The following is a 113,548-nucleotide window of genomic DNA, read 5'->3' on the forward strand; positions in this document are numbered from 1 at the left end:
TCCAAAGGCTGCAGCTGAAGAAGTAGAGCAGTAGAGCTTCTGAGAGCTTGCTCTAAGTTGCCTGCCACTGCATTTCCGCACTCTGTACCTCTCTCCTCGCCATCTGTGCCCTTCCTCCTCCACCAGCCCTGCAAGTCTTGAGTGTTGGAAGGTGCTGATGCATCACCTCCAACCTTTCTCCAGGCTGTTGCCCTGGGACATGCTCTGCATTCAAGCAGCTCCAGTTTGGCCATTCACCATGAAAGCAGGGCAGTTTGGCATTGGGATGCAGGCACAGCAAGAGTCTGGGCACAGGGAAAGTTGGAAGTGGTGCTGGCTGCTGGGAGCTGCCTGTCTGCACTGCCTTGCCCTGCAGCCAAGGCCTGGGGAGAAGGGGCTGTAGAGCAGCAGGTAGGATGAGAAGATCCAAAAAAAGCTTTTCACAGGGCTCCTGCTGTGGCTGATGGCCCAGACCGGACATTGCCCAGACGTTAAGTGCTGTGAGGGCACTGAGCAGAAGAACACCACAACCTGTGACCTTAAGAGACCTTTCCCCTTTTCAGCAGCATACCTGGCCACCCATGTTTCACTAATGTGCTGCCCCAGTGCTTGGTATGAGCCATTTCAGTGCTCATCCCGGGACAGGCATGAAGGAAGCACACAGGAGTGAAGTAGGGACACCTGACAATGCTGTGCCTCCAGGGTTACAGTTTAAGCTGAACTAAAGGACAAATTATTTTTGTTCACCGCCAGTCTTGTAAGAGCAAGGAGGAGAAACTCTAACTGATGTGCTGCTGCATATTTAAACTGTAAACAGATCCAGCCTCCCCATCAGAAATGAGATTACAGATCATTGTTCTGCAACTCCTGGGGCTCTGCTGCTCATACTGCAGTGCTTAAAATGTACTTTGCTGTATTTCTTTTACCCAAATGTGCTCCTTTAACCAGTCACCAGCTGTAGTTAATGACCAACACATGTGCAAAGGCTGTGACTGACTTGACTGAATTAACAACTTGGTTAATTAGACCTGACTCAAACAGCTCGAGCATGCCTGGTGAGAGAAGTCAGACTCCTCTGCTGCTGCTGTCACACATAATGCTGGAAATAAGAGTCTATTTTTTACTTCACACGTGTACCCCTTTCTTTTGCAATCTTTCCTTCTCCTCCTTTTCAGGATGCCACCTACTTGTTGAGAGGGTTGGATTATTAAATTACTTGGTCACTAATGTGTTAGATTTTCTGTTTCCAGCAGTAATTTCCTAACACCTTCTATGGAGCTGTAACAGCCTGGATAGTGGAAGGACCAAAGGAACTGATTTGCTCCTTTAGCAACTGGAGCCACCCCACAGGCGTCTCAACTGCTGCAGAGTAGCTGGAGATCCAATCAGTTCTTGCAGGCTGGTGTTTAAATGATAATTTTCTCCTATGGGAAAGCTGCAGATCCTGAGATCCTCCCTTCTCTCCAAGTTATGCCTAAGTGCCATGAAAATCCGTGTCCATCAGAGCCACTGAGATGGACTTGCTCTCAGAGAGCAGAAGTGTCCCCATCTCACTGCAGCTCAGTGCAGGCTCTGATGCCTGCAGGAGGGAGATGTGGCACACACGGGGAGGCTCCATTTTTTCTGTGATTTGTAAAGGCAGTTTAGACAGGGAGATCCTACAGAGCTGGTAGTGTCAGCTCAGGATTCCTGCAGTGTCAGTCTAAGGTGCACTGTGCTGCAGCAGCGCGTCCGAATGCTCTTGGCAGGATGTGTGCACTCCAGATTTTGTAGCTCAGTTGAAGAAAGAGAGGGTGCAGCCAACAAAGAGGTCCTGGGGCTCCTGAAGGTCTTTGTTTAGTTACAGAAGAAAGGGAGTTTATGCCATTCTGACTTGGTGCCACATTAACAAGACTCTGCCTTCCATTGCTTGCAGTTTGCTTGTGTGCAGCTGTTTCACTTGACTGCACAAATGACAACTGTTTTGAAAGTAAACTGGTTCTGGACAAAGCTTCTTTTCTTGCCTGTCATAAATACAAACACTGATTCTACCTTAGTGTGAAAGGACACAAGCCACTTCCATGTCTTTTGCTGTCTGTGATCATGGATCCACAGCCAGCACTTGCATGCTCCCTGCTTCCCAGACAGATCCCCCAGACCTGTCCCATGCCCCTTCTCACCCCTTCCACTATCTCATGGATCTATTTTCACCTCATTTTCCTCTAACCAGTGCTGTTGGGAAACTGTAGGAGGGCAGAGATTCAGCCCAAATTATTTGGCTGCATTTTACTGAGGAAAGGCAAATCCAAACTCCTCCTTCAGTCAGGGAAAGAAAGACACAGTGGGAATAGGAAGTCCAGGATCAAATGTTTTCAGGGGTGAGATTCCATTTGATTAAATCACACTTAGATGGGATAATCCTGTGTGAAGTAAAACATTGCCAGGGAACTCGAAACAAACCCACTGGTTCAGGGAGCAGCACAAGCAGGGAAGGATGACCCAGGAGCTGGGAAGGCTCCATCATTGGCCACGTCCTCCTCGACTGGGCACAGACCCAGAGTCTCAGCATGGCTGGCAGAGCCAGGGGTGGGACAGAGCTGATCAACAGCCCCAGACACAGCAAGAGGATGAACCAAGACCAGAGTCCCTCTACAGAGCCTGGTCTGGAGCAGGAGAAGGGCTGGAGAGAAAGCTACAAGGCAGGTGTAAGATCCATGCAGCACCCAGGGCAGGAGGCAGGAACACGTCTAACACAGCTCAGATGGATGAGAGACACAGGCCTGAGCAGAAATGAGGTCCTGGGCCACAAGCAGAAGGTGGTTGGTGGCAGGTGCACGGCAGCAACAGCCATCAGTGCCCTTGGGGCCCTGATGCCCTGAAGGGCCAGGGCTTTACATCAAAAACTCATGGAACGCTGCATGGCGAGCTCAGAGCAGGCTTTAGCACTGGCTGGAAGAGTGTTTTTGGAAAGCCTGTGCAGACAGTAAAGGTGTGGGAGTGAAAATACACACAGTCACACGCACTGAAAGTACAGACGGGGAGACGGTGAGAGTGGTTTGTAGGGAATTACTGAGTGGGTAAAGCAAGGTCCAATGCTCACCCTGACAGTGTTTCTCTGCCAATGTGCTTGTTAGGTCCCAACAGCTCCACAGATCTATCCTGCATTTCCTCCCCTTCCCAATGAGTTCCTCCCCAGAAGGAGTAAAGAAAGCTGTGGAGTGTCCAGGGAAACTGCTTTCACCATACAGCACCACACCTTCAGTGTTTGAACTTCTCTGCCTGCCTTCACTGATCACCTTCCTCCACTAATTACCTTGTTCCACTATTTTTCTCATTTAATCTAAGCATCTCCTATCTCCTATCTTGGGTGACCAAGACTATAGCTTTGATTTTTCTGCCCTGGGTTTGAATGGGGATCCTTTGCATTTTGCAGTTTCACCAATAACTGCAACTGACTCAGGTTTCCCTTGAATCAATAAGGAACTCACCCAATACTGCATCTCCAGTGTTAGCAAGAAACATGGGAAAGAGAGTAGGGCAGCTGGTGTTACTTTCCAGATGGTCTTGACTCCAACCTATTCCTTGTTTGAGGATGCAGTTTTTGTGATTACTCCTATGAGATGCACTGTCCCAAACTGGTTGCTTACTGACAGCTTTCAAACTACATTTATGCTTTGGGTTAAAATGCCAGTGTAATATTAGAGGTCTCTTCCAGCCTGAATTATCCTATGAGCCTATGGACACTACGCCACAAGGTTTTGGGCTCCTTTAGCCTATTATCTTAAATCTGAGGCTTTACCTCACTGTTTCAAACATGAATTAGTAAATTTGAACAGCTGGACTCAATTGCATTATTTTCTTTTGACATTTTTTGTACATGATGAAACCTGTGTGGATGCTGTAAGTGTCTCGTGGTCTGCAGGTGCTCTCTGCAACCTGACACATTTTGGCAGATTCCTTGAAGTTACAGGCTTGAAGGACTTCTCACTGGCATGAGAAAGCATCCTTGGGTCCAGCTGTCCTTGGGTCCAGCTGACTCCAGAGCCCCACGGTGAGAGTCCATGGCAGCCTCCCTCTGACATTAGAAGGGTAGATGAATGTAAGGTTGGGAATAATAAGCATTTCCTTGCAGTGCAGGCTTCCACTGCAGTGCTAAGGCACTCTTGTGGCTTGCCTTGTCTGCACTGGGGCTTTTCTTGTCTTGAAATACCTCAAGATGACTGCAGAAGAAACATCTCTGAGCCTAACAGTCTCTTTGGCTTTTCCAGATATAACAAAAGCTGCTCCGAGTAAAGATTCCGCCTCCTCCTGCAAAGCTGTCTTTTCCTATTTTGTGAGGCTCTTCCAACATGAGCTATCTGTTTTAGTTTCTTCCTCCACTTGCCTTCTCACTTGACAAAGGCAGAGGCTGCACCCAGCACATTGTTCCTGACAAACCTGCCTTCCAGAGAACCTCTCATTTCACCATCCAGAAGTGGTGATGAAGCCCCTCTGGCAACCCCTCCTTCTGGCAGCTGATCCATGCAGCTCTGAAATACTTCTCAACTGCCCAGTTTATGCTGCTCAGTTTTAATTTTCATCTGCCTCTTCCTGACATAGGCTTTTAGGAGCTTTTACGTCCCAGTGTTTACTTTTATGATTTTGGATTCTATACTAGAGTCAAATGTGTTTTCTTTTGGCTATAGGAGAAAGAATAAAATCTCTCATCACAAGAACATCTTTCCAAGGGAGCAGTTATCTTTTATTCTTATCTGTTCCCTCTTCCACCACCCCATCCCAAAGCTGGATAATAAACTCTTATTACACACCCCTAGATGTGGTCAGCACACCATAGGCATGAGGTAACTTGAGTGTGGTAAAAGGAATGTTGTAAAAACTGTCCTCAGCTTAAACATCACATGGTCGAAGAGTATTAAAAGTCAAACTATGCCAAGTTACTGGTTTGCTTTTGCTCCACTTCCCACATATTCATGTGCAGGTCCAGCATCTCTACAAATGTTACTTAAGTGTGGCATCTAGACTTTGCAATGCATATTTTTAAATTTTGTTGTTGTTGTTAGAAAAGCAGGCTTTTCTCTCTGAGAAATGCTGTTTTGGGAATGGACGGCTGAGCCTGCTGCCTGCAGTGAGGTTGTAAACAAGGTTCATGGTGAAGGAATATGTCTTGCAACACCAAGAAATGGGAGAAGACACCAATAAAAAGGTAGACAGGCTTTTAATGGCATGATCCAGAATCCCCTTTTAATAACAAATCTAATGACAACTGTGTCTGATATGAACAAGAAATGGCATAATAGTTTATTTTTTTTTGAGATGTGATCTGAAATTAAGACAAATGCCAGGTGGGTCTGTACACAGACAGGGCTTCTGTGATGCATGCCAGATTTTATGGCCAAGAAATTTGCCATGCAGTTGAACCAGACTGTGGTTCCTCAGTCGGAGTCCTACATTCTGTTTGCAGTGTGTAAACATTCTCCAGCTGCTTTCCTAAAGAATGCAAAGAAGATATGTAGAGAGATTTAGCCTTGGGATTCAGTCACATTTCCAGGCAGGCAGTACCACGGAGCGGAAGTCCTGTCTCCAGAGTGTGCCAGAGGCGAAGGAAAACATCGGTGTGCCAGGTACAACGTCTGAGTGTAGAGTCACATGCTATCGTGTTAAAAGGAGATATATAAAATTATCTGTGTTTCCAGCTCCGATTCCTGTCTGGAGAAGAAGCAGCAGGTCCCATAGCACAGCAGTCCTGCTGACACTGGTTTCACACAGGGGTACCCCCACATCCTGCAGAGCTCATCCCACCCTTTGCAGGGATGGTCCCAAGCCTGTGCCATGCATTCCCGAGGAAACATCAGCTCCAGCCTCCTCCAGGGAACCTGTGCCAGAGCTCCCTGCGCTCCAGGCAGGGCAGGATGGGCCAAGCCAGAGGCAGAGCAGCCACTGAGGAGCACTGTGCTAACACCAGTCCCGCAGTATCCTCGCCAAAGCAGAGCTCTCGCCCCTGAGGCTCCTCTGGTTCAGGAGCTAAGAGCAGGAGGAGTTATTTTTTTGGTCCCTACCGGGAACCCAGCTCTGCTTTGGTAGCTCCCATCCTCCTTCAGCACAGAGGGCATAGTGTTTACTTAAAATCTGCTCTCCAGCCATTTGCAGCTCCAGAAATAAAAGGGAAAATGTTCCTCCTTATGACCCAGAGCACTGGCGTGCATGGGGCACGGCCTGCTGCACAGGTTGGTGGCCAAGTCTGCCCCAGGCTCTGCAGAATCCAGGAGGGCTTCAACCCCCCAGGCAGAGAGGGACTGACCTGGAGGGAACAGACAGTGGTTCTGAAGACAAGATTTGCTAGAGGAGCTACATTAGGAATGAAGTGACAGGAGAGTGATGGTGTATAAATCACTGTCATTTCATGGGATTCTGGCTGTACTCGGGATCACAGCTCATCTCAGCCTGCAGGCAGAGCTAGTCCCTGACCTCACAAAGCTACCAATGCTCATGGAGGTCTTAATGTCAGCTGGCTCTGCTGCCACTGCCAGCAGTGTCCCAGCCCCTTGGAATGCAGCACCTGCTGCTGCTGAAGAGCACAAGCACTGGAAGCTCTGCAGAGGACATCAGGAGCCAGCACAGTGAGCCACGGGCTCGCACCCAGCAGCCCAGTTACAGGCACACACCGCACGAGGAAAGGGCCTGAACAGCAGCCCAAGCTCTCTTCCTCATGTGGAGGTACAGGAGTAGCTGGCAAACAGGTGGAACCAAAGGTGCTTGCAAACTCTCAAGTGGTCCCCGTGGGCTTTGGCAAACCAGCCTAACACTGCTGGAGCATGGGCATGTTTCAGTTCAGCCAGAAGAAACTCATTTGATATTGAACTCATTATGTCCACAATGGGGCTTTTACTGTGTTCACAGGATTAATTTAACTGCAGGTGACCGATGTGTGGGGCAAGGCCTTATGTGGGCATTGGTGTCTGTGCACATGGAATAGTGGTGGGATCATGCCACGGGTTGATAAACTATACAGAGAAGAAAGAAGTGTGCTGAGGGACCACTGAGCTGCTGCTGGAGCTACCCAGGCTATCAGTGATCATCTCCTTACATAGGATCTACAGTGAGAAAACACCTCTGTGTTGGAAAGGAGAAATGTGAAAGATTTTCTTGCCCCAACACAACCTGCTTTGGATCAAAACATTTCACTGCCAAACTCTCAATGCTCGTGTTAGCCGGGCAGCCACGCGAACAGCGATGCTCCAGATCCTGATCCGTGCCCCACAGAGCTGTGTGTCAGTCCGGCAGGCGTTGCAGGTCTGGTGGCAAGCAGGACAGCTGTCAGCCACCCAGGCTGGTGTCTTTTTGGCCCTGGCTCGTGCTCAGGCAGGTGGAGCTTCACAGCTGACATGCACTTTGGTAGAGTGGTACCCTGTTCCCCCATCCACATTCACTGCACGCAGCAGTTAGCCCTGCACACATCAGAAGTCACAGATGAGACTTCTTTGAAGGTAGCAGGATCCTTTTAAACCTTTAGTCACTATATATAATGGTCACTACTTATATTGTTATAATAATATATATATATTATAATATTCTTTACTTAGAAAGGGCAAGCAAAGTCTCCTGCCTCTCACTGATTCCAAGCACAACTGACCCAGAGATATTTGCCACCGAAACACCTTCTGCACCAAGGCAAGCAGAAGTGCCTGTGCTGCCAACCAGACAAATCAGTTAAGCAGCTCCATCCATCCGTGTGTTTGAGCCTTTCCCCAGTATCAGTCTGACTGGTGCCATCTGTCCTTTTTCTCCCTCTGCTCATATAATCCATTGCCACATTGGCTTAGTGCTGAGACCTGCCTTTCAGATTCCCCACTTGGCACATCCCTCCTGTATCCACGTTTCTTTGCAGGCAGCTCCTGGCCAGACAGCAACTATTGGCTCCTTTTCACCAGCCAGGGTGACATCTTCTTGGCTGGTGGGCAAGGCCCCTGCAGAGTGAGGACTCAGCACAACACCAGGCAGTCCCAAAGACTCTTGTAGTCCCAACACAGGTGAACAAGACCTGTCTGTCCCTACCTGTGCAGATGAATGCACAGATGAAGGAACAGTGGTGGCCTGTCCCAGGAGTTCCCTCAAAATACACATGGGCACAACCCCCTACAGCTGGCCTGGACAGACCCTGCAGCAGACACTGATGGGGAAACACATAGTATCAGGCTGTTCGTAGAAACGCCCACAAACCCAAGGAAGTGCTGGGAAACCTGCTTCTCTTCCCCTGACCCCAGACAGTTTTTTCATTCTTCCTAGGCATTTTCATCTGCTCTGGTCAGCTCCCTCTTCTTCTAGATCTTCTCTTTGCAGTGAAGCAAGGACACAGCCACACACCCCCAGCAGTGTTCGAGCAGTCCTGTGTGTCCTCAAGGCTTGACAGAGCTTGCACGTGACTCATAGCAGACAACAGCAGGGTCTTGCCTCTCCCACTTTTCTGGGATGTGACAGCCCACCATGTCCTGTGATGCCAGACTAGATCCTCTGGCGTTCCTCAACCACCTAACTTCTCCCTAACATCACAGGCCGCATTCCCTTTGGTCCTCAGACATGACCTCCCCTGTTTGCTCCAACTATGGCAGGTGCCTTTCCAACCTTCCTACAGCGCAGCAGCAGAAGAGAGGACCCAGAGGGGCTGTTGACCCTTCTGAGGGATTGTTTTCTCAGTAACACTAGCAGAGAGCACCCCTGCTGCCAGAAAATGCATCAAGAGACACACACGAGGAATGTGAAATTCTGTGTGTGCTGCTCCCCAGGATGGGAGCACCTCCATCCCAGAGGACATGACCCGGGAGCACCATGCTGTTGACACACTCTCCTGCTGCTCTCCATGCCAGGGACAGCCGGGAAGCAGGGCTGTGCAGGGGCAGGGAGTCTGGTAGCACAACCACGAGGAGAGATGACTCATGCTGGTCTCCCTCTGATCTCTGTGGACCCAGCTGCACCCTCAGTCCAGCCCTGTCAAACAACACTGTAAACAGAACAGCTGTATTTTCCACACTGGCCATCTTTCCCTGGCTTTCTGGAACCTGTGGGACCTGTCAGGTGGCTCTCCACTATCTACCAGCTTTGGCATGTGGGTGGGACCAGGAACCTATTGCACCAAAGAGATGATACCTTGGTCTCACCAGCATCCTGCCTGCTTCTTGTGGTTGGGTCATGGCAGAAAGACCTCTTAGAAGACAGCTTGGTTTCACAGAAACCTTTTAATAAGAAAAAGTCCCCACAGTCCCATGAAAGATTTCACTGGATGGTTGCTTCACAATTAAAAGCCTGCCCAATTTCTTCATCTGCTGTTCTCAGCTGCTCTGTCTTCCCAGCTTTCATGTGCCAGATGAAAACCACAGAACCACAGAATGGCTTGGGTTGGAAGGGATGTTAAAGATCATCCAGTTTTAGCCCCCCTGCCATGGGCAGGGACACCTTCCACTAGACCAGGAAGCTCAGGGCCCTGTCCAACCCGGCCTTGTCTCTTCTGCCCTGGAGCTTCCTTCCTGACATAGGGCCACAGAAAACTGTCCTTTAAACTTTTTCCTGAATAAGTACACTGATTGTGCTTTATTGGCTTCCCATGATGAGGCAGGTTTGCTAACCCTGTTAATAGTCCTGTAGTCCTTTTTCCAAGCTCTTTCAATGTAATTTTTGGCATGTGCATCCAAGACCTGGATAGAGCAGCTGGTAAAGGCTTCACAACCAAGTCTTACCATCTGAGCACTCTAAAATTAGTAGCCCTCCAATAAACTAATAGGAGTCCCATTATGATTTATATTTCTGGAAAGAATCTGTCTTTGGGTTTAATCTGTTTTCTAGTTTCTAAACCTGCAGCACATACTTAGGTTCTAGTCTGACCCACACTTCAAACTCACAGAAAGTTATATTGCCACCAGAAGAAGTCATCACACTCTCTATCCTCTCCTTTTCCTGCAAATGGTGAACCAGAGTGATGAAATAAACCAGATGAAAACCAAACTGGCGAATCAGAGTGGTTTGTGTTGTGCTGGATCAGCATTTCCAGCCACTTTCTCCAACAGCTGCTGCAGTGTGAATGTGGTGGAACTGTGCAATGAAGCAGGTGGAACTTGGAGGGATGTTGCTTTTGATGGCAACACTAGCTCAGTCCATCAGACCATAGCTGAGTTCCCTCTGAGTTCCCAGTGCTGCTCTGCAAAGATGAGGGCATGTTTTCAGGCTAGGCTGTGCTGCTTACTCGACCAGGGTGAACCACATCAATGGAAAACACTTTGAGCTAGGTGAAATAAATTCTTAGTGCTGGCAACACTGAGACTGTCATATAAAGAGGTAATTCCTTCCTCCTGTTTCTACACACTTCCCTGTTCAGGTGTGCAAGGAGTACCCTCTTCTCCCAGCCACCCTGTCACAGCTCTCATACTCCTTTCCAGGACTCCTGTAGATATGAACAACTTCAGGATTCCTTGAACTCGATGGCCATCAGTGTGACTGTTTGCATTCATGTTCAAACAAATCAAGGTTATTACTGTTCAGATTCTGCTGTCAAGCTTTGTTGCCTGCAAACAGTAAATATTTGCAGGTAGTTGCAACTGCAGGAATGAGTGTACAGAGCAGCTGAGTTTTTGTTCCGCCTCATGCAAAGCCTCTTTCAGGCATGACAATGGTTTGAAGCGCAAAGTATTTGGGTCTGGACTGTTTTCTCCTGTGAGGTGTGGGGAAAATTTTGCCTACTTCAAGATCTCATCAAGATCAGACAGGTATCAGTCCTTGCTTTCACTTTTAAGCCTTCCTAATTAGTCTGGGGGCTAAACAGCTGGTTGATTTAGCTCTAGCTGAGTGCTAAGCTTCTGCTCAGATAATATTACTTGAAGAGCACAGCCCTTGCTTTTATGTTCACATTGTCTGTCCTCAACGTGTGGCAGAGGCGAGCACCAAGGAAAAGACAAACCCCACCTCTGCCACTCAGCCCACTGTCCCCTCAGAGAGAAATGCACAAGGTACCCATGGCATGGCAGCAAACCTCTCACTGCAAAGCAGCAGGTTTTGGGTATACTACAGGATAATAATTTCCCACCCTGCCATGTAGGGGAACATTAAACCACAGTGTCAAAATTCACAAACACCAAGAGCGTGACAATAAAACACAAGGAATTCAGGTGCAAGGGGCACCCAGGCTAAAGGCATCCAGTGACTATTCACATCTTCACAATGGAGCTGTGTTTGGTGGACTGTAGGTCTGTGGCACCAATCACACTCAGGCTGAGAGGACCCACCCTTGCTGGGAGATGTGGTGTCCACAGATCAGTTTGGTATTTGTGACAGAAGTGGCTGCACTGTGCTCCCTTCTACATTAAGTAGCAAGAGCTCTTGATTTCCCAGCAAGCTGCCAACACATCCCTACTTCCATGTAAGTACCCACCACGCAGGCACCTGCTGAAACAGCAGCAGTGTCTGAACAGCAATGCTAGACAGCCCCCTCTGTGGGACATACCAGAGCAGGTAGGAGCATCCAGCAAGACCTGCCTGACTCCTAATTCCCACCCATAGAGACATCTCTGGAAAGAAGAGCCCTCTTCTCCTTGTTCCTTCTCTTATCTCAGCACACAAGGATGCATCCATCCTTCTTGAACAAGCTAGTGGCAATCCCTTGCTAACACAGGTGGTGGGAGGTGAGTCAACACTCGGAGATGGTGGCGACCAAGGCTGGTGTTTTCCCAGCAAGGAGAACGGAGGCAGCTGCCTGAAGGACAGGAGCCTCCCTCTTTAGCAAGCCTTGCTCTCATCACCTCTGCTCCTCTTTCCACAGCTGGAGTCGGTGTTGAGGACTGGTATTGCTAACAGAGAGGGGAATCCCTGGGGAGGGAGGCAGGTCAGGCACTGGGCAGGCTGCCTGGGTCACGGTTTGGTGCTGTGCGTTAGCAAGCGTGAGCTGCGGGCTGGGTGTCTCCCTTGAAAAGGCTCCGTGGCTCAGAGGCTGCCAGGCCCGTGGGAGCTGATTGCGGTGTGGGGTGAGAGTGAGTGAAGCATTCAAGTACAGCTACTGCTATACACTCGTGGGTCCAGCATGGAAGGCTGTGCTGCAGCATCTCAAGTGTATACTATATGCAGAAGTTACCCAGTCTGTTGGGCTCGCAGAAGAAGGTCATTATCTGGCAGCTGCCTTACTTTCCAGGGACACCTGCTTTCCTTTGGTTGCTGGACTTTGAGTCTGGGTTTTTCCTCTTTGTCGTTTTTTGGCCACGCCAGGAGATGGCAGGGAATCTCCTGTAGGCCCCGGGGCCTGAGCTGAGGGCTGAGGTCGGGGGGAAAGAGGAACTCTCTGAGGAGCAGTCCCTGGTTTATGCTGTCGGCAGGGAGAAGGACTTTCCCTCCGAGGCAGCAGCTGGCTTCTGGGGGAAGTACTGGGGTTCCTGGAAGGAAGGACAGGGCTCCGAGGGGATGCACCGCTGGACCTCTGCGAGCTGCTCCGCGGAGGAAGAGAAGTGGAACTTGGTGATGAAGGAAGCCGACTTTGTACCTGTGTTGTTCGGCCCTCGTATGGGACACTTCCAGCTGGTCTCTGTGTCTGAAGCCTGTAGGGGAAGAAAAGAGGGAGGATGAAGGGGAGTTTTGCAAGGGGCTTTTGGACTCCTGGCAGGATTGGCATGAGTGCTGCCAGGCAATAGCAGAACCTATGCTGTGAACCAGATGGGGCACTGGTTTTAACACCATCCTGTAATTCAATGAAGTTAACTGGTAAGTGTTTGCCCTGGTTCTCCAACACCCTCTGAGTCAATATGCAGGCATGGTATCTGGGACTCTTCTTAACATGCAGAATGGATGCAGCAACCTCTTCCAAGGCAGGAGACACAATTTGGGAATGTGGGCATGAGTTGGATTGCACCAGTTGGCCTCTGATGGTAACTGTGATGGGAGATAAACCAACTGAGGCAATCCCAGCTGGCAGTCGTGCTGCCCTTGCAGCTCTAATTGCAACAGTCAGGCCAGGTCCCCCTGCCGAGTCCTGGCTGTGCTGCAAAACTGGGAGCTCAACACTGGGGGCATCTGCTACTATCAGACCAAGTGAAAGGGCCTGTAAAAGGAAAGGTCTCAAAGCCAGGGCAAGCGAAGAGAGGCTTCAAAAAAAGAAGACAGGTGAGTATTTCACACACCTGCGAGCTGAAATGACTGTAGGAAACAAGGATGGACTATGCATTCAAGCTGAGTACAGGATGAAGTCATGGGAGGTGAGCAAAGGCCTGGCTGTGTCTCCTCAACAAATCCAGCTCTTTGCATTTCTCATCATTTTGGTCTTACCTGCAGGCAGCAGCTGCATCCTGCGGGGAGCCACACAGCCCCGCCATTGCAGCGGCCACGGAGCTCTCCGACCTCGCCACCTCCAGTGGCGTTTTCACCGGCACGATGGGACGAGGGATTCTGCTCCTTGTGCTTATGGCTCTCTCTTCTCTCCCCAGCAGTGCAACCTTTTTCTCTCCCTTCCGTGGGATGGAGTCATCAGAGTCGTGGGTGTCCTCCTCAGAACCGGTGGCTGATAGGGTTTCGGAGGCTCGCCGCCGCTCGTCGCTGGAGGAGGCTGAGGAGGAGGCACCTGAGGCCAGCCGGAGGAGGCGGCTCTGTCTCTTCTCCATCACCAGGCGAGCCAGGTCGGGTTGCTTTGCCCTCTTATAAAGCCTTTCTTTGGCTGAGAGTGAAGTTGAAAGGTCTGAGCCAGTGTCCTCCTCAGAGAACAAAATGGGTATCCGACTTCTATACCTGGAGCCCAGCGGCCTCCTGGGGCCCTGCTGCGGCGTCTCAAGGAGGGTCTCTGCTCGCTTCAGGTGTTCTGTCGCTGATGCCGCCTTCTCGAGACCGGGCTCCCTTGTAGCCACCTTCTCAGGTTCTTCCAAATCCAGTGAGAGCGCCGCCTTGCCAGAGAGCTCCGGCTTGTCCTCAGGAAGCTTTGGCACGCCGTTGGGAAGGGCCGGCTGCTCCCCCACAGTCTCTGAGGTGGTCTCGACGTGATTGGCCGAAAGCGCGCAGCTCTCCGTCTCTGCCCCTTCCAGCCCGGAATGGATGCTTCCATTCTCCACCAGCACCAGGTTGTCCTCCAGCTCCTCCTCGATGATGACCTCCTCGAACTGCCCCAGGGGGCAGTACTCCTCGTGCCGCATCAGCTGCCCGCTGGAAGACATCACGTTTAGGTGGGTCTTCTCAGCAATGTGAACAAATGTGCGCTCAACTTTGGTAAACGGGGAGGAAGCTGTAGCCACTGCCATGGGAGGCTTTGGTTCAGATTTAAGGACTGAGGACAGGGTCCCTGGCTCAGACACATCCAACTGGCTCCCCATGGGCTGTGGCCGCTCGCTCTGAGGTGTCAGTGCAGCGAGAGTGCCCAGATCAACTTCTGGAGGTAAGTCTGCGGCCACTGGAGACTTTTTCAGATCACCTGGTGAAAACAGCACTAATGTTTTTGAGCCTTCCTCCAGCTCCAGGTCCCCGTCAGCAGTGGATGCTCGACCCTTGGACCCCTTCTGGTCATCAGCCAGGAGCGTGGATGGTGCACACTCCTGGCTGCGCTCCGTGCTCTTCTGACTCAGGTCGCTGCTGGAATCACTGTGCATGTCAATCTCATTGCCTTCCTCCTCCTCCTCCCCCTCATCTTGCTCATCTTCCTCCTCCTCGTAGTCTTCCTCATCTTCTTCCTCCTCCTCCTCTTTTCCATTCATTTCCAGATAAGGTTCCAGAGGTTTGCAAGGAGCAGTCAAGACAATGTTTGAGAAATCAACTTTCTTTATCCGCTGGGATAACTTAGGCTTTTCCCAGTAGTTGCACATATCTTTTCTGAAGTCTTGGTAAGGCAAACTTAAAGGGACTGCCTTGGGCAGGCCATTCATTTCAAATGACTTCAGCATGTATGCCTGCAGGAAGACAAATGTGACATAAGAAGAGGGTGAGTTAGCATTCAGACATAGCATTGGCACAGAAGACATCAGGATCAACAGCAGCAGGAAGAATCCATGGAAAGCATCTAGTCCATCACACTTCCAAAATATATGCCTGAGCAGTCATCACTCCATCATCTGATTCATACAAACCTTAGGAAGGAGAGATTCACAGATACTTATGAATGAAGGAAAAAAAATGTGCCAAAGAAGTTCCTTTGTTAGCCGTCTTTAACCCAGACCTAAAAGAACCATTTTCAAGTAATTCCTCAGGATTTTTTCACATTTCCCAATCTTCATCATATGTATTTATTTCAGTATTTATATATTTACATAGTTACTCCTTCCTTACTGAACCACTTAGCAACTCTCTTTCATGCCCAGTGAACTCAAGGGGCACCTCTGGGCTAGATAAAATTTCTGATCACTTTCCATTACCACCCACCACTGTCCCTGGAGCAGTAACACTTGGAGCGCTTCTGTGTTCTTCTGGTGCACCATTCATCCCCCCTTCTGCCCCCACATCCCTTTAGCAACTCCTCATTCTGTCTCCTACAGGCTTCTGCTTCCACTAAAATCATCAGCAAGTCACGAAAGATGGGACATAAAGTGTCATAACCAGACCCTGGGGTATCCAACCAGGAGAAGTGAAGGGCAGACAGGACAGGTGGTGGGGGCACTGTTTCTCCAGCAGCAGCCTGTGGCAGTAGCAGGCTGTGAAATGATTGCAAATGATCCTACAGAAAACCAGCAGCTCACATGCACACACTTGACCAAACAAGGCCAAAATAAATAGGAAATGCCTGTCAAGCATGGCCTAATTAACAATCAGTTGCAAATGAAAATCACATCAGTGGCACTCTGCAGAATGGATTTAAAACCAAATCATTTATAGCACACTTCTATTAGGGCTTGCAAACTGTAACCTCTCCGTAAACTCAACCAGTCAATAATGCATCACGTTACCCTTGGAAAGTCCTAATCATGAACAGCAGGGCTCCAAACATCTGCATTTTCCAGAGGCATTTGACAGTGCCAGAGGATATTTAGGCTACACAACTAAATGTGCACGCACTTAACCACGTGAGCTCCAGAGCTGCCAACAGCTACCACATTCACCTGGCCATGGGAATGCATCTGTTTGTCTCTACTGGGGAGAAAAAGCCCTCAGTGGCTTTTCAATGGCAAAATTAAAAATTGCGGTGAAAATCTGCATGTGCTGAGCCTGAAAAATGTAATATTTTTATGCTCCTGTACAACAGAGATATTTCAAATAGGTTGGTGGGCAGCAGCAAGCTGTTCTGCGTGGTGGTGAGTTGTTATCCAGTTAATATTTCTTTTTATGTCTTATAAATTAAAACACAGGCTGGTTTTGGCAATAGCTCTGGAATCTGAAGCTGCTTCTCTTCTTTCATTAAAGAGAAGCCTGGCCCTGAATATGGCCCTGTATTAGCCTGGTTTGGGTTTCCACTGATCCACTCTACCTTTTGTATCAGGATGGCAGGCGTGGAACATGGATTGGTAAGAGGTGCTTACCACCCTTTGCAAAGGAAATTACCCACTTGGCTTCCTCCCTCAGGCATTTCTTGGAAATAAGTCCATTCAACAGCGTAGGACTGGATTAGGCATGTTGGCTGAGTTTGGTTTTCCCAAGAAATACCTCCACAGTGTCCTAAACAAACAGATGCACTTCCCCAGTGGGACTGGGACCTGACCAAGATCTTGCCTTGTGCTGAGTCTCCCACTGGAAAGAGTTCCACAACACCAACAACAGTTCCTCTGCCACTCTACCTCACCTCATTTTCTACATGCTGTGTTTGATGATGCAGATGGACAATTGCTGTTTTTCTTTGCGTAGTGAAATATGCACCTGTGTAGACCTTCATATCTCTTCCCAGCCCTTGGCTTGTGTCATCTCTTCTGCTTTGTGGTCAAGGCAAGCTGAATCCTGTCCTGCAGAGTGCATCCTATACAGGCCAGAGATAGGTTTCTGTGCCCTGCAGTCTGCCTCACCAGCAGCCCTGTCTCCAGTAAACCCTCTTTCCTCAATAGCTTTTCCCTTGCAAGACATTGAAAGGTTTTCTGAGATGAGGTTGCACTAAGCAATAATGTATGACACGGAGCTGGACCACAGGATGTTGCTGTAAGGAAAATAGTAGTTCTTTATTTCTTTATTTCTTGGGCTCTGGTACCCCTTTGCTACCAGTGAGTCACGCTGTAGATAACTTTCTAACCCCCACATACTTCCACTCCTACAAATTCCTTGCAGTATTTAGTAAATGGACTGCCTTTCTGCCTGTCATTTCAATTTCTCCACGTATTTTCTACTTCCCTGTATGGATACTGCACCCTAAGCGCAACAGTGACTGCTTTACTTCTACCTACCTTTGGGAGACTTGGACTTCTTAACCTGCTGCATGCAGTACCCCAAAACTGCCAGAACACATTCCTTAAGGCAGCCCAAGACAGTCACTGCTTTGCCACTGTAAATGCACCATGGAGAAAGTCCAAATATCCAACTACAAGAAATTCTGCTGAACAAGGTGTTCCCGGTTTGAACCCCTCACTAGAGAAACTTGGGTCCTGTCTTGACAGTCATTATGTGTCTTTTGTACTACATCACACTCAGCTGCTCTAGGACTATTCCCCAAAGGCCAGAGAAGAACTTTTCTGCTCTGCTGTACTAATAGGGAGGAACTGAGGGAAGATGTCAGAAGATCAGAAGTGGAGAGGCTTAGCCTGTATCTTAAAACTGTAGAATAGAAAAGGTATAAGGAATCTCTGGAGGTCTCTGCTCCAACCACTCCTCAAAGCAGGACCAACTTAGAGCTGGCTGTGCTGGGCCATGTCCAGCTGAGTTTTAAGTATCTCCAAGGATGGAAATCCCACAACCTCTTTGGGGCCCTCTCATAGAGTTTGAAGCATGGTGAAAAAAGTGGGGGCTTTAGGATCTAATTCCTATAGCTAACTTTCCTTTCATGCAACTTTTATCCATAACATCTCATCCTTTCACTGTGCACCTCTGAGAAGAGTATGGCCTCTCCCTCCATCAGGCAGTTCGAGGAATAAATAAGGTGCTACACCAATCCTCTTTCAAAGGCAGAACAAACCCAGCTGTCCAAACCTCTCATGTCAGGTGTTTCTAGTTCCTGGTCATCTTGGCAGCCCTCTGTCAGGTTCACTCTGCTGTGAGCAGGAACTATGCCATGAGCTAAGGCAGCCACATTTTCCTGCCTGTTAGACCTCAGATCTCCACTCCTGACTCTCTCTCTACTTGTTGGTCACTTGTCCAGGAATGCCTATGGCATTACATGTGTCTGAGCATGTGTTCCCCACAAAGTCTGCACGTTTCACCTCTTTAACACTCTGTCTCTTAATAAAACCTGTCTTAGATCATTAACTAAGGTCAAACAGCTTGTGGGTGCTGTCCAAACAAACACTTTAGGACTTTACCTACTCTATGGTCAAACCTGGAAACTCCCAGATGGAACTCTGCGGAGTTTCACGACAGAAGGCAATGGGGTTACCAGAGATAGAAATAAAATCTGAAAGAATGTGGGACAGTTCACGGTCTGCAAAACTTATCAACCCATTAGAAACATCAATACCACTGCCCTCTTCCAAGTCCATTAATGTCAAGGAGTGCCCCCTACCAACAGCAGCACTCATGAGGACTGGTGATGAAAGATTTGGAAAAAAGAGGCATCACTTGCCTTATAATTCACCAGTGTGGCCAGTAAACAAACCAACAGTGGTATTTCATCATGGATTGTCAACAGTTTTTTGCCAATGCTGCAACTTTAACTGATGCAGTTCCAAACATTGTCAAGATTGTAACATTGCCACAGAGGTTGCTCATACTTGAATGGCTACCCTAGATGTGAAGAACAAGCTTTTCATAATTCCCCTCCTCGACCATGTTTCCTTATCATTACTGCTTGACCTCTTTATGGACTACTGAGGAAAGGAAAATCATGGGAACGACGTAACTGCACATGAATGTACTGGAACTGAGATTGTTCCAACAGCTGTCACACCCAACTGACCTTACTCACATAGAATGGGGATTCAGTGGGCACGGGTCTCATTGTAATCTATGGCAAAAGGGGCCAGAACAGGTGAAGACACCACTGGAGTTTAGCTCCCACTCTTTCAGTGATACCAAAATGAGGTGCACCAATCTTGAAAAAGGTTGGTCTCCCTGTGAAACAGGCAGAACAGACAAAGAGAGGATAGAGTGGGATCAGGACGACCTTCCCACCTCCCAGATGTAGTCATAAGGGTACAGTGTCACCTGCAGGCACTGCTTAGAAACTTACAGTGGTCTGTCTGTCTGGGAGCTATCAGGGGAACTATGAAAGAATGCTTCAGCACACGCCCCCTCCCACGGGAAATTCAGAATTGCAATGGCTCACATTTCACAGCCATGACGGTTCAAGACTGGTCCAAAGAGGAAGAAATCTGACGGATATTCCACATTCCATGATATTCCCAAGCTAATGGTCCTGTCGAATGCTCCAAGGGGTTATGTTACTAGATGGAAGTTCAGGTCTTGCTTCAAATCTTATGCTGCAGTTAATCCAAACTTTTGTATGGATACACACTATTAGTCAAAGCCCTGAGTGTTCACCTCCCTCAGTCTTCCAACTCACCAGTAACTTGGGAAATATTAACCATGGATTTGATCAAAACTTGGGAGATAATGTGAAAAACCCACACAAATCTGACTTGGGGAACTGAGGAAGGAAAATACATTGTGAAGTCACCTAAGAACAATACACCCACACGTAACTGCAACACCACTAAGCCACCATTAATATTTGTGGTCCTAGAGAAGTGATTGATATGATTTATCATCATCCCCAGGACACACGTACTAATATACCATGAGGAATGCATATTCCAAGGGTACGGGGAGTGGCACAATGTGGTGTCTGGTCTTTTTTGACTAACAATGATACCAGGTCTGACATGATTTGTTCAGAGCTAAGCATACTCTTCTGAGGCATACCAAGTGGGTCAGCAGTGATGGAATATGGTCTGCTGAGGGACAGTGATGCCAACATGCACTGGGACTATTGACACTTTGTCCCCTTTGGAGGAAGCAGCCTCTTACAACAGTGGTGTGTGTGGACAAACCAAAAGGGAGTCACAAGACCAACGACAACACGTGTGTCCTGGATAACCCAAAAAATGTGTCTTGTATTCCATATCTTTCCTATGCCAATCTGCTCAAGATTATCACTGTCCCTTTAAAAGACAGGGACAGGCACACTGTGCTCACTTTCTTGTTTCTCTCCGGGCTGCCAAGAAAGTTGTCTGGGGCAGGTTCTCAAAGCCAGCACAAGGCAGAAGCCCTCTTTTGTTTTCTCTCTGGGTTTTAGAGAATTTCCTAACACCATTTTGGCTGCTCTTGCTGGAAGCAATAGCTGTTTCTGGAGCTGGGGAGGACGTTTTCCTTGGACCTTTTCACTGCTGCTGCCCAGGATGTCCTGGAAAGTCAGACCCCTTCTGTCTCCACGAGTTCCAGCTGCTGCCCCACTTCCAGCCGCCACTGCTGCTGGAACTGCCACTGCCAGGAGCCCCTGTCGGGTGGTGTGGAGCTGACAACCTGGCAGCACTGACTCTTGGTTCTGAACTATATGAAATAGTCCTTCCAGGTTTTTTTTGTTTTGTCCCTGTTCCCCGTTGGTCGATTTTTAGGGGAAGAGGGAGTTCTGTAAACACAAAGGCTCAGTTGTGTTGGGTTTTTTCTTTTCTTTGTCCTCTCCCTCGGCCATGTGGTTGGGAGAAGGAGGCTTCTCCACCAGCTTGTCTTTACCAACAAGATGTTTGTGACAACTGGACTTGTGGTGGGGTGGGCCCTGGAATCTATTTTCACACCCCAGCTGACAGCATTCCAAGATTGACTGATGTTATATAACCTTACCAGACAAATTAAAGCATTGACTAATGCAATTCGAGTGGGACTGGAGGAACTAAAGGAACAATTGGAGGCAACATCAAAAATGACTTTGCAAAACAGACTAAAATTAGACTTTTATTATGGCCTGAAAAATGGAGTGTGTGGATGTGTGAGTCTGTCAAATGATACCTGCTCCATTCACATACCAAATGTAACTAAAGACCTATATGAACAACTAGATCATATAAAGTATACAGCAAGAGCAAGCAGAGATCTTGGAAGTAGTATGGAAAATGGACATTTAACAAGCTGCTGCATGGGTTAGTATTTTCACTTACTGGCTGGTTACAGAGCTTATCACTGTCTTTGTTATTAGTTTTTGTTGTAATTATTACATTTCGTGAATTATTATCAATGATAACCGAGGTAATGATCTGTCAGGTATGCATAAGATCTGTATAGATGGAAATGAAAGACGTGGAAGAGGAGGAAAAGGAATCACGCTAGAGAGATACCCCAAAAATCAATTATATGAAGTTAAATGAACCTTATGATGTCCCCTGTGGTCAAGAAAAAGAAATACACAGTCCATGATGTCCCTTAGTGTGAGACAATGTTATGGCTGTTGTTTGTGTGCCTGTGGCCATGGGGTGAATAACGTGATGAGTGCTAAGTGTTGGTTTAAGTCGGTGACAAACTGATGACGCTCATTCAAAAAAATGTGAGCTGGGCTCCTCACTGACCTTGCACATGGGTGGAGCAAGGTCAAACCACTGGATGTTGTCTGCGGTGAAGTGGAGGCCTCACAGCCCGATATTGTTTCAGTACCAGCCGTAAGCCTCACTCCCCCTTCCCCCTCCACAAGAAGCTGTGTTAACTCTGGTCCATTAAGAAGATTAGGATCCAGATTCTCTGGAGAAGGGCAGACAGCCCTGATTGCTGCCTCAGTAGGTGGAGGAGGACCAAAGTGATTATTTTAGCTTTTGTATCAACTTTAAATTCTGACTGAAAGTAACCAAGACCCTCATTAAGCCTTATTTGCTTATTAACATTCACACCCCTCAGAACGCAAATGAAGAGAAAAGAGAACATGCCTTACATATATGACAACAGTCACCAAAATCCCACCTACGCCATGTGATTGTTCCACACCTTTGGGAAAATTATTGTATAAAAGAAGGGGTGTATTGGGGCAAAGAAAAAGCACCATGCATGAATCTGAACCGTGGAAGTCCTTACTTCACTTGGCCAGATCTATAGTATTGATACGTTGCGTTATTTGTGAATCTGTGATCTGTGAATTTGTGATCAAGTTCTTATTGAACACAATCAGACCCATAGTGTCAAGAACCACATTCTTTGTAAATCTGTGCTTGTTAAAGTTCTTCTTGAACACAGCTACACTCACACTGCTGAATTGGGAATAATCAGCAATTAAGCCCAGCCACACCCAGCCCCTCTGATCTCTGACGAGCTGCTGGACCTGGGGACAAGTGGGTTAATTTTCTGTCAAAATTGCTATACCATTCATGCCACATACAGTACAGAGTGGGCTCAGTGCCCCCCAGAAAAGCCTGCTCTCCTAAGCAGCTCTGTGCTGATATAAGGGAGAAGGGAACAGTTTCCCGTGTGAGCCTAATCAATTTTCCCTTTTACTTTAGAATTTGGGATTTTTTTCTCTCCCATCTCTTGTAAGCAAAAACCAACCAGGTACAGGAAAAACTCCCTCACAATATTTATTTCACATAAATTCAGGAAATGATGCACTTTTATCTACTGTTCTGTTTCAGACTGTGCTCTAAACCATGGCATCACTGGATCCTTCTGCAGAGCTTGACAGATGTACGTATCTGCCCCATACCAGCAGCCTGTCAGGGGCAAACCAAAACACACCTTGAAGCATGGAGAAGATGGGCTTTGGACCTTGCTAAAGGCAGATTCAGAAGAATCCCGCCTAACCTTCCACAGAATTCCCAGGAGAAAAGGGGACTCATACTGTACAACCCTCTGCGACCACAGCCTAATCCAGGCTCTTCCTCCCCGACCATCACCTGCCTGCACAAACTGCTCTCTGCCTTCATGGAGCTGAAATCTTCTGATTCTTCTGCATGAGGGAAGTTTCCACCACCCTTTCCACAGGTATCCAAGCCTTCACATGCCTTGAATTGAAATCACAGTGTGGCCTTCCCAAAGTACATAGAACACACCTCTAACAGTCACATAACTTGGTTTCTATTCCCAAATCTGTCTTAACTGCAAGTTTTTAGTGATCACATTCGCAAACAATAATGGACCTCTCACTGTTCTACCAGATCTCCTTCAACTCCCTGCCCGGTGCTCCCATGTACCCAAGGATGAGCAGGGGACACCTTCCCAGAGCAAAGGAAGTAGAAAAACAAAGGAAGAAATCAAATAAAAAACCCAGCCATCAACAAGATGCTGCCTTTGATTCTTTAATAAGGTTTTGGTAGTATACAAGCTTTTTTTTGTTTGTTTGTTTTTTTCTTTTTTTTTTTTTTTTTCCCGATTGTCTGGATTAACATACATGGATTTAAAAAAGGCACAAAATCCATTGCACAGCTTCTGTTTTGTTTGTTTTTGATGACATTGCCTGTTCATTGTGGTTTCAAGTGTAGGATTTTACAGTACTCTGCAGCATTTACAGCATGATCTACATACAGGTAATCAATGCATGCTTTTATACAGGAGACAGAATTCAAATTCTCTCTCAGTATTTCTATATACACAATAATACAGTCTTTTTCTTCTGAAAAAAAAGCTTTAAATTGGTCTTGCATGCTTGGTATACCAGAAGAATTAGTGCAAGCATATATTACAGTGTTATTGCAGTACAAAAAGGGGTTGACCTTAGGCTCTAAAGGGATTAGATAAGGAAGAATAAAAAGACTCGAGGAAAACAAGCTTTGGATCCCTTTAGCCAACTACGTCCTTCCAAACGGATCCCTACACAGTACTGCCTTTAAAGCTACAGCAGGCTGCGTCCCCCCATCTCCCTGCTGCCTTCCCCCTGAGACGAACTTCCACAGCTTCTGCAAACCTTCTGTCCCTAGCAGTCCGTGAGGACTCCTGGCAGCTTGAGGAATCCCTCCTGCTGGACCTCTTAATACTGGAGACCTGCTTGAAAGGGACTGCACTGACATCCACTGCTTCAAGCAAACTCAAGTCCCAGCAGATGGAGTTTCTCAAGCAAACCAGGAAGCACAACAGGTTCCCTACAGCTTTTGTCTCCTCTCAGTAGCAATGACCACAGAAACCCACATTCACCTCCTACTCAAGCAGCAGCTGGTTAAATGTGGTTTGGACTCTCCTGCTTAGCAGCAACAGAAGTCTAATAGGTGACAAAAGGTAATGCGAAGGAAGGATATGCTGGTCCCTGAGATTCTTCATGGGAGCTGAAAAGTCTGAGAAGCAGAAATCAAGTTCTCAACACAACGTTAATTGTTCCACTGGGAATGGGAAGAGGCCTTAGTCCTGAGAGATGCAGATGGCACACAGACAGCAAAAGCTGTAGTCCAGTCTTCCCTGTAACAGCTTTTATTTGGATACTATCAGGACCTTAGCATATCCTGGAAAGTGACATTATCCTCTGCCAACATAGACTAAGCTTGATCGGGACTGGGAAATCTGGCAGGATTGACAACAGTGAGTGGAAAAAACCCTAGAATCTGAGTTTCTGAAGCAGCTCTTCCTTCAAACCAGCATCAGATGAGGTAAAAGTAGCAGGGGCCTTAGAGCTGCCATGCTTACTTGCAGGATCTCCATGTTCCAAGAATCAGCACCATAAATGTTAGAGATGTTCTTCTATCCAGCATCTCACCATCAAATGCTCCACAGCCTTTTTCTTCATTCTTTTGACCAAGGTGAATAGGACAATCCAGTCCTGTGCTGGGTAAGTGCTCTGCTCCTCCCTGTTTGTGCTTTCATGTGTTAGGTTTGTGCCAGTTTTCCTAGCGTCTTGGATGGAAGCAAAAGCTCTGTAAAAGTGGAATGCCTGCCACTCAGCTTCCCAGCTCTGTACCCACCAGAGTCTCCAGCGAGAGCCAACGCAGAGCTCCCTGTCTAAGCGGACATGGGGACCACTTCATTTTTATCACTCATTAGAGACTCGGGAAATAGTGAGCAAGTGGAAGGAAATGATAATTCAAAAATTGTTCTAATCCCTAACTGTAAAGGCAACTTAATAGCAGCAAGAAAGAAGAAGAATATTCTGAAAGCTAAACATCTTCCTAAGTCATAAAAATAACCAGAAGTCAGCAGTGCTGAATAAGAACCTGATCTGGTGGGGGTTTTTCTAGAAAGGACCAAGCTGAAGGGGCAAGAGTCCCATGGAAATCCTCCTTAGCTGACTTGTTCAGAGGAAATTTGCCATTACTGTGTTTCATGTTGCCAGATAATTAATTGCACTCATAATTAAACTGAGAAACTTGTTGGAGTTGTTGGAGGAAACCCTGGGGATTTTTACGAGGCAAGTGCACTAGATGAGGTAACTCATTGAAACACTTTGCATATGAAAAAATAAAACCTTCGAACATAAAGCAATTTTCTTTTCAAACACTAGAAGACATGCAAGTGAATGTAAAATGGGGATTGCTTCCAATCCCCAGGTTACATGGTTAGCAGCTTGTTCAAAATGTACATTCATCGTAACATCATTTTTTTCAATGGCAGGTGTGATACAAAGAAGTTGCAATACAGCAAATAACACTTAGAAACATTTCCCAGAAATTAATCTTTGCGCTGTCCCCTGGAACTACCAATGCAGGTTTGTTGTTATAGTCATCCAAACACAAAACACATGGCATTAAAACACAACAAAAAAGCAAGGTAGTGTAGCGATGATCAGCCTTTACGTGTTTTATTTCATGTTTTAATATTACCCAAAATAGGTGTTTGCATACTATAAATTACGTCCCAAGTGCCAGCACTGTTCTCATCACCAGAATACTCTGCCACCAACTGACAGCAAAAGGAGAGATATGTATGTATGTTACAACACACTGAATTAAGAGACCTGGGCTGGGCCAGGTTGCTGAAATCTGACCTGCAGCATGCAGAGGAGGCCAGGTGTACCACCTGAACCAGACACCATAAAGATACTTTCTGTAAGTGGTTGAGATTTGTTCTTTGCAACAGCCTTTTCAGCATTTGGGGATGTGCAAAGTGGCCCACTACTGGCACAGAAACTCTTCTGTAAGGCAGGACCACGTGCGACCGTTCACATACCACGTGTGGGTCATGCACACACACAAACACACAGACAACCAGAAATGGAAACTCCAGCAAAAAGCATCACAACACCACCCTGGGGACAACAGTGAAATCAGGAAGCACATCTGGCTTGCTTTGGTCAGCCCCTCCAGAAATTATCATCTCCTCCAGTCACTCTGGGGAGAGCTGGTAACTACAGGGAAGCAGGTCAAGAAGAAGGTACCCCATCTTCTCAAGCTGAGAAATAATGGAGGTAATTTTTTCACCATAAACACTAACAGGATTTTAGGGGCTTGCAAATTATCCATGATTTTAAAGGCTTCAGACCTTGTCTGCTAGGAAATGCAATTTTATTTTTTTCAGCTAGCCTCTTGCAGCCCATCTGTTACTACCAAGCAGAGCTAGACAAATACATGATAGCTATCTCCAAATTGTTCTTTCCCATTTTTACCAAAGGGAAACAAGAAAAGGAAAAATAAAAATAAAAGCTTCTCTTTTGAGTAGATTGGGATAAAAGAGCCCTTTCTTATTCAACGTGAAAGTAGAAAAATGGTCTCAGCTTCAGGTAAAGTTCTGAGAGTGTCATGAATAAATTTCTAATGACAACCATTAATAAAATGTCTCATTCATATCACCCAGCAGTTGACAATACAAATAAATTCAGTCATTGACGCAGGACTGCGTCAGTTACTAAGTGCTGTAATACAAACACGACTGGATACCACAGAGACTCCACGTAGCCTAAGGAAGAGATGCCAGACCCACTGGACAAACATGGTTGGTACCTGTCACCAATCCCTCCAGATAAGCAGTAGAAAATCTTCTATTTTCAAGAATAATCTTGTGCTGCTGTCAAGCTCTTAAAAGTTCCACATAGACATATCATGGAAGATTGATGGCGGTGTGAGAGGGAAGGACGTTAGAAAACAGGAAAAGGACTGAACACATCTTTCCGTGCTTTCTGACCTTCAGTCTCCTATTGTTGAGCTATTTTACAAGAGAGGAATGAACTAGCAATCGTTGTATTTTCTTGCCTTAATTTATTTACAAAGGATCACAGCACCAGATTCAAATAGTGCATTTTTACATGTGAGGAAGGGAAGTTCCTGGTGATCTGCAGTCAAAGAAATGCCTCCGTGATATTTGTTGTATTTGGTATATAGGTCCCACCCACTGTCCCGATGATTTACAGATCACCAAAAAATATTCAGCCTCTTGAAATTCCTTTTGTGCAACCAAACATCTGGCTTCATCCTGACATGTTCTGAAAAGGCTTTTCTTGCTCCTGACTCCCCTATGTCAAACAGCAGGGAAGTGACTAATGGCAAAAATAAAGCACTTGGGAATCGTTTAGATTTAAGAGCCTATAGGAAGGTATGAAATACCACAAGTGTTTCTGAATAAACTCTGGAAAGGCTAAATTGAGGTGTTTGCTCTGGTTTCCCAGACTGCAGAAGGGTCTTTCTGACTGCAGAAGGCTTCTACTTACAAAACAAATCACCAAGACTGTTTCTGAATAAACTCTGGAAAGGCTAAATTGAGGTGTTTGCTCTGGTTTCCCAGACTGCAGAAGGGTCCTTCTGACTGCAGAAGGCTTCTACTACAAAACAAATCACCAAGACTCTCAGAAGAGGCTGCACACGTTGGGACAAAGTAGTCAGTGACAAAGATGGTACCAAAGCCTGGCAATGCTACTGAAACAAAAGACAAATGAGGTAGATAAACACTCCAAAGTAAAATCTTTGGAAGAAATGTTTGAAGCACAGAGCAGAGAAGTGTCCCAAATGACACTTGTTTTGTTTCTCATCTCAAGTGCTCACAGCCTAGGCAAGTTAGAAGAGCTGTGTGTCCACTGGCTTTAGAGCCACTTTTGGAAAAGAAACAGCTGAGCTACTGAAGAGCCATTCAACCTCTGTGCCCCTGAATTGGCTGAGGAAGGTGCTGAAAACACCTCCGCTTATTATGGCTGATCAAGCAACAGGCCTCTTTCCAGAGGTTCTGTATCTAAAAAATATAGCAGAAAGGAAAGAAAGATGGCTGACTGGTTCTTAAAGGCATGCTGCTTTCTTGTGTAACACCTGGGTCTGGCTGCTCCAGAAGCAGCTGGGGAGAGTTGGGTGTCAAATGGAATTGAAGAAAAAACAAAGAGCTTGTTTAAAACAACAAGATACTTTGGCGGCCTAATGGCAGTGGCACAGGCTTGATAAGGGAAGAACAGTCATTATATGTGGCAAAGTAAAGAACACCAATCCCCAGGAAAGAATCCAGCAGTCCGTGATACCTCCAGTTTAAGACAGGCAACAGGAGGAAACACTGGTGTGTTGAAGTTTGCAGTTAATGAAGAGTGTCAGCTCTGTTGCACTTACAATTTCCCTCTATTGGCTGTTTGAAATACCCTATTTGATTTGAAACCTCCCCACTCTCCCAGCTCCTAGGTAGGAGAATGGGGACAGCAAATTTTGCCAGCCTAGAAAACATCCATTTGGAAGAACTTGCAGGTTTGCAACTGGAGTTGCGATGTTTTCTCACTCACAGAGACCTGGCACTGATTTAAGCAGAATTTAGAGACATGCTCACAGCAACAGAAACGGTGTTCAGCCAGCTACTTACATGGCTTGCGAACACAGATGGTACCTGTGTCTTAAGGGAAAGAGCACTGCCAGCTGTCTAAATTTAGCTGCTGATGCAGACAACAATTGGGCAGAGCTTGCTAAGTCCTAAGAATTCCCAGATTTGAAACTGTCTTGAAAACGGAAGGTATCTTCCATTCTCATTTTTGAAATCAAGCTGCCTTTAAACAGTGCGATCCTCACACAGATTCCATGTAGAGCTGAGACTGCTCCAGTTGCCAAAATGTGCCATTTTTTTCCAATTTCCTCCAAGGAAGTTGGAGGGAGGGAAGGCTCCTTTGCTGCTCAAAGTGCTATAGGGATTTTATAGCACACCACGAGCGATGCAATGCATAGGAAACCGATGCAGGAGGCATGCTCTGCAGATTCTTGGGAATGGCAAAGGCAGAAGGTAGTGCAGGTATCCAGGGATGCAATAACGATGTGAGGGATGAGATTCCATGAATGGCAATGGAGGTAAGCCACGGGGGCAGGTGAACGTGTGGAGTGGGACACACAGAGGCAACCAAGGCAGAGCAAAAAGACTTTGTCATACAGGGAAGAGATGGGAGATGCAAATTGGAACAAAGAGGCAACTAGATCTAAGAGAACTTCTCAGTGAGGTGAAGGGGTTCTGCAGGTGAAGTCTACCAGCAGCTTGGGGCTATAGCCAACTGCTGCTGTTCCTGCATCCAGATTCAGATTTGAACAGAAGCTGGGTGGCAGCTGCTGAGCAATGTCTGTGCTTACAGAGCAATGACAAGATCCCAATGAGCAATGAGGAGAACAATGAGGAGAACATCAGCTGCCTTATCTCAATCCAGCCTGGAGGCCACTGTCCAAGTACAGCTTCTCCATCCTGGGGGGGGGGGGGAGGGGGACCTGCAGCCTTGACCACCACAATGCCCAAGTGGAGACACACAACGAGGAGGAGTGGTAGAACAGGAGCGACTTCATGAAGAAGAGCTAGTGTAAGGATGGGGTTATATCACCCAATATGGCTGTTTTACAGGGCATTTCTACCTCACTTTCTCTCATCACTGCAACAAAAGAGACTTTAAATAGTGAAAGAGGTGGTGCACCACAACTCTTTCACATGCCTGCCCCCCTACAGTAGTAAAAAAGAATGGGAATGGTAGACAAGTTCAGGCTCACACCAGGGACTTTGTCATCATGGGGGTATCAAGAGGATGCTCCTAATGCACACTGGCATCTGCAGACCTGCACCTGTGTCAGTGCAACTCATTTTCAGCCAACCCCCTCCCACCAAAATGGTCTCCCCTGAAAGTGAATGCATGCTGGCATAACCACATTTATCCAATGCTAGCTTAACCCAAGCATTTACATAACATTTGCACAGAAATCATATCTCACTAGCTCCTTCCTGAGGGAAGGAGGCTGAGGAGAGAGCAATAAATTGGAAACATCTCCCGTTCTGCATAGAAAGAAAGTGAAAGGAGCCAAGAGGCCAAGATATAAAAAGATGGCTTTTATATGTATATAAAAGTGATGAACATTTGCTCACTGAAGTAGATCATGAGATCCCAGCAACAGCTACCTGTCCTGATGCCAATGATCTCTGTGAGGGAGTGCTCATTTCCAATTTGGATTCTGAGGAGAACAAGTGCTATGTACAATGTATGTAAAAGAAGAGTACATCCCTCAGGATGCAAATCCTGTTCTTGGACCCTTCTGATGAACGCAATTTGCTTAAGAGTGTGATGCTGAACGGGAATTTTATTTCACTAGTATTGATTCCCACTGGCTCATTCCATCTGAAGAACTAAAAAAACCCTACCAAACACGGAAGGACAAATAACTAGGGCAACTAACTTTTCAGCCCACAGACCCCGGACCAATTTTCACGTCAACAGCCTTCCATCAGTTGGGTTTTTTGCCAACTGATTTTGGACATATTTACATTTATAATTGCAGTCATTATAAATTAAACACAATAAATAAATGCAATATAAATGTAATCTACATAAGTTTTTTTAGAATTGCACCGCAACTAGTTTCAATATTAATTTATTACATTTCCATATATATAAAAAAGATCTCTTTTCACATTTCTTTAATTTGCCAACTGTTCCTCAACAAGACGTAGATTCCATAGTAATTAATACAGCATTAGATGAAGATGTTAAAAAACCCCTTCAAATTGGCTATTTTTAATACTTTTTGCATAATACTTTAACATCAGGATTCTAGCCATTAGCACCAATTAATTTTTTCAGAATTAAATTGTAAAAGACATACTGATCATGAAATAAGACCTCCCACAAAACCCAGGTGACAGCAACATGTCAAATTATTCTGGTATAGAGCCCAAATTTGATGGTTTAACAGGTTTGGTTTAGAAACCAGTATCCCACCTTACAGAGACTGAACAGCAAAAAATTCAGAGTCTTTTAATAATGTATTTCAGTGGTTTACCACACACACCTATGTCTTTAAAATGAGCATCTTGCTTCTAGGTTTACCTTTGCTACTTTATCTTCCAGCCCTTACACTCATCATCTTTGCCTGGCAGGTTAAAACCCCTCTTGCTCTCTTCAGGCAGGGACACCTAACAGCAATCATGTCATTTTTTAGTTTTGTATTTAATGACAGACTGCATTTCTTCCAGCTTATTCTACAAGGCAGGTTTTACAGAATCAAACATTCTTGTACCACGTCTTCTCTTTTAGGTTTTGAAAATCTTTTACAAAAATTTCCGTACGAGACTTGGATATGATGTCTGGTAGTGATCTCACCACCACCAAATATCTCCCTCTGCTCACATCTTCCATTTTCCTGCTGACACACCAGACAATGTATTGATTCCTTTTTGCTGTAGCAGCATAGTGAGAACTTAGATGCAGCTAATTACTTCACCTAACTCCCACCTCATTTTGGGAGACAGCACCTCCCAGGGCACAGTTTCTCTCATTCTGTACATGTGACTTACATCTTCCATACTCCAAATATGACCTTGTCCCTGGGTGCATGCAATCATTACTTTGAATGCAAGCAATTTATCAAGCAATTCAGATCCTTCTGCAGAGCCAGTCTGTCAGTAGTGTTTTATCAAACCACCCACCTTCTGTCACTGCAACTTTCTCCTCAGTGATTTCTTTGTTCTTCTTGCCAGCCACTAAAGGCATGGAATAGTGCTGAGCTAAGGGCAGGAGGTCAGGAGTCCTAATGAGAAACAGCCCCTCTTGTAAGAGATAGCAACATATAAACATATTTTGTTTGTCTAGTTGGCTTTCAATTTATTAATAATTTAAACTGGAAGAAAGTCTTATTGGAGTCTATATAAATCAACCATCTTTATAAACCAGATTTTTGAACTTACAAGAGCAGTATCAAGTTTATGTGAGCAGCATTATGATGAGTAGCATTAGATAGATCACTGACCTTTGAAATTTATGTATGGAGCTATTTATTGGCTAGTCATTGTTTTTGTCTGAACAAAGGGCTTAGAGTTTATAAATACCCAGTTATCCAGTTTGTTCCCTTTTCTGATGTGCAAAACTAAAAATTGGTTGATTTTTCTTTAAAAACAGAACAAGGGTAATTTTAATTCCTAAAATTGACCTTGAAAAATGAACATCAGTGCTTTGGATGCTATGAACAAAAATTATTAAGAGTTACTGATGTAAGTCTAGTGCTTTCACAAATTCCATTTTCTCTGGAATCTCTTGTTCCATTAAAGTCTCTATTGAAGTTGGAAAAAAATAACATCAGAGTAGAGTCTACTTAAGGAAATTATCCCTTCTCATGCCACTTCGAGAAGAGCAAAGCCTTGCTCTTTTTTGTATCTTGGTGCTTGACAAGGGAACTGCCAAATAGGATTAGGCTGCTGGTTAATTCAGCCCAAGTATTTTTGGCAACACCCAGTACCTTTTTAGAAAATAAAGCTCATGAACAAATTGCAGATAAAAATTTTGTCTGAACAGTAAACTGTCCCATTCACACATATTCTTGGGACAAATCAAAAGAAATTGATGTCACTGATTCGAGAATGACTGTGGGAAGGGGCTGGTCATACCTGTGCCGAATCTCTCAAGGAGGGCATGTTGGCCCCTCCATCTCCATCCCTGCACCTCCCAGGATGCTCTGTCAGCGTGTCAGCCTGTCAGACCATGTCCTGCCGCATGCAGACATGCTGGGCCAGGTCCTAGGAACTTCAGGAAGCACCACTCACCCTGTCTGGGGCTGCACTATCTGGTCTTGCTTATGGGAGGGTGAATCTAATATTAAGGGAGCCTCAGGTAGGGCAGATGTACCTACAGAAAGCACTGCTTGGCAGGAATTGTTCATTGTAGGCCCACTGGAAACACCCTACCTATGCAGTGAGACCTCCATGTCACAACCTCCTTCCAACACCCACACGTACCCCAACCCATTCTCACATCTGTCTGAGCTTTCTACATGTTTTATTGCCTGTATCCTATGCTTGTATATTTTCTGCACAATGTTTTACTTTGGACTTGCACTTCCCTAGAGCCCCGAGCACCATCTATGACCCCTTCTTCCTTAACCTTAACATCCATACTGCCTCTTCTCCCAGAAGAACAGACCAAAGGCTCATGGCAATAGAAGACAATTACTACATTCACTTAACTACAGAAAGTCTTCATACAGTCTGGTGTTTTACCCTGCAACTCTACTGAGAAGGGCAATATATTTCTGCAAACACAGGAAATAAGTCATACTTATGGCAACTTAAATTAACTTTGATCTCCCTTTTCCTTTGAGATTCACAGTTTTAGGGAAGGTTTTCATGGGCTCTCTATACCAGGAGCTGAGGCCACTTTATTTCTCAAATGAGATCTCTTATCACAGGCATTTCCAAGCAAGGCCAAGAAGCAGGACTGCTCTGCCACTGAAAAGCTGCAGGTGCCTAAAATTTCTGGAATTTAAAAACAGCATAGTATACAGCTGGATCAGTAAGAAAATCTTTGCTATCCAACTTGACAGTCAGTGCCTCTGGGGGCAGGTAGGAAAATTTGGGGCAGCTTAGGAGTGGAGAGCAGACAAACAGTCTCACTGTCATGTAACAGAGGCACAGCCAGAGAGACAGAAATGTGTGGTCACTGTATGGAAACCAAACTGCAACAAAAGCAAGGGGATTTCCAAAGCCAAAGCAACAAAGAGATACATGATTGTAACTCCACAAGAGGGACAAACCTGAGGTCCTGCCTCAGGTGAGCTTTGAGTGGGAGTCTGCCTATATCTAGATGAAGTTAATCTGCCTACAGATTCAGCCCAGTGTAAGATACCAACAGAGATGCTTGAACCACTTTGCTGAGGAAGGTAACGCTTGCTGATACCTCCACAGTCTCTCCATTCCAGTCATAACTTGACAATGTTTGCTGCTCGATTGCACGTGTTCAGTGAGGCAGCCCTGCACTTCCTACCCCGAGGCCGCAGGACACGCGAGCGAGTTTTTCAGATGAGCCCTGGCATCCACCTCTTTCACACACCACACGTTCACCATCTGTGTTCTCATCTTCGGCCTTGCTGCCGCCCCTCGCTCAGGCTGCTGGGAGGTTTAGAAAGGCAGATGTTTTCAGTCTCTGTGCGGTCTGGTTGCAGGGGCTTTGGAAGTTACAGTACCTTAGGCCAGTGTTGTCTGGGATTCAATATTGCATTAAGTGGTGACACATTGTGGGTGGGTGGGATCTATTATTGCATTATGGAGGCTGCTGCTTCCCTGAACAGGCTATGTTTTGTGTGTGAAGCGGGCCCACACCTGCTGGAGCTGGGACCTGGAAATGCGGAGGACGGAAGGCATGAGTCTGTGGTTTCCTGCCGTGAGGGGCATGTGCCTGCGGTGGGGCATGCGCACGGGGCTGCTCTCCGCCGAACGGCTGCGCTGTATGAAAGTGCCACCAACGTGAGGGTAGTGTTCTGTCTCCAGGGTTGAGGAGGAGAAAACGGAGGACGCCAGTCTTCTCAGGGGGCTGTACCTCGGGAGGGAGTGCTGAGAAGGCCTGTCCTCCTCCAACTGAAAAAGACCAAGAAGAGTGGAGGAAAAGGTGTCAGGCAAAGACTTGACTCGCCCCTGGTTTGTGATGCGCATGCTGCGGACATCTTCGCTGGCGGATGAAAAATGCTTTTGCTCTACACAGGGCCTTACTTACTGCTCTATGGATATCAGTTCCCAGGGATGCTATGGGCACCATGGAATCCTGTCATTACAGGGGGCCTGCCATGCTCTCCCCAGCCAGAGTGACACCAGGCTCTGCTACTCTGTCCCCTCCTCTGGCTCTTCAGGCCACATGCCTCACCTCTCTGTTCCACTGGCAGTGCTCATCTTGGCATGTCACTAGGCTATTCACGTATCTTGCACATAGGTAACAGTCAAACTCTGAACACATTTGGAAACCACATGGATGATAAAAGGTGAAACACCTAGCCCTAAAATGATTATGTGTATTTAAATGTGAGGGGTTCTCAGGGGCTCTTTCAACAAGTCTTATTAAAACTCACTCCAGGGATTTGAAAAAGCAAGTTTGGGGGCTGTTAGTAGACTTTTCTCACACTTACACTGTTGGCCCCCTGATACTTTTTGATTGAGTGCCTGTAGGGGGAGTATTAACGCTTGCAGTTTTGGTAAGCAGTGGACAGATAGCAGCTGGAAAGGCAGGCAGAGTATAATTCTCCTTTCAGCGAGAAATTCAAAACACAGGGCCATGGGAGGACATAAGGAGAAGATGCACTCTTAGGTCCCTTTTCTGCTTCTGTAATCCTGGGATAGCCAGGAGAGGGAGGAAGTACACACACTGAGGACAGTTTGTGTCGGGATGAGATCACAGTCCCTACCTTCCCTTTATGCTCTGAATGGAAGAGAGAGGCATTACAGGAATGACTTCAGATGTTTCACCCTGAAAGTGCTAAGCCCTTCCTTCCCTTTCTACTTCTTTTATGAAACTAGCACTTTCACAAGGGTCAGCAGTCTCAATCTCCAGAACCGAACCTTTTTCCTGGAATCACTTTTTTCCTTTCAAATGCATTCCTTTCCTTGTGCTGCATTTCTTTTCAGGAAGTCTCTGCAGGTGAAATGTGATAAGGTGATATTGGGGTTTTTTTAAGCCAAAACTGCTCTCCTTACCTTACTGGAGATGTTGCCCTTGCACTAGAGAAAGAGCTGAATGTCATCCAGTGTCATCTCTTTCCTGTCACCTTCAATATCTTTGCAGTGCTTTGAGGCAGATATCTTATCTTCAGAAGCGCCTGAGAGCTACTCAGTTCGTGGTTGGCATTAAATGTGAAAAGCAATTATTCACGGTCCTAAATGTACTGCATGTCACTGCATAGATCAGAGTCTCAGATAATAATAATGTAATGCTGTCATACAGAGTACTTGAGAGAGACAAATAAAATCTAGACAGCAGCTCTAATTTCTCATAAAGACAACCATCTCTTCTTTGCATAGATAGTGTAGAAATTCAGCCTTGGGTGTGCTATTTCCAAGCTGCACGGCTAAGCATTACTGGAATCTTTATTCCTAATTTTTGCTCCATGTTTGGGTTCAGCATATTGTATGATTTCCAAGGTATAAATCATCCCAACATGGTAAAGACTTCTCAGATCTCAAAGGATCACTCCAGCTACCCAGAGAGAGCTCCTCTACAGCACAGGACCAAGGACCTTGCCCAGGCCATGAAGAAGCCATTACAACACCCCATCAGTAAGTGCACTTTGGTATTGCTGCCTCCAGGATGACGCTGAGCTTACAGATGTGCCACCTTTTTTCACTGATGCTCTAATGCTTAAATTATTCTGTCAATGCTAAAGGTGCTGCCCCCCTTCATCTCTTTGCAGCAATCAGGCTGGACCACCTACCATCAGGCCTATTCTGCTCTGTTTGGACAGGATCAGTAGGACACCTCGTATGTGAAGTCCCAGGAGAATGTGATGTAGACAGAACTCAATGTATTTTACAGATCTAAAATGTAATTAGGAATGTCTACTGAACTTAAGGTTTTGACTGCCATTACCTGATATCTATCTATCTATCTATCTATCTATCTATAAATATACAAAGAGCATATGTGAACATTACTTCTACTATCACCCTTTTGTGGACACTTTATTCCTAACACATAGATGGACAGGGACACTGAATCCAAAGAGTGTAAGAGGCCAACCCTACGTTCATCCTTCTCCATCAGCTGACAAGCTCCTCTTCTCATGTGGAGCGAAGACAGAGGAGCTGATGGTCAAAGATCACATCATCTACAACAGGCATCAAACGCAGCTCAATGGGAATTAAACTGAGTGAGGAGCAGTGAGTCTTCCCCTCCTCTGCCAATACCCATTTCTCACCATGAGAAATGGTCCCTCAGGTCCCCTCAGAGCAGCCCACAGACAATGCTGTAGAAAGGAAAGGAAACCAAGACACAAAGCACCTTTTCCCCTGCTGCTCTCTCAGGCTCAAGACACGGACAATTTAAAGCAAGTCCACTCACGGCATTCTCCTGGCTGTCAGAGAAAAGAGGCTGGAGATAGCATTGAGCAAGATGATTTTGAAGAGGGATTCTAACTACACAGCTGAATTGGTGAGGAAAAATATACTAGTGCCTCTTCACATTTGGACCTTTTCTAGCAGATAAACTCTTGGCTCTGGGAGATAAGACTGTAAGAGACAGCCTAAGCAAAATGCTCTCTGAAACCTGCAGAATATATTCAAGGATAGGTAAAGCAGAGTTAATATCATCTCCCACTTTCATTCTTCACTTCTCTTGTGGTTTTTAGATGTGACATCATTTGGACAGGCATGTTTCAGGCAGGCAAATCCCCAAACATTTTGCACAATGCCAACTGCACTAGCAGCAGGGGAGATTGAGAGTCAAGAAATACCTATGAGCACAGACCTATAGTCAGAAATAATTTCTAAAACTCACACATGTATGAACACTTGTAATTCTTGTCAGTGCAGAAGGCAGCAGTAAGTTGCCACCTCTTGCCAATTATCAGGGAATTTATTCAGCATTCTTAAGAACTTGACAGATTTTTAAATTATATTGCAAGGAATGGATTTAAATTATTTCCAGCAGTAACAGCAACCCTGTGTCAGGATTAATATGTAAACAGAAGTGCAGGTTCAATCTTTTATTCCAGTCATTCTTTATCTATTTCTATAGCTTTATCTGCACAGTAGTGCATAAAAAAAAGCTGAATCTTATTAGGACATCCCTGAAATGCATACATTAAAGTAAACCCTTAGAGCTCTGTTAAACAGATGTGCTGAGTGGTGCACATAGAGAATGGCTTGAACAGGACATAGTTTCTGTTCTCCCTTTATACCAGGTCTTCCCATGAGATCTGTGCTCCACTGCAGCCATTTTCTTGTCATCTGAAACTGGGAGATACCTAATATGTGAGAATATTTGGGTCAGAAACTCCCCCAGGCTATTCAGAGCCTCCTCTGTACTTGACTTTCCTCACAGCAGCATCTGATCATTCTGTGCTCTCTCTTACACCCACAGAGTTTTAGCGAGGACAGCACCATCTCTCACATTTAAGCTACAATATTTGTCTTCTAAAAGACTGACATTTGAAGAAACATCTGAGTTCTAAATGAGGATAACTCAGGGAACAAAAGGCTGGTCAGCCTGGAAAGGACATGGAACAAATCCTCCTGGAAGAAGCCATTTCCAAACATGTGATGTATGAAGGGGAAATCATGTCTGATGAACCCAAGAGCTTCCTGTGCTGAGAATCCTGGGTGGGAGGTTGTTGATCTTCACTTTACCAAGGTTTCTGACACTGTTTCCCATAACATCTTTATAGACAAAACAATGAAATATGGGCTAGATAAGTAGATAGTGAATTGGACTGAAAACTGGGTGGGCTTCTGGTCATAAAGTATCATGTTTGGAGAAAAAAAGTCCAGTCATTAATGGTGTATCAAGGGGCTGATAATGCAGCCACTACTATTTAACAACTTAATCAGTGATCTGCATGATGGGACAGAGTGTACCTTCAGCAGATTCACAGATGACACAATACTGGGAGGAGTGGCTGACACACCAGAGGGTTGTGCCAACATTCAGAGGTGCCTGGATAGGCTGGTGAAATGGGAAAAAAGGAATTTCACTAAGTTCAATAAGGGAAAGTGTAAAGTCCTGCACGTGGGGAGGAACAGAACACGCTGGGGACCACCCGTTTTGGTGGCAGTTTGACAGAGAAGTACCCGGAGGTCCTGGTGGACTCTAAGCTGAACACAAGCCAGTAAGGTGCCTTTGTGGCAAAAAGGGCCAACAGCTCCTCAGGATGCATCAGGAGTGCAGCCAGCAGGCTGAGGGAGATGGTCCTTCCCCTCTGCTCAGCACTGGTGAGCCACACCTGGAGTGCTGTGTTCCAGTTGTGAGCTGCCCAGTACAAGAGACACAGGGACACGCTGGAGATAGTCCAGCAAAGGGTCACAAAAATGATGAAGGGACTGGAAGACCTTCCATTTAAGGAAAGGCTGAGAGAGCTGGGACTGTTTAGTCTGGAGAAGGCTCAGGGGGATTCTTATCAACATTTATAAATACCTGATGGGAAGATGGATCCAGAATCTTCTTAGTGATGTCCAGTGAAAGTAAAAGAAGAAATGGACAGAAATTGAAATACAAGAAATTCCATTTAAACACAATAAGAAGTTTTTTACCATAACAGTGACTGAACACTGGAACAGGTTGCCCAGAGTGGTTGTGGAGTCTCCATCCTCAGAGATACTTTGATTGGACACTGTCCTGAGCAACCTGCTCTAGGTGATCCATCTTGGAGCAGAGGGTAGAACTAGATGATCTCTAGAGGTCCCTTCCAACCTCAGCCGTGCTGGGATTCTATGACAATCCAGAATTCACTATCTTTCTGCCAGTTACAAGTGATGGCTCATAGACCGGAGCCAGAGATTGGAGAAACAGAAGGAAGCATTAGAGCAGGGATTCCTCACTTGCTTTCAGTGAGTACTCTACTGACACCAAGGGATGATCACCAGTTTTTGGGACACCAGAATGAGGTCACAAATGGGTACAACAAAGCCTATGACTTCAGTCATGGTAGTTCAGCATTTAGTGAAATTTTTACCTATCTTATAGGCTCAGTTCATATTTAAAGATAAGGAAGATTTACTCACCTACACACACACACACACACACACACACACACACACATACACAACTTAATCACAGTTTTAATCAAACCCAGAGAAGCACAAGCATGAGCTACAGGAAACATCTGCCATTGCTAATGAGGCCTTCAGTATTTTCACTAGTTAAGTCCTTGGTCAACTTCTTATTAGTGTCCCAGCCATCTGTCCCTCCATATTTGCTGTACCTAAGGAAAACAGGTTTCTACTTTCCTTTAGGCACCAAGTCCCTTTGAGAGTTAATAGCTGGTTTTGTGACAGAAAATGGAAAAATATGAGTATCACTGCGCAGCTGCAGTGGCAACTGAAGGATCCAGACATCAAAGAAAGAACAACTAAATCCCAGTCAGCCAAAGAAGTCCAGTGTTGCTCTGTACGTACAAAGGTAGGCCATGGAGTTAATAGAGGGCATTTTAGAACACAGGAACAAAAAAAAATGCAGTTTGCTGGAGAACAAAGGCTGCCTAAAATATTAGTAATAATCACCCCCAATCCCATTAATTTATCTTTTTTGCCTGCTTTTTAAGTATCACTGTGCAGTGATAGCAAGTCTTTGTGCTATCCAACTCCCCCAGTCATTTCACTCAGCAGTGCATGTACTCTGGCCAAAAAGGCCTTTCCAGCCTTCTTTAGCCGCACTAAATATGTCAGTGAAGTGTCCCTGCTGTTGTTTACAGCTGGTTCTTATCAGCTGGCTCTTACCATGTTCATTGCATCTTGCAGATCTTGCACTGACCAACCCGAAAAGTGTACAGACACACAAAATTCAGACAGACCCTTCCAACTCTGCCAATCTTGCCTTATGCAATTTCTAGGTATCTGGGGCGTTCAACAGATTGGCTTTATACAGCAAACACCTCCACCTTGGAACCTTGCACTGGAATGCAGTCTCTAAGAGAAGCATGTGCTGCCTCTGTTCCATGCTCAGCAGGACAGTCCCACTCGTGCCTGCTGTCAGCATTTCTACCCTTCCTGTAAATGTTGCAACCTCATACAACTTAGCAAGGAGCACCTTGCCTGGTGATTTGCAAAGATTTGCTTTGATTCCTTTTACATAGATTCTTGTCTCATTCATGGTTTTCTTCTTATACCTCTCTCAGGGATCCAGAGAAGAGAAGAATCTGGGCAAGACCTGAACAGAAGGATGTTCTTTTAATGTGCTCCAGTCCTGTGAACACTTCCTTGGAGAATAAGCTCAAGAGGGAAGCGGAAACAGAATTACCATCTTCCAGACAGGAACAAGCAGACTGCACAAATGTCTGTCATAGGAGGGTATCACTGTGTACACAACCCAAAACTTGCCTGCTCTTTGCTGTACTTATGGATCCCATGTGCATGAGAGATTTTCATCAACATATAAATACAAAAAACTCTTAGGGCAACAATTTGATTGTCTCTTGCACTGAACACTCTGGGACAGGCTTCTTCTGAGAAATGAAGATTAGATATGACAGGAACTCTGAGCCTGGTGTATCATATTTTTCCAGGCTAATAAATCTAATAAATCACCTCCCAGTAAGAACTGAACTGCTTTGTAGCATCAGAGGACGACAGGAAAAAAGCAAAACTAAAAGGAAAAAAGCCTTCTACAACTATATGGAAAAAACATGATAGGTAAAGAACATTTCTGTGAGTAAATACATGGTAACGGCAATGCCTCTCATTGAAGTAAGGTTGACGAGATGTATGTGCTGGCTACTCTGAGCTTTTTATTAGGTTATTTAGAAGAAAGATTAATTTCAGGGAGTTATTTTATGATTTGCATTGCTGTGGGCCTGTGCAGTGCTGATGTGTGATAAGATGGCATTCTCTTGCCATACACTGCTGTTGCTGCTGAGAAGCTATGTGGAGAAGATTTGCTAACAACACCTCCATACAACTAAGCAGTTATTAACAAAATTCTGTGGGAGAGCATAAGAGGAATGACTAGAGATACCCAGAATCACAGCTGTGCTCTCCTCTTGTCCCTGTACCAAAATGGCCGAAAGCTCTTCGTAACAGTGTGTCCTTAGAAGGATGTCACTGGCTATTGGGAACACTTCTAAAGTGTTCACAATACTTGCCAGCACTGTCAGAAGAGTTTTACAAGAGCATCCATGCTTGGAATCAAAGACTTCTCCAGCACAGCTGAGGTTTCCTAAGATGATGCTATGCTAGGCAACAAGGTACAGGGATCTTACCTGTCTCTGAGGACCAGTAGGTTCAGATTCTCGTCTCCTTTGTCGGAGAGCTGGTGCTGAATGTAAGGGGGAATGGGCTGGACTTCCTGTCTGCTGTTCATGTCTACTGTCAGACACTGTTTGAGAAGGTCCTTCATGTCTATGGGAACTGTCCTCCTCAGTCACAGGCAGCATACCCCGACTTCGCCCATCATGAGTCTTCGGCCTGACTGCAGCATCTGCCCCCAGGCGCCTTCTCTCTTCCCCATCTTCAATAGGCCTTAGTTCCTCAGGCTCCTCATCTGTGGTTCCAGAGGTGCTTGGCTCAGCACCGGGGTGGAAGTCCTTCAGCTCTGTCTCCTTATCAATGATAACCCACTCCTTGCTGTCAAAGTCCTCCTCCTCTGCGAGCGGCACCGAGCGGAAAGCGTTGCTGAGGGCTTCGTGTTCCACGGACGCTGACACGTCCATCCTGCCACTCGCCTGCCGGTCAGCCTGGCCAGTATCGATGGACAGCATCTGGGCTGGCTGCGAGGAGCACACGAGCCGTGATGGAGAGCCAGGGATATCCATTCGAGACCTAGAGACACAACAAGAAGCCATTAGAAACACATCAGGTTTGTGGTTAAAGACAGGGATCATAAGAGAAAGCCTGTATAGTCCTTCTCACTCATTTCTTGGTACACTTCAGAAAGACAGGCTTAAACAAAAATATTTCTTTAGAACCTACAATGGCATGAAGAAGTGCTTCATGATAGCCAATTCAGCATCTCTTTCCTTTGTAGACAGGATGATAGCCATTTTCCCCCAGCAACACCTTTCCCCTTTGTTAGGCTCTACTGGGTTGTGAAAAAAAAATCCCAAACCATGTTCTGATCAGCGTTTCTCATTTAGCCTGCATCTGCTGCTTGCTTTGCTTCTCTGCCTATCTCAGAGGCCAGCAGCTTGCTGCAAAAGCCAGAGCGTCTGCTGCCCAGATTTTGGGACAACTGCAGTGTGTTTTCAACAAGGATCATCCAAAAGCCTTGCAGACTCTTCTGGAGAAAGACCTCCATGTGTGAGACATCAAAATTTTTGACGATGAAAAGGGGAAGTAGAGGAGGAGGTGAACCAAAGGTCATGTAGATAAAGTTGTGAGCATTGGCTCCTTATCTACTGATTAGGTTGGTCTCAATTGTCAATCCTCACGACTCTGCTAAAAGCAGCAGGAGGCTACAGAGGGTAAACAAACCTTCTTTCATGTGGATCTGCTTTTCCATCAGCTGTGGAAAGCCGTTCTGACTCGGGGCTGTTGACGCGGCGGTAGCGGAGGGAGCGCACTTGTGCGGTCGGGGACTCCGGAGGCACTCGGACAGGGGAACTGGGACACACCCCATTTCTTTGCTCCTCTTCCACCATGCACTGAGTCTGGAGGGGGTAAACACAAAGAACTTCAAAGTTTGGCCAAAGACATTGATTTTCATCCTTCACTGTTGCCCTGGACTTTCTCCTAGAATACACTTTCAGCTGCATTTTCACAATCTACACAAGCAATGTCTGAAGGGACGCAGGGTCCCTCTGCCCTGGAAATCAGCTGGTATTAAAATAAGGTATGGATTTAAAATAAATTCAAATAGTTAAACATCTTTATGAGGTGGCCTATGCATTTCAATTACCCTGAGCATTGATCCAAAGGAGTTCTCACTGGTTAACCTAGTGTGTACACACACCCTTACTGCCTATCCAAGATGTCTAAGAGCCTTGTTTACCAACATTCATTTAGCAGAGTCCATGCATTACATTGCAACATACAAACTTCTGCATCTGATATGACTAAGGCATCTCCTAATAACCAGAGTGGTTTGGTTTGTTTGTGTTTTTGTTTGTTTGTTTAAGCCTTGGTCCTTTAAACAAAGTCTTCCACGACATCCAGTCAACCACAACATCTGTAAGAACTTTCCACAGACATGCAGGGAGCTGAACATGCTCATGGACACTCTATCTGTACATATTTCCTCTTTATATGGCCTTATTAAATTTGATTTTTTTAATTTAGCAGCAGACAAAGGAGCAAAAGTAGGCGACCAACACAGCTGTCCTCTGCCTTCCACAGTGCTGATTCTCCTTGGAAGAGAGGGGCAAATGCACAGAAGCAGAATGGTCCAAGGGCTACAGCAGCAGCACAAGATTTGCATTCAACACTGCGGTGTTGCCAGCCATGCAGCATCAGCTGCAACACACTGCCTCTGTGTGGGGATGTGTATGGAGAGTGCTCACCCTTCCCTGCTGCATGCCCTACATTCCCTTGTCCTCTATTAATGACAGATGGTCAGAACACAAGCAGCATCTCAGTAAAATGCTGCTGATGCAGACAGTTGCCTTTGTGCATGCAATGTAGACATGGCAAGTCAGTCAGTGCCCATAAATTAGCAGACCTAAACCACCCAAGCCGGAGTTGGAATGCATAACTAAAGAGCTTTGCAGCTAGGGAGAGTGGAGGAGAACTTTCAAGCATTAGAGGAAAAGCAGAACAGATGATAATGATTTAATCTGTAATCCAGTCATGCCCAGGAGAAGGTCAGTGATAAGGGAAGGTCAAAAGTGTTTGTGGAATGGAGCAAAGTGCTGATGTAACTGTTGGGTAGCATCAACTTGGTAAGATTCAAGAGCAGAGAACTGGGGGATGGTGAGGGAGAACAGTGACAGCAAGCCCTGTCCTTAACAGAGAAATGGGAGAAGTGGGACAGAAGGAGGTCTGAATTGTGTACACAGAGAAGTAAGGATCATCTTAGAGAGTTATTAGAGAGAAGGAACATGACAAGATCTACTCATCCCCTAAATGCAAAGAAAAAGACAGGGAGAGCCAGTTAATTCTAGTGCTACGAGACCAGAAGATGAAAGATGTGATGCTGTGGATAGCAGAAGGGTGTTTAAACACACCAGTGCCCTTGTGGTTCTGAAAGACACAACAGATGCCTCAGATTACAAGCAGAGGTAAAGATGTGCCCTCAGGTATCAAATCTGAAGCATCCTTTTTTTCTCCACGTGGTGACTGTTACTTAAATAAAAACCGATCCTCTCTCAGAGAACAGTCAGACTAAAGATAATAAGTCTAGCAAAGCAAAAGGACAGGCAAGAGACAAACTAAAGATAACAAGCCTCAGGGAGAGAAAGGACTTCAGCTTTGGAGAGCTTGCTGCCCTGGGCTTTGCTGCACAGCCTGCTGTGTAGCTACAGAACCTGTCAGAGCTGAAGTGCTGCCATGCTGAGTAACTGCCTAAGCTCCTTTGGCAGCAACCTGACAACAAATAGCACAGTGCCTGGCAGGAGAGTCACCTGGCTGTCCTGTGGAGCTTCTAGAAACCTCTCCTGCCTTTAGCTGCTGTTATGACAGGACTTGTGAATGAGTTAGCTAAGACATGACACACAACTAGCACGCACAAAGGACTTTCCTGTGCAAAGTCTGACTGAAGAGCATCAAGGCACCTGGTGGTAGAAATGCCAAGAACAACACACTGAAGTTACTAGGATTTTTCTGTAATACTCTTTTTTTTATTGTATGCTGTGTGAACAGAACTGTCCTTCTCTATCAGGCTTTTCTTATTTCATATACCTTCAAATGAAAACTTCTGGGAATGCAGAGTTACCAGTGAGAGATGAAGAAGTAATTTGAACTTGGTTCATAATTTCTCAGCGTTGGGTAATGTCCCTACTAATGCTCCATAGCGATAACACATTCATCTGAATTATTTGCATTGGAGAATTTTAAGTAAATTAGATTAGATTATTTCTTGTCCATGCATAATGTTTTCTAATAAGACTAATGAGACTAATAAGGCTAGTGAAGATACCTCTATTGCTGAAATAAGGACTAACTTTGTACCAGTAGAGGCTGAAGAGGATTCTGCCCCAGAAGACTGACAGATTTAACATGCCAATCTACAAATGACCATTAAAGACAGGTTTGTGACATCAATCTGATATGCCCTGACAACATTTTACGTCTGACAAATGTTTCTCTGCTAACAGATTCTGTACGTATCTGATGACCTACCACTAATTTACTTGCAAAATGTAAATTAACCTGATTAATAAACTAATTGACAGATTCTTATACTTGACATTTATTATGGAGTTAACCTTCACTGGGGACGCCTCCAAGAAATTAGGTAACATTTACAAGAAAGGACTGAGAAACACCTCAGAGATTATGAGGAAAATCAACTGAAGTATACATTTTATGTAAGCTAAAAAAGTTTAATATGATCTTGGAATGCAGAAATATGACAATATTAAGTAATGGTTTCTCTCACTCTTCACAGGGGTGAAACCATTGTTAGATGCTTATCATAGATTGTCCTATCCTTAGAAAGGAAAGTTAAAAAAAAGGAAGAAAAAAATAAGTGATGATTCAAGGTACAGAAAAATATGGCTTACAAAGACATCTCTGATTACACTTATTTACCCTAGAAGCTGCAATACAAGAAAATTTTGGTTTATTAATTTGCAAGCCTGGGACATTTCTGATACTGTATCAGCTATGCAAGGACTAGAATTTCCTTGTTTGAAGTATCAAAATCCTAGATTGTAAAAAAGATTCACTTTAGCATTACTGGCCCCCAAAACGTCACTTGCATAAAGATCTAAATTAATCCCAATGGCCTTTACTCTGTGAAAAAATTGTTTGTAATTTCCCCTTTCCACAGGAAAATTCTTCAATGTTTTTTGGGCTTACTACATAGGATGGTACATCAGTGGATCTGAGCGCCTTCTAGCAGCCTATGAAACCATTGCCCTACATCCAAAAGTCACAGGAGACAAGGAAATGTTGTTTACTTTGCTGATGCTGATCCTGAGTTTGTTGCGATTCACATCTGTCTCTTCCCAAACTTCACCCTCATTGAAAGCCGTGTTTGGAGCCTGACCAAGACCTTCCACTGGCCGACCTGACAGGATGGGAGGAGCATTCTCTTGATCACTCAAATGTTCACCCTGTAGGACATCCTCAGTGTTCTCACGGAGCAGGTCCCCGGGTACTGGAGTGACATTAACCACCCTGTGGAAGAGACAAGAAGAAAGGTAAAATTATCAGTATATAAAGAAGGAAGCCTATCACACTGCCCCACAGGAATTCCTTAGCAGCTTTTGGGGTATTAGCAAGTCGAAAAACAGGCATTCCAGCTTTATCCCAGATACGACATCCTGAATCAGAACAGGAGGATTCCATGTAACAAAAGTTACAAAGACAGTGGGATGGATCAGTGAAAGCATCTTGGGACCCTTGATACACAGGCTGCAAGCTTCTTCTCAAGTGCCCCTCATACAATATTGAGCTGTGAAGAAACCTCCCCTTTTGCATGAGCAAATGAGGCTTACCAGGCCTTACAGCTTTTATCTTCTGTAACATTACTGGAGATTATTGGTAACCCCTAACATCAGGCCCCCAAAAGCACCAAGACAGACCAGACAGACCAGTCAATCGGGCCTTATCAAGCCATTTTTATCTGGACTCATCTCCACCTCTGAGCATCAATCAATGTACCTTTGCAGCAGCACATGAAACACACTGTAAACAGGCTGAGGAGCTGTGCTGGAGGTGTGAGCAGTGCATGCACTCAGCTGTACTCAGCTCACTATCCACCACCAAAGACATACACTAACATATAAAAAGTCAGATGAACTGGTGGCTGCCATGCAGCTCCAACTTCCAAGAATGATAATGGTCTTGAAACCTTTGAAAAAAGATCTGAGCTTGTCTATTGTCTGACTGCTGTAACTGCAACACTCACCCAAACATGGCTGCTGTTTGCCTGGTGTTCTGCTGTGGTGGAGTTGAGGTGCTAGTGGACAACAAGATATCTGTACCAGCCTTCTCCCAGTCAAAGGCTTCATTTTCAGTGATGCCCCTTTCTTTCATGCTGTTCTCAAAAACGGACATGATAAGCTGGAATAGATTTACAAGAACAATTTCTGGTAAGTAGGTGAGAGTGGCTCTCACCAAAAATATGAAGTATGTGCACAAGGACCAAGTGCATCTTATAATCACCAGTTGAAAGCAAAACTTATAAAATTGCAACAGTTGTTTCTCAGGTTGGTTTTGGCTTCATAAGTGAAATTTCTCCTAACCTACGAAAGAACTGCATGCAACATTTTGATACTGATTGGATGAAATCTTGCAGTTAGCTTGTTACTGCAGCACTAAACCTGTAACTTCAGCTTTCCTCTAGATTAGACATACGCAGAACCGTACATTTCACATGCCGAGTTCAAGGGCTGCCAGAAGACATAAACAGAACAGGAAAAGGCAGTCCTAGGATGCAGACTCATTGCAGTGCCTGGCCCAAATATGGCTTAGTCAGGAGCCCTGCCTTGTGCTTAATGTGCACAATGTGGCCTGACACACTTGGCTGCCTAAGAAAATAAAATTCTAAAAAGGATGATACAATTTTCTTTATAAGATGGCAGGTACAAATACTCATGCTGATGTGCTTTATGCTTGTTGCTTTTCTAAGAACTGATATCCTCTAGGAGCAAATGAAACTACTGTCAATACTTCTCCATGCACCAATGCATCACCAGAGAAATCTGATGTTCTGCAGTCAAAGGGAAACTGGATGCTGTAGGCCACCAGAGCTGTGAGGTCCTATATTTCTAATAAAATTATTCAGCTAAATAATGCAGAACTGACAGGATTCAGCCTGTCAGTTCTCCTCTATAGGAAGGGACAATGTGGTGGCAAATACATTTGGCTTATGGTATAGCATCAGCACTAAGTTATGAATAAAATTTACCATGAACAAACATTCTATTTGCAGTTATATTCCAGTTCTGTTTGTCAGCATGATCAGAAGGACAGGGGAGCCTGCCATTACATTCCACCAAACTACAGTAAAATGCCTATTTTCTGCTTTCAGGTGAGCCATCTTTTTCCTTCTTTTTGTGACCCAGAACCCTAGAATCAGGTGCTCTCCTCCTGTGGTAACACTACATTTGATTAACAGAATTCCCAGAGTTGGCTGTTAGTCAGACCAAGGCACAGGAAATTCTTAGGATTGTATTTGTTTTCTGACTGCTACTTTGGCAATGATTACTGTCAAGTATCTTTTAGAAATTAATATCCCCACATCCTCAAAGATGCCTTGCAAGAACCCCACACATTTGCAGACAGATGCCTTTATAAAAGCCATACTGGCTTCTGTTCATTAGATCGTCCTCACCCATCTGTCCACTAATCCCAGTCTTATCACAGCTTTTGATTCTTTGTGATGGACATGTCAGTGTCAGGGAGTGGTATCTTCAGCAGCTATTTAAAAATTGTTACTGCTTCTGCCACCTTCCATTCCTTTGACACTGAAAGAGTCTGAAGTAAGAAACCACACGATAAAATTAGAAGTTCAGCTGTCTTATTCTTAGCATTCTTTCAAGGACCCACTCAGGCAAAACAACTTTTGTTACTTTCTGCTATAACTTACTCTGTAACTCTTGCACTTGACTTTGCAGGCCATTAGGGATTTTACAGCCCTTCACTGTACTCCCCATCGGGTCTTTTTTCACAGGCTGAAGGATACTGGTGTCCTCATCTGCCATTATTCTCAAACTATTTAATGGACTTATTGAGTCTTCTCAGCTTTCTCTGAAACCTTTATAATTCTGATGAAAGGTCGAAGCTTTACAAGGAGAGAAGTGGAGTGGAAAACTGCACAGAAGAGTCCCTGCAATAACCACTGCTACCAGAAAGCCATGCAAAGAATCACTGGATCCTGTCTAGGAATCCTCTACCTGCAGACCCAACATTAGGAATCAGAAGAGTTTCCACAGTCTCTGCAAGCCTTCCATACTGAGTTTCCTTCTGCTGGGCTGGGTATCAAAACTCACCAACTCTCTGAGTATCAAAATCACTAGTGGGATAAAGAAGGGGCCCAAGATGTTTCTCTATTAAAGATGTTAATGTCCATGAGGACATAAAGCTGAATTGCACATTATGTAGTAGCATGACATGTTTTGGGCTGATGGCCCAGAGAACGAGAGAGAAGCCAATGGGGCACAAATTACCCACTAAGCTGTCACAATACATCTTGTCCCATGCCTTCTCCTGGCCAAGGCTCAGGAAAGGAATCACAATCAATCCTGAAATATCACATATAAAAGGTACCAAAACAGCTACGGATTGTCCAGGCACTCAAGCCTTGAATTCTTTAGGGCTTATCCCAGAAGATGGAATCTTTCAGCAGAAATTTTGGCCATAACAAGTTGCTCTTGCTCAAGTTTCTAATCTGCACTGTAATCTACAACACAGTATTTAAGAATAAATACTAGGCACACCTCTTCAGTGGCAGGAGTCCCCTTTTGATAAAGGAACGATCCTGATTTGTGTTTGTAAGTCCTAGAAGAATTTCTATGGAGAAAACACTAAGATTATGATGGAAGATATCCAGTAGCTTGCTGTCCTGTTTTCAACAGGAAGAGAGCTCATTTTATTCCCAATAGCTGGTGCAGTGCTGTGTTTTGCATTTAGGATGAGAACAGTGTTGATAACACGCTGATGTTTGGGCTGTTGCTCAGTTGTGCCTACCCTCATTCAAGGACTTTTCAGTGTCCCCTGCTCTGCCGGTGAGGAGCTGCACCAGATTCTGGGAGGGAGCACAGCTGGTACAGCTGACCCAAACTGGCCAAAGGGATATTCCATACCACAGAGTGTCATGCCCAGTATATAAACTGGGGAAAAGTTGGCTGGAAGGGACCATTTTCTCCCTGGAGACTGGCTGGGCATCAGGTAATTGTATTTTGTATCAATTTCTTTTCTTGGGTTTTATTTTTATCTCCTTTTTTTAAGTTACAATTATGATTATTATATTCCAATTGTTTCAAATATTAAGTCACCTTTTATCTGAACCTGTGAGGTCTTTTTGTTTTTTGGTTTGGTTTTTTTTTGTTTGTTTGTTTGGGGTTTTTTTGGTAGGTTTTTTTTTTTCCTGATTCTCCTCCCCATCCCACTGTGCAAGGGGTACAGTGAGTGAGCAGCTGCCTGGTACACAGTTGCCAGCTGGAAATAAACCACAACACTTGGTCAGCATGAGAGAACTCAAACCAGCACTCGTTGTTCACAGAGAGTCTTTCCCAACTGCTCTGACAGTATCTGGCATTGATTGAATCTAAAGGAAGAGATCCATATAGGAAACTTACCTCCCCACACTTAGGATGTGTACAAGACAGCCATTCTCTCATATAACAACAGCTGATGTGATCATCTTTCCTTGAGTGAAATGCAATTCACAATGCCCTTAGCTGAGAGAATAGGATGGGTTCCCAGGCAAAGGCAGTCAAATTTCTATAATCTTCCAGGAGCAAAGATCATTATTACTTTTTGGATATTCATTGCAAAAAGTATGATCTCTGAGGAGAGAAGCCAGCCACCTCCACAAGCACACCTGGAAGTATTCCTCTACCAGCTGTACTGTATGCAAGTGTAGTACAAAATATTTTCTACTACATCCTATCTGCACTTTTCCAGGGAAGAGGCATGTCTCTTGCTGTCAAATGAGTCAGAAAACCCCAAAATGCTGCTCTAACGCCCACATCCTCCTGCTGTGAAAGTGATAAAAGTTTGATCCTAACCATGAACCAACACTGACAACAATCCATTAAAGAGACAGAGCTGATGTCTGAGGCCACGAGCCCAAGAAGTGCAAAACCACAGGGTATGACATCCATTATCTGACAGCTCAAGTCTATTTCCTTCTACCATCATTTTCCTCTCCTCTGCTTAGGCAAAACTTGTGCCATCTATCCATCAGAAAATAGTGATCTCTGGTCACACTTAGCTTCCAGTTACAGCCTGGTATCTCTCTCTTGTGACATCACCTCAGGGGCCCAGAATTGTGATAAAATTTCCACTCAGCATGACATGTGCTTAGGAGAATCTAAAATTTCAAATTCAATTCTGATTTTTAAATAAACTGTGACTTTATATATTAGTAAACACACTTTCCCAATTTCCTTTATTTCCCTGCGGGTCTGATACTGGTGACAATTTCAAATGGCCTCTGGTATAGTTTTTAATCTTTCAGAGTAATACATCCAGATAAATCAACATAAAGACATCTCTGGAGCTGAGATGCCTGGAGAAGTTGCTGTCTGGAATCGGTCTGCAAGTTAAACTAGAAGAATCAGTGTTAGGTGGCAAGCTGCAGATGCCAGACTTTTGTGGGGAGTTCCCTTTTGGAGGCTTCTTGCCCAAGCTGCACCTGCAAGAAACTGAAGGCAAAAAGGCAATTCACAGCTTCAGTCAAATGCCCTACTGTGAAAAAGCTGTCTGTGATTTGTACTGCCTGAATTCTGTCTGGAAACATCTTCCATTTCAGCCTCAAGGATGGCTTTCAGTACCATTAGGACACAATTATTTTAAACTGGAACAGAATAGAGGAGCACGTAGGTTCAATATGAGCTTTGGAAATCTCTAATCCAGCCATCTGCTCAAACCAGAGCTAATTAAAAGGCAGATCATATCTGTCATCCAGCCAATCCTTGGAAATCCCCAAGGATGGAAATTCCACAGCTTTTCTAAGTACCCGTTTCGTATATAAGAACCCACACTCTGAACTGTTCCCCCCCTTAGATTTAGTAATGATTTCCCTTACTGCCTCTATTCCCCCCACAGCTGTCCTTGAGGCAGTGAAAGACAGCAATCAGATCCCCTCTGACTTCTCTGTTCTAGAACAAACAAATCCAGCTCCCTCTGCATCTCATCAGTCCACCTCCATCCCTCTATAGCTCTCCCTCTTAGTGCCAAATGTTATATTTCCACTGTACTATCCAGAAAGTATTTGCCTTTTCTTTTCCTTTTAATTTTTAAAAAATCTGTGGTTGCTATGCTACAACATGAACATGGCTAAACCACAAAGGCACTGTTAGAGAGAGTTTGTTGGAACACCCTCCCACCACTTTCCCACTCATTTGATGCACTATCAACAGGAGCAAGCACTCAGATAAGACTGCAGAGATCTGCTTATAAAATGTTGTTTCCATCACTCTGTCTTTAATGTACAGGGAAAACCACTGTGATTTAAAAAAAAGCAATAGAGAATCAAGTTGCTTCAGTTCTGTTGTGTTAAGTCTGAGTTACTCACATAAAGGCTGATAGCAAACACTGAATGGGAGGAAAAACCCTATGTTAGACAAGTATTAAAGAAAGAGATAATAATGGCCCAGGCCTACATGAGTCTGCAAGAAATCAAAGGGGTTGGTGTGCAATGGTGAGTTGTTGGTTTAGGGTCTTAGACCTTGGCACGCTGTGCTAAAATTCTGCCACATTTGGAGTATCTCAAAGTTTTTGTGTCTTAATGAAAGCCAAAAGTACTTTGTTGTTTGGGAAGAGCTATCTGGTGCAGAGCACAGGATTATTTTGGACAGGGTGGTGGAAGGAGATGAAGAAACTTTTGAGGTTTTGAAGAGTTGTACAGTCCAGCCTCTTTCTCCTGGTCCTAGGAAAAGTATTCCTCAGCCAGATATAAACACATTCATGGAAATGTTTAAAAAATCTAAATGCCAATCTAGAGTGCCATGCATCACACTGGTAACAAAGAAAGGCTCCCACCTGATAGTCTGGCTTGGTGAAGTAGTCTAGGCTTGCAATGTGATCCAGGAAAAGGTGGAACTCTGAAGGCATGTGTTTTAGCAGCATTCGGTGTTCATACTTTTCTTTTATCATGCCAACCTGCTCCTGGAAAAAACAAACAAACAAAAAAATATCTCAGAGCCAAGAATCTCTTCCATAGCTTTACATTTTTAAACATTTGTCATTCCTGGAACACAGACTCTTTCTAGACCCAGCACAGTGTCTACACACTTTTCCTGTCTGCTGTCCAAAGCACAAGGAGGGTGAGCACTGCAGGCAGAGGTCAAAGGGGAATCTTGAGTCAGAAGCTTTCTGCACAGGTGACCTACTTCTTTCCAGGGATTTTATTCTTTAGCACAAAGTATTTCCAAGACAACATGACCACTTAGCTTTATTCTGTTTAACTTTCTAATTTCAAATCCCATTTGGCTTGTTTGGCACAGCAAGGCATTATCCTGCTGTCTTTCTAAAGGCTCTTTTTATTCGTCAAAAGGACAGCTTTCCACTTGTATTGTTTGCTTTGCACGAACAAAGTAAAAACCACTTGTTCAAATATTACTAACAATGTGCATAAAAAAAAGTCTAATTACTCCAAATAATAGGAAGCCCACCCTGTGTATCAGAACACACAAAAGTAGCTTAGCATCTTGCAGCAAGATCTGATGAAAAGGAGACTCTGGCTTTACTCCAGAAAAAAAGCCGCACTGAACTGCAGGAGGAATAATAAAGAGTCATCATAATTAAAACGTAGCACCCTCTCTTAAGCACAGACACCAGGTTTCCTACCTTATCTTTGATCTTTCTCCATGGAAGCTGACCAACAGCAAACTCCACCAACATGTAAAAGAGGGACCACAGATCATCGTGTCTACCCATCTCCTGGAGAAGAGAGAGACCAAGACTGAGGAGCAAAGTTTCACACTGCTCAGGGATCCAGGTGTACTCTCTAGATGAGCTACCTCATTTTAAAGGGCAGGAAGAGAAGTCATACTTGCCATTCAATGATTAAAGAAGTCAAATTAAAGGCTAAAGATGCATATTTATTAATGGGAAGCAGAGTAACCTAGATTAAGAAAAATCCCCAAACTGTATGTAGAACACATTTTTTATTAATATCTTTAAGCCTAAATAGCATTTGTACTCTTTTGCAAAAGACTCGCCATCATGCACCACAACAATTTACAGATTTATAACATTTCCACATACAACTCTCCTCCTGGGCTAGTGAATGGGAAATTGAAAAACAGGGATAACGGCTGAAATTGTCAAAGCACACGAATTCATTTTTGGTGCTCAACTTCCAATGGTTAGGATATGATTTCTCAAAATAGCCTGCATTATACAGCAATTTTTGTGTCTAAATATATATTCAGCTGATGCCAGCTACAGCTGGGCCTACTCAGCTCTTGCAAAAATTATACCTCAGGTTTCTTTGTGTCTCCCAAGAAACAGAAAGAATTCATGATGGCATTCAGCTGCCCTCCCCACATCACACTTTCCACCTTTTGTAGACAAAAATTTCCTCCTTTCCTAAAAAAACCTGACATTTCTCCATGTAGGTAATCTTACAATCTCATTCCAAGCAAGGCCAGAAACCTGGAGGTAATGCAGGAGGGCTCATAGTTTCCATCTGCCAGGCACTTAGCAGCAGAAACACAGAACTTAGAACCACAGAAGATGCTGAGTTGGAAGGGATCCATCAGGATCATTGACTCCAACTCCTGGCCCAGTGCAGGACACCCCAAGAATCATACCCTGTGCCTGAGAGTATTGTCCAAACTTACTGTTTACTGTCTGCAAAGGAACACTACTGAAATAGGACAGAGGAGTGCTTTGAAAAGAATGTTAGATGAGCCTTCTAGAAGCATTTATAATGAAACAGGCCAGACACCATGTAAATCATGGCTCTTTTCAGGAAAAATAAACCTAGCTTTCACTAGGTGGCTCTTCACCTGATGACATGATGGTAATATTAAAAATTACAGATGAAGAATGGATTTGGGGACCTGGCACTTGGTAATTCCTGGCCAAGTTCTGCTAGAAACTATCAGCAAGCAGCCTGGCAGTTAGCCAGATTTCCCCTTCAGTGTGGTTTACTTTTGCCCTTAAAAAGTGTCTGGTAATGTAATAATTACAATTTTAAAGTCTGCCCACTAGAGAGGACCCAGTAACTGAAGCATAATTTTGATTTTACAGTCGACAGCCTTAACTACCTAATGGAAATCTTCTGATATACTAAACTTCTGTAGATAGCAAACCAGAACTCACACCTCTTGCCCCTTTGCTCCTGAAAACAGATTTCTGAGGGGGAATTATCTTACTCATAACTCCTTATAACCCCAAAAGACTCACCCTGTTTTTGTGTGCATTCACGGAGGCATAGCGGACGGTTCCTCGGAAACCAGCAACATTACGAGGCTGGAGGGAGACAAGAGAAGCATCTCAGAAACAGAGCAGATGACTGAATCCCCTGTGCAGCCATCTCCTGAGAACTTCTTGTCTAAACTGCTATTTTGTATGCACCCAGGGGATACAAGGCTCTTACTGCTTCCTTGTGCTCTAGCAGCTAAACAGAGAGTGTTCTCCGATTCTGCATTTCTAGGAAAGCTCACACTACAGAGAAGGCAAGGTGGTTACAGTGCTGTGTTAGAACAGTAACAGTCCAGGCATAGAGATAAGAACATTAACCAGGATCAGATTTTCCTTTTTAAACTTCAGGTCAAGGGAAAAGCTAGTAAAGAAGTGCAAATGCAAAATCGAGTCATGAGTAACATGAGCTAAGCAAAGCCTGAAGGTGGCCTGTTCAGGATGGAAACAGGGATCACCTACTCTGACAGATGACCACACACATTTGCTGACACTGCTGGCCAGCATCAAAAAATTAGGAATCTCTGACTTCCAGAATTCTTGCTTTTTTCCTAGATTCTTCCCAGTATATCCTATCTTTATTTTCTCTTTTTCATGTCCTTGGGAAGTAAAGGCTTGATATAGTGGCTGTGGAAAGGCAGTCCTCCTGTGACTTATTTGTCCCCTGTGGGGACTTTCTCTGCTTTGGGGGCTGAGCAACTGTTCCAACTCTTTCTACTGCTGCCTCCACAAGAACATTAGACCATGTGAGTTCACTTAATGCAGATGTCATTGTTCTGAAAAACTTGCATTTAAATAATGACATCCACCAAATTCTCTTAGCTGAACTAGAAGCACCAGAGTTAACAAGACTTAACAGCAGCGCTTTCAAGATTCTTGTGGTAAACCAGGTTCAGGCCCAGACTTCTTGCATCATAAGGCTAACCTTGGGTAAAGAACTAAACATACTCAAAATTAAGATCCTACTCCAGCAGAAAACCAGGCACATTAATAACAAGTTAATCAAGTAACTTGTCCCACAGAGGTCAGTGGATTCAGGTTTGTTCTTTCAGCTGTGCCTGTGCCTTCAGAACTAGACCTAAAATTCTGTACTTTTATTCTAGGGCACTCTTCTGTCACTTAATATGTACAATTCAGTTGCTTCATTTTGGGTACACGGACGTTGCTCTGAATTTCGATATTCTCAGAAACAATAAAATTTCAAATTTTTTTTAACAGGTTCACCAACACCATGTAACATACCACACCTGCATGGTGTACAATGCAGCTCTTAAGTTACAATGACTCTAAGCAAAAAAAAAGCTGCAAGTCTATCTTACAACTCTTGTATGCTAATCAAATACTCCCCAAAGAGAACCCACATGCACATCCCATGCACTTAATGAAGCATTTAATCTTGCAGTGCACCAACTTGAGCTATAAGAGACTTATTTAGCAGCAGGTAATAGTAGAGATACTATACTTATCATCCTGTACCTCATAGTTCTCAGAACTATGCAATTCAGGATTCCCACTGACAAAGAACTGCAAAATATTTTCCAGAATTCCAGAGAATTCACTGATCTGAGTTCCTGAAAAGCAGAGTACTGGCCACTGGAATACAGCCATCACCATAAATTGGCTCTACATACTCAAAATGTATGAGAGAACATTCCTTTTTTCCATTATGAATGGATGACAGTGTGTTTGGATACTTTTCATGAGCCATAAGGGTGTATTGTGAGCAATTCTAACATGTAACCTGTAATGTTTTCAGAACAAAAATTATTCAAGTTTTGCAGTCCGTGCAAGTACTGAACCAAGTACCACGTGTGCTGGCTTCAGTATGTCAGCAATGTGTCTAAAAATTGTTTTAGATCAATACTTACTATTTCTAGCAGACAGGCTATCTGTGCAGTCTTTTATTAGATCTGTTCTGAAACCAAGCTGAAGCCAGGCAGCTTGCAAGTGTATTCCCCTCCTCTCTCAGAAGCAAAGCAAAAGCCCAGCTTTTGGTGCAGGCCTTTAACCATGCATCTGTCCCACAGCCAACACGACCGGCTGCTCCCGAGCAGTCCCACACCTGAACCCAGAGGATTGTCCCTCCACCCCTCTCTCATGTGGGACCTCAGGGAAGGGAGAGCACTGCAATTGAGCATGACTTTGCAATTGCTTTGACAGGACCTTTAGTGTCCTTTGAACAAAACAGGCAGATGCTAAGTGTGTAACACTGTCTTTTGCTCATAAAGGTTGCACCTCTTTTAACCATATTTGCCTGGCCTGCCAGTCACAAGGAATTGGTCACTGCAATAAAGTATTTTCTAGGCTGTGGAGATACCTTGTTTTCCATCCAAACAAACAGCTCCTCCCTGAGCATTTGTTGTCACACATGCTGCATACCCAACTATTATTGACTTTTCTTCTGAATTCATAAACATTAGTTTTCCAGATGATTTCTTTACACACTTCATTTGTTCCAGTTAATAAACTTCATCCCACCACTGCACTGGTGAGCAGTGGAAAAGAGCCTGGATAAAGCATCCTTGTTGTCCAGACCAATCCACAATTGACACGGAATTGAAATTGTGACAGTTAGGAGCTTCAGACTGTGGAATCATATATAATCCAACTGATTCGAATACCCAAAATTATGAATATATAATAAGCTAGCAAGTTGAAATACAATTTTAAACCACAGACCTTTTTTTATATTTTTTTACACATCAGTATTTCTATAAAAAATGTTATCAAGTGTGTCTCTTCTTTCATTGATATTGTGTCTACCACAAAGCTAAAGTACTTCATTACACAGCACTGCATTGTGTTAGAAGCTTGGTTTAAAATGAGTTTCAGCTTGGGAGACTGTGTTAGATCACTACCACAGAGCAAAACCTACACTCTGTGTTCCTTTCACCGCATTAGCAATGTAGACTACCTCACACACAGAGACAGAACTAGGTAACAAAATCCCGTATGAAGTGGATGCATTTTCCAAACTGCATTCTTTTACACCCATCATTCTCCAGGTCAAACACTCATTTGTATTTCAAGTGCCAACAGTGTCTCCCTCATGAGTCACATGAAGTCTGTCTTTCCTGCACACTCCCTTTTTATTTGAGGAGTGCTCATATTTCCTCATTAATTTGAATCCCTGCTCCTCACACCATGTTCACTCATAGAGATTAAAATTAATCCTTTTGCTTCACTGGCAAAAGGAAACTGGATATTTTGAATGTCCCAGTTTCCAGCTGCCTTCCTAAAAACTTGTATTTGGATGCCAGTACTTTGATCCTGCTGTTTCTTGTGACTGTGCTATTCTCATGACCATGACCACTGGTTCCTCCCCAGCTTTCTGGAAGCCTGTGCAGACACCTCATGAGACGCACCACCTTTGCCCCTGGCAGGCCAGCTGTCATCTAGGATCATTAACCCATCTCTCCTGGAATAAGGAAAAGGATTTTCAGCAGTATGAATGTAAAAAAAAAAAGTTAGCACGGATCGAAGAAAGGTGGTAACGAGACAGAGAAAATGCCACAGATCAAGGAAAGAATTTGGAGATATATCTTGGATAGAAATGGCTTGTTGGAAAGGTTGTGATAAGAAGGAAAAGTGAAAGAAAGCTTTAACTGAACTAAAAGCAAGTATCTCTGTGACCTCTAGGACCTTCTGCTTCTTCAGACAGGCTCGTGAGGGAGATGCAGGGATATGTATCTTCACCTTTTCTGGTGGGGACAATATCCACACCTCTTATGTGCATTTTGACTTTTTAATTTAAACAGCAACATTTTGTAGAATCATTAATGACTGCATCATATTTTATACCCATGGAGTGTCAGAAATGAATAGAGGAAGCTGGAGACAGAAATGTAAGATGAGAAAACTTCCCTCCCCTTGCCTCTGAAACCACAGAATTGACAAAATCACTCTGGCACCACCCAAGTATCTGCCAGCCCCTCAGGCAGAATCCCAAGTGTTCTAGGCCTTTGCATCACATTTAGGTAGCTGTCACGATCCTGCTGAAAAACAAACATATCATGAGGGGAAAAAAGAAAACCTGGTGTAATTTGGACTTCTATATATAACAAAAGCACAAACCAAAATGAAAACCCAGAAGCATGGTGATGGCTCACTCACAACTCATAGCAGAGATGGTTACGAGCAGCGGATGGGAAGCCAACGCATCAAACACAGCCTCAAAAGAAGAGCCCAAAAGAACTGTAAAACAGAGAGAAACCCAAAGAAAAACATGATAAAAAAAACAACAAAATGAGAAAAAAATTAAACAGAAATGAATTAAAAAACATTCAATATTGTATCCCAACAGAAACCTGTGTCTTGTTTAGCTGTTGCCATCTCCCATCACCCTTCCCAGGGCTGCTGGCCCGTCCTGTGCCGAGTTTCATTTAGACACGAAAGACATGAAGCGTTGCGTGACAAATCTGCGTGGTTTGTGAGTGCTCTGTAAGTGGTGAGAGGGGGCCCTCTAGGGAGAACCTTCCCCTGCCTGCATATCACACCTAATAAGTGGAAAAACAAAGCTGAGAGCAGCCATGCAGACAGCCTTACCACAGGTCAGTTGTACACTTCTACTGTGACTTTCCTTCCTACAATTATCTGATGTGTACATCTCCCTTCTTCCCCTAAACAAACTGATCCAATAACCTGCAAGGGGATTTGCTCTCTCATCTCTTGCCCTTTTCATCCGGAGCAAGTTCTAACATCAGCACGTAAGTTCCTAAAAATCAACAGCAATGTCCCCTTTCCTATTTGAATTGTTATGGTTTCTCACCCAAAATATTTGTGTTTTTTCTGCAACCACCACCTTGCTTTCTCACAATCAATCTCCATACAAACAGTGGCTTGCCAACTTTACAGGTTTTACAGCTGCCAGCTTCAGGCATGTTCCCTTTCCCTGGTGACTGCTGCAGTGCTCCACTGCCTGTGGGGGGATGCAGAATGGTGGTTTGGGAGAGAGCAGGATGAAACTCAATGCTGCTTTTAGGCCACATAAGCAGTCATGTCATCTGTGAATGGCAAAGTAGAGAAATCTGAGGGACATCCTCATCAGAGGCAAGAACTAATATTATGTAATATAACCTTAAAAGTCAATTCAGTGACCTGAGGAAAGACCCTGACTGAGAGATACTTATTCCAACAGAAATCAAGTAATCAAAACCAATCCACACAATGGAGTTTCTTATTTGAGTCTTACTGTTCCCCTTTCCTAAAAATGTGCAAATCCTAACAATTCCATAAATTCTGCATGAAATTTAGTTCTGAGGAAGCTATTTAAGTCTCCTGCTATTCTTTCCAAAACAAAAGACATAAAGCAGTTGAGTTAAAACGCCATCACTCCTACTTTACTTTAGGAGAGTTCAAAACTTCCAATGAATTTTAACATAATTAAAGACCAAGATAATTCTGTCTTTCTAAAGAGCATGCACCAACCATCTCATCACATGATTCCTGCACCTGAACTTGTGCTGAAGATGAGAGTGCCTTTCTCACAGTAGAAACAGGGCTAAGAATGAGCTTTTTTTTTTAGTCAAAAGCTTATTTCAGTTGTAATCCTATTATTCAGTTATCATGATTTTTAACAAGAGGACTTTGGCCTCAGAGCTGCACTTGTTTCTTACGTGCGAGGTCCCATAAGGCAACAAGCAGCACAGAATATCCCCACAGAAAGAATGGGGAGTGCTAAGTAAGAAAGATAAGTTTTTAATCTGCTGTAACACAGCAGGGGAACTACTGAAATGGACATGTTTTGGAGTCACATCTCCTTTGGGATTTAGAGCTCAAAATGCTTTCCTGGAGCCAGATGGAGACGATGGTTCTTTTCTATCAAAAGGAAGAAGACAAAAGGCAGTTTTGGCAATCACTGAGATGCAGCACACTGAAGTTCAAACCTCCCCACCCTCTGAACAGACATGAAAGCCACACCTCCCTCCTTCCAGAGTACACTCTCATCCCTAAACCACAGGGTGCTTTGAGATGCAAGTTTAAGAACACACAGGTTGGAAAGGATACCTTTTGCACAGAAGATATGAATAATTATTACCAAGAGGGAGGAAGTGTATGACCTGGCAGCAAATGCACTTACCTGACTGAAGGGAGATCTGACCTGCAATCCAACTCGAATCCAACATTCACTTGCCTAGGGAGCAAAGCCTCTGTTCCCTCATCACTGGCCACAGTAAGAGCTTTATATTCCTCCCTTTGTTTTCCAGTGGGAAGAATAATCAGAGCTTCGAGTGGAATAGCAATGACCAGAAGGAATGACACATTCAGATGTAATGTATACCCCCCTGCAGCTTGGTAGTAAAAGCACTCAGAGATGGAAAATGGGATCTCAGTCCCCTGCAGGTATACATAAAATCTAAGCCTGAGTTGTCTTTCCTTTTCCCTCACCCCTCTAACAGCTGCTGTGTAAAATAAAACCAACAACAACCTGAGCAGATGATCTGAGGCAACCCTCATTGACTCTGGGGCTTCCAGGTGAGGAAAGCAAAGAAACAGCAACATGTAGCAAGATACCAGATTCCCTGCTTGCTAAGAGTTTCAAATCCATCACCTAGTCTGCTTGCCATACATTTAATTTCAAGAGCATGGGATTTCTGCAACTGTGATGTTTTAAACCAGAACATAATCTCCCTTCTCAAGTTCAAATTTGCTACTCCAAAAATGAAAGTAACAATGAGAACCTTAACATAATTTTCATGATGATTTGTTTTATAACTAACCCATTCCCAGAGAAATTGCACTTCTATCGTATATTAAATGTGCAATATTTTTAAGACCTAGGTCCATTCTTCTTCCTTTTCCTCATCTCTGAACAAACATGACTATGCTGTGACTACTTTTTTACAATACAAAGGTTGAGACAAAAATTATGTTCCCTCCCAAGCTAATATAGTAATACAGCTCCACAAATCTGTTATTCTACTCCAAAATGTTAATTCCTTATGTAATATTTCAGATTTACAAGTATTTCAAATACAAAGCAAGTATAAGGCTACTGGGCTTCTATGTTTGTATATTTGGGGTATTAGGATGTAGAAGTTCCTATCCTCTGTGTTATTTTACAGCTCATTTTTCAGTGGGGGAAAAACTACTCAGTAGAAAAACACATCATCATCTCCTCTTCTAATAGCTTGCTCACTGCAGCGAAGTTTATTTTTAATGCTATGCCCAGACATTTGGAAAATAAATACCTTTTTCTCAATAGGCTGACACATTTCTTAAGCCTTCCTCACACTCTTCTGCACAGGCTGTGCACTGTCCTGCCTACACCATCGTCCCTGTGCCCACTGACTCCCAGAGCCGCCCTCGTGCATGTGCAGTCTCTCCAGCAAGGCACTGCAAACTACTGCAGTGCAGTCTGAGCCACAAGGAGATCGAGATCTAATCAATGAGCTGCAGCTGACTAAGCTAAAATAAAATGCTTGCTGAGCAGAACAGTCCCCTGTCATATCCTGCAATAAGGCTTCAGGAAAACATAGCCTCTATTTTCAAATAAATAATTAAGATCAAGCTGCTAAACCCTTGAACACTTTCAATTAATATTTGTGGAGCCACAGGGATTATGATTCTGAAGTCAAGGTGCCCCAGACAGAGGAAAGACACAATGCTTTCTGTACTGCATGTGACAAAACTGGCAGAGCTGAGCAACGATCAAGGAGCTCTTGTCCAAAACCTGACCTACATTAGCAGAGAAGACCTTCATGACTCAGAACACCTCCATTACATAAGCATATGTTGTTCATCATCTGCATAATAATGTTTATGTTCATTTCCCCCTTCAAGTTCAAATCTTCTTCTCAGCCTTAGCTCTCCACATCAAACAGATTCTGCTAGTCCAGCTCTCTGCTATAAAAATTAATGCAAGATGAAAAATTTGACCTGTGCACAAGCTAAAGAAGAAAATTCTACATATTTAAAAAACCAACAGTTTTTCAGTTCATTCCTAGTTGCTTAAGTTCTGTTGTCTTAAGATGTGCACTGACACTGACTGCTGATACTGCTGCATGGCAAAGGTGGCTTGTACAACCGGGATGTCACAGTGAATAAACCTGCTCACGTCTCTATCTGAACCACAGCAGAAGGTTGCAGCTAGGGGAAATAACAGTTAAAACCCTAAAAAAGATCATTGCATCCTGTAATATCAAATTTGTTACAAAAGGCCTTGGGATTCTCCACAAAATGGACTTTTTGGGTGGGAGGGAATAAGGGAAGGGGAGGAAATTGGGAACAAAAAACTGGACTTAGTTCTCAGAAGAGTATCCACCAAAACTGCAAGCACTTATTAATGGGCATTTTACAGACTTTAATAAAATTCCTTTCATTCATCTTCTTGTGCATGTTACAGTCACAATCTTTTCAATCCCTCAAACACGAGTTTGTCATTACTGTCTTCTGAATACTGCTTAGATCTGCAACACCTTTGAAACTGGATGGGTGGTATCTTATGCATCATCAACTGTTATCTCATCTAGATTTGTACAAAGGCACTAAAAAGGTGGTGTAGTTTTCATCATCCTATTCCATACGGACCATAACAATTGCATTACTGGCTCTCTTCATCTCTGGCAACCTGTCTCCAGTCCCAAAGAAGACGCTTCTGGATATCCTACAGGTAGGTCACAGAGGGGTGGGCAGATGCATTCTGTTTCATCTGGCATGTGCAGTACTCATTTTTAAAAGGCATAATGTTGGTTTAGACCCCACACACCAGAAGGAAAATTTGACACTCTCCTAAAGAACAAAATCAGCAGAAATGTAACTAGCTGGGCTAGCTACCTTTCTAATTAGGAACAGTCTAGACAGCTTTTCTAAAGAAAAGTAGCATATCACCAACAGTGTTCTCTGCAGCATTTGTGCATACAGGCAAGGGCAAGCTAGTCCATACAGTACAGCTGAGTTTTCAAAAACATCAGCCCCTCAGAAGGTCCACACTACAAGAAATTGCACTGCAAAATACGTTGCTCTCTCGTTTGAGTTGTGCCAGCTATAGTTGCCCTTTAGAAAGGCAATAAACAAGGAGTTTTGAAATCAGCCAAATTCAGAACATGACTTCCTTTATACCAAAGTTTAACTGCGAGGTTCGTTCTTGATGTTTAACAAAAACTTTGGCATGAAAAGCATGAAAATTTTGATTTAATTTTTCCTGCTCTTTATGGCATTTATAAGCAGCACAGTAAACTGCGAACTAACAGAGCTGTAGCAGCTGTGACAGCACTTAACAAAGCAAGGGTGTGAGGGAGCCCAGAAACTTCACTCAGGACCGTGTGGGTCTCACTGGACCTGCAGTAATGGTGGTGATGGGCCACAGGGCCTGGTTCCCCACATGAACAACAGATCTACAGAATCTTCACAGAGCCTCTGGAAGGGAAAATCAAGAACCCTGCAATGCAAGGAAAAAGGGACGCTAGCAGTTAGCGCTCAAAGGAGTAACAGATGGATATTCCCAAGAGAAGGGAAAGCTGGCAGCAGAAGGGAGGCTCCTGCCCCACATGCAGATCTGCAGGTGCAGAATAGATTAAGTATCCTAGGAACTGGTGAGGAGGAACAAAACCTTGCCAGGGGAGCTATGTGAGCCTGAATCAAATGCCCATACAGGGAAGCAAAGGTGACTGATGATCACTGAAGATTCCTTCCTGCAGGAAATAGAAGTCCCCATCTACTGACCTAATTCAGCGTCTCAAGAGCTTTGTGGCTTGTTGGGAGCCTGGATATGGGATAATAAGGACAAATTGCCAAGTTTGTGTGGCCATCTGACTATTAACACTTGCAGCTACTTCATGGGAACACCAAAAGCACCTGGTTTTCAAGAGCGACCTTGAGTATTCTAAGAGTGACTACAGACCTCGAGGCATGGGGATCTGCAGGTTCTCCTCCTAAATCCTGCCGGGGAGTGGGAGAAGCTTAGGTAGCAGAAGATGCATTGTGCAAGTCAACACCAAGCTGTCAAAGACAGGGCTTTGGCTTCTATGACCACAGGTCCCTCTTTGAGGAAAAAAAAACTGTTGGCACAAGAAGGGACCCATTTGACACAGTAGCAAGAGCATCTCTGCCAAGACTTTGCATCTCATCAAATGGCCCACCTCAAGTGCCTGTCCAAAACCACCAACACGTGTAACAAACAGCAGCGGTTAGTGCTCTATGTGCCACTGCAAATCTATGATCTCACTGGGATTGTAGAGACTTGGTGGGACTGCTTGCATGGCTTGAGCACTGCAATGAACAGCAAAAAAGGACTGGGAAGGCAAGCAGGTGCATTTTCACAGGAGTGGATTGAATGTACGAAGCTTTCTTTGGAGCAGGGGATGGGACAGTCACCACTGATGGGTAAGTGATCATTACAGGTAGCGTAATTAGTTGTAGGCACCTGTTACAGACTGCCTGATCAAGAATTAAAAATAGATGAAACATTCTTTACAAAACTGAAGGAAGCCTTGCAATTGCAAGCCCTGGGAGGCTTGAATTACTCCTATATCTACTGCTCCTGCACCTGTATGTTGCAGAGACAATACAGCAGGGTGAAGCAATCCAGGAGTTTTTTGGTGAACATTGAGCAGAACCAGAAAAACAAGAAATGGAGGTTTGTAGTCATAACAGAAGGACAACACTGAAGAAAAGCACAGTTTCCTGGGGGACCTGGTGGACAACAAACTGTCCATGGGCCAGCAGTGTCCTGGGGGACAAGAAGGCCAGTGGTATCCTGGGCTGCATTAGGAAGAGCATTGCCAGCCGGTTGAAGGAGGTGATCCTGCCCCTCTACCCAGCCCTGGTGAGGCACATCTGGGGTGCTGTGTCCAGTTCTGGGCTCCTCAGGACAAGAGAGACAAGGAGCTCCTGGAGAGGGTCCAGCAGAGGGTGGCAAATGATGAAGGGACTGGAGCCCCTCCCTTCTGAGGAAAGGCTGAGGGAGCTGGGCCTGTTCAGGCTGGAGAAGAGACACTGAGAGGGAACCTCATCCATGTGTGTCAGTGTCTGCAGGGAGGGCTCAGAGGATGGAGCAGGCTCTGCTCGGCGGTGCCGGGCAATGGGACAAGAGGCAGCGGGCAGGAACTGAGGCACGGGAAGTTCCACCTGACCATGAGGAAGAGGTTCCTCACTGAGCAGTGCCCGAGCACTGGGACAGATTGCCCAGAGAGGCTGCGGAGCCTCCCTCACTGGGGGTATTCAAGAACCATCTGGATGCAATCCTGGGCCATGTGCTCTGGGATGACCCTGCTTGAGCAGGAAGGCTGGATCAGATGCCCCACTGTGGTCTCTTTCAACTTTACCCACTCTGAATCTGTGTGTGATTCTTTCCATGATCAGATCACGCACCCAAAGTTTGGAAGTCTCAGGTTCAAAAACTTCCTCTCCTACAGGAGTTCCTGCATTCTCACTTGATAACAGAATACCACAAACACCATGTATTTAAGCCACAGGTGGAATGTGAGCAGGCATATTGAAATCCCTCTCATTTAAGCTTTACACCTGTGCACAAAATTAACATATATTCCATAGAGGGATGTTGGGAGACTCAGAGCACTGGAGAAGGCCCTGTTTACTGTGACTGAGTAATTTTTCCACTGTCTTTTTGTCAGAAAACGTAAGTCTTGAGCACCAAAAAATGTTACTAAGCTTAATGAACCAGGGATACTTTGTGAATTTATAACTGACAGTGCACCCTTGAGAAATGGAAAACTTCAGGTCAAACATACCTTGCTGAATACAGATGACAGATCTTAACCACAATTTGCCACCTTTTAAACAGGAGAGAGTGTGGCTTAGAGAGGCAGGGAGGAGCAGTAAGAAATCAGCATCGCCTCTAGCAGTTCTGGCAAGCTGCCTGTCAGTTCCTTGCTCAGGAACTTGTCCTTGCAAGTGTTTGAAAACAAAACACACTGAAAATATTATTTTTTGTCCACTAGCAGTCTATCCTGTTTTTCATAATAGCCAGAGTCCCCCTTGCTAGCCAGGATGTTGGCTGTGATCCAAATGCCAGAAATGCTGCTGGTAGCCAAAGGGCCTTTAGCCAGGCCCTAAGGAGCTCCCAGCACACCACGGACACCACATGGCTACAGGACCAATGCACATCTGCTCTGCCTGTCCAAAGGAGTAACTATCAAAGACTGACTTCTACAACCTGCAAAGAAATATCAAATAACGAGACTGTGGAGCACAACTGAGCTTCCCTGATTGCCAACAGAGTGGAAAAAAAGTTGCTAATGCTTCCTTACACACCTTCTGGCCCCAACCATCTTCTGTCTTTATAGAGCAATGTAAGTTCCTACAGACTGTTACCCAGCAGACTTTGTAACATGTGGCAATGGGCAAGCAGTAGAGGGGTGAGACCATTCCTATGAAAACAAATCCATATCACAACAGCTTTTCTCCAAGGACTAGCATTTGTGCTAATATTAGCATCCCACATAAGGGAGATCAGTTTTGTTTTCCTCGAAGCACAGGATAAACTCAGATTCAGAATAAATCTGGATTCAGTTACATCAAGTGGACCGTAACCTTGCAAATGCTGAGCTATCAAGTTAAACTGTCAAGTAGCCATCCTCCATACAGACATGGAAACCAAACCCATAACACTCATCAAAGGCTCAGCAGAGTAACCTCTCCCTAGGAAAAAGCTGCTGGGATAGCCCTTAAAAGGAGGCCTGGGAAGCCAGAGTGGTGACAGCTGAGGATGGAGAAAACTAATGCTTAATGAAGATTATGCAGAGTAGAAATGATCCCCCCTCAAAGTTTTAATCAATCTCTAGAAAATTAGAGGCAAGCGGTAAGTTAAAAAAAAACCAAAAACCCAACAAATCCACAGCATCCTAAACACCTGGCTCATTATCTGTATTACTAGAAAGTCATTCAGAGTCTTTCTGAAATGGTGATAAATAAGATTGAAGCTCTGAATTTCAGAGGATATGAAAACAACTAATACTTTCATGGTATTATTCATAAAGTATGACAATGCTTCTGAAACTGTAGGAAACTGCAGAGAACCTACGTGAGCAGAAAACTTCCATTAAAAAACTGAATATGACTGAAAGCAAAATCCAGACATGCTTCCAAAAAAGAGAGTGAGCCCCTTCCCTCACCTATCTTGTGTATTGTACCTCAGAACCAAACCACAGAAATACTAGGCTCAGGATGATTATGTTATAAATGTATTCTTCATGGATAAATGAATGGAAAGAGAATGGAGAAAAAAGAATTTACCTTACTGGCTTGAAATAATCTCTTTGGTGAAATAAGTGATAAAGTTCTTATTTAAAAAAAACCAAACACAAAACCACCACAAAATTTCTCATTTCTCTTGCCTTCATACCACCCTACACCTCCATCTCCAAGTGCATCACTTGGGCAGCAATCACACTGTGCTTCTCCAGACAAATGCCTCGGTCCGATAAGTGGGACTCAAAGTGGTATCAGGCAGCAGGGACACAAAAGGACCAAACAGCCCAGTGACTACTGCATAATGTTAAAAGGCATTGAAGTGAATATTTATGAGGTTTTTTGCTGTATCATTTCTGTCAAAAAGCTTGACCCCCTGAAGTGTGGCATGGGAGAATAGGTACATTAGGTATATGAGACTTTACCCTGTATGATCCTCCCATATCCCAAACAAACGGAGACTTTTCACTACTTTCAGGAGAGCATACTCCCACCCCCTGGAGATTGTATATATCTTTTTAAGAAAAGATCATATGTCATTCATCCTTCTATGAGACACATCTGTGGCAAGCAAGCAATCAACCACCAGACTGACCAGAACAAAGACCAACCTTCTCAGAGTCCTGCACTCTGACAAAGCCCCCGCTCACCCACACCAACCCAAGCAGGACATGGCTTGTATGACACAGCTGAAGAATCTTTTCCCCTGGAAAATGTCAAGGCTGGATGTAGAGCTGTTTCTAAAAATAGGGCCTGGGAGCAAAATAAAAGTGAAGTAATTTAAATTATGGTAAGAAAGGAACAAAATAGAGGATACAAAAGAAAAGACACTGGGAAAAATTAATTTCTTTAATTGTAAAGAAAGAACAATGTTCAAACAATGGGACTTGAAATACAGATGTAAACTATAATTACTTCATTAAGAAATAAAGAAATTTTGCAGAAAAACAACTGTCAGTTTCAGTCTGTAATGGACTTGAATTCTGACTGCAGAAAGAGGAACGGAGGGGGGCCACATTTTGTAAAGGGCAATATGGAGAAGGGTTATCCCCAAACTATAAAGCATTGATGAAGAAGTCCAGTAGTATGTAATGAGTGTCTTTCTAAGAATAAGATGGAGGCACAACCTTTGGAGCTGCTCCCAACTACAGGGAAAAAGAAAACTGAAAAGACTTACAAAAGAACAAAAAAAAAAAAAAAAAAAAAAAAAAAAAGAAGAAAAAAAGAAAAATTCCTCAGCTTAATTAATCTACTAAGGACACAAAATCTGCTCAGTAGCCTTTGCTTTTTTCCCACTGCCCAGCAATACCCGGCACTACAGAGTCTCTGTATTTAGCTAGCACATTATCAACATTTTCCAGAACAACAATTATCTTGCAGATGGAAAAGGTGTGCAGACCAAAAGCTGTAAGCCTAGGATGATAAACAGAGATTGTATGAGCGCTCTCTGCTTGCACTGTGTTCTGAAATACATCTAGGAATTCTCTGACAGATCCCAGAATACCTGAAGCTTTACACATCCTTATGAGTGACCCCAGATAACATTGTGCTGGTAAAAGAACTGAAGATAAAACCCATATTACATGGCACAGAGAATGCCCCCTGCCCATACCTCCCCTCCAGGCAGGCACACTGAAATATCCCTGCTAGGAAATCTGGACAGAGTCAATAAACATAAAACCAAAGCCACAAAGGGTGAGAACAGCATTACAGGTTGCAGCTCACAGTAAGTTCAGCCTCAGAGATCAGGTCAGCCTCTAACTTCTAGCACACTTTTTTATAAAAAGCTTTAAGAATATACCAACCTGTTTCCCCAGATCACAGAGAACTGAACTAGACCAGTCCCCTGGGGCTACAGAAGTTACATGGCCAGCACTGGGCTCACCCTCTTTGTTAGTCCATATTTTACTCAGTAAGTATTGCAAGCCTGTGGAAAACATGATAATCCTAAAGGAAATTAAAAAAAAAAAAAAGCCACACATCTGGTAAGACAAAATCAAGCATCCCTTCTCAGATCCCCAACTCAGCTGAAGTCACCTGCTGCTTCTCACCTTGCAGAAAATGTAGCCCAGTATAATGACCATGCACAACAACAACAAAACAAACAGAACCACAAAACCTTTCCATTCCTAATCAGTTGCAGAAATGGAAAAAAAACCTCCTTGAAATGTACTTACTGGTCGGACTTCCCCAGTAGTGTTGGTGTACTGCCGGGCCAGACCAAAGTCTAACATGTAGCACTTCCTGTATGTTGAAGGTAAGCGGCCCATGGCAAAGTTGGACTGGACAAAGAAGCAAAGAAAGAAAGTCAAATTGATGCCAGCAGCTTGGGGAAGGTGGCCATTTGTTGGCAAAACTTTATCATGCAGCTCCACATGCCTCTGGTGGAAACAAGTCAGAGATTAATTTTAAGATGCACCTTAAACATCATGATTAGAGAACCACTGCCTTGATGAAAAGTTCACTTCACAGATAAGAGACTGTGGAGTCTCAAAATTGCTAGAATTCACATTAGCTGAGCTAAATTTCAGCTGCTCTGAGAAAGAGCTACATTTAACACCACTAGCTCTGCAGTGAGAGCTCCATGACTTGCATAACAGGCTGGAGTTATTGTAGACAAATACTTCTGTTCATGGTTTAGCTGCTAGCATGAATTATTCTGCCCTAACTCCCAGAATCTCCATTTACTGTATTGTATTGCCTAGATCTATCTGAACGTTCAGGCATATAGAAACCACCAGGCTTGGTTCTTAGTAAATAAACCAACAAAAAGCAAATGGAGCAGCTCATTTTTTTTTTTACCTCAATCTTAAAGTTCTATCCTTTACCATAATGGATGTCCACTAAAGGATTTGTAGCTAACCACATCAGTTACTGGTTTTCAGCTGAATCTGGTCAGCCAAAAGCAGCTGATTTTAAAAGGAGCAAATGAGTTTGCTAGAAGGAAGCTGGTCTCAGGTATGATGTAGCAACAAGTGTTCAGGTCAAGTAGTGAAGAGCTGTAGGAACAAGACTGGCTTCTCCAATGAGACTTGGAATTACTGTGCTTTGCCCAGGCAGATGACCAACCGTGTGACTGTGTTTCTGACAGCGGAAACTGTGCTCCAATTCTTTTGGCAATCACTCATACAGGATTAAGAGTATGATTTAGCTTAGTCAAACACATGAATTAGCATTTATTCAAGTGATGCATCACAGAACAAGACTTCCTTTCTGAACAACTTTTACGGTGATAATTGGCTGGACTCCAAAGGACCATTCAGAACTAGATTGCTTCATCATGGGATCTTGACTGGTGCAAGCATGACTGACAGCTACCAACCCACCATGGAGCAGCCTCTGCCAATAAAAGCTGGTTTGCTAAGCACTTAAAGGAAGGACAATACTATATTACTATTCTGTACCTCTAGGAAGTAGCCAGCATATCAGACAGTGGGAGTGTGCAAGGAGGCCTAAATGTATCTGCTGAGACCTGCCCATACTCAGACTGTCTTTACTGACTCAAGCAAAACAGACAGACATACAACCAAAAGGAAAATTTCCAAAACCACATACAGGCTTGATGTCACGATGCAGGAATCCCACAGAGTGAATGGCTTCTATTGATTCCAGAATCTGTTTGCCCAATCGCAGCGTTGTGCTCAGTGTGAAAGTCCCTCGAGGCTGACTCCTTCTGAGATCTGCAAGATTTCGGCCCTGAAACAGTCAATAAAACACTTAAACCATCACACAAAAGCAGAGCCTTTCACAGCTGTGAGTTCTAACATGCAACCCCAAAAAAGCAGACATGCTACTCAGAGCGGTGCTCACCTCATGTCTGCTTTATTTCTTGCATAAGATCTTCCAGCAGTCCGTTTTAGCTTTTAAGTGATGCATTTGCTGATAAGATACCAGACTGTTATCTTGGGAAATCAGCTGGTCACTATTTGTGCAATAGGCACAGCATGGACAGCAAGCAGTGCCTCAGACTGTAGAGACCAGCATCTCCTTACTGTTAAACTCAGACCATACAGAAGCTGATTTAAGAACAACCTCTGACTGTTCTCTGAGCCATCCAGAGATTAAAGCAGTACAAATTCGATAAGCAGGTCATGATGCTGCAGTTTCATCAGAAACTTCCTAGCACACATTGTCTGGTTCAAGCTCAAGCCAGCATTGTTGTGGCAACACCACAATGGGGAAAGTTGTCTATCAAGAGAATCATACCCAAAATCAGAAGAGGAGGATTTTTCCACTGACTTAATACTTATCAAAACAAATTGCTAATTTACCTCCAGTTAATTAAATTTCTGAGGAAAAACAAAAAGGCTACCAGCTATGCATGAAAACAAAGAAAATTTAGGAAAAAAAAAGGAAAAAAGGGCAGAGTAAATGCAAGAAAAATCCCAGTCTTCTTAGATGTCTGTCATCTCAGTTTTGTCTATACCTCTTTAGCATTGTAAAGAGAAGCTACTAAAATGATTGTATTCCATGGCAAGTGCTCTTCTAATCCACAGAACAAATGCATTTAGCAACTCATTAAAAACATTAGGAATAAGAGTCTGCTGTTTCAGAGAGCATGCATCAAGAACAAAAGCTACAGGGACATGCTGTTCATTACTATGCTTTAGAGTCTCCTGATTCTGCTTCTGTGAAGACATCTATAGAAGACATCTATCATCTATAGAAGACCTATGCTTATAATATAAGTCCACATGAATTCGAACAAAATTCCCAACAGCAAATATATAAAAGATTCCAAACAGTTGAGGAGAAAACAGAGATTGCTCTCCAAATGCCAATTCTTCATCCACCCATTTCCAGTTCTCAAGTTATTTACGGACATTAAAGTGCCAGCTGGCCCATGTAGAATATGACAAGTCTCTCAAATTGTTTTGAGCCATGTTTCACTTCAGGCTCTGGACCCTTGAAGAATCACACCTGATACAGGCCAGCTCATAGATACAGTTCAGGCACAGCAGCCCACCCAGGTTTGCTCCTTAACATGAACAAAATCAAGCTAAATCACCTCTCTAGTGCTTAACTTCTTGAATTTCTGTGACACTTCACTAGAGGCAGCACAGCTTTGTCATCGCTATCCTGAAACATCCAAGTTACTGAACTGACAGCAGATCTTGCTTTCCACTGTAAAGCTGTTCCTTGAACACCAGCTCTCTTATCCAATGGTAACATGGAAAGCAAGACTCGTTTTTTTCAGGGCTGCACACTGAAACGTGCCATAAGTTTCCCCAGCTGCTACTGCTACCAGGAAAAGACACAAAATGAGCACTATTTTCCAAATAAACACTGTCAGGCTGATTACAGAACAGAGCAGATGCAATGAGTTGCAAAGCTTAAGAGTGGAAGCTGGTGACTGAAGAGAAATGGAGAACTGCAGTACACAACAGTCGAGGGACACATGATAAACCATGTCTCAGCAGGTCTTGAAGGAGAATTTTAGCCTGAAGAGTGATGGTGCAAAACTAGCTAATGCTTTGTATACCAGTGTCTTCATCTGCAAATAATGAAATTATTTTTAGCTCTGCCTACTCTACGAGCTCAGTTACATAGTCAAGAACAAACTAGAAAGAGAATTCATGCAGAAAATTTTTTTTCCAAGGTTAAGTCCCTTCTATCAGGCTTGGTAAGGACAGGATTGGGTAGAAGCCTTGTTCTTCCATGAGGTCCAGGCCAGCCCCTTCATGATTCATATTCACACTCACACTGCAGCAGCAGCAATAGCCAGGGTTGTTTAGAGAGCAAAAGGATTTTTTCTATCCATAACAGTAGTTGGGATGCCAATGGTACATAAAAGGCAAACCCAAGCACCAGGAGTTTACTGGTTTTATACAACTGTCTTGCAAAGCAGAACTACAAAAGAATCAGAAGATTATTTTAAAGAAGTACTCGGATCTGCTGGTACCTGCTTTACTTCATCTACCCTGTCTAGCAGTGCAGTCACCGTGTAGTAGCTACCCAAGTATTTGCCCTTATTGACTTGGTATCAGCAGCATTCAAACAGGAGTAAACACTTCCACAGCAGAAGCTGAGTTACTGATGAGCTTGGGAGAGACAGAGGAGCCAGAGATCACGGCCTTTCACAGAGAAACTGTGCTGCTGCTGTGACACCACTGCTCTCACTCTGAGCTCTGATACAAGACATATTTTGAATGCTGCATCACAGCTCAGCAGGAGGTATTTCAAAGAGCTGCCACTGCTGCACAACGCTGTGGGTTGCTCCTGGGAGCATTCTGAATTGAGTGCTTTCCCTCAGAAAACTGACAGAAAGGCATCTTAAACAGAAAAGCAGACCTATGAAATATTTTAGCACATACTGACGACTGGAGCCATCCCAAGGGTTATCAGAGCAACACCACCCCTTCTCACTGTCTTCCATTCCATCCTCTTTCTGTGTCCAACCAAGTCTTTACACCACTGCTTGGCCTTATTCTCTCAGTGTAAATCCTTCTCAGTGATGCCATCTCTACTGGACAGACGGGAGAGGCGAAGAACAGAACTCACCTGAAGCTGCATGACCACGTAATTAAACTTTTCATTTCTTCCACAGCCAATAAATCTGCAAACATGATCCTTCCCTGAAAAGAAACAGAAATGAAGAGAATAGAACATAAGATAACAACCTGTAATCATGATGTTCAGAAAAATGGTTTCTGATTCAGGGCTGGTACCCATAAAGTGGTATCAAGTAAGGAGTTTTGCATAACAAATTGAGCTCAGCTCATTACACCAACTTTATTCAGTACAAGCTGACTTGTACACACAACCACCACACTGACCTACTAGCACTGCTTACCCTGAAAGAGCTAATCTAATACTACCTTGACATGAACAAACCCTGACTTTAATAGTCAGAGACACCTGGAAAAGAAAGATGCTTATGGAAATACTCCATTGAAACATTAAAGCAATTTTATAACAACAGAAGGAAAAAAATAGGGGCCATTCTGTGTCAAGTTTTGGCATGATATTAGTACAAACTACACCTGTTCAGGCAAAATCAAACTAACTCAGCTACCCCACAATACACAGCTGGTCCTCGGGGGGGGAGTGGAGGCTGTGGTTTCAGACCCTGACCTGTAATGGATTTGTGATAGTTTGCTCTCTGGATTCTCGGAAGGGGAAGGAAGAGGAATGAGTTCCCCTAATAGCAGACTGCTGATAACAGAGTAAAGGTTGATGTACATCACAATGGTGAATTCTTGGTTCCTGGTGGGGTTTCTAAGCAGGGAAGGGGGTGAGTATCATTGCATAACTTTACCCTATGTTTATTTGTAGCACTTGAGCAAGGATGATTTGAATTAGTTTTTAAACCAAAGCTTATTATTTAATAATTAATTAATTCCCAATTTTAAAGAAAAAAAGAGAAGAACATGAACACAGAGTATTGAGTAACTGCACTGCCTGTAGCACCCTCAGCGCCCTGCTATTGCTGTCACTGTGTGCACCACAGGCCTGGGGCATCAGAAACTGCTGGGGACAGCAAGACATGATGGAATAGGGACGTGGAGAGCAGCAGGAGACAAAGGAAGGAGCAGCTTTCTCACTGGAGAACCAGAGCTTTGGCCAGAGCAGTACACATAGCTGTGGAACATGGAGCTCCATCCCAGGACCCTCAGTAAGAGCATCAAGAGCCTTCAGGTCCCAGCAGCATCCCACACCAGAACAACCACACTCTCTCTCCTACCATAAGGAGATAAAAGAGCTGCTGGCAACCAGAACTGGAGGGATAGAGGCCCTAACTACTCCTTAATCCCTTTGGAAGAACAGATTTAAAACAAACAAACAAACCAACCCCAGTTCTAGTATCCACCTGTATCTGGTTAGATGAAGAAGAAGGTTATGTATTTGCAGATCCTTCATGTCTCTGGCATGGACATTATCCAGTCTCAGGACTGAATATGCAAGACCATGCCGAAACCATCAAGGAATGTCACAAGCCACCATACTTCAGGAAAAGATACTCAGAGATGAGGAAAGTATTCTCTTCAGTATGTGACAGAATCTTCTGAGTTGGAAGGGACCCAAAATGATCATCGAGTCCAACTCCTGGCCCTGCACAGGACGATCCTCAAGGGTCACACCATGTGCCTGAAAGTATTGTCTGAACACCTCTTCAGCCCTGTCAGGTTTGGTGCTGTGACCACTGCCCTGGGGAGCCCATTCCAGTGCCCAAGCACCCTCTGGGTGAAGAACCTTTTCCTGATATCCAACCTCAGCCTCCCCTGACACAACTCCAGGCCATTCCCTTGGGTCCTGTCACTGTTCACCAGAGAGAAGAGATCAGTGCCTGCCCCTCATCCTCCCCTCACAAGGAAGTTGTAACTGCAATGAGGTCTCCCCTCAGTCTCCTCCAGGCTGAACAGATCAAGCGACCTCAGCTGTTCCTCACATGGCTTCCCCTCAAGGCCCTTCACCATCTTCATTGCCTTCCTTTGGGCACTCCCTAACAGGTTTATATCTTTTTTCTATTGCAGTGCCCAAAACTGCCCCCAACACTCGAGGTGAGGCTGCCCCGGTACAGAGCACTGGACAATCCCCTCCCTTGCCCTCCTGGCTGCCAGGGCACTGCTGACTCATGTTCAACTCGCCATGGACCAGGACTCCCAGGTCCCTCTCCAAGGCACTGCTCTCTGGCTTCTCATTCTCCAGTCTGTACATCCAGGGCTGCACCATCCCAGGTGCAGAATCTGCCACTTCCCCTTGTTGAACTTCCTATGGCTAGTGATTGCCCAGTCCTCTCATTTGTCCAGGTCTCTCTGCAGGGCCTCCCTGCCCTTGAGGGAGCCAACAGTGCCTCCCAGTTTTGTATCATTTGTGAACTTGCTTAGTATCCCCTCCAGTCCTGTGTCCAGGTCACTGATGAAGATATTGAAGAGCACAGGGCCAAGGATGGAGCCCTGAGGAAGCCCACTGGTGACAGGTCCCCAGTTTGATGTCCCCCCATTCACTGCAGACCTCTGTGCCCCACCCATGAGCCAGCTGCTCACCCATCACAGGATGTATTTATCCAGCTGAGGAACAGACATTTTGTCCAGAGGATACTATGAGAGACAGTATCAAAAGCTTTACTGAAACCCAAAAACATTACACCAACTATCTTCCCTTGATCAACTGGACAGGTTACCCTGTCATAAAGGAAATCAGGTTTGATAGGCAGGACTTGCCTCTCATGAAGCCATGCTGGCTGTGACCAATGATTGAGCTGTCTCTCAGGTGTTTTTCAATACCTCCCAGAATCATCTCCTCCATAACTTGACCAGGCACTGAAGTGAGACTGACAGGCCTGTAGTTATTGGGGTCCTCCTTCTTTCCCTTCTTGAAAATCAGGACAATGTTCACCAGCTTCCAGTCAGCTGGGACCTCTCTGGATTCCCAAGACTATTCAAAAATCATTGAGAGAGGTTTTGCAATGACATCAGCCAGCTCTTTGAGGATTCTTAGATGAATCCGATTAGGCCCCATAGATCTGTAGGGATCCAGCTGGAGCAGCAGATCCTGCACAACTTCAGGGTCAACTGGGAATTGATCATTCTCATAGTTGTGGTCCTCCAAGCTCAGGGCACTGAGACCCACTTGGTCCATCAGCCATGTTGAAGACAGAGGCAAAGAATGCATTAAGCACCTCTGCTTTGTCCACATCCTGTTTGTGAGGTGACTATCCCCATCCTGTAATGGGCTGATGTTATTTTTACACGGCCTACTGCCATTAATATATTTGAAAAAGCTATTTTTCATTGTCCCCCACAATTCTGGCCAGCTTCAACTCCAGCTGAGCTTTGGCTGCATGAATTTTCTCCCTACAGTGGCAAGCAGCATCTCTGTATTTTTCCCATGTCACCTGACCGTGCTCCCACTGGGCACACGCTCTTCCTTGCTCCTGTTTCTTACATACCAGGCGCACGGCCTGTGTGTGCCTACAGATACTGGGTGCCGCTGGTTGACAAGCTCATTGCAAAATCAGTGCTGATTTTGACAGAGAGGTTTTAGGCTTTCTGAGGAAACCTCTTGAGATACTGTGTGGATATAGAACACGTCCTGGTGTGGGTATTACCAAGAAGGAACCACCAGGAAGCCTCAGCTGTCCCACCCACCTTCCTGCCACATGCCCCAATAGGGATGGCTGTGCTGCTTGCCAATGTGAAGGGACCCTCAGAGCCAGAGTTGTCGCTACAAAGTCAACACATCTGGATAACCTCAGAAAGAACCAGTTCAGTTTCTTTAGGAGCTCATGATACTCCTGTGCTTCAGCAAACTGGCCACCTACACAGGTTGCAAGCCCACACTCATCCCAGCCATGATTCACAGATTTGCACAGACACACTGTAGTCCCACTTTGCTTTGTTCGCCTTTCAGAGCACCAGGGGATGGATATTGAGGCAAAAGCCAAAAAGCAGTGACTGTTTCTAGTGACAATGAGAGCTATTGTGTGGTAAAAAGGGTAAATTACTCATTTTTTGTACTTGCTTTTATTGTTTTAAATAATTGCAAAGCACGGACACCATGTGCTTTTTGTTGCTGCAAAACTACAGACAAGAACATTAAAATCCAACTCTCTGACAGGGAGAACCTGCCCACCTAAATCACTAATTTCAGTGAAACAGGAGGGGCAGTGTCTAATGATATGACTTAAGACACAACCTTGCTAATTTCTTACTGTCTCTTCTGATTTTGAGTGTATTTCTGAGATCTTTCTTTTTTTTAAAATCAGTTTCCCCCATAACACTATTGTTTTCTGGAGTGCAAAATTTTACAGAAAAAAAAGCATTTTAGTTTTTATTATTTTTGAGAATTGTTTGCCTGTTTAGGATGACAGTGTGTTTCTGCTTATTATAATATTTGAAAATAATGAATTGACTGACAGTTCTTGATGACCTGCATCCCCAAACTGACTTGACTTTATACTGAATCCTCCTTTTCGGCTTAAAATGGGCTCAGACCTGACCTGTTGGTCTTGGGAATTTAGGCTCTCCCTGGAACAGCTCTGCCATGCACTGTTTTGCAACACAAGCAACACCAGGAAAACAGAAGAAAGGGGGAGAGGGAAAACTGTGCCCATTTCTGCATGAAACAAAAAGAATATAACAGAGTGTAGAGAAAGCAGGCCACAGTTAGACGTGGTCCATGTACAGCCAGCCAGTCATACAGGTGGGATAAATGCCTGCAGCATCAAACCCTCTGGGTCCTAGAGGCTTTCACTCCTTTGCCATCTAAAGGAGGCACCAGATTACAACTGTTTGCTCTCTTGGAACAGTTCATGCCATGCTGAAGTAGCAGATGGAGGCTGACAGTCAGGTGTGACTTTGGGATTCCTGCAGCTCAGTCCTGAGGCTGATCAGAATTATAAAGCACACAAGAACAATTGTATTAATAACCTCCTGTGCAGACAGGATGATGGAACTGTCATACTTCCCTTAAAGGCAGCAGGAAATAGCCCTCTCTTCTCATACATGCTCTCCTCAAGCATGGAGATCATAGCACAGAGAGCAGAAAAGCATATTTTAAACCAGAAAAGAAAGAAGAGGGGAGTAGGAAAATGTTTTTTTTTTTCAAGGTATATTTAGTATGGGAAGCCTCAGAACCATTTTACTGCACTGCCAGATGACACTTGCTCCTGTACTAGACTGCTCTGCTCAACAGCTGCCCAGATATTTCAGAGGGTCACAAGTTATACCATAGAAAATATTCTCTGTATCTGTATTTGTTTGTTACTAAAATAAAGGAAAGAACAGGGTAATAGATTTTAAAGAGTTTTGGCCTGTTAATTAACTAGCATTGGAGGAACACATCAGCCCAATGTTCATAAGCACTCACTTGAGGAAAGTTTCAGAGTATTTTATTTTGTTCACAAGCTTTTAGTTAAGGCAAAATTTTAATGTTCAGCCATAGAAAAACATTCTTTCTACTGTGGTCTTTTAACTACAATGAATATAATAATGTCCCATAATACAGGGTAAGAAATATTTCAGTCACTGAAATGGTCTTCATCATCCTTGTTCTGAAGAAACTTAAAAATTACAGTCAATAATTATGTTCTCATGTATAAAAACCCCTTCCACCCTTAGAGAGATATTCATCACCTTCTAGAGATATGATTAAAGTCCCCATTTGAATACTTCAAAACTTTCATTACATGAAAAGCTTTCATTACACAGCCCCTAAAAGAACCTAAATTATGATCCTTTTTTGAGTCTATTTTTTTCATATGGATCAATTTCCAACTGGTGGACACCAATATTCATTCCAATCTTCTACTCATTTAAGTTCTTAAACATTCCTAATGTATTTTCAATGCAGCAATGAAACGAATCAAATCTACACTAAGAAGGAAATATGTGAGATTATTGTTGCAACTTGAAGTTGGTTGTTTTGTAACAGATTCCATATTTCCTGTGTTTTCACCAGAAAACCATTAACCACTCTTCTTCACAAAGAAGTTAAAAAATTTATTTTTTAAATTTTATGCTAAAATTCTGTGATTCATCTCCATAGAGTAGCTGTCTCATTCCTATCAGTTCACCCAAAACACTGAAGTAACTTCTATTGCATGAATTATCATAGATCTCACAGCAATTGTTACTCTTATTACTGTTACTTTACCAATTGTTGCATTTTCTCCTGCACAAGACCAACACTGACACAACATCTCGAGTTCAGCACTGACCACCAGGATGGTGGCAGGGAAAGGAGAATGTAACACTAACAAAAAGAGCCAGACAATGGGGTTTGTTCAGCCTTTAGGAAGGCAATAGAAGGGACACTATCTGCTGGTCAGAGCTACCTAACACAAGAGTGCCAAGAAGACAGAGCCTGATGTTTCTCAGAGGTTTCAGCTCGGCTGGAGTTCATTTTACTCCTAATAGCTGGTACAGTGCTGTGTATTGTATTTAGGATGAGAATAATGTTGGTAACAAAGGGATGTTTTGGCTGTTGCTTAGTAATGCCCACCCTAAGTCCAGTTTTCAGTATTCCCCTGCTCTGCCAGTGAGGAGCTGCACAAGAAGCCAGGAGGGAGCTGTGAGAGACAGCAAAGATTGATGTCTCAAGACATTTTGGGGTGCATGTGTGTGGGGAAAGGGAAGGTTGGGTCTTGCCCTGGCAGTGCACCCCTAGAGCCAGTATGCCAGCCTGGCAGAGCTGCCAGTCATTGTCACACTGGAGAAAATGCCCCACACCCCACCCCTGGAGCCCCTAACCAAGCTCCTGAGTGGCCAAATGACCAGAAGTCCCACCTGGGGGAAGGGCCCAGAAAGGCCAAGGGGTATTTAAGGCTGAACATGAGATAAGCACACGTCTTGACCCTAACTCCTCTCGGAGTTTCTATCAGCTGAACATCACTGGAACCCAGGAGTTGGTAGCTCCATGGGTCCTTTTCTATCTCTTTTCTGTCCTCCTTCTTCTTCTAATTCCCTCTTTTTGGTTAACTTAAAATCAAACTGGCTTAGAGTTTGTGAAGTTGAGTGGGCTAAGTCAATGCTTTGAGAAGTGTTTTGTGTTGATTGAATGCTGCTCTAAACCTTCTGCCAAAGTCCTCTGATCTCTAAAGCTGCCAGTAAAATCTATTTTGTTGTTTTGACCTCTTGAGAAGATCTTGTCTGTGTTTCTCCCATGTGTCTGACTCAAAAGTGCATGAACAACCCAGAGAGTTCTCTGGGGTCTTGCAGGGGCACAGCTGGAACAGCTGACCTGAATGGGCCAAAGGGATACACCATGGAATATCACGCCTGGTATAAAAACTGGGGCAGGTTGGCCAGGAGCCACGGATGGCTGCTTGGGAATGTGGTGGGCATTGCTCAGAGGGTGGTGCATCACTTGCACTTTTTGGGCTTTATTTCTCCCTTTCATTTGTTATCTCCCTTTTCATTACTACTATTGTTGTTCTTATTTCAATTAATGAACTGCTCTCATCTCACCCCATGGGTTTTACATTTTTTTCACTCCTCCCCACTCCGTAGGGGCAGGGGTGCTGAGTGAGCAGCTGTGTGGTACTTAGTGCCAGCTGGGGTTAACCCATGACAGAGGTACACAGAGAGGCACTGGGCATGAGCTGCAACGTGGGAAGTTCCTATTAGGTGTGATTTCTTCTTCCCCCACGAGGATGGTGAAGCCCTGGAACAGCGGCCCAGAGAGGCTGTAGGATCTCCATCTCTGGAGGTTATTCAAGATTTCACTGACAAAAGCCCAGAGCAACCAGATCTATTTCTTTTCTGCTTGGAGCATGAGGCTGTACTAGAGACCTCCAGAGGTCCTCCCTGCCAGCCTAAATTTTCTTCTGGATTTGTGTCACACTGACTTGGAAAAGCCCAAGTGCTTAGGTCACTAAGCACAACACAACTTGCTCAAGCACTTGGCACTGCTGGAGTCTCTATGATATGCCCAGCTGTTCACATGTAGCTGTACAATTGCTCTCACTGGTGTTTGGAAAGCTGCAGTTGTTTGTCAATGCTCTACAGTACAATGTACATTTTGGAGCTATCCTCTTCTTTATTTGCCTGTCAGTATCTGGTTTATCAGCTTATCACAGATTCTGTATTGTGGGGATATTGAATTCACTTCTGTACAAATATTGTAAAGAAATGGAGGATTCATCAGGACTAGAAAATGAAATGAGAGTTATTTTCATCATCTTCTAACTGTACTTGGAAATGCTGCCTTTAGCTTGGCAGAGCTGGCTCACATGGGCTTCTTTCCTCTGCAGGTACCAGGTTTCACCTCTGGCTAGACAAACCAGCTGACTTCAGGGACTTGTCAACTCAGCTGGACAAAGGAATTTTGGACATGAAAGAAAACAAATTCTGTGCTGGAAGTAAGGCTTAAATAACTACACTACTCAATAGTCATCAGCTAGGATTTAACCAACTGGGTTAAGCTTGCTACTGCTTCTGTAATAAATCAATGAACTACTGGACACAACACCCCAAAGGCTTGTCACTGTCCCCTAATCAAACAGTAAAAGATAAAACTGACTGAGCTTGCAGGGCATAATTTCCTCTAGTTGTTTCCCAAGACTAACAACTTTAAGATGAATAAGTGATAATAGATCCCACACAGGTCAAAGCACAGTAAGTCTTAAAAAAAGTGTGGTTTAAATCCTTTTTCAGCCATCCCATGACCTTCCCCCACCGAACAGCACCACAGCACAGAAAACAAGAGTCCCAAATGCCAGTTCATTCAAACACTCTTACACATGGAAGAATGCAGTGCTGAATAGAGAGGCTCAAGTTACAGCAAGTCTGTGAATCTGCCACCCTGTGATGGCCTAAAAGCCTGCCAAGGGTAATGTACTCTGCTTTCTAGTCTTTGCAGATAGCTTGCTTACATCAACCTAGCAAAATACTGTAGAAACACAAACTGTGTCCACAAAAGTAACAGAAACTGAATCACAGAGAGTTAAGGCACCACTTTAACACAAAAACCTCACAAATGCAGTAACAACAAAAACTAGGACTGGTGAGTAAGAAAAACAAGGTCCCTTTCCTTCCATTATTTTGCTAGGAAACTCTTATCTGTCCAACCCCTGGCAATAAAGAGGGAACAAGCAGCACAGACTTGCTTTACTATTTGCTGTAACAAAATCAGGTACTCAAGAAACTACACTGCCTGTGACCAGGCTGCATCTTGCACAACTACTCAATATGCAGAAGATCTCTGCACTGCAGAATAAAATTAATCAGAGTCCTACACAATGAAACTGGTTACACTGAGAAGAAGGCATTTACAAAGAAAACACCACACTGAAGAGAGCTTAGGAATACCTGGCAGCCGAGTGAGATCAAAAGCAAATACTTAGGGCCTTGTAGCCTCACACCAGGGCAACATTGCCACTGCAGATGAACAGAAAACAGTGCTCAGCACCAGAATAATCTGGCCATTTAAAATTACGATCTGCTAGGGTGCTCCAAAGAGAATCCCATCACAGGAGACAATGTTGTGGCCATATCCATATTTTATAGAGCCTATGAACCAGAAGGCATACAAAGTGCACTCCTTGTGAGAGATCCTTTCGCAGTGCCCTGGTCTCACAAGACCCCAGGGTGCTCCCAGAGACACCTACCAAGAAGTGGGTAAGGACAGGAAGGATACTTTTGAATTCAAAGCATCTGCTTCTGAGCCTCACACAGCCCCGCTGAGCGTTAAGAGAGAACACCATTCCTGGTTTGCCACCTAAGATAGTTTCTATACCCCTTTCTGCAGCAGCCCACTGAATTTCATCACAGATACTGGTTTACAGTTTCTGCAATTAAGGTTGCTGTTAGAAAGGCAGACTGACAGACAGCCCAAGCCAAGCACCTCAAAAGCTATGCCAGAGCTGTTCTCACAGAGATGTGGCATTTTGATTAACCTCAAAGATCTCATAGACAGGAAACTGAGTCCAGACAGTACTAATGATCCTTTGCCACCTGAATATTGCTCCACAGCAAATTCAGGGTTGGGGAAAAAATCACAGACAGAATAAGCAGGTTGCTGTCCGTTGGTATTTCAAAGGGTTAGAAAAGCATTGAAGAGATGGAAAAACATCTGCTCATCCAGACATGACAGTACTCTTCCTTCCATATGTTCAATGATAGGAAGCCATCCTATTTTTTCTCCTCCTGATTAAAAAAACCAGGAGCCTCAGAGTCCTGGTTTATAAAAGCAATGAGGTTTTAAAGAAAGCCCCCATATTGCCTTAAATCATTACAACTACCACGTGTCAGTGTTCCAAGAGTGGCTCTGGGTCATGTAAGGTTTTCTGAGCAAACAGACCATGAAGTTCTATTTCAGGTGCACACCAAGTAATCCCCAAATCCTAAAGCAGAGTGAAAACTAACAAATGGACCCTCGGACAAGAGGGCAGATTAAAAAACCCAAAGCAAACTAATCCAAAGCAAAATGGCCTGAATCCATGAAGTTTATAATGTAAAACCCCCAATCCATATCTGCTGGAGATGTATAGGCCTGAACAGCTGCTGCTACCCACTGATCTGCAGGTACTGTACTGCTCACTAATGGAGACATTGCTTAAGAGGCTGAGACACAGAAAACCCAACCAAAGCCTTTCTTGCTCTCTGGATATGCAAGTTACTGATTCACTTAGCCACAGAGATCTTACTTCCATTTACTTTTTAATGCACATGACCCAAAGGCTTGTCTACACAGCAAAACACTGGCAAGTACAACTACACCAGCAACCTCCTCTGATGGAAACAATCTGCAGGAAGTGTTTTGCCAGTGCAGCTTAGACTTGGTTTCAAAATCCTTGCCTGCAAAGTAGAAAATTCCAATAGGTTAAAATTGTGTGCAAATGGTACAATCACACACATCTTGCTTAAAGATAGTTTTACAGTAGTGACTAAGGTAATAAAATGAGGGCTTGGCACTAAAATAGAATTCTGACAGAGAAGCTGTATTCATGCACAAGTTCACTGTGCAGATGTGCCCAAACTATCCCTGAAACAGTTTCTGAATTTGTTATTGGTAAGATTTTCAGCCCTAGTAGTGTAATTCTCTACTAGCTTCTCTAGGAGCAACAAGACAATGTAAGCCAAATAGTGCTTCACAAGGATTAAAATAAAAAGCTATCTTGTGATGCTCTGATTAGAACTGGCCAGAAAGAGTAGCACCAGACATAATGTCTTGAGCCCTGCAAGTTCAGCCTGAACAAGGAAATATTCTACAGCAACTTTGTGAGACCAAAAGGTTTTGATTTTGACTAACACAGTCCACGGAAGGCGAGAAAAAGACAAAAATGTTGCTAAAAACTTTTTGGGCAAAGATGCAACAACAGGACAATGGAGAGCTCCAACTCATCACCTGCTTGAGCAAGAAACTCCATAAGCTGACTTCTCAATTGTGTTTTGCCCAAAGCATAAAAGGGCACCATTGCTGGTGTTTCACAGACCCAAGACAGTTAACAGATTTGGAAGTTTGGTCAGAAGCTGATTTACGATCCCTCCAAGTAACGATGCAAGTTAGAAAGAACTTTCCTTTGGGAAACATATTAATAACTAAACAGATACAGAAAAGGCACTATACAGCTAGAAAAATCAAATCAAGTATGAGCAGAACAGAATGACTCTACAGAGCAGGGGAGAGATACTGAAGTGGTAGTGATCTCACATAGCCAAGCTCAAGTATCTCAGAACCACTTGTATTGGAAGGGACCTCTTGAGACCATCTAGTCCATGCCCCTGTTCAAGCAGAGACAGCTAGAGCATGTTGTCCAGGATCACATCCAGCTGGGTTTTCAGTACATCCACGGACAGAGATACAATAATCTCTCTAGGTAACCTGTTCCAGCACGTGACCACCCTCACAGCAGAAAACTACACGTGGTGTTTATTAGAAAGTACAGAGACTCTATAGAAGAGTCAGTACCTGATTGTTTCTCCAGCTGTTCTGTGTGGATTGCTGGTGCAGGAAGGACATTGTGAGGGACCTACCTGCAGCTATGTTCCCTATGTGGCTATCCCACAAACTGTCCAAGAAAGCCGAACTGTTGGCAACAGCCTGCAGTCCACACCAACCAGGAGCTACTGCACTCTAAGGTCAGGCTGTACCCAAACCAGGTCTGCAGTATGGGCCAATGGCCAACCTTCTCTATCCCAAACTCTGCCAAACTCCAGCAGCTTGCAAGACTCTGTTCACAACCTCTGGAGAGAGCAGCAGCTCATTAGTCCTTTGAGGCTGGTGTGACACCTAAATAGAAAACAATGAAGCTGGACTATTTAAGAGGGACTGCAATTTTCAATTCTACCAGAAAAGTACAGAGGAATTTTAGACAACACTGTTCCCTTGATTTTCATCTGGAAATCCATGAACTGACTGTATCACCTATGGTAATACCACCAACTTACCCCACCCTCCAACTGCTGGAAAAAGACAGTATCTCCCTTTCTGAAATGTTTCTCACCTCTTTGCAACACTCACAGTGAAAACATACACAATACACGATTCCCCATGCTCTCAACCCAATTTCTTAATTTAACTTTATCATTTATTTCAGTAAAGCATTTGGGGATTAACCTTCAAACAAAAAAAGCTAAATTCCTCACAGAACAGCTTGATTTGTAAAAACATGGCTGAAGTAATGTGTCATTCTTACATGCAAGATAGCTGATGCACAGCCAATTCTGATTCTTCTGTCTTTTCTGTCCCTTCCCTGAATATTTACTAGCTGCTTTGCCAAGGGGCTTTTCCTAGTTCCACACACCACCAGTCCCTCTCCCCAGTTACCAGCATCATGCTATGCACAAATGTGGGTGTTTTTTCAAGCATTTGGTATTCTCAACAATCTTCCAGAAATAAACACATGTATCAGTCAACACCTTGTACGTTTTCTGATGCTAGTCCTGGTTTGGTGATTTCAGGTCATGCTTTTCAAGCACTCCCTGCCCTGGATGCAGCACCTATTGGCACTGGCCAGCATGACAGCACTGGCCAGCATGACAGCACTGTCTTTTGGTACTCTAAAATCTGTCATTCCACACAGTCATAACCTCACTCAATTCAGAGTAGTTTCAAATGCGACAACAAAATCAAAAAAATCTCATTCACAGCCTTGCTTGCCCTCACTGCAGTGTTTTCAGACCTCAGACACCTGTTCTGCTGTCCTCTCGGAGTTTGTGTATCCAGGCCTTACACAGATCAACAAGAGTCCCTATAATGACCTGGGCTGATTTCTCCTTTACAGAGCTCAGCTGCATTTATTACAACCCAGAGTATTCAAAAGAGGCCTTATCAGTCCTCCTCTTGGGAGAGCAGAAATGTGGAAAACAATTTGACCTTCAAAAATAATTCACTGGCTTTTACCTAGAGGCGATCTGTCACAAACATCGTGTAGCTCATTTCACAAGGCTTGCAACAGTCTCACCCTCAAATACAATCATCTCTCTGGAGATTTTGTACAAAGGCAAAGGTATAGACACAAACATAGGGCCACAACACTATCTCTCAAGCATGAGCCCTAGTGATAAAGATATTACTCACTGCTTCAGCAGAAGGCATTTCCTCAGCCCAAGAAGGAATCCTGCAGAAAGGAACATCCCTTCAAATGTGTATTATACTACAAAACAGAAACTATACCTGGCAATAGCTAGCTTTGCCTTAACAAGGAAATCCATGCACAATGCCCTTCAGCCAACAGCAGTTCTCAATTCCTCGAAGGCAGATTTGGAAATTCCTTGCTTACATCCCTCCACAGCAATCTGTTTGGTAGAAGCCCCCGTCCTTCAGCCAGGAACAGCTGCAGCAAGACACCTCCCTTGCACACTAATTAAGAACAGGCACATCACTTCACACCTTGCCTTCAGGACAGTGAGGTACATGAAAAATTATCTAATAGTCACTTTCCCTATACTTCCTATTATCCACTTTTTGCACTCCTCTACTAGACAACCATTTTACTTGGAGCCTCTGTCATGCTTACAGTGCTCCAGGTCCTCTGGGAGGCAACCTCATTTCTTAGCCAGATGCTGCTTCCTCTATTCCTTATTTTCTAATCAGTATCACTAGATTGCACAGACCAGTGTACCAATAGTTCAGTATAAGTCTCCCCACTGTCCTTATACCCTGGCAGACAAAACAGTCCCTGTTGCTGGACCTCACTTGAATTGCAGAACATAACAACTTTCTCAGCTGGATGACTTAACATGACATCACATATAGATGGAAGTTGAAGAGAAAACTATAAAAACCACTTGCAACTTTGGATTCTGATTGTTAACATGCACAGTGACTTGAATCACTTCCAAAGGGCTTTTTACCTTACCTTGCAGCTTTTTCAGGACAGCCACTTCCATCTTGAGAACTTGCTTGGGCTGCTGAGCTGATTCTACCTTCAAGGCCACATTCTCACGGGTCAGCAAATCCATCGCCTCATAGATCTCCCCAAAGCCACCTCCACCAATCTTCTTCAGCTGGAAAAGTACAAAGTGGTTTGGTACAACGTACACAAGAGGAAATATCAAGCTGCCTCTCAAAAAGCCAGCTCCTCGACTGTGTAGGGAGAACAAACTCAGCTCCCAATCTGTGCTGTGCCTGAATCCTTCATTGCACAGCCTGGCAAAAGTCCAGCTACCCACTTGACTGTGCTATGTATAAATTCTTTGCTGTTACAACAAAGAACAAGCCTACCAAGCAATGACAGGTGATACTTTTAAAAGCAAATGATAATGCCTATTGACTCCATGATGTTCTTGCCAAAATTCAAGGAAAGACCCTTCAAGGAGATAGCAGAACCACTGTCCAGACCATGGCAGGTGCAAACTGTCATTCCCTCCTAACAAATACATCTCTGCAGTAAAACATAACCATGGTAGTTGAAACTAACCTTTCAAGAAGTAAGTTAAATGAAGTTTGCATCACATTCAAAGGATTTTAAAAACAGAACAAAACATCCACTGGAATCTTTTACAAGATGCTTTACCTGCTCTGGTGGTAAAGTTACTTCAGTGTCACATGTCAAAGAATTGCATTACCTCAAAACTGGTGTACAAGCCACCAGTACAGCTTCATTTGCTCTCAGTCTCTTCTTCTTTTTAGTTTGAAACTCAACCAAATTATGCTTTTTGTGTCTCTAAGCAAAATTAAAGACTGTTTCACAATAGGATTCCACCACTTCAGTTGACATAAACTCAAAGCTAGAGATGTCTAAATTTCATCATATTTGATATGTACCTTCTAGAGATAGATTGTCCGCCTGCCTGCTCTAGAGGAGCCACCCATTCAGGGGGCAAGTCAGGATCCTGTGCCTTTCCTGGAAGGTGATTCCTTGATCCTCCTCCTGCTGAGACTTGACAGCATATGTGCATATAGTTATATATAATCATGTATAATACAGACTCCTCATGTGTTGCAAGTGTAAATGTCTATGCAAGGACAATTATTTTATATTTGTTTCTCTTAGATATATTTAAAGCCTACTGTGCTGCCCAGGAGGAAATTCAGGTTTACAGCAGAGATAGATATGGCCTCCCTTGATTTGCTTAGAACTTGTTCATTGAACCAAGCTGCAGCGCTTCCCTTAAGCATTTTTTGTTCCCTCTCAACAACTGCCCTGGAAGTCCTGAGTGCCGCTTCTTTCCAACAACAGCAGTAACACTTAAAGAGGAAATGAAGTTTTGGTCAGACAGATAGTTAAACATGGATTGTACACAATGTTTAATGAGGTTTAGATGATATTTTAGTGTCTTCTGTACCACCAAAGGCCAGTCCTGTGCATCTGTTCAGTTTGCTGAACAAAGGGCCCTGCCTACCAAGAGCAGGGTTTTTTCCTCCCAAAGGTGACCCACATAATTTGCTCTTCTGGCTCCCAGGTCAAGAAAAACAGGTCCACATGAAGAAGGCAGTTTTTTCCATATTAACAGCCTGACAGCCAGCCTTGTCTCTGAAGCTATTACTTGACAACCCTTTGAAAGTTGTTGTCCAGAGCAACCTCTTGTCATTTTTCCTCATGACCTTCCACAGGGCCAAACAGGCATAATCACATAGTAAACAGCCCAATAACTAGGTCAGCACAGATTATTAATAAGTTATTACTGTGCAGCCCTACTTCCAGTTGGAAATTCACACTTAGCGAGCTGGCTATTAAAAAATCTTTCTTTCAAAACAGTGCTGCATTCAGCATAGCAACAACACATCAGCTAATACCTCAGGATTCATCACACAAGATCATCTGTTGTCTGATACACTCATAAGAAAGGAAAAGGGACAGTAAAAGCTACAGAAGGCAGAAAGGTAAGCTGGGATCTGGAGGGACTTTAAGGAAGATTAAAAAACTCTCAGTTAGAAAATGGGTAAGATAACAAGCAAAAGTCAACAGCAAAAAATACAACACAGCATAGGTGGGATGGAGAAAAAAATATAGGCTACCCAAACATCTCACTGTGTAGATTAATTCAAGAAATAGATCTGGGGAGAAATATTGCTGAGCCAGCACAGACACACACAACGATCCTTTTCCACTTATTTGCCCCAACAAATGCTCTGATGGTCCCACACAGTTGTCAAAATGCAAAGGTACTACAATATAAATGGAACAACACAGTGATATGACTAGGATAGGATCTGTAGGAAGGTCCAGTTGTGCATGATGCACAGTATAGAACACCTTGCTCTAGAGGCTCTCACTGAATTAGTTGGTTGTTCATTTTAGGAGTAAAAAAATGATCAGGAGTCCGGAAAAACTAAGGACAGGCTAGGACTGCTACCTCAGAAAAAGCAAAGGAATGTGCGCATCAGACAAGCAGGTTCAGGAAAAAAAGTACAATACTGGGACTGCACACCTGGCAAAACAGCCAAACTGGAGGACACATAAAAGCCTACAGAGAAACAAATGGGAGATAACACAAGATCAAGATTGGAGCTTCTGCTGAATCAGAAAACTGACTTTATATACACATTCCAGCCAATGGAGTGCTGTCAAAGCTGCCTTTGCTTCCTTGCACCCTTGCTCACACTCTTATGGAAATTATTCTCTGGCATACTTTTCCCGGCACACCAGATGGTACCATCTATTCAACATTACCACTAGCACCGCCATACTTCTTGATTTTTCGGCAACATCCAGAGGCCATCAGCAGCCATTTCCTTTCCTTTGTTCCAGAGCAAGTTGTTGTAAGTCAAGGTCCTGGCTGAGTTCAGGGGCTTATGACACATCCATTGCCTCACTGTCTGAGTGCTCTGTGGGAGTTCACTTTCTAAGGTGAACTCAGCACAGCCTTCTGTTGGACACAAAGGAGAGATGGGCACATACCACCCAAAAACCCCCAAACCAGTAATGAAACTGCAAACACAAATTCAAGAAAGAGAATGAAACATCTAACTAGAATCACCTAAGTGGTAATCATGAGTCGTTAGCCCATGTTAAGCCTCACTGCCCTGGGAATATTCTCTTCTGGTCCTGTTTCCTACCTTCTACCAGCCCACTTACTGTTAAGATTGGGATACAGACTGACAACACCAGCAGGATTCATTCCACCCAGCTGCACGAGCCTCTGTGTCAGCTGGGTGTCCACGCTGTGGAATCAAGTGAACAGTTCATCTGATCAAACAGGGAGGTATCTGGACTTGCACACAGACAATCAGTAGTTACACAGAACACAGATGGCTCCCTTTCAAGTCTCCTTTAAATATTCTGAAATATTTTGGATTTATCCTGAAAAAGAGTCTTGTAGCTCAATCTTTCAAAGCCTACTAAAAAAAACCCCAAAACAACAACAGCAACACACAGCCTTCTCACTAAGCAAAAATCAGTACTTTCAGACACAGTTCAAAAAACCAAGGCAACACACAGCCCCAGTCAAAAATAGGCTTGAATACAAATTTAATCTTTTATTCCAGAAGCATATACGCCACCACTGCTCTAAACAAAATCTGCCTTCCAAGGATATTATATAAAGACTAGACCTTCCCAGGATAACATTCCAGGACCAAGGCAGGAGTGGTTCAGTGTCAGGATTGGTGGCAATACCAAGGAACAGGAATGTGTGCTCTAAATCCAGAGCAAAGGACCAAATGAAAAGCCAACAACCTTTAGCGAACTCAGCCAGGATCAAGGCTGTCATCCACAGGCTTCAAAGGTTTCACATGGTCAAACAGTGACACTGTGGCTGTCTTCTAGGAGCACTTGTATAGCCAAGCCTGCAACTCCTGCAGCCCAACTCAATGGGCTACTTGATCCAGAAATGGCCAGTAGACCTCATCTGACTTAACAGCTGAGGAAGAGTTGACCTACGTTCACCAAACTCTCCAGAGCCCACTCAACTTGCTTAGGAGGACTGGATCTGATCTCAAAGGAAACAAACTCAGGTAAAACAGGCATGAACTGAGAAGCCAATCAAGAACTCAACCAGCCACATTCTGAATCATCTGAAGACCTGTCAAAGCCCACTTAAAGCAACTCAGAGTGAGACCAAAACAGGCCCCAAGTCTGACAAAGAACCTTCCTTATCCCATGTTCCCTCTTGGAATCATAAATGGCCTTTGTGAGCAAGACAAGGTAAAGAATCCATGGAAGTTTTGTGCAGTTTCCAGCAAGGTTTCCAAAATAAACAGGAGAGCTTCAGATCAAGAAGCTCAGAAACCTGAAAGAAAACAAAACATGGATTGCATCTAGCAAAAGAACATACACATGTACTCGAGTCATCACTTGTGTTCAAAGCTCAGTGCAGGAGCTGCCAGCTCTGTCTTGCTAATAAGTGTCAGTTGTGAATCCCCAGTAAAAGGCATTAATGTGAAATAAAGAGACATGTCAATTCAGCTTTGACATCCATACCTAGTTCAAAGCAAGTACAAGTTACGTTTGACTTTGTTCCCTCCCCTGAACAAAGCTGTTCACATCTTTCAGAGCACATGTGCATCAAGACCCTCTGAGGTCTCAGCAGAAGTCATGAGGTTCCAGTTCTAAGTTTCATCTAGTCAAAGCATCAAAAACATCTGCAAGTAAAGAATGATGACTAAAAAGAATACTTCTAAATCTACAAATTTTGATAAAAACCATAAGCACACCCTGTCCATGTCTTTTTTCACAAAGAACAAAAATATTACTGCTGTCAGACAGCCAAACTTTACTGACTTCAAGTGACAGGAAAATGAACTACCAGCAGGCTAACTGCAGAGAACTAGCATCTCCATTTGTCAAAGCTTTGTCAGCCAGCAGAAAGGAGGAAAGGAGGAAAGGAGGAAAGGAATTCAAGGAATACATTACAACAATCTAAAATTAGAAATCGGCTCAATAATGGAAGCATGCCAGCACTAAGAGCTACAAGGTTCAAGCTGATGCCCAGCCAGAGACAGTCAGAGACACTGGGAGGACAAATTACACAAAAGACCTTCTGGCAGTTGCACCCCAGCATCCCATAAATAGGCCACACACCTGCTTGAGCAGGATCCATCACCCACAGCAAAGCTTGGACCATACAGCAGGCATGTTCTGGGTTAGATTCAGTAAGGTCGGTGACAAGAGGAAAAATGCTACTCCTGACATTACAGCTGTATGCTCACTTTAAGGTACAGTCCCCTTCTCCTCTGTCACTTGATCCTACGCTATTTCCTTAGGCCACCAGAAGTATTTTCAGTTTTTCCAGATTACTCCAAGCCCCTCACAGCTCGTGGTTCTGACTAGTCCCACACCAACTTAAAGCAAGGGGAAGGCACAGAAGGCCTGCCTGAAAGGACAGGGTCTGCATTTTGCACTTTTTTTGGGGGGGGAGTGGGGGGGAAATGACTGTTCAATGAAGGCTCACAGTGCACAAGTCAGCTAGCACATGGTCAAATTCCCAGCTCTACTCAGAGCTGCGAAAAAGATTTCTCATTGCTATTTACAGCCTTTAGCAAGGCATTTCTCAGAGCCTTCAAGTGGGGCAATGACCTCACTGGAGTATTTAAGGCTACTGTGAGACATTATGAAACATAAAAGGTTATTCCTCTAGTTAGAGGTAGTTGTTGTTGACAATGCAGCTGCATATTTCTATCTTTTCTAAGGCAGAGTTAGTAGGTAGAGCTTCTAGCAGGCCCCAGTCACAGATTCCTGCAACAATGAAGCATTGAATCCCACACTTAATGCCTCTACGAACTTCAAAATTGGTTTAAAATGTTCCCCTGAGAGCATCACTGAGCATATTTGAGACTTTATTTGGAGTTTTTGGTGCTTTTAAGAGTTCTGCTGTTGCCAAGAACAAAGTTACCTTGTTTAGACTTTGTTACAAAAATACTCCCATCATTTACAGAAGTTTTAGCACTCCTGTCAATGAAGGAGAAACTTCAAGATTGATGAATAGGGAATGGTACAAGCCAAAGTTAGCCAAGGTAAAGGAGAACAGAGAATCCCAGAATCACAGAATTGTTAGGGTTGGAAGAGACCTCTGGAGATCACCTAGCCCAACCCCTCTGCCAAGACAGGGTCACCTAGAGCAGGTGACACAGGAACCCATCCAGGTGGGTCTGGAATGTCTCCAGAGAGGGAGACTCCACTATCTCCCTGGGCAGCCTGTTCCAGGGCTCAGCCATCCTCAATATAAACGAGTTCTTCCTCATGTTAAGGAAGAATGAATATTTGGCAATCATGCACCTGAAACAAAGGCATCAAGGAGAGCATAGAAATTCAGCTTGGCAAAGAACATGCACCAATCTAACCAAATTTTAGGCTCTGGGAGAATTTCCATTTGTGCAAGGAGAGACAGATAAAAGCTGCAAGCATTATTTTCTGAGACACTGGTGAGCACAGGGCACATTTCAAGTCCTATATGTCAGTTAACCTGCCCATGGATCATCTCTCCAAAACAGGTATATGTGCTCCAGTCCAGAGCTGCAGGAGCACAGCAAAGCTTTCCTTCAGCGTGACAGAAAGCTTTGGGAGGGGCAAAGGAGTTGTCTCCATTTTGGTGTCTAATCACAGAGAAAACTGAGCTTCTCCATCTGCTCTCAAGAAGCAAGGAGAATGAAGAACAGTTTGAATTGCTAAAATATAAATAGGCTGTTCAGCAATAGGCCAGACAGAAAAGTGAAGGCTGTGGAGAAAGCTGGAACAAAGTGAAGAGAGACAGGCAATGGGGAGCAACAAGAACAGAGCTCAGCTGAACTGCCTAGGTCAATACAGAGATACAGGCACAAGCCAAGTCTAATGAAAGGATAATGTTTTGTCTGAAGCGGGCCATTGAAAAATAACCTATCCACAGCCTGGAACTGAAGTGAATTCAGAGTCCCAAATTTCTTTAGTCCTCTGCTCTCCACATTCCACTGCAAAACTCACAGGGCCACTGTACCACAGCCAGTCAGCATAAAGAACAACTCAGCACTACTACTGCAAATCACTTATAGTTCAGACTAGTGAGGCTTCTGCTGTGAGTTTAATGATTCAGAGAGTGCTGATAATCCCAGTTAAAAATTGAGGCAATGGCACACATGGGATTTAAATGTTTTTCAGCATTTGAAATGCAAATGCCAGTCCAGCTTGCACAACAGATGAGGTAAGAACTAAAACTCAACATATGATGATATCATTTTAAGTATCCTAATAAATTTACACAGAAGTTGAACCAGCTGGTTAATCATGGACTTTCTGACTCTTGAAGTAGCTGACATTCCAACCTGAAACATTTGGTTTTACCTTATTTTATTGTAGTGCAATTTATTTATAGTCATGTCTGTAGTATTCTTTGCCACAGTAATTTGAAATCTAAGTTTCTTACTAAAAAAATTATTTGAGTGTGCTGCAACATTTCAATACTACCTAAAAATTCTTGGCAGGTTTAGTCTTCTGAAAATATCAGTCTAAAACCCTTCTTTCTGCAGTATCTTGCTAACAGATCAAATCATACCACTCCACTGTTGCTTGCCAGAGGCCAGGATTAAGTAGGGAAGTTGCTGTACTACTGCAGGAGGAGGAGGGAGTCTCTTTGGGCCATTAAAGCCAGAGCTACTCACCACTTTCCAGCGATCTTTGACCACGTAGTTGGTCGGGAGAATGTCGACCTGTTCCCCTCCACCACTCATGTTTGGTTCGTCCTTGATGACTGCTGCTAGGCACTGCATTTGCCAGCCAGAGAGTATTTCAGTAGCTCCCAGTTTAAATGAGCCATTTATCTGGGGGAAAAAAAAGGGGCAGGGGGAATGAATGACAAAATTATTACAGGTCGCAGTATAAGTACATGCTGCATTTCCACAGGTTTTGTTTATGACTAAATCAGAACCACCCTCTTAGGAGAGAAGGCCAACTCACCTTGCGAACACCAGAGCTCACTCCATGCATAACCTGACAGACACAACCGTGCTCCAAGTCAGCAGCACAAACTGAAGGGTGACAATCACCAGCTACACCATGCAGGAGTCCACTGCTCTTGGGCTTGACAGTCAAGAAGGCAAAGAGAACCTAACACCAAAATGTTGCAAGGGCTCTTATTGTTACCAGGCAAAGAAGTCTTGCTTTAGCAGAGCAGCTGCTACCTCGGCAGTTTTTATGGCTTGCACTGGATGACATCCAACACAAATCAGAAAGGTTTGCCAGGTATTGCATTCAATAAGCCTAAAAAGTCTGAATAGGGTAGAAGGCCCATATAGGGCCAGGGTTACAGACACATCACTGTAATGAACAGCCAAGCAGAGAAAATGGGGATGGTTAGAAAAGGCTTCAGCCAGGTATAAATTAGTCATCCTCATACCCTACACGCAGTGCTAAAGATGATCAAATTAAAATACAGAGAGATAAGTTGTGCTTGTGGTGTTCATCTTGCTCCTTTTTCCTGCCTTTATATGGAGCTCCAGATAGCCTATGCTGATATTAATCTTAAGGGGTTTTTGTTATAAATCTTCTACAAGAAGTACTTTCAGAAACACATTAACTCGGCTTTCCTAGAAGAAAATGAATGAGACAGGCCTAATAAAAGATCTTCTTTAGATATTCTACTGGCTTTAGAAGTAGGCCAGATCTTGGCAATCCTATTTTCCTTCCCTCAAAATATGAATATTTTCCTTTCTAAAACTGAGTGTTACTGTAGCACTCTGGTTGCAGACTTAATTAACAACATAAATTCCAAATTTTTTAAAAAGGGTAGAGCTGGTCACTCAACCATCACACTTCTTCAGGTTCAAAAAAAGGAAAAAAGTTACCAGTTAATTATGAGCTCAAGTAGAGAAAAGAACTCATTCCCTAGCAATAAAAGGGCTGAGAGGGAAGGCTAGGAAGTGGCCAGCATGTAGTGTGCACAAGGAAGCAGCAGACAGAAGTATGTCAAAAGTTCAAGACAAAGGATGATCAAACAAAACATGAACAAAAGATCTCAAAGAGATCTTATAAAAATCTTCACAAAAGAAGATTTCACTCCAGATATAGAAGATAATTACATGAAAAAAAAGAGCAGCAGACTAACTCAGCAAGAGGGCTGCTGAGAAATGTTCAATCCAACATCTGCTAAAGGACAATCAAAACGATAGAAGAGAAATAAGAAAAAACTGGGTATTAAAGAGATTCAGAAGAAAGGTGCTGCAAAATGTTCCGAATTCTCACTGAAAGAGTCCTGCATCTGTATGGGGTAGCTGTGCTTTCAATCATCGGGTACTGAAGTAAGAAATCGGGAAGAGAAAATACCTGCTGTGTTTGGCAGCACAACATTTGTGCTGCTTCTTCTAATGAGCAGTGGAATGCCATTCCCAGGCTCCCTCATGCTTACCAGAACACCTGAACTGGCCATCCCTAAGCTATCAGTGGGTACTGAGCACACAACCTCCCTGCACATCACCGCAGGAGGCACAGGACAGAGAATGCCTGCAAAAATCTCCCTTAAAGTTGGCTTTTTGTCTGGTATTTAAAGAAAAATTAGTTAACTATAGACTGTCCCAAACTTCCAACATTACGAAAATACAAAACCACCCAACATAAACACACAGAAATAAGTATCCCCTGCTTACTCTTGAAGGTCTCTTCACATCACTTTAGTGTAAGATTTCAGTCTGGTGACTCGTGGTGGAAAGTTAATTCCAAGGAATAATTTTAGAGGAGAGACGGAGCATGAAAGCTCAAAGCCAGGCAAGGTATGATCGCTTTCCTTGGTGCACTATTCCACTTCCCTTTATCAAAATTTCAATACATATGTACAAAGATATCATGTCTGTTATTTAAAGGAATCTCGCTTTGAAATAGAATAAAATCCTCCTGGGCAGTACCACAAATAGCAGCCATTTGGCAATATGGAATTACAGAACTAAGTTTACAGATATGCTCTGGTATCGCCAGAGTAATTCAGCCAAAGCAAATGCCAATTTAATTATAGTCCAAAACAAATTCCAAGCTGTTTTCGATCACAGTAGCAGCACAAATCCATACTTTATTCCAGAGGCAGTATAAATACTGCAGAAACATGCTCAGGCCTAAGGGCCAAGCATTACCTACATCCATAGCCAGACCTAACATGTTAACCTAAGAACCCAGGAGCATCACAAGCGGCAAAAGAAGGAATGAAGCTGACTTTGTGCAGAAACCATCAGCACATCTAAATTATGCTTTTAATTTATGCATTATTATAATCCCTTCTAAATTAATAAAATGTCATGTAAATATTGTTTGTCCACCATGAAAACCTGCAGCCAGCACTATGCCAGAGCTGACTTGGCTAACAGAAGGGAAGAGGCAAGAGATGGTCTGTGGAAGAGTGGTAAGGCACTACTTCTCCTCCCCAATATACAGCAGTGAGCATCATTTCTGCATGTTAAATGTTACCCAAGTGTCTTAAACCCAAACACTGTACCACTCTCCTTACCTCTAAAATGTGTCAACCACTGAATATCAAGAGACATAATTTAAAGTACAGTGACTGTGAAAACAAGAACTTTCAGTTTGTCTTTTCCTGTAGGAAATGGACAGGATGTCAAGAAAGTCTTGTACCCCTGTCTCCACTTAAGTCATGAAAGGGAGTTGAGCAAGCCCAAGATACTCTAAAACTGCCTTCCTAGAAATAGCAAGTGAAGCACAAAAGAAAGCAGCTGAGAAATAAACAGTGACAACAGTAGGACCAAATTCCATCTCTTGGCCAACCTCAGCATGAAGAAGTGTGAAATCAGCTCTTCCATACTGCCATCTCCTTCAGCCAACTATATAAACTCCACAAACATATAAACTTTATAGTTTTATAAATTTAGTTTTGGCCTCTATAACAAAAGAAATTCAAAGCACCCCATGTTCACCAGTTCACTGGAAGTGGCATGAGCAGTCTGAAGAGTCATTTTATATGCTTTTCCAGCTTTTATTCTCTATCCTAGATACCCATTCTTTGCCAGCTTAGGTTGGGATACTGGCCTAGATGGACCTGTGGTATGACTCAGTATGGACCAAAGTGTGTTTTGGTGAGGTACTTTCAGCAGAAGGAGTGTATATATAATAAACAGGTCTCCTTTAGCCCTTCAAGGAGGTCAGAGAACAAAAAATAAAGAACTGATAGAAGAAGTCTCATATACACAGCCCAATCACCTATCTTACAAGGTTCTCTTTCATGCAAGCAAAATTTTAAACAGCTTTATTGGAAAAATTATTTCTTCATTTTACAGGATTATAGCACTCTTAAAATTAAACTTATAAATACCAAGCATGCCCTGTGGGAATTCCTAGTGAATAGATGAGATCTTTCCTATGTTGGCTTGCTTCAGTTTCAGCATACTATGGCTGGAGTGCTCAAAGTACAGCCACACTCACAAACATCAAGCTCAAAACCCATCAGACATGGGGTGGTTATTAAACAGCAGAACAAAGCTACGGAATTCTGTCTCTCACCACCTTACTAAGGATCCTGGATAATCTTAAGTGTCTTAATCTCACTGTGGAGGAATTGCAATATCCCACTTTATTTCAGGACACATCCTTACCTCTGGAAGTCTACAAATTAGAGCAATTTAGACTGCTGTAACCCATGACCCTCTTTACTTGACTAAATTCCCTACCATGAACCACCTCAGGAGCATGATTCACCTTAAAAGCAGACCCCAGAAGTGTTATGGAACATTGATGTAAACTACAGCATTTTTTTGGGTGAGACAAAGTTGGATATCTGCAAAACCAAAAGAAGTAACCCAATGAATTGCAGTCTAGAAATCAGATCAATCTCCCTGTCCAATACCTGCATGGGAGGAACAATTTTAAAAACAGCTGTAAGAAGAATTTAAGCATAATTCAGCTGTTCCCAACAAGAACATGAATGAAACAGATGGGGTGGGGAATAAGATGAGAACATAAAAAGTAGGACTGAGAATGCTTAGAAGTAAGAAAACAAAAATGAGTGGAGTTTCCAAGTGCCAGTGCCCAGCAGCACTAGGGCTCAGTTAATGGCAGCAGTAGCTGCATGGACTCAGTGTCCCTCACTGTTTTTCCAACATCATCTCCTTCCAACACACAATACCAACCATAAAAATTAAATCACTCACATTGAAGCAAACAAAAAACCCCTTAAATCTTTGTATATATAAGTTGTACCATGCACTAGCATTCTGCTATCAGGGTAGGAATGCGTATGACAGTACAGGAAAGAAGTTGATTTAAAAAAAAATGCAGTGCACTGGACTAAGAGCCCCTCAGCCCTGGAATACACCATACTCCCTGCTGAATTTGAAACAGCAATGAAAAACAAGCCATACACTGTTAAGGTAGCTCTGACAGCAGGAGCTCGTAGGGTTCTGAATTGTTCCTTGAAGACTCGTCTTCCTTCACTGGCTGCCCCTGCTGCAGCAAACCCTGCTTAGAGAGTAGGCTCAACTCCTGTCAGCTGCAGCCTAAAGTCTCCTCTGTGACATATTCTTCTCATAGGCATGGAAGGGCATCAGTCTTAGAAACTCTGGACTTGCTGTTCATAGCATTTCACTTCTGTAAAAATCGAAACATCTAAAGGTGAGGTTGCAAGATGCTGGGACTGTTTTTCATCTTTGAATGGTTTATGACCATTAAGGAGTGACTGGGAAAAACAAACACAAAAACCTGCAATCAAGGCAGACTGCAATCAATCAAGGTCCAGATTCTCTCCTAACACGAGGCTGCACTGAGCAGAACATACATATTAAACATGATAACAGATGCACCTTGACAGCATTATTACAGCTACCCAGTTGCACAGCCTGCACTGCCTGCACAGTGAAAGTAACAGCACAGGACTTGAGGAAATCAAACAAAACCCCCAAACAAACAATACCACACTGCCAGAGACTGCATTCACACACATTACAGAGCAGTCAGACATACCAGTAATTTCTGTGCCATACCCACCTATCTGCAGGGAGAATCAGCACAGGTAATTATGACAACAAATCATTAGGAACGCACACCAGATAAGCACGCCTACGCTGCCAGGGGTTTATGTGATCCTAATCCTCCCCAAACACATCTCAGCAGTAAAGTAAAACAATGGGGAGCAGGAGAATTTGAAAGGAAAATCTATTATCTTCCACCAATCTCCTTGACAGAGTTGCTCCAAATTTGAAACAAGCAGAACATTAAATCCAACACCAGGAAATCCCTCTGATATCATAACCAGCTCAACCTCTACTAATTTAACAGGCAAACATTATGGTTTGCCTACAATGAACATTTAACTGCAGCTTAAGTATATGTACCTGCAATATCAATATAAATCACTACTGAAAAGCTTGAATAGTCTGCTGGCAGCCAAAACAAATATATCTGAATAAAAGCAAGTACTAAACAGAGGTTGTACTTATGATATCAGACTCAGCCTACACCTGACACACAGGGCTATGTTGTCATCACCTGATGCTGGACCAGAGTGTGACCAAATCCTCAGGTAATGCAAAATGTCCCATCAGGAATGTCCTCTCCCTTCTCTCTGCTTTTGTGCAGAGCCTGTTACTCATCTTCCACCAAATGCAGCCATTCCAAGTCAGTTTTCAGAGTGGTCAACAGGACCTTCCTTGAGTCCTTATTCTTGGAGAACAGGATTTTATCTTGAAAAAACAACTCAGGCACACAGCAAGCTGATAACATCTGTTGCTCAACGGTCTTGTTATAACCTATTATATCAGGTTATTAAAAGGCCCACAGCCTGAGATCAATCATTTTAAACCTCCATTCCAGAGAAAGCTGTGTTCATCTTACTCATTCAGAAATTTTTGATAGATGCAGTCACCATAATTACCAAGTATTAAATAAACTTGTCAAAAAGTTATTTAGAGTTTATGAACCTAACAGTAAGTTCTTGATGAGAGATTTCATAATATGATTCAAATTCTGGAAGACAGGATATTTTGCTAGGAAAATTCATGTATTTATAGATTTGCCATGCAGACTTTGTATTACCAAGCACTTTCATAATAAAAATTAGCCTAAGTGGGGCAACTGCCACTTGCTGCACTGATGTCATATCAGACTAAATGACACTAAATGGGACAACATTTTTGCAGTCTTCAAGCCCAATGCTGATCACAACAGAGATTCTATTTGTTATTACACAGAATAGGTTTCCTGAGACTGACAAAAACATGACAAATCATGCCAACTGTTAGTCACTTAAATCATCCCCCTACAGCCCTTCTGTAACCATTTTCCCATTTATGTAAGGAACTCTTCCCTCTAGCTGGTGCATGCTCAGGGGAGCAGATTCATCCTTCCTCTGCTGCCTGCAAATCTACAGTTTCATTCTCTAATCTTCTATCTCATCCCTTTTTAGTTTACAGACAGCTGACCAAGGAAAATTTCCTGTCTGACCATTCAGGAACCACTCTGGGAGTCACACTGGCACCACTGGACTTTTGTGCCCTTACAGGCTGTGTTCCTCTCGTGCTCTTCATGCCCCTTGCACGTGCCTCTTGGAAAATGGGGATATTTGGTCTGGGGTCTTATCCTGTTTTATTTGAGTTCTACAGAGTCTCTGGATGAACCAGCCAGCCAGCCCTACATGTCCCCATGGCCTTTGATTGGCAAAGGGGTGGCACCAGTTCATGGCCCCGTGCCTGGGCCTCCAGACACTTCCTGCCTTCCAGGGCATTTCCTGCAGCTCCCACTGCAGCTGCACACCCAGCTACCCGCACCAGGTGTGTTCCTCAACAACTCTTCCTTTCTCTTAATTAAGTATACCTGCTAACGTAGTAAAAGGAAAAACAAAACAATTTTGAGGTGTTGAACCCCTGTCCTTCTACAACATTATTACAGATAACAAACTTAACAGAATTAAAACTTAACAAGATAGCCATAGGGTAGAGTCCAAGGTTATACATTCCCATGCACAAATACTTAAATGATTCCCAACACAAAATCATGAAGGATTCTCAGAAGCCAGTCATTTATCAACTGGTTGATCATCACTACTTGTTTGATGTGAGAATGGCATCTTCAATTTTCCTTACCAAAATCTTTAGCAGCAAACTAGGAACACAATAAAACAGTACAGGGACCGCCCCACACAGGTTGTAATTTGGATTTCCTAAAGAATGCCTTAACTAAACACTTCCCCTCCAGGCTGTATATAATATACCTGCATTTCAGGTGGAGTGGATGGATACCACTGAGCACACTTACTCTGCTCTTTGAACTCTTTGTACATATAGAAAACATACTGGGTCAAGTGTTCACATCCATCCAGTAAACTGGTCTTCACTGGGATTTAAGTTCCTGGTATAGCTAAACACCTTCCAAAGAGAGTTTGTGATTCTTTTTATGTTGCTACATAAATTCCTGGAGCCATCCGTACCCTTTGTGCTTTGTTAGCTATTGCCTCTGTTCCCCCTTGGGCTTTATCACTAAACCATCCAGGCAGAGGGATTAAATATTTCTTTGGCAGAATCGGTTTTACCTCAATTGTCCCTATTCCATCACCATTTTGGGTTGCTTCCCACTTTTCCCACTGTCTCTCTTCTTCTGTTGAGCAGTCCTTCTTACACAGTCCTGGGGTCTATCAAATTTGTCCTTTGCCTCTGGTCACTGCCACAACAGCGCCATGTCCCAGAGGCTGCCTGGCCACAGCCTTTACAGCTGCTCTGGGGAGGGTAATTCCTACAGATTGCTGTAGTGCCTCTGGTGTGGGCTGGGAATGCATCCCAGCAATTTCTGCAGGTAACTGTACTGATTCGAGCAAATTGCGTATTTCCTCTCCACTACACACTCTCTTCCTTGCTGATATGAAAAATCCCCATTCTTTCCATAAGACTCTTGCTGCATGACCCAACCCAAAAGCACACCAAGAGTCCACACAGATGTCAACTCATTTTCTTCTGAAAATTGTTGGTGCAGCAACGCCGTAACAGCTCAAGCTGGTGCTTCTGAGGAAGAGCCTCCAACAAAGGAGTGTCTGGGATATTGCACCCTCACAGTCTGTGCACTGCTTCCCGTGGTGATATTTAGTCTATGCAAGAACATCCTAGAAAAACACACAAAAATATACAATAATTCTTGTACATGCAAGCATGGTCTGTTTAATTTCTTTCTGCACTGCTGTGTGAGTCAGTTTCCAAGGAACTAGGGTGTTGCCAAGATTATGGAGAGCTTAACAAGCTGGTCTGGACTGCCTCTATAAAAGCCATTTCCACATGTGTCAAGGATGCCATCTATTCCACAACTGTCAGTACCTGCCTGCACTCTCCCAGAACATGCCAATAATTGCTTCCCATCCAGGAGTTTTCCTATCTGTGGAGTTAAGCAGCTCTATGACTGAGGCATGTGCCTTCTCATTCTGCAATTGGATTTTACACCAGCTTGTTGTGTCAGGGAAAAAAACCCTAAAAACCAACAAAATCCCCAATGCAAACAAACAAAAAACACACCAATAAAACCCCCAACAAAACTCTAAAATGTGTTCTTCTGGACAGATTCATTGTCATAAACCACATTTATACTTTGATCCTTAATTCTCCAGTGCTATGCCAAGTAACTGGATTCTGAGAATTTCCTCTTACAGAACACATATGGTCAGAACTTGTTTCTATAAAAAAGTATCATGAACCTTATGCCATATTTTAATGTAAAAATAACTTTCTATTCATAGCTGTAGTAACGTACTGGAAAAGTAAATTTTGTACATTACTTGGTCAATGCTCACAGCAATTTTTCAAACCTATCTCAACCTGCAATGAGTAATTGTGCATTCTGTGCTCAGCTTGCCAGAGTAAGCTGGCTCCTGGTGAATGCTTCTAATAATAAATACTCCACAGACAGAACAATTACTGGTTCAAGTCCAGCCTGGGATGTTTGGAAGGGGAAAAACGTATATAATCTCATCCCAATCAGAAACACAGGCAGCAAGGTTAAAGAAAATCTGTTTTGCAAAAGAAGCAACAAGCACACCAGAAATGCCAGCTTCTGAACTGCCACCAGACTTGAAAAGAGGCTGCAGGACCTATGCAACCAGATAGCTCTGAGCACTGGGAACCAAATGGCTCCTGACATTTCCCTCACATAACTGTCACAAGAGTGACAAACTACTTGACTACCTGCCCTTTGCATTTTCACCTTTTACATTTTCTCTTTTGTCCTGTTGGCTCAATGGACAAAGCCCCATAAGCCTTGTCTCTGCTTGAGAAGCAACCACTCCTTATTTCTTCATAGAAATGGGGAACAGCAGAAAGAAAAAGTGCATCTTCCACAAAATGCTTCTGAATACAACCAAACTCATGCTCAGACATCTATGAATAAGCCACAGAGGTCATGCATACAGAGCAGAGCATTGCTGCAGAGAGAAGCACAAAAAAAAGGGAAGCAATTCTGCCCTTGCCTACTGGTGAGAGACAGTAGAGTCCAGTAATCCATGCCTCATGCCTACTAAAAATCCTGGATCAGAAAAAAAAGGCTGGAAGGTGCCTTCCACTTGAAAACTAAACTCTCTAAAATGCACGGAACTTAGCCCACAGAAATCCCAAAAAGCAAGGAAATGTTGTGGAGAAGTACCTCCCCTCCCTATCATGAAAATTTAAGAAACTGAAGGGTTCTGCCTTTCCAGCTCATCTTCTGCTAGAAGCTGAAGCCTGACAACTACAAATTAGTTTTTCACTGGTATTTTCCTTAAGGACAGGATCTGAAAGAAGAAAGATGGTGGATTTTCTTTTCAGACCAAGGCTGAGCACCTCTAAAAAGGCTACTGTTAATTTTACTAAAAGCAAAAACACACAAAAAAAAAAAAAAAACAAAAAAAACCAAAAGACCCCAACAAAAAACCCCCAACAACAACATAACAAAACAAACCCCAACAACAACAAAAAAAGCCAACACCCACCCCAAAATCATATTTTAGGTGCTTAGGTGCTAATGAATGAAAGGTGAGACTTTAATGGGAGCACTGTTACACTATTACCTACATTACTCCATAAATCCTACAAACCCCAATGCTGGATCCACAGCTCCAGGTTCCTAATTAGCCAATTGAAAAATCTGCCTCAAATGAAAACAAGCAGTTCCCCTTTCTCCTCCCAGCTTTGAACTGGTGTATGTAAGATTCCACCATGGGCTAGTCAGCCACCATAGGTTCAAGTGGTGAGCTGTACTAGCATAAAAACTATTCCTCTTCCTAATAAACAAGGGCATTTCCTTGGCTTAGAGCTTCCTGAATTGGTTCATTGTAGGCTCAGTCAAATGCAAGTGGCAGCACAATGGAGGAGCAGTACCTCAGATCCTTTTCAGCCTCAGTCAAGCTGTGCTGTGTGTTTGTCTCCACAGCAGGAAGCTCTTGGCCTTCTGTGAGATCAAAGGATTCAGTCCCTTCTGCTTAAGAACACTGGAGTAACTCTGCCTGAGGTCACCTTTTTTTTTTCCCAAGGAAAACAAAACTTAAAAGAAACCAGTTAGTTTTGATTAAATTACTAGCACAACTCTGAGACTAGTAAATTTTAGAAGTCTAATGCAGCTAGATTCTGTTTAAATAATTCAAGCCATAATTAGACCACAAAGTCTAAGTCTCCTAATACAATGTCACCACAAAGGTGACTTCTGTTCTCTGGCTGAGGTGGTACAGGAAGCAAACAACAAGCAGCTTCCATAAAATGAGGGAAACAAGCCAGACAATTTACTAGAGCATCCAATCAAGAGGAGCACTGTGCTGATGCCTCTGAGAAGGTGAAAGTATCAGACAGCTACACCATACCCATACCCTTGTTTCAGTGAGCAGAACAGGTATCAAGAATTTGAACTGCATGTCGAGAAGCTATGGACCAGCCAGGGGCAGGAGTGGCAGAGCAGGTGCTGGGAGGCAGATTCTCACAAAGAACCACAGCTTCAGGGAAAAATGGGCTGAATTTTAGAAAAAAACACCACACACACACACACACACGCAGAGAAAGAGCAGTTTCAGGATTATAAGGTATTTAAATGAAACCCAGAAAACCAAAGAGATGCAACAGGTTTCAGAGGTAAGGTAGGGAATGAGGACGCATGGATTCAAGGGTGAACACGGAGCTACCCAGGCACGTTCTCCAGTGCTCCATGGAAAAGGTACACAGAAAAATGCCAGGTCACTCCAGGAGAGAAAGAGTACTACATACTACAAAATAAACAGACAGACTCATAGGAGATAAAGAAGTAATTTTGTATCAAGGCTAAATGGAAAAAATGTAATAGTAAAGCTACCCCGTAAGACCAGATTAAAGCAGCAACAGTGATGTGCCATGTGAGAACAGATGGCCTGTGCCTTTAGGAAACAGGAGGCAATGGGGAACTTCAGTTTCCTCATGCAGATCAGCATTACCAAGCTGAAATTTTAAATATAACTTACAAATAATTCCACTTTGTTGAACAGAAATGTATCACCTTTAAAAAAAACCAAAAGAACAAAAAATTCTTTGGCCAGTGCAACTTCTACTTTGTTTTATTTCTGACTTACTGTGCCAACAGAAGGTTTTTAGAATAGAAGATGTGTGCAAAAGAAGAAAACAGTACAAATGAATCCAAGTGATGATATTTTTTCCCGATGATGTAAAAGAGATTAAGTAAATTCTTACAGATAAAATCTAGGTATTTTCTACCCATATCTGACCAGCGGCAAGCCAGCCAGTCTGCTAAATGATGGACTGACAAGAAATTGAAAGACTGTTTGAAAGGAAGATCAGAAAGAAGATGCCAAGGATTTTTGGCTGCTGTTTATTTTGAAGAGCTCTGCAGAGGATCTAGAAAATCAGTCTTCCACAAGACTTTCTAAACAGACATGTTTAGAAAACTGAAGATTAAAAATTAAACTCAGTGGCAGGCAGAAGGGAGAAGCCCTGATTTATAGATCTATTAGGAAAGGCTAGGTGCTTTTAGGAAGACTCAACAAACACACAGATATGTGCGGTATCAGGCCAAAGGCCTTAGAAATTAAGATGTTCCAGGATAAAACTAAAGTTCCTCTAAAACTAATAACTGGCTACAAGAGAGGAAAACACATAGGAATGCAGAGCTAGGTTTCACAACAGAGTGCTCTTAGCACACAGGTCACACCTTGTGTACATAGAAAATTATTCAGGCCAACAAATAAAAAGGCTGAAAAGCTGCATCCTGCACCACCACGGTGGTAAGGGGTGTAACCAGGGCAAGCACAGTGTGCCTGTCTTCTTAGCCTTTCCTTGAGCATCAGCTCTTGGTCACTGGTAGAGAAATGACTGGAGTGATCCGGGGGTTTGGCCTGAGCAGTCGAGTTTATGATCCTATAATCTAAACCTTTTCACCAGACATCAATGTCTCCTCATCTCTTTGTCTTTTCCCATGACTGGGAGGACACCAAAGCTTTGGACCCAGGCAGCTCCTGGGCTGACAGTGGCCTCACAACATCTCCTACTGCACAGACAGAGAGGAATCCACTTCCATCTGCCACAGCTGACACCAGCTCTCTTTCAGAAGGCTGGGATGCCTCATTTCTTCCAAGAGGAGATCTGTGCCCACAGGCATTCTCTGCTCTCCACTGCACCTATCCAGCTGGGGCCAGTGCAGGATCCAGTTTGTTCCTTTCATACTGCTCACCAAATTAAAGATGACACAGCTTGACACCAAAAGGAAAGGGTTTCCAAACACATCTTATTTGATCAGCTCTACAGTCCATCATGCTGTCAACATCTTCCTTCTCAACTACAAAAAAAAGCCTCTCCCATGTGTGCAACTCTTGAGTAGTGGAGAAGGCCCAACAGAAAACTCTGTGGAAGTGGGTAAGACCAAAAGGGGCCAAGGGACCGTGAATCCCATGAAAAAAACCTACTGTGGCAGTTTTCTATTTTGCCCGTCGAGCCTAATATGTTGATGTGCCCACCAGTCTCCAGAAAACCAGAACAGTTCACATGAAAAACCACTTGATACAATAATGTCCAAGCCACATTGCTACTGCTAGCTTATTTTCCATATTTTTGGGGAGAACTGTTGTGGCTCTCAACAATGTGATATGCAGGTGCTAGGCACTGTTGTGGAGAAGACCATGGACTGGCCGGACCAACAAGGATTGCCACTGTCCAGTTCATAGCTGGGGAAACTCTCACATGCAAGGGAGTCTCCGTTTTCAGATGCACCACGTAAAAGTCACATCATCTCCCCCACTTCTCAAGTCTCATTCCTAAAGCTTCAATAAATACCCAGCAGATTCTCCCACTCTTCCTCTGGACTAGGGAGGGAGGTCTCATAGCTGGTCTTCCTTATTCCTCCCTCTCAAAGTAATCTTAACATTTATTCCAATGGGATGGTGGCCCACAGTGACATTTAAGGGGATTTCATGACGTTTCAGAGGAATACACACTTTTTGGTTATTTTTACTGGAGGAAGGGGAGGGAAGCACTGATTGTGTCCACTCTGTATCTTGCTCAGTAAACTAGCAGAGCTAAAACAGGTTTTTAGCAAATGCTTCCACAATCACACCAGCAAATATTGGGCTGCGCCTTGCAACATTCAAAGTAGAAGATACCAACAAAGCCAACACGTCCTTAAAAATTAAGGAAGTTTACAAAGCTCTTGAGGATTTTATAAACACCTATTCCTCTACAAGGACCTATTTTCTGTCCTCTGCTCTGTTTTCAAAGTGAATCAATGTTACTGGAAGGTCACTATGGAGCTCTGGCAAACAAATCTAACCTAGGAACTTCCCAAGATGAGGAGCCGCTCCCAAAGCATTTTTCTGGACCCTGCACATTATGACTAAGGCAAAAAACTGAAAGGACACAATTGAAGAGGTGAGCACACAAGACCCACATGATAGGAGTGAGCTATCTGATAAGCTCTGATGTGTCAATCTTTCCATAAGAGAAAGCAAGAAATAGCATGAAGGGATTCCCACAGTAAAGATATAGAAGAAAGTGGGATTTGGCTCTTCCTGGATCTGTCTGATCATTCCTGCTTTGAAAAACAAGTGTCACCCACTTCCCTTGGAGGAGAGTTCCAGGCTGCCTGATGCAGCATGGAAATACACCTGCCTTCACCAACAAACACTGGGAACAGAGAGGGAAGGAAATCCACACACGGGCCACAAGCACCACTGCATTACCACCAACCCTGGGGGATGATGGAATAGATTTCCTAGCACTGGAGCCACTCCCTTACGGAGGACCAACAGCATTGACAGGGATCTGGCTTTTTCCTTGAAGACTATTCCAAGAAAGAAAAAGTTAGGCAGGTGTCCCCAAGACTGACCCTGATAAAAGTGTCCTACAAGAGATTCCAGTGCTTTATTTCACCCAAGAAGAGGAACTTAGCCTGCTCCTGAAGGAATGAGATTACCACAAAGCACACAAAAGCACACAGCAGTAACAGCAGTGGATACCACGTACACCATTCATGAGCACAGCATCTCAAAAGTTTCTGGTTCCACCTATATCACCACGAGGATGCTCCTTATGAGCTGGATGATCACTGGCACACAAAGGAAAAAAAGCCGAAACATTAAGACATCGTTCCTATTCTGGCCCTCTTTATACTCTCAGAAGAAGGCAGCACACTGAAATGTGGTGACACACTGACACTCTTGAGACTGAACTGACGCTCTTTACTCGGAGCATCTGTACAGGCACAGCACCTACAAACACTGCTGCTGAGGGAGCATTAGCACATCCTGTGGCACAACACAACACGAGGCTAGATTTCAATCACAGAAAGTCCTCAGGCTGAAAATCTCTGTTGTGACTCACTGAGAAGTTTGTTGCTAAAAGGCAACATTTTTAGTGACGCTACAAAAAATCCGTATGAAATGGCAGAATTAGCAAACCTCTCCTATCAATCAAACTACCTTGCAAGCCTAAGAAAATTCAAAGTAGATTTGGTTTGAACTGCTCAGAAACATGATACCAACAGGTATTGAAGTCCCCAGCCCCAATACCCACTGTGGGTCTTGAACTTGTCATGCAAGTAGCTGTCAGAGTGACCAGGTCATTCTAGTGCTTCGTACAGCATTCTGGTTCCCTGTTAAATCCCAGATGCACGTCAAGGTCATGGTGTTCATCTCGAGAGTCCTCAGTGGGTCAGACCCTGGTCACCGGATACCTCCTCTCCCAGAATGCAGGGAAAGCACAATGACTATGGACGCATCCAGTGATGTCAACTTGGGCGCCACGAGCAGTACCGACACCACGGCAGGAGACTCTGAGCCCCAAAGCTTCAGGAGACATGGCCACACGCACAGGAGCACCATTTCCACCCCGCCAAAGAGGAGGAACTCTCAGCCTCCTGCCTCAAACCCGAGCACCACGGAGTTATCCCAATGTAACGCGATAGAAGCGCTCCCTCCCCAGAGACCTCTATGGAGCGGGCTGGCTTTCCACATGCGGCTGGACAGGCAGCCGGTGGCCCCGGGCAGGATGCCGTGCCCAGCCCCGGGCGGCACCTGGCCCCACTGAGGTGGCCGACACCCTCCGTGGGTTTCCCTGGAGCCCGGCCCGGCACAAGGCCGCGGGAGCCTTCGCACCTCGGTCCCTGCCCGGCACCGGGACCAGCGGCGGCGGCCCCCGGTACCACCCGACGGGGCCAATCCCTCCGGCGGAGCCTCCCAGGGCTCAGGGCGCCCCCGCCCCTGCCGTGCAGAGCGCAGCGAGGCCACGGCCCGCCCATCCCGCGGCGGCACCCCCGGGCATCGCCGCGACCCCCGGCCCGGGCAGGAGCGGCGCTGAGGGGCGGCCGCCGCCCGGGCCCCCGCCCTGCCCT

General features: G+C 44.0%; 1 protein-coding gene across 1 annotated transcript; it reads right to left on the reverse strand.

The window, feature by feature from the left end:
- Window positions 1–11,806: 11,806 nt before the first annotated feature.
- TTBK1 (tau tubulin kinase 1) lies at window positions 11,807–97,744 on the reverse strand (the record flags this gene model as incomplete). The annotated part of the gene is made up of 15 exons (XM_082302400.1): window positions 11,807–12,524; window positions 13,249–14,849; window positions 41,931–42,489; window positions 43,141–43,316; window positions 46,725–46,944; window positions 47,678–47,832; window positions 53,482–53,607; window positions 54,289–54,381; window positions 55,855–55,920; window positions 71,196–71,300; window positions 72,574–72,714; window positions 75,520–75,593; window positions 89,765–89,912; window positions 97,420–97,578; window positions 97,715–97,744. The coding sequence occupies 15 exons, from the start codon at window positions 97,742–97,744 to the stop codon at window positions 12,098–12,100; spliced, it is 4,080 nt and encodes a 1,359-aa protein (XP_082158526.1). The 3' UTR covers window positions 11,807–12,097.
- Between the last annotated feature and the right edge of the window lie 15,804 nt (window positions 97,745–113,548).

Source organism: Coloeus monedula, assembly GCF_965178545.1.
Source record: "Coloeus monedula genome assembly, chromosome: 2".
NCBI classification, from domain to species: Eukaryota; Metazoa; Chordata; class Aves; order Passeriformes; family Corvidae; genus Coloeus; species Coloeus monedula.